Genomic DNA, 121896 nt, shown 5'->3' with positions numbered 1-121896 from the left:
AGTGGTGCCTTTTTTTACTAAAGAGTAACAAAACATTATATACTTAAAATATGCCTCTTGCTATCAAAATACTTCAACTGACCCGAGTTAAAGGCTGCATAAAATACTTTGGGAAGTGACAAGAGAGCAACAGGCAGAGATTTAAATTGTTTTGTTCTTTCCAATAAATATAAAAAGGTGCAGGTAGTCTTACCCTAAAACACGGCCTGTTGAACATCTGCTTCTTTATCCCAAGACATACTATGTCAAGAATTACATATATATTTAATTGTGTATATCTTTTGTAAATGCAAATTTTGGATACAGTTAAGGTCAGATCCACACAACAGCTGCAGACAAAAACACTGTATTTATTTCACTTTGAGCAGTTATGTTTCTCAATATTGTTCAGAGGAGAATTGTGGGATTATTATTATTATTATTTTTGTGCTGGCAAGATACAACTCAGATCTGAGAAGAATCCCTTGTGAAAAGCAAAGTTTTCAAAGAGCAGGTGGCAATTTCCTTATCCTATGGGCAAGAATATATCTCTCTTATTATTGCTAATTAGGGAGAATGAGGGTTGGACCTTTTTATTGTCCTCAGTAAATTCACCTGTGATGCAGACTGTTTCCAGCACAGCTCTGGTTCTGAATTGTGTTTGGAAAGTCCTTCTGTCACAGCTCTGTTTAAATAAATGCAACAATCTCTCTAGGACTGTGTGGTGAATCTATTCTAGTTCCTGTTGGCTGATTTATTTGGATCTGCTAAGAGGGTGATAACATCAGTTTTGTTTCTTTTTAATACTTTAAAGGAAGTTTAGTGTGATTTTTTCAGTGCTGTGAGGAATTTAAAAAAGAGGTAGGGAGGTGATTTGAATTGTGGCTTCTGCACTTCTTCCTGAAGGACCACAACAGGGTTTGGTTGTGCAGTGCTTGGGTCAGACTCTGCTGCCCATGTTATGCAGGTGGCTTCCAGCCTTTAAATGGACTGAGCCACAGGGCTTGAGAGCAGCGGGCAGCTCCCAGAAAACTGGAAGGTTTTAACCACGGGTGCCCCAGAGACATGCAGGCTGAAAACCAAATGGTCCAAATACCCACAGAATGATTAATATTCTCAAAGTGCCTGAAGCCCAGGCTGGCAAAGAGCAAGAAGGCAGCCACAGGCACTTGGAATCTGTGAGGTAAGCCTGAAGCTCAGTGCAAGCAACTGAAGAAGTATTTACTCTCTTAGTTCCTTTTATCATATTTTATGTAATGTCCTCTGTTTTGCATTGGCTTTTTTTCCTCTCTGGAATGCTGAGACTTTGGTTGGCACAGTTTGGGCTTTTGGCACATTTTAATTTTTTATTTTTTCCCAGGGAGTTGGGAAAAAAAAACACTCTTTTTTTAGATGTGAAGTTTGTTCTTGGGGGGTAGGGGGGGGGGGGGGAGGGGGGTGTGAGAAAAGCCCAAATCTTAATAAAAGCTGAAGGTGGCAGGAATAAAGTAGCAGCAAAGCTATGCCTGGAGTTTCTTGGGCAGCTTTGCAGCATGAAATACTGAGATTCCCCAACCCATTGCTGAGCTGAGTTTGTGAGATCTTGTGTCACAGCCCTCACAAGAGAGGTCTGCAGATGAAAGGAAGGTGGCATACAGAGGTGTGTGGGTTTTGTTCATGGAAAGCTAATGAAAACATTCAGGCACAAAGGCATTAATGCGTTTGTATTTTATATCCTCTGCAATATCAGCAGGACGTATCGTGATGAAACTATAAATTGATTTGTGTGGGTTGGTCATCCCAGAACAATGTCCAGCCTGGCAGCAGAGAGACATGCTGTACCCAGGTTCAGAGATAAGGTGTCATTTGCTCTGTCAGAGTGGCAGAAGTGTTATGTGAGGTCTGGGAACCCCACCTCTTCACCTACAAGTCTTTTGGCTCCTCCTCTGGCTTTCCCTGAAGGGCAGCACTGGGAAATCACCCTAGTTAACCTGCTAGTGCCAGGCATGTGACAGAAGGTGATAAAGCAGCAGCTCTTGTCCTAATCAACCAGCACTGGGTTAACCACAGTGATGCCCATCCTGGGGAATGTGCCTGTGAGGTTTCACCCTGATAATGGATGCAGAACAGTTGAATATCCCTGCAGTGTGGCAGAAGATAGGGAATAGGAGGTCCGAGTTCCTCATGGAAGCTGTTTCAGATTTCCTTCCAGGTTGCCCACTGTATCTCAGCCATGGCAGCAACAATGTCTGAGATGGGGTCTTTGTGGAGACAATGTCCTAAAGCTCACATCCCTTCCTAGCTGAGGGGAGAACACTTTGTGGTATATGGTTTCCTCACAAGGGAGGGTGGAGGGGCAGTGCTGATCCCTTCTCTCAGACAGGGCCAGAAGGAGCAGCATGGGACTGTGCTGGGGAGGGTCAGGCTGAGTATTAGGGAAAGGTTCTTCACCAGAAGGTGCTGGGCATAGAACAGGCTTCCCAGGGCAGTGAGCATAGCCCTGAGCTGCTGGAGTTCAAGGAGCATCTGGACAATGCTCCCAGATGTATGGTTTGATTTCTGGGCAGTCCTGTGTGGAGCCAAGGGATGAACTCAATAATCCTTATGGGTCCCATCCCACCTGGGGTATTCTATCATTCAGCACAGCCCTGGGACTCTGCTAGCACCTGACCTCCCCCAATTAGCAGTGTGATGGTCAGGGGCAGGAGGCTGAGAGGGCTGAGGGGGCCCTCCCAGACAACGGTGTGGGATGATTAGGCAGGGACTGGCAGCGTGCTCCTGCTGCTGCACTGCTACCACACAGCGCTTCACCGAGTGGCTGCAGAGGCGTAGCAGGCAAGCAGCAGGAGAGTAGGATGCCACATGGAGAGGAGGAGGAAAAGAGAGAGGTGGAGGAGTAGGCAGAAGGGAGATTCGGTATAACATGGCATGCCAGGCCTCCACTGCTGCTTCCCTCCCTCAGGCCTGCTCATCATGAATTTAATTTGCGCATGGGGTGAGGGGGATTTTGTTGGCATTGTTTGATTCTTATTCTGTGTGCTCCTTTCCATGGCAAACACCGGTAGTGTGCTCATCGCCACGCATAAAGCAGACGTGGTCTTGGGTGTACTTTAGGCTAAGGCCTCGATTCTGCAAACACATGAATAATCAAACATGCAAGAGGAATTAGTCATATGCTTAAAATGACACCTGCTTTTGTCTTCATCCCTCCTCTCCTTCCCCCTCCCAATATACTTTTGCTTCTGGATGGCTAATTTGAGCTCTATATAGCAATTACATTTTGAATTCAGAAAAGAGCCATCTTTTTAAAATCTCAGTTTAGAGGCTGACCTCATCTACATGCATCCCGTAAAACAAGCGGAATTCACTTGCGCTTTGTTCCCATGAAGATTCAGTGTAAAACACCTTCTCTAGTAGGAAGGGTCAAGGCTTCAAATGATGATTATTCACAGGGCATTGCCGGCTTAACCTAGCTCGGAGGAAACAGGTCTTTGATTTTTAGGTGTGTACTTTTGCAGATGTTTGTTTACTTTCCTTACAGGTGTTAATTTTCTCTCTTAAGAAATCATATTTGGGAAAGCATGTGTTAACTTTTTGAGCAATTTAGTGGAAGGCAATGCAATTACCTGTAATTCTAAGGGGGGATCAGAAAATTCACAAAGTGAGAATGAGTGTATCTATTGTTTTATATGTAGCTATATGTTTAAAAAAGAGATTTCAAAAGACATTCCCAAGCTCTGGTGTGGAGGTTCAGAGTGACAGCTCCTTCCTTCTCAGTAGCTGCAGCATCATTACACAAAAATACAGTGACACAGGAGCTGCTATTCAAATGTAGCCCCTCAACTTTGTGACCACAAGTGGGTTCTATTTCAGTCCTTGCTTTTGAGGCTGCTTTTGATGAAGGGATCAGAGTTTTTCAGCTCCCTGCCATTACATGTTGCTGTTGACCTCTACCTTCCTTTAGCTTTTAGAACTTTGTTTCCATTTCCATTTCTTTAGTCTGAAGGTTGGGGATGGGAATCTGTATTCTAAAATCCTCAGTGCCGACCACTGTGTGCTGTTGTACTGCAGCTGACTTCTACCTCTGTACATTTCCTGTTGTCTTTCTAGATCTGAATTGTTCCAGGGATCCGCTGGAGGGTATGGACTATGAACCTGTACACACTGGTGGTCTGTGACATAGCAAATCCCAACTTGATCAAATCGGCAACAGAGCCTCAAGAATTATGCGGGCACCTAATGACCACTGATTTCAGTAAGAGGTAAGCCCAAGGCTGAGAATTTGGGAATGAGCTTTTTTTTCTGGCTTGTGTTCCCTTCATAATCAGTGTTCCTCTCCTTTGGAGAGATCGTAGGCTCTCTAAGGACCTACCTAATATGTACATTTCACTGTGTCATTTTGCTGCTATCTTCAGCAAGCCACTGGCAATCCAACTCTTTAATCAAATACTCTGTGCAATCTCCATCGCCAAGCCCAACTGGGTTGTATTCTTTCCCCTGTGTAGATAAGGGCATTGTCTGGTCTGACCCTACTGGCTGGGGCTCAAGAACCAAAACCTGCAGTCTCACTTATTTCTGGACTGCCTTTATCTTTCCTCTCCTGTGAGCAGATCATGGTACTGCCCTTGCTTGATCCCTGGGCAAAGCTTCCAGCAGGCTGCTATAAATCTTTAGTTTGTGTATCTGGTGTTATCCTCAAGTGGTCCGGGATATGGCTTGGTAGCATAGTACTGAGTAATAGCATGACAGTAGGCATTTTAATATGACTGAAGCAGAGAGGTCATAATGCTATGCAGAGACAGACTTCTAGCAGCTAAAATTTGAAACCTTGTGTTTTATCTCTGGTCCCACACCTTGGTTGGGTGTAACCTTTTGAGGTTATACAAGCATCTTTTATGCCTCCCTTTGCTTACGACTATGAGAAGTCTTTCAAGCATTGCCCACCTTTGTGAACTACAGAAGATGCAAGTGAGACATAAATGCAAAAATAATAATATTGATATTGTGTTGATATTTTTTCCTAAGGAAATCGCTGTTTTCAACAATGCAGAGCACGTGATTTCATGTTTATTGTGTAATAATAGCCTTATGTTGTGATGGTAAGTAGGACACAGATACAGCTCTTCAGTGATGCACAGTACTCCTTCTTATCTTTAATTAAATGCTATTCACTTGTAGTGGAGCATGTTCTGTGATTGCACATACTGTCTCTAAGTAACTTGCCATCAAAACCACTAACTAAACTCAGTGCCCAAAGTGATTTGTGTCTTTTATCCCGTCCTATCTCACGCTATCCTGTTTCTTTTCTGTATTATTTCCAGTTTCCATTTTAAAAATTAAAGGGCAGAATTAAACACTTTTGTATGATATTCCTCTAACCATCTCTGCTTTGATCTAGGGACATGTACCTATCAAGCTCTCTGCCCTTCCCCAGAACAGTAACCCCCGGGGATACCATAGAGCATGGAGATGATACAATTTAATAAAGTCACAATAAAACATCCAAGGCCTTTCATACTTTTTCACTTTCTTTAACTCAATTTATTTTTCATTTCATGGACAGAGATTTAGTCCTGGTATTAGTTTATGATTTTGCTGAAAGAATTACCGAACACATACAAAAAGGAAATATTATTTTTATTATTTATTTCGTGCCATGTATACCATAGGAAAAAAAAAAAAAAAAAAAAGAAAAGAGTTGAAATCACTTCAGTACCGCTGTGTTTTTCATTACAAAGTTATTACATATAGAAATTACTCCAAATTATCTGAAATGAATGGAAATTATGAGGTTTAAATTCCCCAGGTTACTGCAAGCACAGCACTGGAAATTTATTTTGTCATCTTGCTGAACATAATTGCTACAACAAAATTTCTTCCATTTTACAACCACAGCATAACTTATTTATACCAGTGTTGTTGTAATTTTACATCAATAAGTTGCATGGGAAGGAGTACACAGGTGGTAATTGAAAACAATAATTTGTAGTGGGGTCCAGGTGGAATGGCTGGCTCAGGAAAGACTTTATTTGCTGCTCTGCAAACACTTTGCATTTCTGTGTCCATTGAGTATCATGCTTCCAAAGCTTTGGTCCGTGATCTGAGGTGGCCCAGTCACAGACTCATAGAATAGCTTGGGTTGGATGGGACCTTGATGATCACCCAGTTCCAATCCTCTGCCATGGGCTGGCTGCCGTCCACCAGCACAGGCTGCCCATATCCTCATCCAACCCAGCCTTGAATGCCTTCAGGAATGGGCACTCATAACTCTCTGGGCAGCCTGAACTGCATTTTTAAGTGGCAACTGAAGGGTGAGGAATGACCAGCCAACACTGTGTCACTGACCTGCAATTCCTGAGCAGGACAAAAGCAGAAGTGTAAGAGACTTGATGGTAGCAGGACAGGGAATGTGGCAAGTGTGACCCTGACATCAGAAGCATGACCCTGCCATTGCTACCAGGACCATCTTAGGGAGGTTGAGAGGAAAGGAAACCCAGAACAGTGCTGGGTATCCTTCTGTGTGCTCTGGGGTTATGATGGCCAAGGCCACCCTGTGCAGCCTGACAGCCTTCAGTGAGTGCAGAGATAGGCAGAATTGCTTTGTCTGAGAGGATGCTGTTATTGGATCGTTTTCAATTAAGATGTGAGTAGTTGCCTGAGACATGAACAATGACGTTTCACATTCATACTTTGCTCTAGTCTTTATGAACAAGAATGTGTAATTTGGGTGCAATACACAAGCACTCCCAGGCCAGGCATCTGCACTTCTCTGTTGTCAAAAGGAATAATGAAACTGTAGAGGCTGCTGCTGAATCCAGAAACCAATGAACGTTCCTCTTTGAGTTCAGCCACCCAAGTTAAAATAATAACAACAACAATAATAATACTAATAACAACAGTAAAAACAACAGCCACCACCATGACTATATTGCTATGAATATAACACTATTTAAATAAAATAAAGTAGGAAAAGCATAGAGGAATAAACAAAGGAGGTGTGTTTCCTTTCTGATGTTCAATTAGGATTTTCATGATGCACAAGGGTGGGCCTGGAACATCTCTGCCATGAGTTCAAGATGAAGATTTCATTGACACTCTCAGTGCTTCGAGGCCTTTGTTATTTTAGACAATCCCAAGATTTAAATCTTAAAATCATCTGAGAAAGCAAAGAGTACAAATTGGTTGAAACTTACAAACATGCATTTGAAAGCAGAGGAGAGCTCCTATATTATGGGATTGTTGCAAGGAATATGGAGGAGGGGTTCTTTCTTCCCTTTCCCATGCAAAAAGAGTTGTGCATGAAGCTCTGGATAGAGACAGTGAGACAATGCTGTGCTTTCACATAATGGAGCCTCTTTTAAAAGTACTTTATTTTTTTTGGAGGAAAATCTCTCTCATTCTAGTTGTCCTTCTTCCTTTCTGTCTTTTTCAGTCAAACTGGTGCTAACCAGCACTGGTTCCCAGAGCTCAGCTCTTTGCATCAAGCAGTGATGGCACTTGCTTTCTAAAGACACAAACAATCCTTGGACTGGATTCGGTAGGGAACACGTGCCAGCACTTTTTGACAAAGCCTCCCCAGCAACAGCAGATTTTGCCCATCTTCCTTCCATTTATTTAGGTTTTGTAAATAACAATGACGACCCCAGAAGTGTGTGGATGTCCAGGCAGCACCTTACTGGCATCCTCAGCAAACAGGATGCTGTCAGTTTGTCTCTGGGTGCCGGTGAGGTGCTCTCACCTGTGACTGTGGAAAGAAATAGGAATGTACTTAAGAACTGAAGAAAGAAAAGGGGACACAAACCTACATTTTGGAAGATTATCTTATTAAAAGTGATTTTAAAAAGCAGCGTTTTTCTTCTGCTTGCTGTTTCTGTGGCTTTAATTTTTGCTTTTGCCTCTTTTGATTGAAAAAACAAACAAAAATAATTTTGGATAGAAAAACTGGGCCCCAACCTTTGGGCATGGTTAACAATTGAGAAGGGCTGGAAAATGAGGGGCACTGCAAGGAGTAAAAATGTAGGAATCAAAACAACAAACAGAACAAGCTGGAGCACTGGCCACTCAGGGCACTTGTGGGAAGGCTCAGAAATGAAATGCTGAGGAAATCTCACTTCTGAAATTCACCTCTGGAAACATCAGTGAGTGACAGACACCAAAAACAAGGGGGCACAGCATGTCTTGGATGCACAGCACAAACTGTACCTGTTGTGCTGCTTTCCAGAAAGTGCTGGGAACAGGGCAGGGAATAATACATCATCCTCGTATGCCTTCATTTCACGGCACCCTAAAATATACTAAATGATTGTCATGGAAAAGAAAATAAAGAGAATAAACGCCCCAATTTATATATATTTGAATAGGTAACAAGAACAATTTGACTGCTTGCCATAAATGAAAAAAAACCCACCGTATCATTGCTCTGATTGAGGTTCTGAAGCTCTGTTTATGGCTGCAAAGCGATTTGATACAAAAAGTAAAATAAAAAAATAATAAAAAAAATAAAAACATTACACGTTTTGAGTCATTGTATCACCCAGAAATTTGATGCCACTTAACTATGTAATTTTCAGAAATGATATAAAACTACTGCAGAAAAAATATTCAGGGAAGCCCAAAAGACCTCTTTTTATCTTTTTTTTATATGCGTCTAAAATGAGAACTCACAGAGATCCTTGCACTGTGTGCGAAGGCTGAACTGCCACCTCGGGAGCTTTATTAATATGTATGTAAATATGATCTGGTTGGATCCTGTGCTTCTGTGTCTTTTCACAAGGTGGAGCGGCTAACGAAGCTGATCACATCCACACCCTGTGTTTATTCTTTCTCTCTCTCTGTCTCTCTCTTTTTTTCCTAAGCAGCAACATTGAAAGATTCAAAGAGAATTAGGATAGCAGCCTCATTTATGTCATATTGTCTCAATCTTCTTCCTTCCTTCCTTCCTTCCTTCCTTCCTTCCTTCCTTCCTTCCTTCCTTCCTTCCTTCCTTCCTTCCTTCCTTCCTTCCTTCCTTCCTTCCTTCCTTCCTTCCTTCCTTCCTTCCTTCCTTCCTTCCTTCCTTCCTTCCTTCCTTCCTTCCTTCCTTCCTTCCTTCCTTCCTTCCTTCCTTCCTTCCTTCCTTCCTTCCTTCCTTCCTTCCTTCCTTCCTTCCTTCCTTCCTTCCTTCCTTCCTTCCTTCCTCCCTCCCTCCCTCCCTCCCTCCCTCCCTCCCTCCCTCCCTCCCCTTCCTTCCCTTCCTCCCCTTCCTCCCCTTCTTTCCCTCCTTTCCTTCCCTTCCTTCCCTTCCTTCCCTTCTTTCCCTCCTTTCCTTCCCTTCCTTCCCTTCCTTCTCTCTTTCTTCTCACCCCCAAACCCTCAGATGCGTATCAAAAACAATTTGCTTCCAACTTAGCATGGGTTGGGAAGAAACTCAAATCACATCACACAGAATCTGCAGCTCCAATTTCTCTTCCCCGGAAAAGTTATTTGAGCAAATGGGGAGAAAGTGGAAATGCATTCGAAATGCACCCAAGTGCCACAACCAGCTTATCCTCTGTGAGGATATCGGGACTTCCTCTTCACGCTGCTATTTACATATCTATATCCGTGCCAAATTTTAGCTAAAGACGTTGCGTGATTCCAAAAAAAGGGAAAGAATAAGCAGGAAGCTGAGCGTGTGTGTGCAGAGGGCTCTTGACTCAGCACGCCCCATATGTGGGGTGGAATGGAGTTACTCCTCATCACATCAGCCTGTTTTCCCCTATGACAAGGACGGTGCTCCTCGATGGGAACTCTTCACACCCTTGGTGTATTGGGCATACAGAGGAGATTGCCTTAATACAATCATCTCCTTAATACAAGTTATTTCGTGCGTGCTGATGTTTTTCCTTTTTAATTTAAAACAAGGCACAAACAGCAAATAGTGCCCAGAGAGATCGCCCAAAGCTTGCTCTCTTCTTGCAGGTTATGCTCTCACTTTCTTCTTTGCTTGCATTTTAACCTTTTTTTTTTTTTTTTTTTTGGATAAGGAGCAGCGACTCCCGGCTTTGGACAGGCAGCAGTGCTGGGCCAGGGGGGCGCAGAGCAGGGGCACAGCGCACTGCCCTTTCCCGGCTGTGGTTCGTGCCCGGCGCCCACGGAGGCACAGAGCGGAGCGATGCCCGGGGCAGAGCCCGGAGACCCGGCCCCTCTGCGGCGGAGGGGGTGGGGGGAAAGAACAGCGTCGGGGCAGCTGCAGCTGGAGGCGGGTCGGGGGACAGGTCAAGGTTAGAGAGAAGCTGCTATTGATCTGGCTTTGAACGCGAGACAGGGAGAGCAGAGAGACTAAAGGGGGAGCTGTGAGACAAGACATTAACAGCTTTCAGTGCTAATGATCACAAGTGCCAGACAGGGGAGGAAAGAGGAGACTGAGAAATCACTTTGGAATCTTTTTTTTTTTTTTTTTTTTTTTTCCCCTATTGGGATGTATTTTCAGAGGAGGAGGAGGCGGCAGCTGGAGGCTCCCCCGCAGCCCTGCCCGCAGCCGGGGCGGGAGGGGCAGACGGTCAATCATTGCCGGCCCTTATCTCCCGCTCCGAGCCCCGCTGCGAGCCGCTGGTTAATCAACAGATGCTGCCCGCTAACTTCCCGGCACCGAGCTCCCCAGGGGTGCAGCCGCCTGCAGCTCGCCCGGGAGCGGCCACGCTCGCTGCGGGCCGCACTTTGCACGCTCGAGGGCTGACAGTGCCTCCCGAGAACATCGGGGCCCGGGCCCCGTGGGTACCAACATACCGCGTGTCCGTGCGTGGGGCTGAGGGACCGCCGCTATCACCGCTCTCGTTTGGCTTCGTGAGACCCAAAGCCGAGCGAAGACGGCGGAGAACTCAGCAGCTGAAGTGCTGTTTGGGTGCCGGCCGCGTGCTGACATGACAGCAGCGGGGGCCGAGCGGGGGCACTGTGAGGGTTGGGAGGGCCCATGGCCGGGGCTAGGGGGTAGGGGGGGTGGGAGCAGTGTGCGGACAGATTTGCTGGAGGACGGAGCCTCGCCAGTTAGCCAGATTCTACTCAAAGCTGATTAAGGGCACCGAGCTGCTCCACTGAGGCTGTCCAGCGATTTCATACCAAAACATCCACTTAGCACAGAAATTGAACGACGCGCTGCAGAGCGCTCTCCGGGTGCGTGTTGGGCTCTTCGGGTCCCTGCCGTAACCGCCTCCAGCCCCCGGCCCTTCCAGCTTCCCTCTCCCTGTCCAGAACCGGTGCTGAAAGCTCTTTGCACGGACGTTTGTTTGGTCGGGGAGATAAACAACAACAATCGGAGGAGCAGGTAGAACGGAGTAGAGGGGGAAAAGTTGGTTCCCATAATCTCCTAAGTGTGAGCGCAAGCAGCTGCGGGCATTTACCTGCGTGGGAAATGGGGAAAGTGCCCGAGGTGCGCTCCTCGGGAGCTCAGCGTCTCCCGATTCGTGGCGGAGAGTGAATTCCACCCAGAGAAACCCTTGCCGCCGGGATGTAAGGAAAAGGGGTGGGAAAGGAGGGTCGGAGCATGTGTGCGTGTGCGGCTCGGGAGTGTGTGCGCGCGTGTCCCGCTGCCATCACGTTTCGCTTTAGGAAAAGAGGAGGAAAAAAAATATATATCTCTCTCTCCAACCCACACAGATAGTGGCGGTGTTGTAAAACTGTCGGCAAGAAAAGCAGGGGGACGAGGAGCTGCCGCGGCGTCCGCGGGGACGGGCGGCCCAAGCCCCTCCGCGGGGAGCGCACCGAGGCGCCGGGGGCGATGGATACCGGAGCGGCTCCACCGCAGCCCTCACCCGAGCCTCCCCCGGCCCCGAGCGGCCCCCGGCAGCCGCCCCCGTCACAGCCGCCCCCGCCGCGGAACGGGGAAGTTTGGCCCCGCGTGAGGATGCGGCTTTGTGTGTCCCCCCCCTCAAATGCTCTTTGCTTTGCTCCCAGCGCTCCGCATACCCGAGAAAGCAGCAGCGCACAAAGCCCGGAGCTGCTCCCGATCCGTGCATGTGCTTTAGTTTGTGTGTGTGTATGTGTGTGTGTGTGTGTATGTGTGTGTGTGTGAGTGAGTGCGGTGTGTGCGAGTGGCGTTTCTTGTTCTCTTGCAGGGTACAATGTTAAAAAGCCACCGCTAGTCGCCCCCAGTGCTCCTACTCTCTGGATCTTTTTGTCTCTAGTGCAGATTAAACGTCACGTCCGCACTTGAACTTGAATTTTATCCCATTGTACAGAGGCAGCCCCAGCCATAGAGAGACAGAGCGCTCCCAGAGAACCAGGACTCCGCCATCTTCACATTGCAATATATAATAGTAATAGCCAGCACCAGCCCAGCTGCACTGGGGGCTTCCTTCCTTCCAGTCCCAGCGCCAGGCGAGGGGGGAAGAGTGCAAAGTGGTGCAGGAGCACGGGCAATCCTAAAGCACCAGGGCAGAGCAGTGCCACTTGAACTGGGAAAGAGGAGACACAGTTTTGGCTGCCCCTTTTCAAACAAATTTCTCTCTAGATTATTTACCCAGCAAGGGTCAATCTCTGAGAAACATTTTATTTCATTTTTTATTTTTTTTGGCAATTTTTTTTTTTTTGGCTGTGTGGGCAAATCCCAATTTCAGTACTTTTTTTAAAAAATTCTTTTTTTATTATTATTCCTGATTTTTTTTTGCTTTTTAATTTTTAAAAAATTTTTTTATTATTTTTTATTATTATTATTTTTTAACCCTCCTGGTGGAAAAGCGCACTTTGCCAATTTGCCAAGCACTCTGGAAACAGAGGGGAAAGAGAAAAGTGTACTGGCGGTGCACATCCTCCCAAGTTCAAGAAGAGGTTCGGAAGTCCGAGTGGCAGAAGCAGTGGAGAAAAGACAGAGTGTGAAAGAGAAAAAACAAAAAAGAGCGAGAGAGCTTTTCCCGATGATGATGATGATGATGATGATGATTTTTAATTGAAAGGAGATCCCATCCAGTGCACCACAACAGCAGCAAAAAGGTGTTTTTGTGTTTTTTTTTTCTTTCCTTTTTTTTAAATTTAATTTTATTTTTTTGAAAGAAGAAGAACTCGATCGAGAAGAAGAAGAAAAGACGCAAAAAAGCAAGAGGAGGAGGACCGGCCCCCAACGCAGCCCCCAGACCAGTGCAGCTCTCCAGGCGATGCCAGTGTAAATGCCAGGGCAATGTCCCGTCGCAAGCAGGGAAACCCGCAGCACTTGTCACAAAGAGAGATTATCACACGTAAGTTTCGACTTGGAACCGGATCGAGCCGAAATCGAGGAGCGAAATTAGGGAAGGGGAGGAAGCGGTTTGGAGGGGGGGTGGGGGGGGGTTGGGGGGGGTCTCCAGGAGGAACCAAAGCTTCGAAATGACTTCAGAGAGAGGGAGAGGAGAATGGAATTAAAGAGGGGAGGGGGGGGTGTGTGGCTAGGGGGGATGGGCTGGGGGTGGAGGGGGGGAGAAGCCCGAAGTTTGCCGTGCGTTTGCAGCGGTGCGGAGGTGAGGCGGGCGGGCGGCAGCGCGGAGCGGTGCGGGGAAGGCGCTGCCGGCGGAGAGAGCGCGGGGAGCGGCGGCGGCGGCGGCGGGGGCGCGGGGCCGGGCCGGACCGGGTCGGGCTGAGCCGGGCCGCCCCTCGGGGGCTCCGCAGCTCGTCTCCCGGCCCCACTCCCCTCCGCACGCTCCGGGGAAAAGTTGGCCGAGCTCCTTATATCGGCGTGACAGCCGGTCCGGGGGGAGGACCAAGGTGGGCAGCAGGGACTGGGCTGAGGAAGTGGAGCGGCCCGGGTAACTTGTTCTGGAAGGCGGCGGGCCGACCGGGGAAGCGGCGCGGGGCAGGTAGATGGGCAGGCGGCAGCGCTGCCCGCCCCAGGTGCACCGCCGGCGGGGAGAACTCTGCTCCGAACGCGGGGGGAGGAACGCTGGGTTCGGCCGGGGCTGCGGAGGGGCAGGAGAATGAGGGGCTGCCCCGAGGTGCTGGGGGGCTGCAGGGCACGGAATGCGGCCGAGCAGCGGTTCAGGGCCGGGGCAGGAGCGGAGGGTGCACTTTCCCGAAGCTCCCATTGTGAAATGAAAACACACGCCGCCCCCCTCCCCACCCTCCCCCCTCAAATAATAATAATAATAAAAAGCTAAAAAGCGAGGAGAGGGAAGGAGCTCACCACCCTCCCCCCCACCCGGCATCCCCCCTCCTCTCCGTTCCCAGCCTCGCAGCACAGCGAGAGGGGTGAGCGGGCTTCCGCAGGCAGCACCGGGCCACGTCCCTGCCGGCCGCCCCGAACCCCACGGGGTTTGTGCCACGGGTGGAGGGGTCGGTGGGGTCCCCAGTGCTCTCCGCTGCATCGGACATGGGGATACAAAGCGTGCGGGAGTGGGGGCGGGGGTGCTGGCTTCTACGTTTCTCTCCGAAAGCATCGGACCCGCTTGGTGGGGGGGATGGGGGGGGAGTTCAGAAAAAGCCGCGCACGCCGTGGGGAAGCTGAAGGGAGCGGGGTAGCCGGTTTGAGTCTCCGCACCCCGCCGGGAAGGCCGGACCCCATCTTGCCCCCCCCCTCCCTCCTCTCCCCCCGAGTAGTCCGCAAGTTGCAGTGCTGCGGGGGGCGGCGGCGCGCACGGAGGCAGCCCGGGGCTGAGCCTGAGCCGCGGCGGATCCGAATATTTATGTTCAGATTTTAAAGAATTTAAATAAATAAAATATTCCCCCGGCTTCTCTCCCCTCCCCTGAAAGCCAAGAATAGGAGCCATCTGCCAGGAGCATTTGGTGCTTGCGAGCTCCTCTCTTTCTTTGTTACCGGTGATAAATTTCTGTTTGTAAGATTTCCCCGTGAAACGGTAGATAGATGTGTATATGATTTTTCCAGCTCCTGTGAGATCTTGTTTCTTTTCGTAGGGGGTGGTTTGGAAGGGATGTTTGGGGTCCCGAAATTTCAATTTCTTTCACTGTTTCTGTGTTTCCTTTATTTTTCCCCTTTAACCCATTCCTCCCCCACCTCCCCCCTCCAGTCCATCAGCTGGTGGAACACAAATGAAGATGCATCTGGGCATCAGCTCTCCTTCGGGAGGGGAGGTGTTGGCAGGGAAGGGGGGGGGGGGATTGTTTTTAATTCATTGTTATTTTGGAGCCAGATTTGCATCACCATAAAAGGTGGATTCCCCCCCCCCCCCTCCCCCCCCCCCACACACACTCCTTCATTAATCACATTTTTGTTATTAACCATCCTCTTTGGAAAATGCATTTCCCTTTTCCTTGGTGGTTTATCCCCACCCCCTCCATCACCTTTATTTTTATTTTTAATTTAAGAGGAAGCATCATCAACCCAAACACCACAGATCACCCCGTGCCATTTCTTCCACTTTCCTATCTCAGTTGTGAGGAGATATGGGGTGTAGGGGAGGGGAGGGGGAGTGTGGAAAATTGGGTTTGTTGCGTACGTCTGGATTTGTTTGAAGGGGTGAAACATTTCTTTTCTCGCTGCTGTTGGTGCTTGGGGCGGGGGGGTGGGGGGTGCTGTTGTCAGAGAAGAGAGCCAGGTAGGTTTGTTCTTCCAATTTGATCTCCTTTTCTGATCGCTTTGCTTGAAAGTAAATAATGAGGCAGGAAAGCATTGAGAGGTGCCGAGGAGCTGCGTGTACAATGGGTTTAGCTGGGAGGCTGGGGAGGAATGGAGAGCAGAGTGGTACGCAGCTTCCCTCCTCCCTTCTATGTTTATCTCTCTCTCCATCCTAAGGAAGCTGGCGGAGAAATCATGCTGCATACTGAGCAGTGGCAGAAAAAAAGGAAGGTATCCAGGGGAGGAGGGGGTGGGAGCCAAGGGGGCTGCGCTGTGTTGATGTTGGGGGGAGCAGAGGCATTGCAGTGCACTGAGCCCCAGCTGTGGGCTGCAGGAGGGGGATTGCACCCTGCTCCGGTAGAGGTGCAGTTTGCAGCTTGGAGAAGGGTATTGGGAAAGTAGTGAGCAGCAGGAAAGTGAAACACTTGCAGCAGAACAAACTCAACCCCAAGCCAAGCCCCTAAAGCCGGGATGGATTGAGAACTGCTTTCAGAAATCTCACATTTATGTCATGTTTAGCTTGGGCTTCTGTTTCCCTCCCCCCCACTCTCTGGTTTTGGCATCTGTCAGGAGAGTTGCATTTCAGGATGGATCGGAGGTCTGTGCCAGGCAAGGAAAGGGAGATGGGGAGAGAGATGAGAGAAAATGAGAGAAGGGTTTTCTGACACCGCTTAGCTGGAGTTGATTTAGTTTCATGCTCACGGTGTTCAGAGAAATGTTTAGACCCTGACTGTAAGGCAAACAAACAAACACAAAAAGCAGAGAGGCTGCAGTGGAGCTGAGCCCCAGAGTTGCAGTGTCTCATTAGCACCTTGGTCCCTGAGACTGCAAAGCAAAGCGGCCTGTTCATCCTGGCCAGGCTCACCCAGGCAGCCCTGCAGTGCTTCCATGTGCTGCACAAAAAGGGGAAACACATGGAGAGCACAGAGCAGCTCCAGAACATGGTGATGGTTGGTGAACAGAGCAAACTTGGTGGCTGAGCTCACTTAGATGGGTGGACAAAGCAAGAGAGGCAATGAGGTAGAGGAGAGGAAACAGAGCTGTAGAGCTGCTCTGTGCAAAGAAGCGTTAGTTTGGTTTGATTCTAACTGCTGATTTTCCAGCTTTGGATCTGATTTTATTTTATATATTTTTTCTGTTTCTTTATTTTTTTTTTTCCTTTTGAACTTGAAAAATCTGCCTTCAGACCAGCTCTGCATTTGGGTTTGAAGGAAACGCAAAAGGCGAGGGCATGTGCAGAGCTTGCTGACTGCAGGTTTGCAGGAGGCGGCAAAGCGAGAACCTTTCTTCAGAGCAGCAGAAGGTTGAGAGGGAGAAGCGCAGTGAGACTGTATGGCTGCAGGTGCAGGGCCAGTTCCCAAGAAGGCTCTTCACTGCCTGGTCAACAGGTTCCCTAGGAAAAGGAATAATTTCCTGTATAGTTTTGCACTAAAAATAATAATAAGGAGCACTCAGATTTTATTTTGCATGTCAAAGTTTTGCTAATTGCTTCAAGTAGCTTCTCTTAAAATGTGTTTAGATGCAGCGTCACGAGTCCGCTTTATCTCACGGAAAAAAAAACACACACACACCAGTGCAACCAACTCTCGTGCAAAGAGAATGCAAGCTGTGACTGAAGGCTTAGAGAGGAAATCGTTTTGGCGATGGCCGCCTTGGTCGTGATACCCGCACAGTGTGCACAGAACGTGTCTTAGAAAGACGTTACATGTGTCGTCTCTAAATAGGGCAGGAAAGAAAGGGGCCGCGTGCAGTTGATTTCCAGGTTGCTTTTCATTTGGATCTGTTTGTATTTGACATGAGTCTGGAAAAAATAGTGGCGTGTGTTCATAGTTTCTGAGCTTTTAAAATATATTGATAAAAGTGCTGTGCAGTGACTAGATGGTGAATCTGGGCTGCTCCATCCTTTCCTTGATGTGCTCAGTGGCTGAGATGGATGTTCAGCGGGTGAGAAATCATTTTGCATTTGTTTGCCGCTCGGCAGATGAAGAGCATATTTAGTCAGGCTGCTTTAAACATTGAGAACCAAAAGTCTTAAAGGTTTTACAACCCGGTTGCCTTTAATGGGAGTGGCCGGAGCCCCAGTCTTGTGCAAAACGTCTGTTTCTTCGCAGAACAAAGGGTTGTCTGGTGGCAGATTTGACAATAATTATGACTTAGAGGAGTGTGCGCTGGTAGAACTCATACAAATTATTGCCATCAGTTCCCGACTCCAGTTGCCACCTCCTCGGCTGGCGAACCTTTATCGCCTACAAAAACCCTTCGCACACGGCGTTGCTTCCTCTTCCCCATTTCCTACCTCCATCGCTTCGCGCTCCGCGATGTTTGTTGATAGAAAACACTTTCCAAAATAAACTTTGCTGGCTGGCAGCCGTGCCGCCGGGCTGCCCCGCGCCAGTGGCGGCTGCTGACGACTAGGGGGAGCTCGGAGCCCGTCGATGCGCGCTGGGCGCCGGGATGCGCCGCGCCGGGAGCGGCGGCCGCCGCGCGGTGTTCGCAGCCTCAACTTGGAGGATCGATTTTCACTCGCAGATCTCCCCGGCGCTCGGTGAGAGGGGCTGCGAGGCAGGCGCAGCTATTTTTAGCTAAATCGCGGCTAATCGACTCAGGCGGACGGGAGTTTTTTTAATTAAAATTAGTTTTTAACAATGCATTTTTTTTTTCTTTTTCCTTTTCTTTTTCTCTTCCTCCCCCCCCCCCCCCCCCCCCCCCCCCCCCTTCCTTCTCTTGTCGATGCGTGGTGTTTTAATTCTCAGTTTGTTGCTGTCGGATAGAGATCGGGGTAACGCTACCTGCACACCAGCAAGTCTCTGTGCAGGAGGGGAAGCCCGCGTTTGTTTTTTCAGTGGGCACAGACACAGAGAACACAGGAGATGAATCTACACTGAGTTGGGTGTTGATCACATCTGCAAAAGCCACACTTACCCCTGCCCAGAGGCTCTGCTGATATGTAGCTCAGGCCCTTATAACAAAAAATCTGCAGCTTCTGCAAGTGAAAAGAAATGAAATAAAATGAAATGAGAAGAAGCATTTCTTTCCTAAAGAGATAAGCACAACCTCACATATACTGTGTGGAAGTTGCAGCTCTTCCAAGCTCTTCTCTGCCTGCCTGACTGCCCACCATGGATAGACTTTAGCGGGACATTCCTTGCTCCAACGTGTAATTTCACAGCGTGCACATGAGAAGCTTCGATCGCTGGATGTCTGAGTAGAGTGCTCACTTTGCCCAGTATGAGAAATTAATCAGATGCTGATATTGTTAGCATAGTACAAGCAGATTCTTATTTTTAGTACTTGGTATGGGGATGAAGATTATCCTGAGACAGGAAGGCATGCTTTATTCTAACCTGAGAGAGAAGTAAATTAGGTCAGACGAAAGATCAGGGCTGTCATCAACTGTACAAAAACCCTTCACTCTTGGGTAGTGAGGGCCGGCAATTTATCTGATGATTTCTCTACTTCATTTAATGTTCGAATTGAGCCTGTTAGAAGCCCACAGCCCATCTGACATAGCACTGACACTGAGAGAACGGCACCCAGAGATAGGAAACCTTCTCTTCTCCCCTCCCATACCCCTCAAACTTTGCTGATTGCAGCTTTACTTCCATTCCACAACTGCTAACTTTTACGAAGAGTAACAAGAATCTCCCTCGCCTCCACCTCTGTGCCTCTGCCCCCCGGCACACGTACATGTACATGCATGCTGTCTTTCCTCCCATCTTTCATCCGCTTCTCTCCCATCCCACTCTCTGTGCTGGAGCCCAGCAGCAGCCTCCCAGCACCAAGATGGCTCCTGCTTCTCTGCCCCAGAGTTTCCTCCTGGGGCAATGACTTCTCTAGGGCCGCAGTGCAGATGTCGGCAACTCTTGGTCCTGTCTTGGTAGTAGCCTTGAGTGAAGCGCGTGGAAAAACAAACGGTGGCTGGGCTCCCCGCCTGCCTGAAAGTTACTGATGCCATAAAAGCACTTGGTGAAGTATCAGCATTGGCTGCAGAGAGATTTATATATGTGTGCCTTTTTAATGAGGGAGGGAAAAGCCATCAATAACGGCACACATTGATAAACGCGTGATTCATTCAGCTGCTCCTACTACAGCACCTTCCTCTTTGGTGTTTATTTACTTTCTTAGATTGTAGCTGGGCAGGCTGCACACCGTTCCTCTGCACCCACGGCTACAAGCCTCAATCCAGCCGTGTGCTCAGCCCCAAACATCAGCTCAGTCTGCTCCCTTCTCTCCCTCCCCAGAAGTGATGCCTGCTCCATGCTGTAGACCTTTGCTGGAGCTTTAAGTAGCAGCTTTTTCTTCTTCTCTTTTTTTTTCTTTCCTTCTGAAGGAATATATAAAAAATGCCTAAAGCAGGCTGCTCGAAAACAAATTAAAGCAGAGGGACACACTTCACGCGTTGTAGGCACGCGCCAGTAGAAGGGGGTTAGAAGAATATCATCATTTTACTGGCAAAAGTGACACAAGATCGGGGATTTGATTAATGGTGCAGCATTCACAGGGACTTAGTTCTCTGTTTTTGACATATGCAAGTCTTTTGTGTCGTTGCCTCAGTGCAAGAAATTCCTTTTTTTTTTTTTTTTTTCCTGGAGCAGCTGATAATTTGTATGTGTGTGCTGGATATGCCCAAGGTACTTTCCAAAGACTAAGCAGCAGACAGCGCAGGATAGAAAAGGAATCCAAAGTTAAGGGAGAGGAAAAAAAAAACACTGGTTTACTTAACTTTTTTATGACCCCTTTTACTAAGCCACTGGAATAAGCCATAAATTCGCTGAATGTTATAATGAATATGCTTCAACAAGAGCAAAAAAAAAAAATAAGGCTTAAGGAAATTGTGTACGAGCAACAGTGTTCCACATACAGTGGAGAAACAGGCTCTTTTGAGCCTGATATTTCTAAAAAAGAACAGGGTGCTCGTGTGTTTAATACGCGTTCAGAACTAATTACAGAATTTTGATCACGCCTTTTAAACCTTTAGGTAAGAACCCGCGCTTCGCATACCCCTTTCTAAGGCAGCTCAAAGCCCGCACCAAAACACCGCTCCTGCCTTTGTGGCACCGAGCGCTCCTTTCTCTCCTTGGTTGTCGCTGAGTTTTAAATAAAACAAATCTATTCACTGGGGAACAAAGCGTGCTTTTAGATCCCATCATCACATCCCATTTTATCTGCGACGATTTACAGCTTCTGCAGTCTATAGAAGTCCCTCTGCATTTTACGCTCTCAAAAGCAGTAAATATTTTCTGGTGAACGTATAGTTTACTTAGGAGGAGACACGCCACTCCCTTCTCCAACACCGCGTGGAGCTCCTGGTGAAATGCCATCTGACAAACGCTGAGATCCGTGCAGATCCTTGAATGTTCGTGGCTTTTGTTCCCTTTTGGTTCCGCGGGGTTACCGTACCGTTTCCCTCCTCGTTTTTCCCAAACCCCGTGCCTTGCTCGGCTCCTTACGGTCAGGCTCGCTCCGTTCCAGGTGTGCGCGGCGGCCCGAAGCGCTCTCCGAGTGACTCGGGACACTTGTGCAAAGCCGACCGACCCGCGGGAGACCGTGCGGGGATTAACAGGGGGTCCCCCATCCCCCGGCCCCGCACGGCCCCGCTCTAAGGGGTGCTCCGGGGTAGGGGGGGCTGAGGCTCCGGCCCCACAGGTGCCCCCCGGCCTCCTCCTGCTGCTCCGCGCTGCGCTCCGGTGCAGGGCTCCGCTCGGCGAGGCTCTGCACGGCGGAGCCTCCCAGCTCCTCCAGCCGCCTTTGTGCACTTGGCATGCGGCTGAGAGTCTCTTGAAAAGTAGCAGGGAGCTGCCGACCCGTTTGTTTCTGGGGCTTCCCCACCAGGTCGCCTCTTTCGGCCAACTCACCCTCACGCTTGTTGTTGTTAATTTTATTTTTAATTTATTTGAATACTTGTTTTTCTGTCCTCGGAAAAATGAAGAATTGGTGGCAGCTAAGCTGCACCTGGTACCGCTTACTGTGATGCTGGTGCAAGGTGCAGTTGTGGACTCAACCCTGCACCCTGCAGCTGTAAAGGGACCTGGAGTGGGTTATTGATAAACTTGGGCGGTGAGGGGCTGTATCGCCTGCTATGTGGTGTTAGTCATTGTGCAGTGAGGATCCTGACACCGATCTCTGCGATAACCCAGCTTGGGAACGCGTGATCCGAGCTATTTCCACTAAGCCTGTTGATGTTACAGTAAATGTGACATGTGGGTGTTGATGGAAGGGACATCGTTTTCAGGCCCGCTTTGGGCAACACCCTGACGAGCAGTCACTTATTTGTGCTCTCTCCTGCTTCTCTTCGAAGCCAGCAATAGTTGTGTGTGGGCTCCTGGCCCTAAGGCAATCCCCAGCTCATCCCAAGGGGGCACCCCGACTCGGAGATGGGGCACTAACAGTGCTTCTCCAACCCCTCTGGTATAGGTTTGTGGCCTCACTGCAGAAATGGAAGGTAGTGAAGGAGTTCAACACACAATGCCCAGCACGAAAGCATCCCTCTTCCCCCTTCCTCTGCTTCGCTTTGATACCAGAGTAGGGGGAAAAAGAAAGAAAGAAAGGGGATAGGAGCCCACTTTCTGACTCCTTTGCACCTTCCAATCTGCAGTGCAATAAAAACACAAGAAAATAAATCACCGGTAGCTGGACCCAGCTTCATACAAAGCCTGTGAACAGGCATCTACAGGATTGTCCTCTGAGGCCGTTGAGATGATTTTGAGTAGCAGTCTTTTTCACTGCTAATGGGCATGGTTTTGAGACATTTGACAGGCAGAAAGTAGTTAGCATGTGCATTTGCTTTAATGTTGGGCATAAGAGTATTGTTTGCATGGGGCGCGTATGCTGTAATGATGTCACCACGCTGCAAGAGGAGTGCTGGTGGTTTTGCGACAGTGCCTTTGTGGAATTAAGAAAATTGTCTGCTGCATTTTGGCACTGTAGGCTTTGAGATGCTGCTCAGAATCCAGGCAGTATGCATAATGCTTTTCAAAGTAAAGCAAATGATTTAGATCATCCTGTTGCATTAATTTCATGAAGCCACCGAACGACAGCAGTGTCTCCGATATCCCCATAGATCACCCGTCCCTATCACCATTCTCTCCTGGGAGGTGATGTCGGGCCTTTTGGAGGAGCCTCTGGGCACAGGGATAATGCTGGGCACACCTTAACACACCTGGAAGAACCCGGGCACAAGTCCTGCCTGGAAATAACTTATTTACATTTTCTTTCCCCCCTTTTCCCACGTAAGGGAGATGAGATGTTTTCCATTCTCCTTTTTTGTGTGGCTCGATATTTCCTTCTTAAAATAAATAAATAAATAAATGAAATAAAATACTCCCGAGGAAACACCCTCCTCCCCCCAAACCCAGCTACCAACAAACAGAAATTAAACCACAGAGTTAAATTCAAATAATGTGAAGCGACTCATTTGAAACCCACAGACACAAGTGGAGTCAGAACTTCAGATTGAGACTGGCCTAAATTGCCCCATTGCTATTAAAGGACTTCTTAACCGGCAGAAGATCTCCGCTGCTGTATTAACCAGGCGTGACCTGGTGCGTTATGGGCTGGACTTCCAGGCTTTTTTCTCTTTCCCTTTGTGGGTTTTAAATCTCTCCTGTAATGTTACTTGAATGTAGGTTTTTTAATGGCTTAATTGAGTTGTCAATAGGAAACCTTTTCTTTTTTTTTTTTTTTTTATTCTGAGTTAAAAAAAAATATAAATGCAAATTGACATGGATAAAATGCATCTGAAGATCTATTCAGTATTTTGTTTTTTCATTCTTTTATGTCTGTTTTCCATGTTCTGAATAAGGGATTGTAATATAGCTCCTGCATTGTTGGGTTTACGGCCAGTCTCCTGCTTGATGATTTGTTAAGCTAAAATCAGACGCAGAGTTGAGGCAAATAAAATGTTGGTAGTTTGAAACCCAATTACTACGGATCACGAGGGCTTCGCTCACCGAGCAAACGAAAAGCTGAATTTCGGTAAAGGCAACGACTGCCAAAATGTGAAGGAATACCAGATGTTATTTTAAAAAAGTGCCATTGCAGAGTCCTTGGAAAGAGAGAGTGAGAGAGTGTAAGTGAATAGGCATATGTGGATTTAACTAATATTCAAATGAACTGCGGAGCTGAAAGGAAAGAATTCTCAACAGTTTAGCTGCTAAAACCTCCTTCATGTTTGCAGAGCCGCATGGTCAGGACCCTTATCAAATGCAGCAGTTTCGCTACATTTTCTGAAGAGCACAGTTTAAATCGCAGGGAATAAATAAATAAATAAATAAATCCTCACATCAAAAAGATAATAAAGTTGAGACCTGTGCTTTTCTTTTTATTTGTTATATACATGCCAAAATTCAGCCTTTGTAATTTGAGAGACCGACTTTAATCTAAAAGCTTTACAGGAACGTTCCGTGAAACTCGTAACAAACATTTCCCACTCAGCCACCTTTTTCCTTACGACCTTTGGTTCGGTTCCCATTTTCCTGTTGTCTTTTCCAGCTCTTTGTCCCATCTCCTGTCTGTGTATGTGTGTGTATGTCTCTCTCTCTGTGTATTTTTTCTTTTTTAATATTTTGACACTCTGCTCCTCCTTAATAGGAATTCTTCCTAGAAATAGCATGCGCGTTTCTAAAGGACCCTTTTCACAGTCCTTTTCTTTCGGCTCTAAAATGATGTATATGTAATTGGTAATTAAAGGTGCAAGCGCTCTTCAATATAAACAATATTGCTCAATGTTAGATCATTAAAGGGAACCGCAGCACTAAATAATTACCTTTTGCATTGTGACACACTTTTCACAGCCATCCGCTCTCTTCCTGGCAGTCCCCGTTCGGCACAGGGTTATGGTTACATTTTCACTGAGGCAAGGAGGCACCTTTTCATAACATAAATTGACGAATTAATTATGTAGCGTTGTCTTCAAACTCGCTTTAAACTTAGATTAAGGGGAAAAAAAGTAATTATGGGTTTTTAAAACAGTGCGTTTGGTAACCTTGGGGTGAGCTGGGAAGCCAAAGCCTTCCTTTGCCCATCGTTGGCTCCATGGGATGGGGTGTGCTTGAGTCCTTTGCTGGGAGCTCAGCCCTTCTGTTCCCTCCATTCTCTCTGTTTTTCTGCTCTGATGTAATTTGTAGTACAGCTGGTAGATACACTAATCAATTATTTATTCTGGAGGGGGAAAACAGGGATGATTCTTTTTCTAACCTGTCCTTTTTGAGGCTCAACCTTTTTTTGTTGTCAGGTAATGCATTTCACCTTCTATCTCTTGTCCCTTTTCTATGATCCTTGTTTATTTATTTATTTTTTTCTCCAATTTGCTGAAGAATGAGACAAAACTCCTTTTGTCTTCGTCCAGGAGGAGAATCCAGATCTGGATTATGACATCTGCTTATCTCAGTCTCACTTCTCTGAGCTATTTGTGTAACTTGCTTTCCCCAGGAAATCCATAAGCAAGACACTCAGGCCAATAAAGAACATTTCTCCTACTATTCCTTTAATCCTGATTCGATTAGAGGTCTCACTCGCCGATTTACATACTGTTAGCTCCTCTGTTTTGTTCTGCCCAAATCCTATAGTCCTCACAGAGGCAAAACAGCCTTAGGCAAAAGTCAGTGGAAATTCTGCCCAAGTAAAGACCAAGGTTTGTATGATTTGGCAGTTACACAGCAGAACAAGAGAAAATAAAACAAAAAACAAGTTTTGCCCCAGAAATGGATTGTGATCTATAATTATTTCATCATGTAAGAATTATCTTCAAAATACCCATTAAAATAAGCTGCATTTTATTCATGGTAAAATGAGAAATTGCTTATTTCCTAGAAACGGATTCAGGTCACTCAAAAATGTTTTCAGAGTCTTTTGAGGGTAATGGTATGAAGTCCACAAGGTCCATGGTCAAGATTTCTATAAAAGCATTCACTAAGCTAAATAGCAGCTGCCCAGGTATTTGGCAGTGGGAAAATGAGAGGAAGATTTTGGGCTCAGCCAATGTTCCAATGTGTTACTACTCTCTTTCCCACTGCACACACTTTTGAAACGTCTTCACTTCTCATGAGAATACATCTTGCTTGCCTTCCAGTAAATAGTTTGCTCTCCCATTGTGCCAAGGGGCAGTCATTTCACATTGCTGATGTCTGTAATGGGGCAAGGTGGTGGTACCGATGTCATGTGCCTGACCCTGCTTGCCCAGGGTTTCCCTCCCTGCTTTTTCCCTGCGCTGAAATTAAAGGAGAGGCTTGGGTGTGTAAGACTTGCTGGATGGGGTCTTGGCCAGATGGCTGGGAGATGCAGTGGGAATGAGAAGGTGGGTTAAAAAGAGAGGAACTGTTTCAGAAAGTGACTCAGGGCTCAAATGTTTGCAAAATGGCTCTTTGCTGATCTCCTTGCAGTGCTGGCAGCAGTGGGAAGGAGCTGTCAGGAAAGCTATGCCAGGTCAGCCTTTCCATTTTGTTTCAGGCAGGCTTGGTTGCAAAATACATTGAAATCATTCTGGGAGAGTGGAAAAGCTGAAAAATGAAAGAAAGATCTAATCAGTCTTGGCTTCTTTTGGGTGTGTGTGTGGGGGGGCTGGGCCTCTTGCGATGCATCCGTCAGTGTCTGTGAACACTCAAAGCAATTTCTTTCTCTTCTTCCCTTGCCCTTTTCCTCCCTCTTTCTCCTTGTCCATATAAAGCAGAGGCTGACCATGTGGAACCGGCACTCGCCGACGAGGATGAGAGCCTGGCAATAGCAGAGCCGGGTGGCATCAGCATCGCTGCAGGTGGGACAGACCCCGACTTGTTAACCTGTGGACAGTGTCAGATGAACTTCCCGCTGGGAGACATCTTGGTTTTTATAGAGCACAAAAGAAAACAGTGCAATGGCACTGGTGGTGTCTGCTATGAAAAAAGCATGGATAAGAGCAGCCCTCCCCCCTCCTCACGCGCCGAGCTCAGGAAAGTGTCAGAGCCAGTGGAAATCGGGATCCAAGTCACACCCGATGAAGAAGACCGTCTTCTCACGCCTACAAAAGGAATTTGCCCCAAGCAGGAGAACATTGCAGGTACAGCATGTTTTACACTCAATCAACTGCCTAGGTAATCTTTTAACAAAAGCCCTCTAGAAAGTGCCATGGAATGGAGGTTTCAGCCACAGGTCTTTGTAGGATCCATCAGTCTGGAGGTCCCTCATTGCTCTGGGGTGCTCAGAGGGGTTGTCTGCCCCACACGTGCTCCAGTACATCTCTGCACGGGGTCAGCTCTCTGACACTAGGGGTTCTTGATCACTCTGCAGAGAGCCAAGGGGCAGTTTGCACACACATTGTAAAGAAGAATGTTGGGGGTGGAGGAGCCATTTCAGGAGTGTCCTTAAGCAGGTAGCAGCGGTGTAGGGAGGAGGACTTCAGTGAGATGCTCAGTTCAGTCCAGTTCAAATGTGCTTTTTAACCCACTGGGAAGGGTGACATCCTGACCACTGAAGTCGATGGAAAAATCCTCTTCCCTCTGGCACTGGTGGAAAGAGGACTTGGCTATGGGGGGTGAGCAGGGCTTCATCAAGTCCTTCTGCTTTCTAATCTGAGTTACTTCCTGTGCTGCCTGTCTTGGACCTCTGAAATGGTTGGAGTTGAGTAGAGGACACATCTATTCACATGCACATCCCAAAATGGGATTTTTGAAAGAGACTAGCTCAAGATGGCCCAGATGAGCAGATTGCAGGCATTTCCTTTTCCTCAGCCACGGTGCTCAGATAGAATTTAGCAGTTGGCATTTTCTCAGCAGATCCCCCTGGTTTGGTGGTGGACAGGCAGCAGTGGCATCAGCCTGGGTGAGATGCTGGGAAACGAATGGCTGCTGCAGAGTGAGTGATGCGGGGCAGCTTCCGGAGCACAGGGTATTCTCTTTGTAGCACAGCACACGCTGCTTGCCACAGTGAAAGGAAGGGCTGTGCTCCCTGCTAGAGAGTGGGTTTTTTGTGTTACACAGCAGGAGCTCCCCTCAAATCGTCCTTTATGTTCAAATTGACTGCATCCCGTGCAGAAGACCAGTGGCAAATTGTCACTTCTGCCACTATCCCAATTTCTCTAGGAAGTGTCCTATAGGATTAGATCTGACAGTCCAGAAACCTGTCTGTAGTAGAGATGTTCCCATGAGGGTATTCCCACAAGAGCAGTACTAAGCTCCTATCTTTACAATCAAAGCTTCAGCTTTCTCTCTTTTAGCACTGGAGGTGTGTGAGTCCCTCCCCAGCACCTCTGAATGGTTTGGTCATTGTATAAACTGAGATGTGGGCTTTGAACTTCTGCAGTCCTCAGACTTCCAGGTGATCTGCCTCGTAGAAAGGGGCATGTCCCACCCACTGACTACCTCATCTTCCAGGAATTTTTAAGGGTGCAGGCATCACCTCAATACAGGGCAGCTGGTAGCTTTGGGGGGGGTAATAGCAGAGGCAGACTCTGCTGTAGCACTGAAAGCATCCGTACCGTAAGTCCTGACCTCATTCTTACCCTATCCTTTAGAAGCTGTAAATGCATTTCCTGGCAGAGATGAATCCCTCGTGGTGTAACAGCTTTCTGAGGGCTAGATTTCCTTCACAATTGATGGGAGAAGAAGTATTCGGGAGCTGCTTCTTCTCCTGCCTGCTGAAGGCCTCCTGAGTGGTGCTGAGCACTCCCAATACCTGCAAGCTGCTTGTGCTCAGCCTCTTGCAGTGGGTACCAAGTGCTTAGTAAGGTTGGTCCAGGAAAACTACGCTGTAGCGTACTCCAGATCTCACCTTTTACAAACCTGTACCCAAGTTCAGTCCAAAACAAAGTACTTTAATGGGTATGTTCAGCTCAGAGGGTGCTGTCCCATCCCAGCTCTTGGGGGTCAGCATCAGCGCAAGCAGAACTTTTGCCGCGTGGAAAATCTTCAGGAGGAGAGGGGTGAAGGTTATGTTCACATGCGGAAAAGTCATAGAAAAAAGTATTAAAAGCCAATCTGGAGCACCTAATCTCTTTCAGACTAAACTGAATATCAAATGAAAATACGTTGGAAAGATTCTGAATTGAGAAAAATAAAAGGGTTTATCATTTGATTGGCATTTTCTCAGCAGTGCATGGAGATAGGGACATCCACTAAACAGTGCAGTAATAATGCTTTCTCAATTAGGAACCCAGCTCTGAGATAAAAGGTGCAGTGTCCTTCCATATTTTTTTTAATAGCAACGGATAGTTTTCAATAGTAGGATAAAAGCCTCACATTACAGCCATGGAGGGTAGCCATGAAAAACCCACAGAAGTCATTCACTGGAAAGGCTTTAGTGGGATATACCAAACCCCTTATTTATATTTCAATAGAAAGGCTTTCTGCATTAGCCAAGAAAATCAGAATCTGCATTTAACATTAAAGGTATTTCCCAGTGAGCGGCTGTAGAGCATTGTTGTTAGATTTGTTAAAAAAAGAGACTAAATACGATTTCATAAAAGGGAAACTTAATCTCTAAGGCAGCTTTCTCCCACCTCGCCACCCCCTTCCCTTTATTTTTTTATTTTTTTGGTAATAATGCAACAGCCTACAGTATTTTTACTTTATATGTGACGAAAGATATTCTTAGCCTTTCTGTACTGCGACAGGAAGAATGAATTTCTTTATTCCACCAAGAAATATGTAAAATAATCCCTTAGAAGTATGGGGAGATATGTTTGTTCAAAGCATTTAAAATGTTATTTTAATCAAAGGCACAAAACACTCTACATGCTGTGTCAGCTAAAGGAGACCATTACATTTTAACAGCAAATCGTGCTCCTTTCCCCCCTCCTAGACAAGCCCCCCCTGCCTTGAAAATAACTTTTTTTTAAAAAAAATTATTATTATTAAATAAAAAGGCGAAAAAGATTAAAGAATGAAAAAAACTTCAGTGGCTCAAATGTATAAAGTAATTTAATATGGTGGAAGCATTAATTATTTTAGCTTAATTGAATTCTGAGGACTGCAGTAGTTGCATTTTTGTAGACAAGCTCTGTTTATTATTTCTTTGTGTAGATTAACAGTAAAGGAAACATAGATAACTTTCAGTTATTTATTGTAAAATAAATGTGTCAATTCATGTGTAAAGCAAGCTGTTCAAAGATAATTGAGTCTTTATATTTGAAGAGGGAAACCAGAAATCACCCTCTCGCCTCTCTGGCTCCCTGAAATATGCTGCCACCGCCGCTGCCCTCAAATAGGTTTCAGCTCCTCTCCTTGATCTCATGTTATTTTTGTAGACCTTCTTATTTGGTTGAAATGATTTGTGCGGCCTTCTGCTGTGTGACTAAGCCGCAAAATGTTACAGCTTCCCAGAGCTGAGCGTAGCCAGGGTACATCAAGCGCTGAGCATGGCTCTGCCCCTCGCACCTTTCTTCCCTCTGGGCACAAAGGTGCTGGGATGCGGCACCTCACCAAGTATTAATACTGATGCAAGGTGCTCTCTAGTTGTGAGGTCTTCACTCCCCTTTTTCTTTTCACTTTTCTTTCTTTATTTCTTCGTAACTCCATTTGCTCTGGTCACTAAATCCCTTCTGACCACATAACAGACCTTTTGCTGCTTACAGGGAGACAGGTAGAGCTCAGGAATCTGCAAGACTTTGCATGCATGCAATGCAAATCTCCAACTGACATTTCTAGATTTCAGTAGAGATATTGGCAACTTTATCTCTGCAATCAGCTTTTAAAGATTTTCTGATAATGAACTCTGCAATCTTTCCTGGACTGGTAACTTGCAAATCCAAGCTTTTCAAGGGTCTTTTGTGTAGTTACCCCTGTCCATAGGGTATGTGCTAACATGTTAGCTGCCACTGTGAGGAAGTGCCTTGCCTGTAAAGGCTTTTTTCAAATTGGCTGACCTGTTTGAAAATCAGTTCTGCCTCTCATACGGAGGATATGATAGCATCGAGAAGATGTATCAGATTGTTGCACAGCAAAACAAAGCAAGGCCAATGAGTTAGCCAAGAGTTATCAGCTGCTGCTTCTTTCACTTCACCAGTAGCAGGTACTCTGGAAAAGTTTGATCACCGCTGTGTTTTGTATCTCTTCCTAGCTTTCATGTTTATTAGATCTTGGGCTTGACTAGATGAGCGGTTTTTGCTGAAGAGGGACCTGGAAATGTGGCTCCTGCTGTTCTGTGACTGATGGTATCTTCCCTTTCTCTGCTCTGGGCAGCGTACCCTCACAGACACATGACAACACCAGCAGCAGAGGTTCGTTAAGACAGTGTTGTTAATTTCTGCAAAGACAGTGCAAGGAATAAGAAGGGAGTTGATTTGAATTCCTCATTCATCCTGTCCCAGCCGCCAACGCTGGGCTCCATACATTATGTACTTGAACTAGATGTGCATCATGAAAAAAAGGCTCCCTGTCAGAGGCAGGATTTAACTGCAACCCCTGCTCCATGAATGTTCATTTCAGGCTTTTGAATGGTAAAACTGCCAGTGAGAGAAACTAAATAACTCTCATGTGCTGGAAGCCAGAGATAAACACCGCTGCAGGTTGCCATGAAATAGGCTATTTGATATATTTAGAATTGTTATTTTTCTCCAAATTAAGATTAGTTAAATCCATGTGTGTTGTGTGAGTGATTGTTAACTCAATGGCATGGATTATCCTTTTTTCAAATCATGACAGCTAATTATTATTGCTGTCTACTCTGAGACATTCACTTATAATGTACCATTATGGACCCATGCACCCATATTAGCCACAGGGCTCAGGCAGCCATCATGATGCCTTCACACACGAGGCGAGGGAACCACAGACTGAAAGAAACCCATGGCTGACAGCAGCAATGCTGGGCAAGTTGGAAAGAGTCTCCTGGACACTGAAGCACTTGGGGCCATCCTTAGTGCCCCTCTCCCCTTCTCAGGGCTGCTGTGGCACTGGGTTCTGCTTTCAGCCCCTCTCCAGTCTGGTGGTTCTGGCAGGAGTGCCCTGTCAAAGCCAGGCTAGGAAAAGCGCCATGCAGGGAAGAAGAGGCTTCCAGAAACGTGTGGTAACAGAGCCTGAGAAACCTGGGCTGCAGCTGAAATCCCCTTCATGAGGCTTTTCCAGGCTTGTTCCTTCCCTCGCGCCTGCCAGGCGTTCCCTGGTGGCAGAGGAGTTACCTGGCCTCCTCCTCCTACTCCTCTGTGGCTCTGTCAGGTGTTTAGCAACGTGTTTTGCTAATTGGTGCCTTTGAGCAGCATGGATGCTGCGGGGAAGGGGGTGCATGAAAGTGTCAGGCGCAATGGGGCTGGCAGCGGGTTAATGAACAAACCTTCTGTCTCCAGAGGCCTCGGCTGAGCTTCTGCCTTGGGTGACAGGGAGAAAAACAAGGCAGCTGATCTCACCCATAGCCTTACTTGCGCCAGAGGCAGCATGGGGGCCGTGCTGGGGTAGCCTGGCTTTCTTCTGGGGCTCCCTGCCCAGGTGCAAGCCTGGTGGCTCTGGCCGCCCTCCTCTTGGGTGGCTTCCAGGTTGCATTTCAAGCATGACGAGGGGCCGCCGAAATGTTGACAGTTTTAATCCCTCAGGCTGCCAGTGGGGCCAGGGTGGGCACAGCATGGGGCCTTCCCGTGGTGCCAGTGTTGAGGCAGGAGATGTCTGGAGGGCTCTGCAGGCCACGGGCTGTATGTGGGGCTGTGGTGGTAACAGAACCTCTCAAGTGGCCCCTATGGGGAATCCCTGGGGAGCACTCAGCACCCCTCTATGGTATTTCCCCTGGCTGCAGTGGGATGGTGGACTAGAAGGAAGGATGGGGAAAGGGAAATATTCCTGAAGGTGGCCCAGCAGCCCACACAGGGATGTGCTGATGCTGAAGATAGTATACATGTCCCCATAAAGGCTCTGTCTCACAGGCAGTTCTGCACAGAGAGCCGCTGCCCTATTGCAGCCTCTCTGAATCATGGATATGGCAGCTTGGTGCTGCCCAGTGTGTCCCGTGCAGGCACTGGTGAGCACCATGCTAATCTGGGGAATAGCTGAAGGTGAGAAACCTGCTTCTTACGAAACTTATTTCCCCTTGCTTGAACTTCACCACACCCATGTGGCACTGCTCCAGCGCTGTCTTCTCATCCTCTCCACTGCGGTTGCCCAGGGCCCATTGGCCGCCCTCCCTGACGTTTGTCACCACAGTGCCATCAGTTGTGTCCTGCCTGGGGTCCAGCCTCACCATGCACCGGGTCTGGAAGAGACTTTCCCAGCATCTGTGATAGCCAAGTGTGAAATTAATCACATTGAGTTTTAAAAATAGGCTAAAAAAAAAAAAAAAAAGAAAGAAAAAGAAAAAGGCATTGAGGAATATTATGCCCTCAGTTCTCCCTGCCAGTTTTTATTTTGTTTTGTTCCTCTCACCATCCTGTTTTTCAAAGTTATTTTCTGCCTTCTGCACGTGGTTAGCAGAACTCCCATGGGCAGGCAGGGTGAGTAATGGTGCAGGAGTGGAGCAGCTGCCCATAGAGTCCCACTGGCCCCGTGCTGCCTTGGTTCCCCTTGGTTAACTCCCCTGCAAGCAGTGGTGCGCTACCAGATCTTCTGAGTCGTGTGGGCAGGGACCTGTCCTCAGCACAGGGTGCCGAACTGGAAAAAGGGAGCTCACTGCTGGTGTTTTTTCTTTCTAATCACTCCTTCTTATAGTCATCTTACTTAGGCTGTACTTGTGACAACACTAGGCAAAACCTTTATGACAGAAGTGCCGTTTTGCAGGCTGATGAGAGATTTTAAGAAGGTCGCTTGGTCCATTTGTTCTGAAGTGGACATGTGTCTGGAGTAACTCAGTAAGAGCAAAATTTGCTCATTTGCATCAAATTTGCGCTGCCATTTCCCTCTTCTGATTCTAAACTTATTCAGAGGTAGAGTCCACACAGAATGTCACCCAGCAAAAAGTTTTGTTGCTTTCCTTTGGGATCTCTTGTGAAATTGCTCGGGCCATGTGTGGGAGACCAGTAACTGTGTGTATTTCTTTGATCATTATTAGCATGGAAAGATTGGTAGATTTTTTGAAAACACTAATGGTGAGTGATGAAAAGGCACTGGTCAGCCAGTCATTAGTCATTTTTCCTGACAATTTTGCCAGGAGCTGTCAGAAGCAAAGTAAAAGTAGAGCCTAATAATCATATAGACTGCTTTGGCATTTGTTTTGATGTGACTAATAATAATTCCTCTGTGCTCAGAGGAACACTGCCTGCAAGAGAGGAGTCTGCATGATTTTGCAGGGGAATTTTGCACTGGAATATAGAGAAAGGAAAGCTGGTTGCACAGAAGCTCTATGAAACAGAAAAGCTCCCATACAGATGCAAAAAGTTGCTGGAACTCTCCCGTGGTGAATAAATACATAAAGGCACAGAAATGGTTCCTTCTCTTCAGCAGGACAGAAGCACTGCTATGGCGTGAGGTAGCCTCCCTTCGTGCCTTTTCCATTGATTGTTTTTCTTTCTCAGCCCATTTTTGAACTGTGCTGCCTATACACACAGTGACCAAATCGGCTGTGACATAAAGGCTGAACTTTTCTGGTGGTTTTTTTTTTTTTTGAGATTGGAACATTTTTCTATCATAACTGGAGGAAAACAACAACAACAACAATAACCTTGTGAAGTAATCATACCTTTTGTACAAGAAATGCTTGGATTTCTATGTCACATCACATCACTTGTGAGGGCATAGATTCGGGGCTGAGTTCTAGCTCTGTGGCAGAGTGGGAAGATGGGGGGTGAGAAATACAGGAGAGAGGCCATGTATGGAAATAAAAACTGCATTTCTCAGCGGACAACCCTGCATGCCTGGAGACACTGGGTAGCTCTCAGAGCTTGGGAGGCACACATGTTCACTCCAATGAGAGCACCATTTTCAGCATGGCTCCTTCTCCCCGCTTCCTCCCACCCTCCAAATGGTAATTGGTGGGCTGTGCAGCATAAGTGTGTTTTTTTTTTTTTAAAGTGGGTGGGTGGGGTATCTAGGGATTTGGTGTCTAAGCTCAGGAGTTAAGCCGGAAATCCCAGAGATGTAATGAAAACAAAACGGACTTTTCACTCGCGCTGTGGCATTCTGGCAGTGAGAACACTTTCGTGAGCCAATGTTTTCATTGTAGGTTTTCTCGAGAGAAGTAGTGGAAACGAATCGTTAACCCCTTAACAGGAATAAATGCGGTTGCTGCAGCAGGGAGAGGAGAGCTTTCTTGGCTCTCAGTTGCCACGCTGGAGAGCTTGGGGGTGTGTGTGTGTTTGTGTGTAGTGGGGAAGGTGGGGTAAATACCGCTTGTAAGAAGTTTAATAATCTTAATGGCAGATGTGAAGTGGTTACTTAGTGGTTGTTGTTTTTTCCTCTTTGCATGTATGCCTTTGCAGAAAGATTCAAGTGTAATCGGCACAAACCACTACTAAGCCCAGCAGCTCTTAAACTCGCTCCTTCTCTCTTCTGGCATTTGGTTGTTTGTTTCTGGAGTGAGATGTGGGGGACACTGCTCAGCGGTCCCTCAGCAGGGTCATGAAAAAGGTGCTGATGGAAAAAGACCTACCAAGTAGCAGATCCCAATTTTCTTGGAAAGGGAAAGCACAGGATGTGTGTGTGTGTGTCGCAGGCGTGTTACAAATATAGCTTTAAATGTCCAGCAGCTTGGCCAGCATTCAGCATTACAGGAGTAAGCCCCTTCATTAAAAATAAGGGTGTTTGGGGAGGAAGGTAGGTGGGAGTGATTAATCTAATTTAACTTAACAGCCACTTTTGGTGGAGAGATTGTGTTTCCCTGTCCTCCGTGCTCTGATTAGGCTGCATTTTATTTCAGTTTTTTTTTTCACCTTTTGATCACGGCTAGCACTTACCATGTTTCTCTCTCCACTCTCTCATTAGCGTATTTTATCTGTGCATATTCTTGCAAGCAGTACAGAGCATCAGCCCCCTGCTCTAGCTAAAGAGCATCTCATCTACTCTTTAGCATCTCAGAAGAGCAATTAAAATCATTATACACCTTCTTCCCGCTGCCCTAGATCCTCCGATCCGGCCGCTGCATGCAGATCCCGGGACTCTTAGTGCTATGCAGACTTTGGATGTAATTGCAGAGCTACTGTGAGGGGCTGTGCCTCTGCAGCTGACCTTGCTCAGTGTGTCTGGCCTCTGAATAGATGTTTGCCTTCTTTCTTTCCACTTTGACAGCTCCCCCCTCCACACATCATCCCCTCACTCAGCCCCAGCCCACTCCCTGTCTGCTCATGCTGGAAAAGCACTGTGTTGGGAAGGTACCGGTGACTGCAGCTGCAGTGAGCAGAGGTAGAGGAGAGCATCAGTTCTGCATTTTCCTGTTTGAAGGGAGAAATGGAAGAAAATATATGCATTTTAGATCTACATTTTTTTAATACCCACTGCTTTTGTGATGGTCTTTTAAACAAGGTGGAGTGGTGGGGGATAAGAGAACAAGACAAGGCAGCAGATGGGGATTGAACAGCCCTGTTCTTCCTTTGAGACATTTATTATTTTCAGTCAAACCTGTAGCCAGCTAATATAACTGTAAAAGTCTCCTTTGAATTATTGGCAGGGTTCTCCGAAGTCTTCTGTTTGGGCTGATGTACTTATGTGCAGGCAAGATCCAGGTTTGCATTTAGCACCTACTTGTTTTATTTTCTTTATTAAAACAACTCCCGGCTCATTTTTTTGCTTTCAATACCCGCCTTCCGTTTCCCGTTTTCTGGAGTGCCCTATTACTAGCTCATAAAAAGAGTTAGAAACTGAAGGGAAGTTTCCTGAGCAAGAAAGAATCTTTTTTAGCTTTTTTTTTCTTTTTTCCCCCTATGGCTTGGCCTGGAGCCAACCTGTCTTTCAACAAGTAGAGAGCCATTCCAAGTTGAAATTTATAGAGCAGAGTCCAGGTTCAAGGGCTGAAGCCCGCCAACAGCTCCGGTCTCTTTGTTACTGATTAATTCTGCAAGCAGTTCAGCTGGTTTGCTCACTTCTGCCTCCTCTTCACAGCACTGCATCGATTCCGAGGCGGCTGCTGCTGCTCCCCCTCCTCTGCTTTTCAGCAGCGATTTCCCCCTTTGCTGCTTCCAAACTCATTTTAACCCCGCGCAGTCCAAGCTGCACTGCATCAGCTTTATAGTAAAATTAAAAAATTCTTTGACTGCATTTTTTTTTTTCTTTCTTTTTTTTTCCCCCTCTTTTCCCTACAGCTAATTTTAAATGTCTGGAGCTTCCCATTTCACTTCAGCTCATATTAACAATTGCTTCTTGGCATCATTTGGAACCAAAGTTCCCAGGTTTTAATTAGTTTACTCAAACGCACACAGCGGGGCAAAATAGTTTCTTTTAGCTTTACCTGCAAAGGATGTTTCCTGTCTCAGCGAGGGGGTTTCCCTGGTGGAGGGATTTGAAAGGCAGAAGTTTTCAAGTGGTCTCAATATGGGGCCCCACAAGAGCGAGTGTGGGAGGTGAGGGGGAAAAACAGCAGGAAGAAAAAAGGAGAAAAATGAAAAAGAGTTTGGGAAAGTACCTTAAAATGAGGACGGTCCCAATCCTGCAACAAACTCGATATCAAATCACAACCTTATTGGCAGCAGTGGGGGTTTTGCCACTGGCTTCAGCAAAGGCACAGTTTCACTCTTTGCTTGCTCCGAGCTGTAGGTACTCAAATGGTCCTCTTGCGTTCAGTGGGATTACTGATGTGCAGAAAGTTAAGCATGTCTGTAAGCGTTGGCAGGATGAAGATCTGTGCTGGTACTTTCAGACCGAGCGAAATGCATGTGGGAGGTTTTTAAAGAAGAAAGTGCATGGGAGTTTGAAAAAAGGAGAGTGTAGCTGAGCCTGCCATTTTTAAGTGCCCTGGGGAAAAACCTGGGTTGCTATTAAAAATATCGAAGGACTAATGTGTTACTAATTGTGTGACAATTATCTTCTTTAGAGCATTCGATTGCAAGTCCCGAGAAAATAAAAAGGTGAGGATGAATGGCTAGAAATTCAGGCCTGCGTTTCAGTTCAAACATTTCTTTTTTTATGAAGTAGAAATTAATGCAAGCCAAGAAGTTCACCTTACTGTGAGTCTTGGTTATTCTGCTCCTGGAAGGCTACTTTTAAGTAGGTTATTTAGAGAATTAAAAATGAGCAACAACAAAGAAAAGAAGCTCAAACCTAGTAGCTGTCTGAGACCTCTATATGTGGCTTTACCACAAAGCTCTTAAATTCTTGTTTAAACATTTCTCCAAAGCTGTTACTCAGGAAATAAAAATGTGTGCTGTTTGTCTACAGCAGATTAAAAGTTTACCTTTAATGTGACAGCTTCTCAAATCTAGTGTCGGAAACATGCCTCTATTTTATGGTATTGTGAAACAGGTCTGGACCAGAAACAATATATTTAACTAAGAGAGAATGAGATAGAATTTGTGGGTTTCTTTTTTACTCTTTAATGGTTTATAACAAGAGACCTCTGCTATGTCTGTCTGAAACGTTTGTGATACAAATGGCTAGCACATGTAAGCCACATTTTGAAACTGAACAGCTAACGTTGGAAAGTCTTAAGTTCAGCAGAATGTAACTTTTTAAGTCTATGGACAACTCTTTGTTAAGATCTGGCAGAGGAATGTAAAGGTTGTTTTTTGTTTTGTTTTGTTTTGTTTTTTCCCCCAAAAACATTCATAATTTTGACTGTGGAAAGCTGAAAGGCAGGCGAGCTCTGAGAAGGCTCTCACATCTGCCTCAGCCTGTGCGCCGATTCCCTGGGGTCCCATTTATAACAATCTAACAAGATAGAATCTGCCTTTGAGTATCAGTAAATATGGCTAAAGATCACAAAACTGTACTCATAATTGTTCAAGACTAAAAGGCAGAATATAGCGTGTGATTAATGTTTATGGTACAGGGCCTCTTTGTGAAAAGAGGATAAAGCAATAAACCCCAAAACCCTCTAAAAAACCCCAAGCCCCCACTGCAGCCCCCTCATACTCCATTGCAGAATGCTTTTTGTTTTTGTTTTTTTTTTTCAAAGTCCGTCATTCAAGAAGAAATATTTAAGTGGGGGCAGGATATGGATGCAGCACTGTCTGTAAGAGATCTCTGGCAGGGGCACCTGCTTATGTTGGAACAAGTGGTGGGTTGGATGAAGTCTCCATTAGCACTGCAGCTTTGCTGTGGCTGGGATTTGTTCAGAGCGAGGGGCAGACAGCAGCAAGCCTGACCCTTACTCAGGTGGGGTGTTGCATCAGCATGCAGGCTGTGCCTCTGCAGGAAGCTTGGGAACTCTTATTGTCCTCACTGTTGGGAGGCTTCCCTGTTGTCTGGAAAGGTTTCTTTTTTTGAGTGATAGTGGATAGAGAATGCAATACAGACGGATATGTTTCTCTCTTTCATTAGCTCTTTTAAAATGCTTGTTTAAATGTGTTCAGTTTGCTTTTCAAAAGGTAAATGTCAATGCTTCAAATATCACTGTTAAAAAGAAAAAAAAAAAGGTTGGACTTTGTAAAAGCCTAGGCCAGGTCTTTGTTAAAATTCTGGTCCTGAAGTGGACCAGAGGTGACTCTGGATTAATGCAGCAGGGTGATTGGTGCTGGTTCATATTTAGGGCTGATCCCTCTGCAGCACAGAGCCTAGACCAGGTTCTGCCTGGAGCTGGAAGCATGGGGCTGGCTGGGGTGAGGTGTGACTGGGAATGACTGTTCCATACTTTGGGGAACAGACAGAAAACTTGGAGGGCTAGATGTGCTCCAGCAGGGCTTGCTTTTTATTGCAGGAAACAGCCTGATTGGTGGGGTGAAACAGTAATCTAGGTGTGCAGAGCGCTGTGCTAGCAGAAATACCACCCTGGTGTGCCATTATGGAAGAAACTCGGCATTTCTAAAACCGTGCTCCAGTACTTTTGTTTTCCACTCAGGCCCTGTTCAGTCCCTGCACTTCTTCCAGCCCTGGCTTGGTGATGGCAGTGCTGAGTAGAGCTTACCTCTGTCTTAACTCTTCTTGAGGCAGCTCTTTGTGGCTGACAGGTGGAGCACAGAGACCATCAGCTCTTTCCCTAAACCTACAGTCCCACCTTTGTTCCTGAGAGTAAAGCAAGCCCAAGGTAGTACTCATCTGGCTCATTGATGTCGTTTTTAACCCTCCCATCTCTTTGCCAGTGCCAGCTTTAAACTGCCCACAGGAGACATGCAGGTAGATGCTCTCATTTCTCAGATGAGGCAGAAAGATGTGGATGGCTTTCATTTTCCAAAGTGCCTGGCTGTGTCCAGAGGACCATGAAGAAGCCCAGATCTCTCCAGGTCTCGGTGCCATTGGCAGGTCATCCCCTCTACTCAAATTCCACAGAATTATGGTTGGATTAAACAAAGTGAAACTACAGAGAAGGCACAAGTGAGGGCCAAGATGCTGCTGTTCCCTTCCCGGCCCGCACTCTGCTCACGAGGAAGGGTGGAGGATGGGTGGCTTCGTGCCACTTCCCTAAGCCTCAGCAGTATTGCTGCCATGGGCATGGTGCCAGAAGATGGCTTCTGCCTCCTAATTGAATAAGGATCTTAAGGAAATTTCACTTGCGTGTGTGCGATAGGGGAGAATGGAACCCCTGGAGCCATTGCCCTGGGTGAGAGTCTGCCTGAGGTACAGGGAGACTGGCCAGGACCCTGTGCCCTGGATGCCCCTAAGAGGAACTGTGTCTTCTGGCACTGCATCCCCACCACTCACCACTGAGGAAGAGGAGGAGGCAAGGGGGGGAGGAAGAAAAGATCTGTGACAAAATCATGCGACACCCACGTAAATATTGCTTGTATGAATTGGGTCCTTCATCTTTTGTTAGCAGCAGCTTGTTAATTAACAGCAGATTAGTGCTGCTTTCTTCTGACACATGAATGTATTTTGGGCTAGAAAATACTTGTACTCAATAAAACTGTGTGACTGAACAATTCAGAAAGTACCAGCCGAGCGCCGTAATGGATTCCCTTTTCATCCCCTCCCCCCGCCTCCTCCTGCTCTAAATGCAAGCAGATTTCTGCAGTCTAGTGCAGAAGAGACATGTTAAACACAGCTAAATAAATCATGTTTACTCTTGGCGTTCTTGGTAGTGAAAAATCTGTTGGCTGTTTTTACTTCCTTATTTCTCAGCATTTGCTTCCTACCTGTTTTTGAGTGCGTGCCCAGAAATAGTAGTTTTGTCAAATGAGCGGATGATGCCAAGCAGCAGTTCCCTGTGCCAAGGAAGCTGCTGGATTGCAAAACCTGGTGACTTCTTTCTTACGGTGACACTGAGATCCTTCCCCCCCAACATTAGGATACAAAATAAAGGTATTAAAATCTGGAGAAGGAGAAAATGTAACTAAATCTCAGCAGTTTAAGAGCCCAGATTAGGGAAAGCTGAACTTTTACTACAGAAGCCCTCTTAAAGCTGTTGGGGAGGTAAAAACACTAGAGATAGCATTAATCAGAACTGGACATTTTCCCTTTCTTGTTACCTTTCTGTGCCCCCCCACAAATGGTGTCGATTTTGTTTCAGTGATTTATTTTTGTTTTCTGCACCTGTGAGTGAGAGGTAACCAAGCCTTATTTTAGGTGAGCTGGCCAACTCCTATTCCTTGAGTGCTGCTCGTTAGTGAGGCCTGTGTAGGATTATTGCTTGAGCTTCCTTAGTAGTGGAGAAGCTACAGGGAGACTTAGTGAAATCTGTCCATACAGATGTTTTGTGAGACGTCTGCGACTGTAGAATTCTGTGTGGCAGAGAGTACAGCCCAAAGGTAACTTTATGCCAAGGGATGGGACCTGTCCTTGACTCTAAGGGCTCCTCTCTGATATCAAGTAGCAACTTTTTTGCCTGCTCTTGTCCTCCTTTCCGTTGTGATCCCTGATGTCGGTGCTGTCAGATATGACCAGTGTGTATGGTGAACCTGGTGGACTCTGTTCGGTTTTAAAATTAGAAAAGAAAAAATTGTTTTTCCCATCAGAGCTTTGCATGTATTCACCCTTTGATCATGCTGGAAGGGCCTTATCCTGTCTCCAGAGGAGCTTTAGTTCAGCTTTCAGTATCAGCAGAGATGTGGTCCGTGCTGAATATTAGCATTTTAATGGCTTGCTTAAAACCATTGCTGCTCTGCTCTCCAGGCTCCAGCATGGGGAAGTCCGGCTCTGGGGCTTTGCAAAGCTGTTGCAGGCGGTGATGCCCAGCAAGAGGGATGGGGATGGCCCAATGGCTGTAGATTATTAGTGCTGTCAATAATAACACATCTTTAGAAGACAAATTAATTCCTTCTTCCTCTCTGCTAAGTCCAAGAAATGCCAGATCACTTTCAGAACAGGAGAAAAAATAAACAGAATCAAAGTTTGCATGTTATGATTCCTGTGAATTTCTGGTGGGAATTCTCTGTGATAGAAATGATATTTCCATAGAGGCTTTGGCTGCCGGTTTGCTTAATTACATTAAATAGTGGTATAAACCTCGGTAGAACATAAACCTCTGTTACAGCCAGTCATTACAATATTGAATCATAACGAATAATGATACCAGTGCTAACGTGTTACAACAGCCTTTATTATATTAGCAATTGGAGTGTTATTTAAAACATAGTTTGTTGTGGTGGTTTAGGTGTGCATGCATATTTTCTCTGATCACCTATTAAGAGATTGAAGACTGGATTTGAATTTATTACAGGGAAATAAAAGAGTTGCTTAGAGGAAGAACTATTAGATCACTGCCCGTGATTTTACAATTTGATTGTGCTTGTCCTCAAGGAGAGTTCGTAACACTTACTTCGGAAATGCCATCTACATCTAGAAAATTAGGGTTAAAAGGACTACTTTGTTGAAACTAATTACAGGCTAGTTCAATTTTTTAGTTGGTGACATTTTAGAGCTTGTGCTTGTAAAGCAAGAGGTTACAGAAAGATTTGGTTAGACCGTGATGTACAGCAATGAGCTGCCGTGATGTCTGAGTGTATTGACTTTTTGCATCAAAAGCAAAACAAAAACCTTCCAGCCTTTATTTTACCAGGGTGATAGATATTAATTTAATATAACTTCCTTATTCTGAATGTAGATATTTTAAGGATTTATTTTGCTTCACCTCGGTTTGTATGCTGTGCCATCTCTGTTATGCTCTCATTTATTTTTTGAATACACTTCATAGGTAATCAGTTTCAGATTCTGTTTCTGATGATAAAGAGCTTTTTTTTTGTGTCTTACACTTCTATATTCTGGAGATATATACTATTCTGTACAAATAAATTGGTGAATTGGGAGTTTTAGGGGAATCTAGCCTGGAAAAAATATACCCAAGAAGAAAAGTCCTGTGCTGAGAATGGTTCATGCTTTCCTGAAACTGGCTTTGCTTTTGGCAGTTTTGTGTCACATAGAAAGGAGTCAAAGGTTGTTTTACTGTACGTGTATTTGACTTCTCCAGGTAGGGTTTGGTAATTGTATCTCAATAGCGCTTACTGAATTCTGGTTGGGTTTCAGTCTTTGGGTGAAACTTTTTGTTGTGCTATTCAGCAGCAGGGGTGAGTTTGTAGCATCCTTCCTTGTGAAAATGAAACATGGCTTTTTCTAGATTATTCCCTCTTCTAAACTAACATAATAGTTTCAACTAGGCTCTCTGATTTATGGTTTATTTGTCTGCTTTCTTTTATCAATCACAACCATGTTGTTTTATTTATTTATTTATTTATTTATTTTCTAGCATCTTTTCCATTCAGAGAGTGTTCTTTCTTTACTCAGTTATTCTGCTGTCCAGACTGTAGATTTACATCCTGAGGGTTCCCCTAGTTTGGTGAGTTGTTTTGCCATCTCCAGTTGATTGCTCTACTAGTTTAATTTGGCCATTTCAGTTATGAAATTTGGGCCCACTTGTACACATGAAGGAATGTTTTTCCCCAGAGAGATCCAAAACTCAAAGGAACTCCTCATTTTAAACCTTTCTATTGCTTGTTTTTCTCCTTATGATCGCTTGTTCTGATCTGTCTTTTTATGTTTGGTCTTAGCGAAACGTTCTGCAGACTGGTTGTGCTCAGTGCACAAGAGCAAAATTGCAAATTATGAATATGCACATTAATATGATCCTCCCTCCCCCCCCTTCCTCTTCCCTGGCACTGTGCAATCACTTAAAGTGTCATATATTCATTCACACTGGACAGGTAGGCTGTCCTTCACATTGAAATTCAGCACATATAAGGTGCCTGCAGTTACATTGCTTTTGGCAAGGGCTGAGCCATAAAAACAAGATCTGTGATTCTTTCCCAAAACTGTGTCTGTGTATGAAGTTTATCCATCTGTGCTTTGCAGGGACATTGGCATCACCTGATGGTCCAGCAGCGAAACAGTTAATGGTGCTGCTGTTTAAAATATTGCTGTTACAGAGTGCTTTTGGTTTCCAGAACACTGAACAAAATCAGGTAGATGTCAGTAGGTGATTTTCACAGATGGGGAAACTGAGGCATAGAGTAGCAAAGTGACTTCACCTGCATTGCTTTCCCGAGATTCCCTCCCCTTCCAGGAAACATTTCTGTGACCAAACAACTGAAGACCTGCCAAGGTCTCACTCCTGCCTGACTCCGTCGTTGATATTCTGCCTAGGGACACTCGTGCATGGTGCAGCATTTGCAGTTGTGACCAGGGCTTGCATCTAGACAGCCAGGACCGGGGTGATGTCTGCCAGTGTTAATGGCTCCTGGAGGGCTTTAGCCTCTTGTGTACATGCTTCCAAGGTCAAGTTTATGCATAGTGATATTTTTCTGGTTGAATGTATTTTATTTTGCCTTTATAACTGTTGTGTGAAATGGCTCTTTCTATTCACCGAGTTTCTTTATTAATTCCAGGGCCTGTTCCATTGCTGTGATCATCTGTTGGTGTGGTTGTATGTTTTAATTACATCAGGAATATTTGCTGGCATACAGAAATACTCACGTTGTAATCGGAACTAAGAACTTTAATCCCCACAAAGATTTTTATGACCATTGAAACTCCCTGGGACTTAATTATGAGTTGGGGAAAAAGTTGGGAAAATTGATGAACTGTTTATTGTCAACCCTTTATGCCTTTTGGAAAACAAACTCCCCAGATCAGGGTGATTATTGTTATTTGTTAGTTTATTGTGGTAGCTTCTGGACATTGCAGCTCAGATTGGGGCACCATTGTGTGAGGCACTCAGAGGCCCCACAGAGAGAGCTGGGCTCTGCTCGGAGGCATTGTGGGGCTGAGGAGGGCAGGCATGAGAGGGTGGGAAAGGGAAAGCAGAGCTTCAGGAGAAGATGTGGCTCCTGCCTTGGGGTGTGCACCCACCCAGAGCCTGTTTTTGAGAGTACCCTCTGAGCTGAGAAAAAACCTTAATTTTCCTGTGTTACATTCACATTGCATCTGTTGATCTCCTTTAGGATATTTTAGACCCAATTCTACCCTCATTTCCCCTCCTCACTCTCCTGGTTGCTGTCCATAATGAGGGATTACCATCATCCCTGGTGTCCAGCATGGTGGGGACAAGTGGCCCCACAGGAGCTCCTTGGGGACCCAGCACTTATAGGGATACTGCAGCATCCAAACCTCAGAGCTCGTCCAGCCACAACTGACACCCCTGTTGCCTAAAGGACAGGTTTTGGTACTGTGCTGGCAGGCTGCTCCTGGAAAAACACCCGGTCTCTTAGGTAAGTGCAAATCCCCACGGCCTGCCCACAGTGGCTGAGCCTGTAAAACACTATGTGCAAATGTGTGGACAATCTAAGATGTGGAATTTTATGCAGTGAGAAGAGTTGCATGCTCGGAACAGGATATTTAGATATATTAGGATATTTATTAACCACACGGGGTGTTCCAAGCTCCATTTATTTATCTTTGTAAAGTGCTTCCAGATCTTTGCGTGGAAGGCACTAGAGAAATGAAAGGCATATTATTATTATTATTGTTATTATTGTTGTTGTTATTATTATTATTATTACAGCATCTAACTACTGACAGGCAACTGCAGCTGCATGCTCAATTCAAGCCACTTAAATTTAGGGCTGATTTTTACAATATTGACTCTAAATACTTTTTTCCATTGACTCTGTATGCAGAAATGTATGTTCACCTGCCCTGCTGAAGTATCATTATTCTCCAGAAATATGTAAATGGGGGGCTTTTAGAGAAAGAAAGAAAATGTGGCATAAATATTAAGCATTCACATTTATGTGGTAGAACTCAACTGCCATTTAAGAAGGGCTTCAAAGCAACTGACTGCATGAGCTGTTAGCTGCTTCTGTATCATTAAGAAAGAAAATGCATTGATTAAAATAAAGACAAGGAACCTCAGAAACAAAGGATAACAGTTATGGTGTTCAAGGTTCTGGCACAAAGCTTTGGAAAGCCCAAGAAAAGGAAAGCTGAGCTTCACAGTCAAGTTTTTTTAATCACCATGGTTGTGCATAGCCACTGCAGCATGTGCGTTATGTAATATCACACTTCTCCCTCCCACACGCACCTAGAGACAACAGGCATCTTCTAAAGGTCTTGGCATTATGCAGAGGAAAGACTCCAAGCAATACCTCTGTGTGGCGTTTAACCTTATCTTTACTTACATTTCACCATTTCTTTCTTATTCTCCCCCTGCCCCCCCCTCCACTCCCTTGTCTTTCATGTAGTGCAGCAATAGTGGATATTTTTGTATCTCTAAAAATGGAGCAGATAGGGGGGAAGAAATCCCATTAGCTCCATGATGTTTTTTCACGGCGACTCTGAATGTTCCGGTCATGGCCGTTTTGTGCATTTTGTATCATTGTCCTCATGCTGTTGTATTGTTAGTATTTATTTTTTTCTAGCAGAGTGGAAGTGTTACATTCTGAAGACACCAGCTAATTATTAAATGGTACCTAGACTGTGCTTTCTTTAGGTTTTTAAATAGGAAGTAATTAACCAGAGGTTTTAAAGCTCTGCAGAAAAGCCAACAGGCCTGTGAAACCTCAGGATCTAATAACAAAGCAGGTGAGTCGGTTTTCCAACACCCTAAGAGTTAGAAGACATCCTTATCCTCACTGCTTCCTGAGTAATAGAAAGAGCTCAGCCACATTTCAGCCTTGTAGCTGAAGGTAGCCCTAAAGTTAACTGGTGGCTTTTTTTGGCTTTTTTTTTTTTTTTTTTTTTTCCTAAAGAGAGGGGAAAAAAAAAAAGAAAAAAAGAAAAACGGATGTCGCTGGCTGCTAATTAGATGTATTTTAACTGCAAAGTCATTTTAGCAGCTAATATTGTTATTATGTGCTTCAGTGTGAATCCTTAGTGAAGCTATTAAACTGTGAGAGCCTGAACTTATCAGACATTTTGTAACGTGGCTGGATTTTTGTATCCTTGTTCAGAAACCTGCGGGGAGGGGAGGACCTTTCTTGCTCCGGCAGAGAGCACATTTCTTGCCGGCTGATTACCAGGGTGGGCAGCAGAGACCTTCCTGCACCTTCTTTTTGTACTTTTCCCCCCCTTGCGTTTCCTGGCAATACCATTTCTGCTTTACGCTGCTCTCCCTCCCTCCCCTCGCAAGCAGCGGCCAAGCCCTGCCATGCACCCCGTAGCCGAGGGCAGGGATTTATCGGCAGGGACCGGCTGGGTTATTCAGAATACCGCTGGCTCCTGCCGCTCGCATACAACAAGTTGGTGGTTTGAGGGAGCTGCTAGGCTCTCAGCATCAGGCAGGCTCCTGCTTTTGAAAAGCAATAGCCCACAGCAGACGGTGGACTTAGCCATCATTTTCCTATCAGTTTCTCACCCAGGTTTCTTACTTTGTAATTGCTGGGTTGGGTTTCTCGGGGTTTGGATATTCTTCCACGGTCTTATTGCATCAGTTGCTATTATTCTCCTTTGCGATTTAAAACAAAGTGACTGATACAATATCCAAACTGATGAAAAAGAACGGGATTTTTTTTCCCCTTTATTTGCTCAGATTTGAATTGGGTTATCTGCCTATCTTGTTTATGAATTTTTGTGCTGTCTTTTCTGCACAGACTGTGACTCCCAAATCTTCCACAGCTCCATTTCCATATTCCTGCGTGCTTGTTCTTTGTTAATCACTTGGCAAGCGCTTATTTGAATATTAAAAATTTCTTTAATCATCAAAGGCAGGAGCACAGCTTCATGAATATTCATATTTTTTTCCTCCTCAGACTGGATTCTAGTTCATTACCCTGCAGTAAAGCCAAACAGTCATCAATCGCGCTCATTACAGCCGCTGGCGTTTTGATTGGCTGCCTGCTGCTGGTAGCCCGCGTCCCCCATCCTCCCGCTTTCCTCCATGAGCTTGTCGTGTACCTGCCAACAACAACAAAAAAATATCAACAATGCAAGAATAAATTTCTCCGGTTGAAAAACAACTTTGCAAACTTGTCAAACAGTCCTTGTCACTTTTTTTTTGTTTTTGTTTTTGTTTTACACCAAAAATTAAAAAAAAAAAATAAATTAGGAAGGAGAAACTTGAGCTTTAGAGATGAATATTTGTCAAGAGAGTTGACGTAAGTTTCATTTGCATAATGACTTTGTACTTCTGCATTAATAAAATTTGCATATGAAGCCATGTTAATTACTCCTGATCATGCTTTTTGCATTCATGCATAGTAATTTTCTCCGACTTGTGAGAATTAATGTCTTGGCATGGGGGGAGGAAAGGGGGGGAGTTGGGGTACTGTCAAATTTCTGTGCCAGTGCCCCTCACACACACTCTTTCTCCTTCTTGTTCACCACGTCACTGTTCTTGTTCTACGACTCATTTACGCATTATCATTGGAAATTCTTGGGAGAAAGAAATGTATCAATTCAAAGGGAATCCTTGTCTGCCAAGAAAAAAACCCCACCAAAGCCAACACAAAAAACCTCCCTGAGCAAATTGTACCCCCAAATCCCTTCACTGCCCTGCTTCTTCTCTCCCTTGCGAGCCTTACCCTTTCCAGCTTGTGTAAAGTTTTCAGAGTGTCAGGAGCTGGTGCACGGGGACTGCTCCAGCACCTTTGGTAGGGGCTGGTGTGCAGGCGTGTGCATCTGGGAGTCGTATTCTGTGTGTAAGTGTGTACAACAGTGTGCCTATATATATTGAAGTCTTTCTGCCCTCTCTGGGGATATTGTGTGTGTTTAGACTTGCAGGGTGTGCATGCATTTCTCTCTTGGTTCCCATTGGAAATGTTTGTGCCTTTGTGTCTCACTGATGTGTGTGTGCACGTGTATGTGTGTGCACATTTAGTTCTGTCAGTCCTGTTGGTGTTTGTATGGAAAGGCATAGTAGAGAGATAATGATATCGTGTGGGAATGGTCCGTATGAGGTGGTGTCATACAGATGAGACAACTTGTTTTAGAAAAAGCTTGGAAAAAATCTGTTGGAAAGATTGGTGAATAGATCTCACACTTCTGGATGTGTCGGTTCAAGGCTGCTGCAATGGTACATGTAAAACCCATCTCAGAGCATCTGCAGTACTCTCCCTGAACACGATGGGCACAGGGCAGAGATGAGGCTTCAGCCTGCAATCTGAATTTGTTGCTGTTCGCTGTCTGAACAGATGTTTTTCTTTTTATTAAAAGGGAGTTTTTTAATAATGGAACTGAGCTTTAGTCTCTAACCAGCTATTGATTGATTTTCCATTGCCAGACAGGCACACAGAGACACACAAAAACTTGGTGCGTGTGCTGTTAAAAGGCTTACACGTCTGCATGTGCACACTTGCAGCCCACCCTCCCATGCAGCACCCTGAGGGGATGCAGCAGCACCCCAGCTACCTGTGGCTGCATTTACACACAACAGGAGATGCAAAGCAGCATCCTTAAAATTAAGATCAGGTCCCCACTCTGAGATGGGACATTGTGAATGCTGTTTGCAGCTCCATCTTTGTGCTTTGCCTGGGGACTTTTCTGCAGATGTGCTAGAGGAGTGTGGTGTTTTACGTATACCATGTCATATGGCCAGTCGTGCCTAGGCTCAGGGAGAGGGACAACAAAAGGATGCAATTTGTGCCTTGATTGTGCCTTTTGTCGTGTTCAGATAGGCTCTTATGCTCATTTCCATCTTCTGGGGTCATGTCCAATTTACCTTATTTTCTTCTTTGCAAGTTTAGAAATAGCAGAGAGTGAAGAATTTCTCTTGGCAGTGTTGGGGAGGCAACACAACCTGGGAGCTGGTGCCATGTGCAGGCAGTATGTGCCGAGCCTTTTTAAAGCGTAAGGACAAAATCCTCCTTTTCTATCAGCAATGCAGATCTTTTATTTGTGCTGTGACAGCCTCTGTGCATGTTCCACACTCATGGTACGTGCAAAATTCCCCTCTCATTCATGCAGAATGATTGCAGAATATGTAATTGAGATCTGCAGTGCAGGTGAACAATTTCCCAGTGCTGACCCTGGAGGAGACTCAAACCTCACCCAGCATGTCAGTGTGTATGGAGAGACGCAGGGCTGCACCTGTGTGCACACTTACCTTAGCTGGATCAGATTTTCCAAAGATTGCACCACTGTCCCTGCGGTGTGCTCTCTCGTCTTGCAGATCTTGGTTCTTCCCTTTCTGACTGCCAAGGGCTCGCGGGAGTGTTTGCTTTTTGAAATCAGCGTGCAACATGATGTGGTCAATTGGCTGTAGGGTTTCAGAGACTCTTTGCAGTCCCTCCCTTGATGCTGTGTGGGTTGAGCAGAAAACTCTTAGCACCACCTTAGGATAGCATCTGTCTGTCTACCTATATCTGTGTATGTTATCTGTTTGCCCATTTTTTGTATGTCCATTACCTACAGCAGTTAAATTGAGGAAGCACAGAGAACAGTGTGTTTATTTTTGGTTTTAAATAGAGCATCTATGGGGGAAAATACCACAGAAGAAGAGCTGGTGAGATAAAACATGGGCATGTTCTTAGCAAACACAAGCTGAGTACCACTGTTATTCTTATGATAGCTATAAAGAGGTGTTACATACCTAATGGGGGAGTGCTCCTTTTCTCTGTTCCTTTCCTTGCCACCAGTGAATAAAATCTCACTCTTCATGGTTTGCCACTCTAGAAGACTATTATATTCTATGTGACAAAGAAGCTAACCCTAAAGTGGTAGCAAAGGAAAAAAGGAATTGTCTGGTTTACTTTTGGGGGCAGACATATCCCTCTGGTCTGGCAGTCCCAGGATCATTGTCTATGATTGGTGGTGGAACTCCCTGAAGATCTGCCAGAGTCTTTGTCTATTCTTCTTCCTTTCTTCTCATTTCCTTTCTCACACTAGATTAGCACATTTTAAATTTCCTGATATATAATTCTGAGGACAGAAAAAGGCCTTCCAAGTGACATCTTCAGTTCCATCCCTTCAGTGGCAACCAGATTATGTAGGTTCTTCTCAGATTTGTTAGGCACCTTTTTAATGGCTGGCTGGCTTGCACCCACTGTCTCTGTTGGAAGGATCTTACATTGAAAGGGACTTCCTTTAGATGACCTTAGAAGGTCCCTTCCAAGTGAAATGATTCCATGATTCCTTTCCCCAGGGGGTTAAAAACTTGTCTGAAGCCTTAATTTCTTCTCCATTCTAGAGGAAATGTATTGGTTAAGAGCAGGGAGGGCCTCTCCATACTCTCTTGGTGATCTGTTAGCATAGAGTCATGGAAGTATAGCTATCTTAGACATTGCCAGGCTGAGTAGATTGTATAAAATTCATTGCTAACTGAAAGGTGGAACTCACCAGGACTAGAGGAGATGCAATCACATTCAGGGTAGTGTTGTATGCTAGGACCTGTGCACTTCCACATTAAAACCACGTGTAGTTGTGGTTGATGGTATGCTTGGTGGGCTCCATAAGATTCCTTTTTATGATGGGCTGCTTCCAAACTCCAGTGAAAGCTGTTGTATGGCACCTCAGTGTACGAAGGGCTGAGTGACTGCAGGATCTGTGCCCTTAGTCACAGACATGCCTAGGTGCTACTGGAGATGTAGATGCTCTGTGCTCCTACACTAGTCCAGATTTCAAGCTTACAGATTTCTTGGCAAGGATGAGTACTTACAAAGTTCAACTCAGCCAATTCTAGCCTAGTAATTTTTGTAACATTAGGAATATAAGATGCAATTGTTAGGTAATTGAAGGGAATTTCTGTTTTGTTATCTTTGTTCCATGGAAAGGAATGTTATTTGTATGTGTTAGAGTGGCTTCTGTACACACAGAAATCCATGTCTGATATCAATTTGCATGTACCTAACATGCAGTTCTGCCCCAAATTTACAGGTTTGATAGTAGTTATCATTACCTGTTGGGTAACATTTGCACTGAGATCAAAACAGTTGCAAAAGCCAGGCAAGCAAGCCCCAAAATAAAAAATCCTCCCTTGCCCCATGCGCCACAGAGATGGCTTCTATTTAAAGCCAGGGCTCACAAAAGAGCACAAATTTTATCCTTGATGCTTGAAGCTCAAGTATTTACACAGGGAATTTAGACTCTTCACTTGTGGTTTTGGCAAAAGCTTCACACAAATGTTTTGCACTGGTGGTCTCTTAGCCATTTAAGATAAATGGCAAAATCAAATGCAGTCCTTGCAGACTAAAGTGCTGGATGCTGTGCCAAGGATGAACTATTCCTGTTTGCCTCACATGTGTAGCTGTCAGATCAACACGTACACTTGGTATCTGAACCAGGATTCTTGAGGTGGACAGCTTCCCTTCCAAGTGTTGCTTTTCTAGGGCTGGAGGAAGTATGGGTAAAAGCATTTCTTCTTGCAGCCACGGCACTGCATGTGTATGCAAGGTGCACATGTGTGCATGACAGAATTGCCATCCCCAAAAAAGGAGATTATTTGCTAAAAGGTACCCCACAATTAACACATGTATTTCCCAAAGTAAATGTGGGGGAGATTGTTGTTTGTGATCTATCACTGTGCGGTAAATGTTGGCAAATGCCAGCTTTTTAATGGTGACCACTTCACTACGTACCTTCATTTAGAAACTGCCCTTAATTAGTAGCCTCTCTTTATACAGTAATTTAGTGGAAGGCAGTTTAAAATAAATGGGGTGGCATACAGAGCAGTGCTGTACTACTCGCAGCTTCCCTCTAAGCTCTGCTGCTTCTGCACTGGCCAAAGATGTGGGTCTTCCCTGATTCTATGTGTGCATGTCTGTTTGTGCCTGTCTGTATTTGTGCAGGTGTACGCTGATATTTAAGGCTTGTGTCTGAGTTTTTCTAAGCTGTGGAGCTCCATCTGGACTAGTGCCAGGAGCAGCGAGCATTTCCAGCGGAGCAGGAGAGAGGTCTAAAGACAGCTTTGAAATGGCAGGTGATTCCTAGAGGGGTTAAAAATAAATAATACAGCTGGAAGTTACAATATTGTTTTTTAGCTATCGGAAAAAAAGGTTTCTCCATTCTTTGCAGGCTCAACAGGGAAGCAGTGTGCATAATGGGAGCGTGCAGAATGCACAACTGGCTGCGGGTCAGGCGGGCAGGCAGCACAGCGGCCCGTGAATGCTTCATTCCAGGAGCTCTGCTCCTGGCGTCCCTCCGAAGCCATTTGAGCTCAGAGTCACCGCACTTTGTCTGCGCTGCCGTGTTGAGACCGCTTTAGCAACAGCTCGGCAGCGAGCCTGCCCGGTTTTGTGTCAGCTAAATGCATTAACACAGCCGTAAAACAATAATCCCCCTTTTGATTTGGTCCCTGAGTAGTGCTGGTGGTGACGCTTGCCGCCTCTGGCTCTCCCTGCACTGGGACTGGCTGTGCCCTTGCTTTGCCCCTCTCCATGCCCAGGCAGGCCCAGTCTGGGCTCATGGGGCCTCTTCTTGCACCCTCCCAGTGCGCTGCAGGCCTGCATGCCTCAGCCGAGCCCGGGCAGAGGTCAGAGCGAGAGTATAGCATGTTAGGCAGCCAGCCCCCGCCTCGCCTGCTCCCCCTGATGATGCCTCCTCTGTCCCTTCAGACTTAGGTCCGACTGACAGTTTTTTCTATTGTTTTTTCTCCAGGGCCGTCCAGGCCTGCAAACCTGCCGGGGGCTCCCATAGCTGCCTCCTCCCACCCTCACACATCCGTCATCACGTCACCTCTCCGCGCACTGGCCTCTCTCCCGCCCTGCCTTAGCCTGCCCTGCTGTGGTGCACGTGCAGTCTCAGTTGGCGGGACTCAGACTGAGATTCAGACTGAGACGTCAGGTACATTTGGATGTCATTGTCAGTTGTCAGGTAATAGAAACATTTCTTTTGTTGTTGCTATCTGAAGGTCAGTAGTGCTGCCAAGTGATGTCATCTTTGCTATGGGAGAACTGCCCTCTCTGGGTTGTATGGGGAAGGCACTGGAAGTGTCCCAAACACCCCCCTGTTCACCCTCTTGCCCCTGCACCCTGGCAGAGGATGGGACCAGGAAGAGGTGTGCTCTCCCTCCTTTCCACCATCCCTCCCCTCCTGCCTCCCACCATCAGATGTCACCAGCGGCTGCTGGGCCGTTCGTGCCACATTGTGAACAAATGTCTGAAACTCTTCGCAGAATGTGATAGCCTGGTATCAAGATTTCATCTCTCTGGGCTGTTTATTTTAAGCTTAATTGGATAACATTTAACATCTGACATCTTTCCCCTACCCCCGCTTTTTTTCTCCCCCTAATCATTTGTATTAAAGGCTTTCCTCCATGTCCATGTGCGCACAGGATGTATGTGCTCCATGCAGTTTTCTCCTTTGCTTTGAGAAAATGCTCCTTGGTAACTTGCCACACATCCCTCCCCTTTCCCCCATCAGCTTTTTCTTTCCTTTATTCCTTTTGGATGCCTGACTTTTGTCACCGCGAGGAGGGGAAAGTGATGTGGAAATGAGGGCACGCTTAGCTTGCTGGAGAGGATGGGGACATATTGTTGCCAGACCCCCTTATTTCAGACCCAGTGATCTCTTTGAAATCAGTGGGTGTTTCTGAGCATGTCTCAGTTGTAGGATTGGGTCTGTGGTGAACTGCAGGCTGGAGAGGTGAAAATGAGGAAGGCTTAAATGAAAATACAGCTGTGGCAAAATCTACAAGCGTTTATGAGGGAGACTAACTGTGGTGGGCCAGCCATTGCGGCCCTGATTCACGCTGATGTGCATGGAGTTTCAATAGAGAGCTCAAAAAATAATGGAAAAATCGTGTCTGAGGACCAGACGATTTAGAGAGATGGCAGGTCACATGCAAAACCTTCGGCAAATGGCTCTTCCTGTTCCCCCTAAGATGGCCTAAGTTAACTATGCTCAATATATTCCTTCCAAAAGCAGTTGTGCTGCTGCAGTGTGCTGTATCTCACAAGAAGGACTCTGCACATCTGAATTTGCTGCAATAAACCAAGAGAAAAAGTTTTTCATCTTGGTAGCCCTCTGTCTTGAGTGACAAAATTTACTCAGGGGGAGACGGAGAGCACTCTGTAGGGGTCCTGTGTAGACCCCGGTAAAGCTTGTGGTGCACGAGGCAGGTTCCTATGCCTCCTGACTGAGGCCCAGCCATTTGTGCTGGCCTGGCAGCAATGTGTGGCATGGTGTGACATGACCATCATGTCCCAAGGACCTGGTCTGATTTACCCATGCACAGCGTGTCAGTATGTGTGTACTCATCGGGCTTCACTTTATCGACCTCAGCAGACTGACCAACTGACCTGGGATGAGTGTGGAGATGAGTTCTTCTGGGTGATGATTACTGAGTGAGATAGATGCTCTGCTCTCCCTAGCTGGTAAAACAAACCAGGACCAATCTGCTTTCCTGCTCTGCCTTCACAGGAGCAAACTGCATGCAGGCAGGTTGCTGTTAGAGTGAGCTGGCTTCCCACTGCTCCTGCTGCCAATAGCCAGTGGGGAAGGAAGGAAGCAAAATTAAAAAGGAAGGAAGAAATAACTGATTAAAGGAGGTGGGAAGGCGAGGCTTTGGTGTGTTACATACTTTCAGTTCTCGCTTTGGAGCTACTTTTCAGTAGTGTGTTTGCTAGGAGAAGGATGCCAGCTCTGCGGAGAGAGAGACCTGTTATCATGGCTTCCTGTAATTACTGCTGCAGTCTGTGTCACTTAGAGAATAGGTTTTATCAAAGTGCATGCTACATGTTTATGACAGTAGTTGGTCAATCTCTGCTTGAAAGAAGCATTTGCTTCCCTTGAAAAAGAGATTATATCTATTTAACTCTTTCTTAGCTCCCTCAGTAAATGAGCCCAGGCATGTTTTAAACTCTGCAGTAGGAGTTGCAGGATCTTTCTAGCACTTGAAATGTTTTGTGGAAATGAAAAAAAGTGAGTTCTTTGTGTTGACTAGTAATCTAGGGATGATCCCTGCATTGTACCCTCTTTTTTAATATAGCCATTTACAATAGTCACTTGCTGCAGCTTTAGAGATCTGCTTGTCTCTCTGACTTGATTAGCCTTTTATTCTGTCAGCCCCGTTCTTGCTTCTGAGGAATCGTTTCCTTCTTTTAACAAAAGCCATCAACAGCTCCCGCCTCTCCTCCTCCTTCATCATTTCTTACCTTTCCTGTTTTTCAGCATTCATTTAATTCAGGACCTGAAGTTTTTCAGTGCTGCCCTCAAGCAGGCTGTGAACCTGAAAGCTGGAAGTTGCAGGTATCCCCAAATCAGGCCCTCGTGTCCCAGTTGTTTTGTGCTGGGGAACCCAAGACAAAGGCTGCCAGTGGGGTTTGGGGTCTACGAGTGTAAAAGCTGCGTTTTGCAATCTTGATCAGGACACAAGATTGCTCAGTGAACTGAGTAGCATTTAGCTGTGCAGATGGGAGGAAAGTGTTCTGCCTCAGAGCAGTTTGTTATTTGTAGGGAACGGGGCTGCTGGTAGCAACTTCAGTCACAGCAGATGATGCTGGGAAGTCTGCGTGGATGTCCAGTATTTCTCCTGAGGGTGTTGGTTGTAGTCTTTGTACCTCTCTTTGTGTTCAAGGCACCACAGGGAAAGGAATTTGCAGGTAAAGGTCTGTGTTTTCTGTGATTCTTAAAATACCTGCCACTGGGACAGTTTCTCTTGCAGTCTCCTTGTTTATTTATTTATTTATTTGCATCAGAGACTTCTGGCTGTTGAACTGGGTTCTCCTGTTTAAATGTTTTTAGTGCCTATTTAATTAGAAGTTGGAATAGAGTCATGAAATTCACAGGGTTGTGTAGCTTGGTCTAAAATATAAATGGGCAAAGCATTCATTTTACTTTACCCCTTGCCAGATTAGGATGCTTTTCTGTGTCTGCTTTTTATTTCATTTCAATGAATTGCAACTGCTTAGAGTAACTGTAAAATGCACACAGGTTTTGGTTTTTTTTTTTTGCACAACAGAGACATGCAAATGATTGTTGAGAGACGTAATTATGTAAAGGAAAGTATATGCCTGTATGTGTGCACACATACACTGCAGTGGTTTTTGTGGGGCTATTTTTTCACAATACATCTTCATAAGGCTCCTTCTATGATGCTGATTTATTAATATTGTACATTAAGTCTTAAATTGTCAAAGCTGCCTAAGAGATTTGGATGCCCGTTTCCCATTAAAGTTAACGAGGAACGAGCTTTGCAAATCTCAGCACAGAAGTGCATGGCACTTTACATTGTACTCTCTGAAGAAAAAAGGCCTCTGCCCTGAAGAGCCTACAGTGCAAAAGCCCCATGAGAGGAATTTGGATCGGCATTAGATGAAGTGAGTCTCATGATACAGATACTTTATCATGCATTCTGCCTGCATTCAGATACATACCTGATCCAGAATCTTTGGATCTGGGCACATGTGCAAGTGTTTTATACACCTCTGTAAAGATAATTAAATCTGCCCAGTACACAAACATTCAGCCAACCAGTGAAACTGCTTCCTTCCCACATGTAGGCTGATGGAAGGAGATGGAAAACAATTACAATACTCAGTTGCAAATATAAAAACAGCAAGTGGGCATGGGCAGCAGTGATTAATGGATGGGGTTGTGAATCTAAAGATCTAAAACGGGGAGGCATGGGGCCGTAGCTCAGGAAAGTGAAACAAGCTCCTTTTAATTAAAGGAGTCAGCTGTGTTAGTCATTAGGACATTCTGAAAATCACATGATCATGTTGTAAAGTTAATATCAATTTATTTGGCTACTGAAATTCTCCTGACTGCCACATTTCTGTTTTCTTAGCAAAGGTTAAGGCAACAATAAAGGTAAAAGAAAGATCTGTCAGTAAATAATAGGTTTAAAAAGAATACTTTTTCCTCCTTCAAGTATATTACAGAATTCATTCTGTGCTCATTTTATAGCTGGAATCAGCCAATGAGAAAAGCTAGATTAGACCACCTTGCTGTATAAAGCTTGCTGCAGTTAATACAGGCTGTCTAGAAAGCAGTATTATTTCAAAAACTTTTATGTTAATGATAAGGTATTTGCTTGGCACATTTCTTACTAGGACAAGAAGCAAGCTTTTGTTCACTCCAGACTGGGCTTTATTAACACAGAAGGGTCAGTGGAAAATATAACAGTAATCATAGCAGAGAATTCAAACTCATCCGACAGCAACCTCCTAACTCATCTAGTCCCAGGGCAATGGCTGATCCGTTACTCTCCTTTTTTCGCTTATTGGAATCTTAAAAAAACCTCAAGTAAAACTTAATTTCTGATTGGCTGTGGGTGCTTTTTCAAGAAGAGAAAGAGGAATTTTAGGTGAACGCGTCTGAGGTCAGACAAAGACTGAGGGCTGCATAAAAAGAGGCTTGCTTAAAGTACTGGCTAACATTCAGGAGAGATGTCCCTGTTAGTCATGGTTACGTCTATTTATTTATTTTAGTGAAATATTTAGTGCATGCTGTAGTAGAATTGACTTTCTGCGCAGTACTTACAGGGTGCAGGGCTGTGTGAGAGATATATATGCTAAGAACGGTTGTGCATCAGCCTGTGAGTATGCATCTATCTTTTCATCTATCTATCAATCTCTGTGTTCATCCATCTATCTGAGTATTAAAATCATATGTGACCTGTCTGTCTGTGCAGCTCTCTGTCTCACCAGATATTAAGCTCAGATCTAAACTCAAAATAGATGGATGTAATCTCAAACTTCTTTTTTGACTCGATGGTGTGTTTGTCAAGGGGCAACTAAGGGACCTTAAAGAGCAAAGAGGCAGATAAAATTATGGTGCTGCATGGGGCAGCAGTGCTGGCAATTTAAGCGTGGCTGACGCTTTGTTCCAGACATGCTCCCTATCACACTAACTTTGTTAGTCCTAATTATTCGAAGTTAAGAACCAGCAGGGGCAATAGTGATATTTAAAGGTGCTTTAAAGTGGATGCCTGCAATTTCCAGACATCCACAGAAAATGAAAAGCTTTTAATTGCAATATTAATGGGGGGAGCTGAATCTGGTAGTCTCAAGACAAAAGGGTGCAAGAAAACATTGCCTGCAGTAAAGACAATGGCTCCAACAGAGAGTTAACTCGATCGCATACCACTATGCTGAGCCCGAGAGTCTGAACTCTTCAAACGCTCCAAATGGAGAGCTAAATCAAAGAATCCTGTTTCAAATCCATCCAAGATGTTGCTGTTTTTCTCCTCTGACAGGAGAAGCATTTGGAAGTGCAGTTTCTTTCTTTTTTTATAGCTGTCTTAAAAAGGAGTTTGGATGTTTAGCACAGCTGGTGCTCATTACATTATGCACTATCAATAAAATAGCATGTGTAATTAATTTTTAATGCAGTGCTGTATGCAGCGCTTTAAAGCAGTTACTGTATGGGGAGAGCCGACACCGGTCACTGACATCAGAAATATTGAAATAGAGGGCTAGATTTTGCATTTTTAAAAGGTGTATGTGCGAGCTGGGGGAAGGGTAATTCCCATCCAGTGGTTCTCTGGTCACAATCAAATTTAAAAAATATAGGAACAAGATGGATGAAAGCGCTCTTATAATTTACTTATTGCTATGGATGAATTTATTTCCTTGTAGTTTGCTGAGGGATGGCTGGCTTAGGGCTTGGTGACTTCAGAGGTTGGGTAAGCACCAGGGGACTGCGCAGCAACTGATCCATCTTCGTTAAAGCTCAAACGCTTCGCTGCCATCAGGTGGGAGGTGAGGCAAAAGGTGAGGCTGGGGGAAAGCAAAGGAAAGGCATTCCTGTTTGCTCTCACAGAGCAGTTATTTTTACAGTGCTCCTTTCTTGTGCTTTGTTGTTCACATTAGTAAAAACTCACCATTTTGTTTTCGTTTTTTTTCCTTCTTTTCTCAGGATTTATGAACTATTTGGCTATATTGGTACTTTGGAAGGGAGAGAGTAGCTTTGGTTACAAAGAGGCACCACTGATGGCAAGTTGCCTGCTGCTCTGACAGAAGACCCAAACAAATCACAGCCCTCTCTTTTCTTGGCACTTATGCAGTACTTTCCAGAAAACGCCAGCATAAATAACGACTTCTTTAATCGAGCATGGTAGGCAAGGCTTGGGCACCGCCGTGGCTATTAGTGCATCGAGAAACACCTCAGTTGTCTAAGGGAAGAGCAGACCAGGCTTTGAGGATGTGGTACAGTGCCTTCATAACTCAGCAAAGGGCAGGGTATCACTTTTGTGTTTGCAGGATAGGACCAGCCTCTGTTCCACCCTCTTCAAGCAGTTTTCTGCATGCTTCTTGGTGATCACTTCCTAAGAAGATATGAAATCAAATGCAGGAAGAGAAGGGAGGAAGCAATTGCCTACAAAGTGACAAAATTAGAGGTAGTGTTCATCAGGTGCCTTGCCTTTTGATTGGGAAACACAGTTCTTTCTGGGAGCTGGGTCTTTTGATACATGTGTACGAGGTGTAAATGTTTGCAATTATTCTTTTCTTTTTCCCTCAGTAAATTGCCATTCACTTGCACATAACATATGCTAAACAGTTCACTTGTACAGCCTCACCTGGCACATTCAGGATGGAGTCTTCTTCTGTCCCTTCAGCAGTAGATTTTTGTCATCATCTCTCTTATCACTTGCTGTCAGATATGTGCGGAAATGTTTGTGTCCTCGCCTGTGCCAGGAAGTGAACTGGGCTGTTCAGTCTGTGTGAACAGAGATAGATGTCTTCTGCACAAATATAACGCTCAGCATCAGAGGAAGTAGGGCAAGCCATGGTGTACGGTGTAGGTAGCTGTGATGAGGTCTGCTCTTCGATTCGTGAGCCAGCAGGAAAGATGGAGGCAAGAATGAGGCAGTGTATGTGAAATGGCTACATTTTACTGTTTATTACATTTATTTATTTATGTACTTACAGAAGAATTGGATCACGTATTCCTGGCATGGTTCAGGTTTAGGGCAGAGAATGGTTCTGCAAAAAAAAAAAAATTACCCCCCATCCCTTCGGATCTGCCTCTTTCAGAGGACCTGCATTCTTTTTTTCTTTTAAAAAATGCTTTGTAAAAATAGATGAAAGAAAGAGATCTATGCTCAGATGGGATGCTTTATGTTCAGAAAGGGATCTGAGTAAAAGAAGCCATGCTGGTGCACCTCGTGTGTGCCCGACTGGGCTTCTCTGTGCTGCATGTTGGTCCTTCTTTCTGCTGAACAGCTAACAGCTGAGCAACTGTTAGCAACATACGTTTTTATACTGTTTGCTTTCTTTTGGACAAGCTTTTTCCAAGCATTTTTGCAGTACATACAGGAATCTGGTAGGCTAGAGCATGTTGTGTGCCTCTGCTATTTTTTTTTCCTTTCTTATCTTATTCAATTCATTTCCATGGGTGTCTATTGTAGCTAATGCAACCTGCTGTAGCACAAGTTGGGGAAACCAGGCTCAGTAAGTCAGTAAAACATGCACTTGGAAGAAAGAGGGCAAAAATCCCATATAGAAAGGGCTTACATTTTTTATGAATTCAGCTGTAAGAGTCAGAGGTCCTGGGACTTAAGGAATGAGGTTAATGCAGACACTAAGCGAAGCGGTGGGGAGGCAAACGCGCTGGAACCACACCATGAAACAGTGCTTTTTAAATTATTATCTGCACAAATAACATAAGGAACCACAGGTTAGAGAGAGGTCAGTTTACACAATGTATCTGCAGCTTTTATGCCTATTTAAATGTCCATTTGGAGCCAACTGTCGATGCATTGTGTTCAGCTCATTCCCTGGAAATGTGAGGAGAGCATCCCATCCTCTCTGTGTGTCAGACTGTCTCCTTACATCTCCTGTATTGACCTAGATTGTTTCACACAAGGCCCTGATCTAAAACTGATTCTTACATCTCCTTCTCAGCTGTGCAGTGCTCCCAGGGCACTCTGTATGGAACAGTCCAAGGGATGAGCTAGGGACTGCTGTGACACGAGTGCTTAGCCAAGCGTCTTTCCAGGGTACATCTTCTGACTTCATTTTTTGTTGTACTGTTACACCAGCAGTGAATCTGGGCTGTGGAATTCTGGGAAGAACTGAGTAAGAATCAGAGCATTTTTGGGAAAGATGTACTCTTTAAAAGCGGTCATAGGATCAAGATGAAAATAAAATAAAAATTAATGGAATGTGGAAAGACCTCAGCATGGCAGTAGAGCCCTTTGCTTGCAGGGAAACTATTTTTTCCATTTTCTTCTTCTGAAAGAGATTTTGGGTATTTGCTTCTTCTAAAAGAGATTTGGGGTATTCTCTCCTCTGGTTGAGCAAGGAATTTCATTTATTATGGCAGAGGCAGGTTTAAAATGCAAATTCTGTCCCAAAAATTAGGTCTGAGTGTTTACGGATTGATTAATCTAAATCCTTTATAAAAATGTGTGAACCGTTGATTAAACTGGGAATAGGATCATTGTGGTTTTGCCTGTGGTCAGGACAAGATTAGTAAGTAACTTTCTGCAGAGCTGCATAAAATTTAATAAAAAAGTGAAGTTCTTTCTCTGCTTTTTCTGGTTTCTCTTGAAAGTGAACCAGTGCCTCCATTGCAGGAGTCGATGCAGAGACTTCAGAACTCTGCAGCCCACTGAAGATAAAACCTTTCCTACCGTAATCAATAGATACGTAGCATAGCTGTGAAATAATCCTGTGAAATGGCTGTGAAGCCCCCAGTTGCCTTCTTACTTTCTCTGTGCATTTTCCAGAAGGAGCAGTGTGAAAGCTACGGCAGCGTTCGCCCCTGCCTCCACCACCACTGTCAAAGTTCATTAGTGCAGTTGGGTGCATTCATAAATGTCTGAGCTGTTGCAGTGTTCTGAGGCCTCCAGCCAGCTAGCCTTCCCTCCTGCTCTCCCCATTGTGAGGGAAAGGTTGGGATTTGAGGTGGGCATATGAGGTTTAGTTTAGTTAAATTTTGTGTCCTGATAGCATCAGCTCTGTAAGGGAGAGTAAGGGTATGTGGGAGACATTGCCATTCCTGCCTTATATGACTTGCTCCTTCCCCTTTTCTCTTAAGTCTGCCAGGCTATGCCTCTTGATTATAAACTGGGTTTTCTTAAATTTGTTTAATCCTTTAAAGGTAAAGATGAGCAAATACTTGTGCTGCCTTCTCACTCTCACTCTTCCTTTGCCTTTGACCCCTGGGGCAGCAGGGACTGCCAGAGAGGGTGTCAGGGGCATGCAGGGTCCTGGTTATCTTTGCTCCTCTCCTGGCAGAGCCTTGGGTACATCTTCCTTCCAGCAAGCCCCAGTGAGTCACTGTCCCGCTGCTGGGCTATCTGATGGGAGTGGAGAGCTGATGGTAAAGGGCTGCTCTGCCTGCAGCCGCCCTGCTTGCCGGGCTGTTGCACTGCCACACCTTTCCTGTCCCCTGCACTGCCCCAGACCTTAAGTTTCTGTCTCTCTTAACACAGCATTTCAGCTGTGCTACCAAGTAGGTCCTTAATCCCTTGCTGTCTCTGCCCCCGTTCCCTACAGTAATAATTACAGCATTTTAAAAACTGTTCCTTTTTAAAATCAAGTCCAAAGTGAATTTACTTTTTCTTGGTTTTTCTTTTTTTTTCACTTAACTTTTTTTTTTTTTTTTTTTAAATGGAAATGACTGCTGAAAGTAAACACAGCTTGCAACATGCAGACTTATTGGGCCAGCATGAATTTCCTTAATAAGCTGGGGGATGTGTGTGCGCGCGTGCGTGTGTTTTCCCCCCTTAAACCGTGCAATAAGCGTGCTGTCGCTTTAAATCCTAACTCAAACTTTACTGGCGATTTTACAGAGCCTGGTTTCATTTATAGTGGAGCCAGACTTGCTGTGTGAGAGCCGTCCGCATGCTGGAATTAGTCTTAAGCTCGCTTCTGTGGCGTTGCCAAATTCCATGTTTGTGTTTTATTTAGAATTCTTTTCACGGCCAGTCGAATCTGTTCAGGCACACATAGGCAGTGTTGCGCCCCATGGAGAAAATAAGCAAGTTTGCGTTTTCTTTGGCATAGGCCACGGCCACAAAAGACTGCGGTCTAAAAAAACATTTTTTAAAAGCTATTTTAACCCATAACAGATGTATAAAGTAGGCACACGCATGCCAGCTTCCTTAGTTTTAATTAAAAAATAATTACAGCTTTAATGGGATGCTAGTGACAAATTTGGATGAATGGTGGGTGACATTATCTCAAGGCTTGCTTCAACTTATAAATTAGTGCATTTCTCTTGGCCAGTGGTACAGATGAAATTAAACGAAGGAGCAGATTAATATTTCTTAAAGTTACACTGAACCAAATAAAAAATCAGATCAAATCTAAACCCAAGGCTCCTTCCTCCCTCTCTTGCTCAGATTTCTGTTTGCATGAGATCACAGGACATGGAGAAAAGGTTATTTTCCCTGGCTGAGGAATGATCTGGCTATTGATAAACAGAGCACAGTTCTGCGAGGTACCAGTCCCTTCTGTACTTTCATACTGGTAGCCTAAAAATCAAATAGTGGTGATTGGAGTCAGCAGGCGCTTCTATTTATAACCACAGCTAACCAGCTAACCTAGTACCTCCGAGCCAGGAAATCTTAAATATAAAACCATACATACACGCTGTGTGTTGCAACGGTTCTCTCTGAACACCTCAGCTAGCTGGCTGCCTTTTGGACTGCGGTGCTGTGATTCTTCACATCTTTAGGCTATTTTCAATTCAGGGCTTTTAAGGCTCACCAGAACTGGGCTGGATGCACAGGTTTGTGCAGGTAACAACAGTTTATATTTATGAAGAAATAAACAAAAGGGTAATAAACATGTAACGAGCTAACCCCAGATGGTATCTTCACCGTTATTGCAGTCAGGTGTATGCGGAGCTGGGCAAGGGATTGTGAAGGATTAGCAGGTGAGGCTGCAACTATCTGGAGTTGTTCACCCAGCTATGGCGCTTGCCAGGGATGGGCTTTTTGGAGGGAAGCAGACAATTGCTTGGTGATGTATTGCACAGGCAGACGGGGGGATCACTGCTTGCAGAAGGCCAAGCTCTGCTGCTGTTCTCAGACCTACTCTTTCGTAAAGCTTCTCATCTGCTTAACATTTAGCTTCCATTATAAAAAGCCCTGAAGTGCTGCTGATACATGTAATCTAGATGGTGAGAGCTCTTCTCCCCTTTGCTACTGTAACAAATACATGACATTGTTCCCTCATTAAAAAACAAAAGTGTTTTGTTGTTTTGTTTTTTTCAAGCTGAAGGAACAGTAAAGAAAATGAGCATCACATTTTCGGTGGGCAGCTGTGCACCTTCCACTGAACTAGTCTAGATTTGTCTGGAGGTCTGTGGATGTTTTGCTATGCATTTCCATGTCATTGTGGCAGTTCTCCCCTTCTTGCTTGCTGAAAGCTGTCTGCCATATTAAACTGGGGAAACACAGCAAGAGGAAGCTGCTTTGCTGGGTTCAAGATGGTTTGGTGAATTTTGCTCCTTGGTTGATCCCCTGGATCCCTCAGTATGGAGCTTCTCCATTGGGTGTGCAGGATGTCCTCTGCTAAACCAAGCCAGACTGTGACAAGATAAGGATTTTAAGGTTTGTGTAACTGCAGAAGAAAAGGAGAGATTTGCCTTTGTCAGTTGACTGAGTATTTCTGTGTAATGTTTCCCTGAGCTTGAGTTCTTCAGAAGTGAAAACGAAGTTCTAGCGCTAAAACTCTGAGTCATACAGTGCAGATGAGAGTCATTTCTGCATTCCTGGAATTTTTGGAAGGGAAACATTACATTCATGTTAATCCTTTCAATTATACCTTATTGCTAAAGTAATCCATGAGGCATTCTGCAGTAGAGCCCTCTGCTATTTGGTTACAGTTGAGGCTTTGAAAATAGCACCTGAAAGCTTTTAGGCTCCTGATTTTCAGTGTCTTAATATTCTTTTCATGTTTTAGCACAGAGGATGATCTGGTGTCTTTTTATTTACTCCTTAGGAATTTTTTGTTTAATAAATAAGGCTAATTTGATCTGTTCTGATCTGTCTCAAGTATCTAATTGCTGCTGTAGAGAATGATTAATGTCCAGTTGAAAGGATTCCACATCTCTAAATGAGAATTGAAAGCAGATGTTGGTTTGATGAACGTGCGCTGCCCATTCCTTGTCTGCAGTGGCTCAGAGAGCAGGCTGCTGAGATATCACTATCTATCAAAAGAGAGATGTTAGATGCCAAATACAGTTCAGAGTCACACACCTATCATGAGCTGAGTGAACAGTTAACAAATAATGTTTCCCGGGTACTTTTTTCACTGCTGGTGAAATATCTAAACACAAGACAGTGTTATCCTCAAATTGTCAGAAGTCTTTGACAAACTCCAGTTCAGGAAAATGCACTGTGAATTGATTACAGCCAGGTTTCTGAGTCTGGATTTTCACTCACCAAGCTGTGTTCATATGCTGTCCAAGAGCAGGCATGTTCAGTTTCCAGTGCTGTTGCATGCATGTTTCTGATTCCAAAGTAACTTCAACACTTAAAAAACAAAAGAAGCTGGTGCTATTCTCTTTTCTATCAGTGGACAGGCTAGGTGCTTTGCAAGCAAGGCCAAGTGCTTTTCAAAGTTTTCTAGCTTGAATTTGTGAAGATCTGTGGAGAGCATACAGTGAAGGAGCAAAGGGCTGAATCACCCGGGAACAAGATCAGTTTTTATAGCATTCAGCCAATTGGCTACACATCTGCACAGAATGAGGGCACCAGCTTTTTAGATAAATGCAGGTACAAACAAGATCTCCTCACGTGGACTCTCTAGTTTTGTAATGCATGACGCTTTGCAGTCTTTTCACCAGCAGTGCTCTCTTGGACATCTGAGTATGCCTCCCCAGCCAGTGTTTAAGAGTAGGTTAGCAGCCAGGAGGAGAAATTTCGGCCAAGGGCAGACATTTCTGATGATGACAGTGGGATTATCAGTGTTTCCAAAAAACAAGAAATGCTTGTTTTTTAAGGCCTCTTTTAGTATTACTGTTAACAAAAGAGAAAAAATAGTTACCTTAGCAGATTTAGTCACTTTGATTTTATTTTCATTTTTGTGAAATGCTCTTTTCATTTGTATTTTATGTTAAATCACCATTCAGACAATGTCTGTGACTAGAAAACTATTTCACAGCTGGACAGACAGGGATGTGAATCCCAACACAAATCTTCCTTCCTGCTTATAAATCAACTGGTTTGGGATGTATGTGTGGCAGGAGACAGAGGGAAAGAAAGATAAAAGGGACAGAGAAAGGACTTGGAGTCATGGAAAAAGACAGGTTCCAGCATCCCAAAGCTCTGGTTTTGCTAGCTTCTATTCTGTGGTAATGTAAAAGCTGCAGCAAAGAAGAGTACTTGCAGTGTGACCTTCTACTTCTTTGACACCTGAATAGGATTGTAATGCATCAGGCAGTAGAGAATGGGAGAGGTCTGTTTTACTTGTAGCTGGCTGGCTTTTCCATTTGGGAAGTAGCTATAATGACATTCACATCAAATATAATTATTTCTTAAAATCCTTGTTTGTTTGTTTTCCACAGCTAGATTTTCTGCATTAAAGCAACCATACTTTACTGAGATAAAACCTGGCCTTCTGGATGATTTTGAATGATTTTTTTTCCTGTCCTGCATCTGTCTGACTGCGCTATAATGCTAACAGTTCCCAACTGATCCACTGTGAGTGAAGATCAGAGGGTGAACTAAAAGAAAATATATGGAAGGTATCTCCCTAAGAATATAATTCTTCCAGGTTACTGAAAAACTAAACCTGTTTTTTGTCTTCTTTTACTTCTATTTCTTTCTTCACTGTCTTCTTAGCTTGCAAGACAGAAATGAAATTGATGTGAACATGCTTATCCTAAATTAAGGTGTCGAGATAACCCTACTTATGTGGCTGGTAGTGTGAGTGGTCTGTGCACAGTGCATAATAAACTGCATTTCTGTGGGCGGAAGTCAGAACTTCACCTACAAGAAGTGGGGTACAGCTTTCAGTGCATTCAGCAATATCTGTTGCAATGCCTCTAGATGTAGTCTCTGATCTGGTTGTTCTTACGTCCATATTTGGGGTTAGAAGAAAAATCCTTGAGAAAATGTGTGAAGCAAGATATCCTTTTTAACATGGTGGATTTCTCCACTTGCGGTGAACCCAGCCCACTGTACTGAGCTGTGAATGTATATATTTTGCAGGACAGGACTTGTCCATAGTTTTTTATTGTTTATGGAAGTGGTCATTTGTGTGAGCACACATGTGCTGTGAGTCAGTATTGGTTTGCTCTGGCTGTTCCTTAGCAGGCTTTCCTGTGAATAAAGGTGTGTCTGGCCGTAAGCAAATTGTGGAACTCCCTTGTGTTGGCAGCCAAAAAGGTGCAAAGGGTTTGGGAACTTCATGTGGAATACACAGCTCACTGCACATCTGAGGAATCCAAAATCCCTGCACAGGCATATACCCCATTGGCCTTACACAACCGAGGGCATGGCTGTAATTGTAATCACACATCTAAAATCAAAGGTGAACACTACACACAGGGAATGTCCCTTGAAAAGGCAGCTTTAAGAAACAGCAGCTTCTCTTTACAGCTGGTAGAAAGGAAAGCATTCCAGTCCGGCCATTCCCACTGATATCAATAAAACAACCCTGTATCTAGCTAAAAAAAAAAAAAAAAAAAAAGAAACATATAAAGTGAATAATTTAGGTTAATGTTTAGGGTAATTAGTCTTGATTTTTGTTGGATGGAGGTGAAACTGAGGGCCATTGATGCTGAATGATGTTTGTCCAATCATTATTGTGAGTTTTTGAAACCCTCACAAATGTACAGGAAATACTGCTTTTACTGCTCTCTGAGAAAACTGAGGATGCAATAGTGCTCTCAGGTACAGCATCTTAAGACCACTGCAAATTAAGCCACTGGAAATCAATGCAGTTGCACATTTGTAGCTGAGATCGGAATTTGGTTTGGCCTTGCATGGTGCTCTGTGTGTTAATTCTCACATCTAAACCTGGAAGAAATGGCTTTTTTATTACAGCAGTGCTTGAAGAGACCCCAGGAAAGTAAGGTGTAAATATTAGAAGCTGCCAACAGCTAGTGGCAGTTTCGGCCTAATAAACTGGAAGTAAATAACTTGGTGATTAGCTGGAATTGGCAGGCCACTTAAACACAGCTCTGACTGGGTACACAGTTTTCCCCATTCCCATCTTAATACTCTGTAACAGCATGGTTAGATGCCTGGAAGATATATGAGCCTCAGCAGAAGTTGTTCTGAATCTACCTTGACACCTCTATTTGTGAATAATCTTAATGATGATAACAACAACAACAACAGCAATATGCACTTAGCTGGAACCTTTCATCCTGAGGAGCCCAGAGCACTTCTAATTTGAAGAGCAGGCAAACAATAAACAATAAAATCTGAGTCACTACAGCAAGAATAGATCTGCAGCTCAAATGCTGAACTGGGAAGGAAGCGGAATTGGGGCTCCTTGCTGCTGCCCTCACCATACTGTCCCTCTGTGAACCAGGTCAGCTGCCTTTCCTCCAGTGTGTCTCCATGGTGGGGATGTGTAAGGGCTAATAACACGTGAGGCTTAATCTCAGGCAAACAGGTATGCAGATAAAGAAAGCAATGCAAAAGCCTAAACAGGATTACTGTGAATAGACTTATATATTCAGAGAAATTCAGCCCTTGGAGATCTGCTCTAGGAAGAAATATGATCGAATAGCCAGGGAAGAAATGAACTCCTTTAGGGCAGGACCTAGACAAAGTCCATGGGAGTTATCAGAAAAATCAATTGCTATTGATTCTGTGGGCAATAGATCAGGCTTCTTGCTCCCTGACTGCCATTAAGTTGTATTTCAGGAGACAGGAAGGCATTTTGGCAAGGACTATAAGAGAAGGTTTGGCACAGTCCAGTACTTTTTGCCATTGCCATGCTCCTGCCTCACTTCTCTTTTCTTATGCCTGCATACCGCAAGTAGCAAGAGTGGATTTCTCATTCAGTTGTCATTTGCTGCCTGAGTTCCACTTTTAACCTCTAATACACAAACTTATTTTACTGTTTCGCTGTTGTTCCTCCAGCTGTCTTTAACTTTTTCCTGTGCAGGGATGAGGTATTTGCTACAAGGAGGTAATCCCTCTCCTGTGTAATAAAATGACCGGACTGGATTGGCACTGTGTTTCCTAAGAGAAAAGCTTAAATCAGTGCCAGGCTGCCTGACAGAATTAATACTTCACAGTATTGTGTCACTCCTTTTGCAGCCTCTGCTTTTCAGCTACCCATCCCTCTTAATCTTTTCATTAGTCATTATTTTTGGCAATGGGTGTAGCAATCTGGACTGACTGGAAAGAACAAGGGTACATCGGCCAGGTTTGTTATTTATGATTAGTGACCATCACGTTGACAAGTAGATTCCTAAGAAGTAAAGCTGTGCACAGGTCAGAAAGAGTGTTGTTTTCTCACTATTCTGCTCTGTGAGGTGCAGTTTCTTGGTAGCTTAGAAATGCATCAGCGATCCTTAAAAATGCTACAACTTGCCTGACATTATGCAGCACAGTTCATCTTTGTGGTTTCTCCTAATCAGACCTCACAGGTAAATATGAACATTTTGCAGGCAGGGAAAAAACAGGGCTGGGGCACAGACTTGATTAGTAAGTTCCCAGCCTTCAAACATCTCCTGTGGTCACGTTGCTACATGAACAGTGGGCAAAAAATGACTAAATGGTTGAAAGTGATTTGCTTTTGTTTTGGATTAGCCCCATAATCTAGGTCAGCAGTCATCAAGTTATCTTGGAGGAAATAAGTCTATTTTGGCTCAAGTACTCAGAATTGAAATATATGGCAAAGTACATCTAAAATTCCACTACTTAGGAGGGCTAAAACATGTGAATGGAGGTACTGGAGCATTTTTGATCAAAGCATGGGATCCACTCAGCTTTTAACTTCTACTGTAGCTGAAAATATGTGAAATATGTTAAAAAAAAAAAAAAAAAAAAAAAAAAAGAGGAAGTAAAATATTTAAGTACAATTTATTTTATCTTATTGAGATAAAGCACTTGATATCTGGAACCTGCTAGGAAAGCAAACCAGGGTTGGCTCTACAGTGTGAATCTCTGTTTTTTGAAGAAGCCAAGAATCCAGAACGGCTGCTTTATGTGGGATTTCTTCACTTCTTCAACCTCTTGGCGAAAGTCAGGGCTGTGTTAAGGTAGGTGTGCGCGGTATTTTGCAAGCAGACATGAGCTTGTTCTGCCCATGCTTCAAGCCAACTGGGTGCAAGCCAGCCCTACAGCGGAAGCCATACAGCTGTGTGAGTGAGGATGCGGAGCCCAAGCCCTGTTTCTCTGCAGGGCTTGTTAGCTCGGGTTCAGCATTGTAACCACAACTACGTGTCTTTTGCATCGGTGCTGGCTTGAATCTGGCCAGGCTGGAGTGCAGGCAGGGTGAGTGCCTGTCAGCCTGCCAGATTTCATGCAGACATACCCTTCCTCACCATAGGTAGCAGTTTCTCAGGCACTTAATTTTCGTTGAAGTCAGCATGAGCAAACGTTACTCATCTTGAGTAACGGTTGCCAAAGGAGGTCCTTTGTGTAACGCATAGATTTAGCAATTGAGGCATGGACTTTGCATTACTAATGTTTGGTCTGCTTTCTCATAGCTCTTTCCATTCTCTTGGTCACTGTCAATCCCCCTTCCTGCTTGCTGCTCCAGTTCATAATTGCATCTGACTTCTGTGATACAGTTGTCAACCCTGGAGAAGTCTCTAGACCATATCACTACTACTCCCTCAGGCGATGCAGTTTGCCACCAGCCTTGAGAGGCTGGTTTGGAGTCTTCTGAAGGTTGTAGAGATCTCAATAGTGCAGTATGGCGATATTGCCCTTTCCCTTCCCCCTCAGGAAAGTAGTGATAATTCATCCATCAGAGATGGAGTGACTTTTAGCAAGCTGATATCTGTTTAACTGGACAGTGTAATAGAGGCTTTGCCTTAAGAGGGTAGAAACCGTGCTTTGCAGAGTGAAGCAAAAATGGTGAAAAAGAAGATAACACTAGCTGGTGCTTCCAAGTTGTCTGTGCTTTCTTGGTTTCTACAGTTAAAAGAATTAGATAAATATATCTCACATTATTTCTTTTTATTGCTTATTACTACTAGTGCACTATTATTCCTTCCTGCTTGTCTTCTAGCTGAGTAAACTTGAACTTTATAGTGATACAAAAGCTTGAAATTGCTCAGAAATATTCACATACCTTTACTTTCTCACTTGCTAATGCTGGGGCTCTGAAGAAGAAAAGCACGACAAAACATGAATGATCTGATTGTGGCTCATATGACTCACTAAAAATTCCACAGTGACTTCTGTCAGGTTTCTGTTATGGATTTGTTTCCTAAGGTTTGAGAAGAATAGCATATATTTGCTTTGCATCATTAATTACAATTTCAAATAGTGTTTTTCTTTCTCCTGGAATGAAATCTAAACTTAAACATTTTTGAGAATGGAATTTTGTGTTCATTTGTTAGGAAAAATCACGATATTTTACTTAGTCCCTATGGTTTCTGAGTGGATATCAAGGCTGTCTCAGCGTCTTTGTTCTAGATCAATTTCAGTCTGATAAATGCAGATAAATATTGGTCTCATGACTGCCAGAACATGTCCCTGACCATTAGACAATTCTCTTTCTCTCTCTTGCACAGTCTTTTGGGTGAAACTTCATTGAAACTCAGCTCTTGAATCAGGTCAGTTTAGTTGTCAAGAAGCTTTGCTGCAAGTGTTCTGAGCAGGTCTAATCCAGTCTTCCAACTTGTTCTAACTTTAACCATAGAAGTCAAATCTGTAAGATAGGATCTATAGTGTCCAGCAGAAAGGAATAGACTTTGTACATTGATTACGTTACTTGCTTGGTACATTTATCCTCAAGAGCTTTTCTAATGTGAGGGACATAAAAAGCCTTCCAGTTATCTCTTCCATGCCCTGTGTTCCAAGTAGATTCCAAATAGGATCTGAAAGTCCAGACATGGGTCACTTAGCCCTGAGGTCCTACGGGTACCCTCTTAGCCCTGGGAGGAATGCAGTGCAAACATACCTTGCAGAGTGAATGCACTTCACAGTTGGAGAGATGTAACGTAATTTGTCAGCTATCACGAAACACTCATTTCATTTCCATTGCTACAGTTTTGGCTAGAACTGCTCAAGCCCTGCAGGGTTCAGTTCACAAGGTTGTATGTGAACTGAACCCTGCTCTTGGGTTGAGGAAGGGTGGGTGGAGAATCAAACCTTTCAGGTTTGCTTAGAAGGACGAGTCTGATAAATTCACACTTTCAGAACTCCTTGTCTTCTTCCTCTTCTCACACTGAGCTTTTTAGTGCTCCTTAATGAGGGCTTCATAGTGTTGACGGTAATTCCTTCTCTCTGTTTATGCTTCTGCCTCTCTGCTGAGTCATCCGAAGTTCTACAGAGTATTTTCCCATCCTTCAAGGCTCTAGGTGCTGTCACTAATTACCTCTTGCATTGTTTGAGGTATGTTCATAACAATGCTCTGTACTATAAGGTACATCTTCGCAGATTTAATCTTCTGTTAGTAATTCACATGTGGAATCTGTCAGTCCACTCAGACTCATGAGAAGTGAGGTCTGTCATTTGTAGAAAATCTGATAGGGATCCAGTTCAGCTCAAGCTGTTGAGAGCAAACACCTGTGCAGTACTGTGAGTATCAATGCTATTTGTAGCAGGATCTGCATTCAAAAAACACCAGCCCAAAAATACAGTGGGCAAAATTGTATTTCAGTTTCACTGCTTTGATTCGGTTGTGTGAATATTTGGTGGCATTTTGAAGTCAGAGTTTGTCCATAACAGTGTCTCTTTCTGGAGAAACTGTGTCAGTCCCCCACTGTGGTTCAGTGTGGTGGCCATATTCTGTTCTTGCTTACACTCACTTGACATTACAAGGAATTAAATACTTTAAATGACAAGCATTATGAGGGATGGGAAAATAAAAGGATAGAGTTTTGTATATGCTCTCAGTTACCTTAGTGAGTACATGTAGTATACATATTTTTACTTTGTCTGGAGAGACATTTTAATGTGGCTTCTCCAAAAGTTACTCCCTTTCTCACAGCTTCCCTTAGGTATCCTAAGGAGATAAAAATCAAAGCCTGAGGGTGATTTAGCTGCATGGTCCACCTCGCTTTTCTCACAGAGTCTGCATCATTTCTCTGTTTAAGTGCAGTGCAGAACATGTGGCTTCAAACACGTGGATTTTGGTGGAAGTCAAACTGACTCCCTCTCCCCTTCATGCTAGAAATGGCAATAGCCCTTAGAAGTCAGAATATTTCTGTCTTGTTCTCTCGTTCTAACTGTATGTGAGTGTGCCTGTGTTTCATGTCCTGTTATCACTGCAGGAAAGAATCACCCATCCTCGATAGCTGTTTTTTTGGTGCTTTTTGCAAACACAAGAGTGAAGAAGTAAGGGGGAGCTCTTCCACAACAAATATCATTGCATGCTCTGGGATCTTTTGGAAACAAACCGTTTTTTTTTTTCTTTCTTTCTTTTTTTTTTTTTTTAATTTCACTTCCAACAGTCCTTATTATTAAGATATTCATTCTTATAACAGGATGTTAAATAATTAAGCCTGTGGAAGGGGCAACATCAACAAATGCTGGAATATATTTAAATAATGAAGAACATCTTTAATTTGTACATGTAAAATAATTGCGGGCCGATGGTAGGTTAAGCATTTGTATTTATTAAAATGTACTTGCCTTTCCTTTAGAGGAAGAAGGTTGTCGTTTCCTATCCTCTCTCTCAGCCTGAGCCACTTCAAGTCTTCCTTCTTTTCAGTCGAAAAGAATTAATTATGCATTGTGGTGGCTTTTCCCAAAAATATGTTGATTGCTCGATTTCGCTTTAGCTGAGAGAGCTCAAGTCATTCCTCTCTATAAGGGAGGAAGAGGGGTGCAGAAATTAGCTGATCTGTATCCAAATAACCTGGCCTTCAGCAAAGATTTCTAGCAATTCAGAATATTGACAGCAATCAGGAGACTCAGGCTGTTGAAACTTCCCCTCTAATTGAACTGGGAAAGGTAAACCAGTTTCAGTGCTCCGCACGTTGTAATTGCAATAATTTAATTTAGCTATTTAACCTGTAATTCAGTGGTATTTATTAAAGAGCATAGGAGAAAATGAGGCCATTAGGAGCCAGAGATGAATACATTGAAATGAAAATGAACACTTCTAACTGCTAGTTGACCTTCGTTTTGTAGCAGTTTTTATTAGGCTGGTCACAGTAATTACTGAAACGTGAATCATGGAGAAAAGTGAATAATTTTGTAATGAACATTTTTATTCATTATCTCCCATTTTCAGGAACCAGAAAAATATCATGTAAAAGTATCTGCAATGTTTTGTATTTATTTATTTTTTATGTTATTTATTTATTTATTTATTTATTTTTACAAATAATGTTTTGTGGACAATAGCCCAGTGCAAAATATCTTTCCACGGTGAGAATTTGTGTTACACTGAATTGACAGCCCCTTGATGCTCAGCCTGCAGCTCACAGGGCTGCTCAGGGACACTGAGCAGATCATAAATCGAGCATCGTAACAGCAAATGTAGGGCACACTGGTCACCTGCGTTCAAACAGAGGAAGAAACATTTTGAAGCAAAACCTGAGGTGCTGAATGGTTCCAAGTGACCCATACTGAGCTGCTTCTCTGGCCCCAAATCCTTGCACTGTGACTCCTGCCAACGGGCAGTTTGTAAATCTTCCTGAAGGTCAGCAAGGTGTCTTGTGGAGCAAAGTCAGCATCCATGGAGGCCTCCAAATTGTTTTTATTAGGATGGTGAAGCCTCTACCAACACCACCATGCAAGAAGGAGGGCATCCTCCATTTCTCTCTCAGTTCAGCTTGGGGGTTTCCCTACGGGAAGAAGGGCAGAGGGAACAGGAGGGAGTGGCCTCATGGCTCTGCCTCTCGCGAGTGCTGCTCTGGGGCTGCCATCTCACCAGGGAGCTGGTTGCCACAGAGCAGGGTCTGCAGGCATCCTGTCGTGGCAATGCTCCTGGCCATGTTGTTCATTAAAGCCTCTCCTTTGCTTCAGCAAAGTGTTTGGGGTTAGTGGCTCTGTGAGGAGGAGAACGGGCTGCGTTTTGGCAGTTGCACTGTGATTGATATTCTGTTCGCTGCTCTTGAACACTCTGATCGTTCTTTTTACCACTCTTGTTTTCTTACCAGTGTTATTAAACCAGCCAGACTCTACAGGGACCTGGCCTCCTGCACTTTCTTAGTTCACAAGATCTGGAGGGGGGTTTCTCTTTTTTCCTTTTCCTTTTTTTTTTCTTTAAGATTTTTTTTTTCTTTTTTTTTCTTTTTCTTTTTTTTTTTTTTTTCTTTTTTCTTTTTTGGTCTTTTTGTTTTTGTTAATTGCTGCAGCCTGCAGTGAGATGTAAATTCAGTGAGAGCAGTGCATTGGGGAAGGCTACTCTTGGAAGAGTTGATGAGCTCCTGAAATCCCTCCAACATATGTGCACTATCCATGGCCACAGTAATTCTAACATGGATGAGGAAGGTGATCTTATTAATTGCAATTATTCAGTCTGAAGAGCGTGGCGATAGTTCCAGGCTTGAAGCTCTACATACTGGAGATGATCTTTGATAGACATTCTTTTCTCTACTCTACATTAAGCAGCACTGATGAAAAATTCCAGCTGTACTAACCTATTAATTTCCCGAAGTGTGTGTTTTCATACTTGAAGCTCTTTGATTTTAAGCCTGACTTAGAAAAGGTACACAGGCCTCATTTTGCTTTAAGGAGTTCCAGTGATGCATATACTTAAGATAATTTTCCTAATTTCTTTCATTGTCTTCACTTTGAGGCACATCTTGGTCCCACAGGCAAATCTCTCAGTGGGGCTGAGACTTGAAGCTTGGTATTCAAATGACTGAGGCTATGTCCTGTGGGTTTGTGGTAAAAAACAATGGAAGCATAAGCTGTAAGGTCAACATTCACCTGGGTCAGAAATTGTGTGTAACTTAGAAACGGAGATGGAAGGAGTGTGCTTATGAGGTACCAAGAACCTGGGCCAAAAAAAAAGGATGTGATATTTTCAAGCTGACTGACTTTCCTGCCGTATTCCATTACCTGTATGCACAACTCAGAACACCAACCTGGTAAGGATGTCACTGTTTTCACCAATTTTCCCTGTTTGATAGTAGACTTCTACCTCACCAAAGAGCATATCCCAAATGCTTTCTGGGGATTGGAAAGCATTCACCCCTCTTTGGAAATTGGCAGCATGATCTCAGAGTGGCTTGCCAAGTCTTTTGTGGGGGGTTTAGTTACCTATGACTAGTTTTCTTTAGAATAATGCCACTTTCTTCTGGGCTCTTGTTGCTAAATGGAGATGTACAAATTCTTGTCTGACCACCCCCATTCAGTGATCAGGCAGAAAACTTAATCCAAGGTCAACCTAATAGGGTTAAGTTTTATTATTGATAGCTTTCATCCGCGGTGGCTAGTTAACAATCGTGGATGATATGTGAAGGTTAAGTAAATATCACCAGGATATGCAAGGATTTGAAAAGGCTTAATATAGCTCAGAATTATATATATATGTGTATATATATATTCCAGGCTGCATTTCTTTTAAAGACATATATTTGTCTTGTTTACTCAAATGCGTTCAGCCGAATGCCTTTAGTAAGGATCCATTTGTCTGCCAATTTATACACTTCGCAATGCAAGAGTTGAAAGCCTTTACTATATCTTTTTCTACACCTATATCAAAGATTCTGTAGTGGAGAGTGTCACAGACACACCTGTACAAATATACATGCATTCAGTATACTAGTTTTGTACTAAAATATTTATTTTATTCATTCGTGTATCCCCGTTTATCTGGGAGGAAGCAATAAACTCAATTTTACCAGTAAATTTTGTTTGGAAAGAAATGCCAGCTTGTGGTAGTGGTACACTTTATCTAGCAAAGAATCTTTTTAAACCATAGACACTGGCACTGGGGACTGTACTATGAGATAATTGACCTCCACGTGAGTTATATGTCCTGTGTTTAAAGCAAGGGCACACGTGATGGCATCAAAATCAATTATCTGACAATCCACCCCCAGCGTAAAATGCTACTGCAGTTTGAATAGACTCATGAAAAAGATTTAGATATTTTAAGCTGTTTTCATTACTTAATTCTTTTAAATAGTGCTACTGCAGTATGCAAAGAAATACAGTGATGGTGGTGGATTAAGCTGTGCTGAGTGCAGCTACCACTGGACTCTGCGTGAGCACTCATGAGGGGGATGAAGTGTCACTGGAGTATGTATCATTGATGGAGTATCCACCAGGGCTGTATTAACTGGGCTGACTCCATCGCTGCCATGCAGGTGACTGTCAAGTAGATGTATCTTCATTTCCTCTGCAGTCATCACCCTCTTGCATGTGTCAGGGAGCAGAAGTAATGAACAGAGCTGCTAAGCTCAGAGGATAATATTCTGACTCTACCAACCCTTTCAGACCCTTTCTAAGGTACAGCTATTTGATGGAAACAGAAAAGGTGTTTAACACAGAAAACAGGGATGGCGTCTTCAGTCAGAGGCTGATCAGCCAAATGATCATAGCTAAACTATCATGTACTGAAACTTTGAAACTTTTCAATTGCTCAGTTGCTTGGTTACAGGATCATTTGTCATCTATTCTGGTAGCAGGGTGAGAGGTGGGGGAACTGGAGGGAAGGGGGAGAAGATTACATGTGCTGTTGAAAATGCAATGAGCACATTTGATCATATCTAATTCCCATTTATATTACTGTGGACATCCCTACTGCCCAGCTGCCCTCTCAAAGACTCAGAGCTATGGGATTTTTTGATGCATGAATGAAGACTGGGAAGAGGGCCAGCATGCTGTTCATAGGCTTCTTCATCATTTATTACCTTCTAGTTTTAATTGTTTTCCTGCTTCTCTGGAGATATTTATCTAGGAGGAATTGTACTATGCAATGCAGACACACGAGGTGGCAACTGAAGATTGCTTATTAGCTTAGTACACTGTACAATAGATGGATCTTAATAAAATAGAGAAGACTATTTACATTAATAGAAGAGGTCTATTCGTAAACCTTTTATTACTTAAGTGCACAAGTTTAACTCCTGTTTCTCCATTATAGAGATGTGGGTTATATAATAATCACCACATAACTGCACTGTCTGTATCCTTATAGTAATGAAAATCAGATCTCTCCTTACATCAATCTGTTGCACTGTATTGTGTCTGCAGGGCTACATTTATCTCTGCTAAAAGCCTCTAGCAGATTTACTGTAGGGCAAAATTTGGTCTGCTTAGTTTCTGAATGGTACTTCAGCAGTGGAAATTAAACAGAAGCCACCTGAAGAGAGATTGATAAAAAGGGGGTAGTTGGCAAAGGAGGAGGAAGAATATTTTAATTTATAATTAGGAATAGATAGGAAACCCAAATAGAGATTTGAAACTAGAGTGTATGTTTAAACACCTCAATAGCTGGTAATGCTGGGAGGCATATCTCTGATTCACTACAGCTTCAGTGGAAATTCATGGTCCTTTTCTCTGGTTATTGTTCACGGTCCTGTGCCACTTCCCAGCTCTCTCTATTCTGCCGGAATCCTGCATGCTGTGACCACAGCCTGTCCTCTCTGCAGAGTCAGAATATGTGGAGGGGGTACAGCAGAACTTGGTCTGCTTTCGGTCAGCTGCCAGCTCCACAACCTGACACAAACGCTTTGGTGGAACCAGGGGAGGGAGAAGTGACAGCAAAGAGCCACGTAGAATACTGCCCCAGCCCTCACTAGCTGTACTTTGTGTTCTCGGAGCACCCCACACTGTGCCAGAGATGTGACAAATCTCTCAGAACCTCCGAGGAAGGTCAGGGCCGTAGGCTGAAGCAGGAGTGACCACTTTGATTTAAGTCCTCTTTGATTTGATGAATGAAAAGATGCAAGTCCCCTTTCATGATTTGAGGGCTAGAGAATTAGGGGAGCTTTCATGCCTCTGTCCCACTTTAGTCTTCGTGAAGGCTTATGCGGTACTTCTTTTCTTTTTTGTATTTTTTTCTTTTCCAAATATAAAAGCACAGCTCTTAACAATTGCGCATGCATTTGGGATTGGAAGAGTTGAAGGCCACTAAATGTAGGGAATCTTCCTCAGAGGAGGAACTGGCTTTAGAAACTGATATTTCACAATCTGCTGCTCAAAAATCATTTTACTATCTCAATACTTCAATGACCTCTAATGTTTACCTCACTTCTTTGGGGTAATGGGTAGTGTGGTTCATTTTGTAACCATTAATGTTCACATTTTTCACCCAAACACTCAGGACTTGCCTGCTACATAGCATGCACTGTTAGTCAATGGGGTATGTATATGTTGAATTTGATAGGTCTGTTGAGCACAGTCCATGTTGCCAAATTTAGTAGACAAGGCACATTCATGAGATTTATCTATTCCTCATCCATCTTGACAAAAGTACAAATACTGACTCAAGTGTTCAACCATCTTTCTTTACCCCAGTCCCTTCCAGCAAAACCCAATGAGCATGTTTTGTGGATAGGTCCAAATGACCAAGCTTAAGTAAATATACCTTGTGATTGAAGGTATGATATTGAATCAATTAATCTCCATAACAAGTCGTCTGTCTGAGAAAGGAAACAGAATTAGATCTAAAAAGATGATAACAAGTACTATATATGACGGATGCTCCAAAAGTATTGCCTCCTATGTTATTATGTTGGTGGTATGGCAGTAGAGACTGAACCTTCCTGCCAATATCCCTTTACGTTTTGTTGCTGTGTGACCAAAAAGTGGATGTGAGCACAGTGTGGGTAGTGCATTACAGCAGAGGTGATGTTGACAGTGGGTCACCTCCACTGGTGCAGTTTTACAAGTGTAGCATGCAGACTCTTCTTTTTCATGGCTGGTGAAAATGCACAGCTAATGGTGGTGACTAAGCTGAAAGATAGTGTTTTTTAGCTGAGAATTTGCTTTATCACATAGTATTATTGTAGTATTTGTATTTGTTACAGTTTCCATGGTAATAAACAGGAAGCATTACTTTTGGAATGACCTATGTAAACATAAATAATCTCTATTTTGTAATTGGTTAGAAAAACACTTTTAATGTCATATGTTTTTAACTGTGCAATAAATGCTAAGGTGTGTGAATTAGCTTGGTTTAAAAATGCAAGAGAATTGAAGTATCCTAGCAGTAAATCCATGGGTGGGTGTTAGGAAAGATGTGTAGTTCACGTGACTGATGAGATATTCACAATTCTGACCCAGTCGCATAGTGACTGATATTGATAACACCCATTTCTAGAATGCTGTGGCTTTCGTATGGCACAGAATCTGCTGAAGTCTGTTCATGAGTGTGGAACTCAACGTTGATGCTTGAAGCACCCCAATTCATTTTTGTGAATCATGTCCATGAATTTAAAAAGCACAGAATGCTGGTTATGTAATGCTGCTCTGACTCTGGAAGTGCAACGTAATTTCTGTCATGTGCTATTAAGTGCTTCTCCTCATCTGAGACAACAGGAAACTGGTCCTTCTCTTAAGGATTTGTCAGCCTTAAAATTAGGAAGCATTTGTGTGATAGCCACCCTGTGCTATTACTACTTCAATTAAATTCCATTGCTTCCTGTTGTACCCCAGGGAGGTACCCCAGACAATTCCTTGATATCCTAACTATCTGTCCCTGTCAGACCCTCCTGGATGGTGATCTGGTGCCTTCCACCCAACTCTAGCTGCAAGTCAGCCTGATGCTTTCTGCTCCTTGCCTGGTGAGGTACTGCTTGTTTTACATAGCATATTACCAAACTTTTCTGAACATTTTCTGTAAATGCATTGTGCTGTGATATTTTAATTAGAAAATAACTTCTCAGTAGAGTTAAGCATCTGCCTGAGATTGATAATGGCAAATCAGTCCAGACGGAAGGTGGTCAGTTAAGTCCTCCGTCACCTGGCTCTCCCTGCCTGTCTCAGGGGTGGCAGCCAGGCAATGCTCTTGGTTACTCTTTGATCCAAAGACAGCAACACTGAGATGTGGAAAATGCCCTCATTTCTCCATTCACAGACTTTGGTCAGACCTAGCTATGGGCCAGATTCAGTCTCATAGCATGCCTGAAGTCAGAGTCTGATCTACAGCAAGACATTAAATAGAAAACTATTCTGACACAGAACAATGACCCAAGACTGTGCATAATTCTGTGCACCTTGCTAATTGGATGGTGTTATCAAATTGGAGGTAATTCAGAGAAGAACAACAAAAGTGATTAAAATTCTGGCAAGATCATTTCACAGGGGGAGATGAAAAGAACTAAAAATATATCAGCAAGATAAAAAAGGAGCAACTAGATGGGTATGATTCACATAACAATGAGCATTAGGAGTAATTCAGGAGCCTGACACTCCCTTCAGCCCTCCATTTCCACAGAGTTTGGAGTGAGGGCTGGAGCACCTCTCCTGTGAAGAAAGGTTGAGGGAACTGGGTTTGTTTAGCTTGGAGAAGTCTCTGGGTGGACATCACTGTGGCCTCCCAATACTTGAAGGAAGCATATAAACAGGAGATGGAATAGCTGTTTATGAGGGCTGATAGTGATAGGACAAAGGGGAATGGTTTTAAACAGGGGAGACAGGGGAGGTTTAGGTTAGATATTAGGAGGAAATTTTTTCACTCGGAGGATGGTGAAACACTGGCACAGGTTGCCCAAGGAGGTTGTGGATGCCCCACTCCTGAAGGCATTCAAGGCCAGGCTGGATGTGTCTCTGGGCAGCCTGGTCTAGTCATTGGTAACCCTACACATAGCAGGAGGTGATCTTCAATGTCCTTTTCAACCCAAGTAATTCCATGATTCTATGATTCTACGAGTTTAGTATACCTATGAAGGTGGTGGGGCTTCGGGATCTCTCTGATGCTAAGCTCCAGGTGCATGTTCAGAATGTGAGCTATGGCTATGAATAAAGAGTAAACTGAATGAAGCGTGAAATGAGCATTAGGAAATACTTCCAGACCATGACTGATTTTGAGGTTGTATAGTGTTCTTAAAAGGTGGAAAAATGTTTCAGCAACAAGGAAGCTCAAGGAAGGATGATTTTGAGAAGGAGCTGCCATGTCTGACTTGTTTCTAACCCCAGATTTTTCCTTCATCTGTTAGTTAGAACACAGGCATCTGCAGAATTGGTAAGACTTCAGTTGAAGAACCAGCTGAGTAAAAGCGGAGTCGGATCTTGCTGCTCCTGTTGCTAGGTAGTATTTTGTGACGGTTTCCTGCTGAGATAGGGGTCCTCTTGGCATTGCAAATGTTCTCATTAAGTGCTCCAGGAGACTTGCAGCAGATTTAAGGATTTTAAGATTGAGCAAGCTTTTCTCTCTCACCTTACCAAGATGTCAAACTCATGGCCAAAGGATCTTATAGAGTGTAAAGGTGACATCTTCCTAAAGGGAATGGACAAAAGCAGGGAGGTAGGTTGGAGGGTGGTTGATCTGGTCTGATCAATCCCTGGCACTACAGGGCTCTAAATCACTGTTTGCTTGAAGCTAGGAGGCTGAGTAGGGAAAGCCTATGAACTTTTCTAGCTTGTAGTTTAACTAAAAGGGTCTTTCAGACAGATAATCCAGAATACTTCTGGGTACAAATTGTTTTAATTGATTGTCACCTCAGTTTAGCTGACCTGTTTCAGTCTATCTCTATAAATTTACTGTGAGAAATTTCCTGATATAGCCAGTTTTAAGCTGACAGAAATAGAGGCTACACTGGGGTTTGTACTGGTTAAAGTGAGTCCTTTTGATTAAACTGGTGCCAAATTCTGTGTGGACAAATCCTCATATTGTAACAAACCCACAGATCCTCCCTTTCCTCTGACAATCATATCAGGCTGGTGAGTCCTATGGACCCAATCTAATAGAAATGGAATTTTTACCATGCAAATCTTATTACCTAAAGTGCCAATGAAACTAATGGGATTTTGGATAGTAAAAAATTCTCTGTATGTGATATGTAGTTTGGAATATAAATTCGTTGGGATGGGGAATTTAAGGAACAGGAGCTGTTATTTCATGTGCTCCTTTGTGGCTTCGGGGAACCTGTTCCTCCCAGCACCCTGCAGTTCCTCCATGATTTCCGAGGGACCAAAGTGCTGTTTGAAGCTCCTCGCTGAATTTGGCTTTCGAGATACTCCACTAAGTGCCCATTTATTTAAGAATTTACTTGGGGGAGGGGAACAGAAATAAAAAAATATCCCATATGCTCTGCTCCAAGGACAGACATTTGGAGAAATATATATATTTATATATATATATTTTTTTTTTCCCATAGGAAACATTTACTTATTTATTTATCAATTTATCAATTTATTTATTTATTTGCTGTGGAAGTTGGCTGGATGCATCAAGAACCCAGGGAGCACTTGGATGTACTTTGACAATAATTGGATTAAAAAAAAAGTATCTATTTAGATAACATTTTGGTTTACACTCTCTCTGTATACATGTGCGTTTATACACACACGCGTATATATGTGTACATATGTGTACTGCTCCAAAAGTTATGTCTCCTATGTTATCAAGTTGGCCTACAACGTCAAATGCAGTTGGCGGTGGTGCAGTACTTGAGGCTGAACCTTCCCACCAATATTCTATTTCATTTTGTTGCTGTGTGATGGATGGCGGCATAGGGGCATTCTGATAGAATGGCATCTGACATGGAACTGCATATGAAGAAAAGGTGCATCACTGAATTCCTACATGCAGAAAAAATGGCACCTACAGGCATTCACAGACTTCCGCTTAATGTTTATGGAGACCAAGAAGTGCATATGAACAAAGTGAGGGGAGGTGATGTGTTTCAGCAGTGGTGATGTTGACAGTGGGTCAACCTCCACTATTGCAGATTTTAAGGAGTACAGCATGCAGGCTCTTGTTCGTAGCTGGTGAAAATGCACAGTGTTGAAAAATAGTGTTTTGTAGCTGAGAATTTTCTTTATTGCATAGTGTTATTGTAGTCTTTGCATCTGTTACACTTTCCATGGTGATAAACAGGAATCATTACTTTTGGAGCAACCTACTATATATGGCATAGATTCTATATACGCAAGCATCCTCAGAATTCCAATCTGTGTGGCAGCTCTCACACTGAGGACTGTGTCAGAAGGTAGATGTAAATTTAATAACCAAGATGCTGAAGCACTACAACACATAAATCTCGCTCTCAGAGTGTTTATATGTTGTGATAACCCAGCACCATTTGCAGAGGGTTTGATGCCCCTCGCCATTGCTTGGGCAAGATTCCTGACTTTTCTATGAGCTTAGCTTAAGTGTATGATTAGGCCTAAAATCATTTTAACCCACTGTTGCATCATTTTGATGGCAATCCTGATTATTTGGCTTCCTGTCACTTTGGAAGCAAAGATGCTATTAATGATACCTTGATTTGTCTATTTATTCTAATGAAATGTGCAGAAAAAGCACTTTGGAAAAGTAGAGAAAAGAGGAGGAGGTCAGATAAAAACAACTGCAGTTTGATGTTCGTTTTTGTGGCATTGATAGTTATTATTCCCAAAGAAAATAATGTCCTTTTTTATTTGCTTTTAACATTTCGCCCTTGGCATCTGTTCCATCCATTGTGGACTAACCTAGAGTCTGTTCTCTGACGATGGGTTAAAGCGAGCACTTACTGAAAAGCATTCTCTACTTAATTACTTTTCCTTCTTCTGGAAGCTTTTTTTTTTTTTTTTTAGTCACATGTTAATTGTGTATTAGTAGGTCTTTCTGATTAGTTGAAAACATAATGAAACCTTTGTAAACAACGGGGAGAAAGAGGGAGAGTGGGAGGGCAGCGAGGGGGAGAAGGGGATGGAGGAAAGAGAGGTGCGAAGCGGGGGCTGGGAGCGGGGGGTCGGCGAGTTTTGAAAGGTGCAAATAATGCCAGTGGAAATTTCTTTTTCTTTTTTCTTTTTTTTTTTCCTCTTTCTTTTCTTTTTTTTTTCTTCTTTTTTTTTCTTTTCCCTTTTTTTTTCTTTTCTTTTTTTTTTTTTTAATGGCAACTTCCCTCGTCCAAATTAATCATCTCACTTAATGAGAAATGAGATGCATGGAGATGCAAATCGGAGCAGGGCTGCGAGTGCGGCGATCGGGATGGTGTGGGGGGGGCAACGCCGCAGCTGGCCCCGAACAAGTCAGCCCTATTTGTAAAGGGCACGGAACTGAATGACGGGCTTGTTACCGGCTTTCTCTCCACTAGCCATAGGTAAAAATGCTCCGTTTGTTCCTCCGGACTGCTTTGGCCATGTAGATGCCCTGCCTCGCCTACCCTTTGGTTCCCACACCGCTCCCAGTGGGATGCAAAATTTGGCTGTCAGGAAGACGCTTAGGTCTGGGGGCTCCAAGATGCGGCATTAGTAAGTTCTCTCCCCTTCAGAAGGGGAGAGAAATTATTAAAAAAGAAGGAATATAAACATCAGTGAGGACCCAAGTCAGTGCGGCACGAAGGCCAGCCAGCGCAGCTCAGATTCGGTGAATCAGCTGAATCAGGCCCACTTCTCAAAGACGTTTTTCTTTTTTTTTCTTTTCCTGGAAAGCTGCTCCTTAAACACAATTCACATTGGTTGTTTTAAAAAGGACTGTCCTCTGTTTGCAGCGCTGCATTTCGAACGGGCAGAGCCTCTCCCCTCCAGCCCTCCGCCCCCACTCCCTTCTGTTGCTGCTTTAAAGAGCTGTGCTTACAGGGATTTTGCAGCTCTCCGCGTGTTATTAGAAAACGTGTGGCTGGGACGGTTAAAATGGGAGTGCTACTGTATGCAAGAGCAATGTTCACTGTAAGCAATCCAAGGAAATCCTGCCAAGGCAGTATATGAACAGCAGCCAAACAAAACACAGGCGCCTTTCCAGTGAAAACCAGCACACTTCTGCAAATAGAGGAAAAATTGACTTTCTGATTTGGAGTGTTTCTACAACTAAGAAGAATTACTACAGTGATTGTTCTAAAAATATTTTTTAGGCAGTGCATTCTCAGAGGGGTTGGGATGCTTAGCATTGTTTAATTACGCTTCTCATAGGTGATCAATCTGAATTGTTTGGAAATAAAACATGAAGTTTTTAGCATCTTCTTTTATGCCAGTGTTGGCATTATTTTCCACAATGTTACAGTGGCATAAACCACCACCTATTTAAGGAGCAAAAATTGTATTTTTATCTGTATGTTTCAGGAAGTACGATCGTATATTCAATTTCTGTAACTTCATAGTCGTAGACTGCATTTTAACCGCTTCATCTAGAGCAATCCCCAAGATGCCTTCTATGTAAGGGATGACTTTTATTCTTCATATGAAGTATTATTTCATACTACTTTTCTTTCTCCAGTAGTGCCCCCTCCTCCCTCCTGACATCACTACCCTCCCTTAATATTCAGACTTTAAAAGCTTCTACAGATTTTTCTCCTTTGTTCACCCTGTCTGGGTTTTTCTTTATGGGACTCTGAGTTCTGTTGGAGCCCTTTAGTGTAAGATGTGTGTGCAGACATTCTGGCATCCAAAAAAAATCCCATAATTGAATGGGATTTCACAAATTTGTTTATATTCAGGAATAAATATGATATTAAATAGATGTTCTGCAAAGAATGTTTTTACAAAGAATTCTTAATAACACAGCTTAAAAATGCAGTTACTTTATCTAAGCTGAAGTACAGAAATAGGATAGATCTGCAGAGAATTATTATTATTATTATTTTTTTTTTTCAAATTCGATTAAAAAAAAAAAAAAAAGCTTAGTATCAGCATAAGAAAAAGCAGCCAAGTTGTCAAGGATTAATTTCAGTTTATATATTTCTCATATTTCAACTTTTTTTGTTTGTTTGTTTAAACTAGAGGTACAAAAAGATACTTTACTAGCTGTATCTCCATTTATTCCTCTAATATATTTACATCTGCGTTCTTTAGGCTTACAGCTGCTGTGGAATCAGTTCTCTTCTTTTAACTCCACCACCACAAACCAGATTTATCCCTACATTGAAGATGGTGTCTTGAGACTAACAAATCCCAATGAGGAAGAAGACCCCCATGTGGAGCCCATTGAAGTTAGTGGAAAGATTCACACTGACTTTAGTGGGCTTTGTGTTAGGATGTGAAACATTAGGTTCCTTTTCCTCTTTGGAATTTAACTGCTCATATTCAGGATGAGAAATCTGCTATTTAACAAACCTTTAAGCTGCCCTAATTTACTAAATTAACTTGTGCTGTATTTCCTATTGAAGCAATAGTTTCACCCCTTGGGGTAAAACTGTTGTATCTGCTTCCCTCAGGATCAAGCTGCACATGTGAAAGTCTAGTTGGAATAGCTGGAGAAGGATGCACCTGTGTCCTGTACTCAGCCGATCTCTTTCCTTCAGGCACAGTGCAATATTCATAGCCATTCTTACACAGAGCAAATCACTATCTATCTGTATCTATATTTATCTTCTATCATGTATCACCTATTACCTACATTTATGTCATAGACATATTGGTATATGTGCATATATATCTACGTATGTTTATAAAACATATATATTATCTACATTATTATTATTTAAGATATAATCATTTCTGCCTTGAGTGTGGAGGATGTCATCCACTGTAATCAAATTAGGACATGGCAGTTGTGACATATGCCATGTCAAGGCACAGCAGAACAGTTCTGTATCTTTAAATGTTGATGTGTAGCAGTGAAACCAGGTGAGGTCTGGCCCCAGGTGCTGGCTACTGCATGCTTTGCTGAACAATTTTTAAAGGATTCAGATTGGGTAGTTGAGGGAGGAAAAAGTAGGTCTTTTTCTAAATAGACTTTTGTGTGTGTGTGCATGTAATATGTCGTAGGTTGCTGCAATGATTAGAAGGCTGATTGACTTAAGCTTCGTACATTCATCAAACAGCATTTTGGCATAATCCAGCCTTGACCTGGCTTCCCATGATGTACAGTGCTGGTTATCATGGAGACCCAGTTATGCCAAACTGGAGGAAGGTTTTGTTGAGACTGTGCAACTCATGTCACTTGTGGTTCTATACAAGCACTTTAATAAGGGTCCTCCACAGCACTGTTAGGAAGGGAAAGCTGGGATGCAGAAGAGGTGCTCCAAAGATTGCTTCTGCTCTCCCTGCCTGCTCATGTAGTGCCTTGATGGCTTGAAAACAACAACAAAACCAACCCCAAAACAGCACTATAGGAAAGGTTTTTCCTTCATTTCTTTCAGTCCAGTTTGAAGTCATTTTATTTTCAAATCCATCACTCAAATTCTGTGGTCACAAGAGATATGACAAAAAAGGTGAATTTGCACATAATTTGGAAAGTGGCCCACACTGAAGGTGTATGGCTTCTAAATCTAATTAGAGGTGTAGTTTGTTACAGGCAAAAATTATTGATACACAAGGAAGGTTTTATTCCGAGACATCTGTAGGTTGGCAGCTGTGCCAGCCATGTCTGCTCTTCTAAGTAAGGAAAACTGTCCAGCCAGGAATAGCAGTATTTTGGTGACAAATGCTGAGAATATTGGTTGAATTGCACGGGAAAAATATTGTCATTATTTTTATTATCCCTACTCTTCGAGCAGATTTGAGATGTGTGTGTTATGTATGTCTGTGTGCACAAGTGGATAAGGTGCGGAGGGAAGGCTGCGATTTTAGTTTTTTAAATCACACCTCCTTAGCATTTTGTAAGTATCAGCATTCTAGCAGAGCGATTTGCTAATTGCGCTGGAAGACCCACTTTAAATTCAGGAATACTGAAACTTTGAAACTGTAACATTTTGACTGGCGAGAATGACCAGTCTCCCTTTCTGTTCCGCAGCGAGCTAGTTGAAGGAAGCTGGCATTGTCGCAGAGTGAAAGCTCTGCAGAAGTGCCGCAGGTTTTTCATATGGAAATGTGAAATAATGGGGTGATTAAATAGAGCTGTATATTAAAGTACATCTGACATTAGAATTAGCATAATGTGCTCTAGCCCTAGGCTGAGTACTTTATTTGCCATCTGCGTCGGACCAAAATCCCCTGGGGAAGCGCTAAAATATTCTGAATAAACTCAGCCCGAGTTCTTATTGAGAGTAAAATACCATTTGTGGCACGTCGTATTGATTCGTCTTAATTGCGGTGCAGAAAAGAACATTCAGTTGCTGATGACTTTTGTACTCTGTGACAAGTCGGCTGGAGTTATTCTAACACTGCAGTTGGTTAACCTGAACAGACTGTCGTGCTCAGAGAAGGAGAAAACCTTATCTTCAGTAGCATAAACTACAGTATCATCTCCCGGCTGTACTCCTGCCTATCTTGATGCAGCATCCTTTTTTTTTTTTTTTTTTTTAAATCTTTCTTTCTTTCTTCTTTCCCCCCCCCCCCCCCCCCCCACCCCTTCCTTCATTCCCTGAAAACAGCAGCCAACAAACGGACGGGGAAATGGGGTTTCATTGCATTAGTCCAGGCAAATGCACATTCTTACCTTGTTATTCTCTGTCCCCACGCTTCCACCCCCACATCTTCTTTAAATAATAATAATAACAATAATAATAATTAAAAAAATCCAGAAACATTTGACCAGCTTTCATCTAAGGAAGTGAAAATCAGTGGAACTTGTCCTTGAGGATCCATCTCCGGAACCATTAGTTCAAGAGATTTATTATGTATATTTTGTAAAAAGCTGTGGCTTCTCCTGCGCATAAGCCCACAGTCTTACTCGGTTGTAATGGTTTGATTTTTGTCAACTCTCTGCTCAAATAGGTTGCTGAATACCTTTGAAAAAGTGCTTATAACATGCATAAAAGATAAATATTTCATCTGAAGGAAAATACTTTGATGCTTCATGCAATTCTGTAACATTCATAAGGTCCAGTTTTTACCCTATAATTGCCTATCATTATACACAATTTACATATTCAAACATTCTCTACAAACCTTAGTCTAGCATGTTTTTATTACAAATTCAGATCAAGGGAATAACCTTTAACTTCAGAGACAAATGAGACAAATTTACAAGTGCATGTCTGCTGTTTTCTTGTGTTTTATAAATCCCTGCAGACCCGAACACTTTTGCTATAACGCCACTCAGAACAATATACATATATTACTACTTGTTTGTAGTGCTTCAGTAATGAGTCCCCTTTGTATTAGATAACCTATATAATTCAGCATCTAGGCCCTCCATAACGTCAATTATCTCCTCATAGCTAAATGTACATTCCATTAAAACAAGATTTACAGCCTTTATAATACTTCTTAGGATTGAACGTGGAGATTTTGTGGATTTAAAGAAGCAGAGATGGGAGTTAGCATTTGTTAAAGAAGCAATGAATTAAAACAAAAATGCTATTTCATTTACTAACTATGAATAGACACCTAATACCCTTAAGAAATAGTTGTAGTAAAAGAGACTGAAGTACTCCTGGGGAAAGAAAACAAACAAACAAACAAACAAAAACCCAGGAAAATTTGCTTTCACCCTATGGCTTTTTTTATTGTTTCCTAATTTACTCTTTATTTTCCATTATATGACATGGACAATTTCCTTTATGTATCCTCCTTTGAGCCCTTATTCAGATTACTCAGAAATCCTGCTTGTAAGATGAGAAAATGGCACCTTAGAAAAGTCTGTTGGAAAAAAAAAAAAAAAGAGTAAAAAAAGAAAAAAAAAAAAAGAAAGAAATCCCTGCACTTGCCAGTTTTCAAACAAAACTACTTACAGGAAACCGATTTAAAGGCAAGCTGCTGGCATATTTCATATGTTGTAGAAAAGACTGACATTATTTCAAATACATTTGAATACCTTATGCAAAGAAAAGGCCTAAAAGTGTCCTTGAGCAGTACAAGGGTTTTTCATGAATGCTGTAAATGGGATCCTATATATAAACCCACCAGCCAGGAGTATTCCCATGGTCTTTTCATCTGTACAGTGGGTGCATTTTCCCCTCTGTATTATGTTCCCCATTTTCACTGATCGTTTTCACTATTTTATGCAGTAGTTTTGTAAAGCATCCTCACAATCAACTAGCTAATGTCTGAGGTTCAAAGGAACTAACTAAAAGACACAAAGCTGTTTAGATGCTAAAGGTGGAGTCAATTGAAACAGCTGTATCACAAAGGACTATTTAAAAGTTAACTCATTCACTATTGATCTTTTGATATTGATTTTCCTGTTTGCTCCTTACTTTCCACACTTCTCTCTTTCTCCGTCTTATAAATTGCCCTTGTAGTTCAGAATTTAACACCAATTAGAAGAAGTTGTTCTGAGATGACAAAAATGTTTATCTTCCATTTTAATAGCCCTTCTGGGCCAAAATCCCTGTGCTGAGAGTTTCAGTTTTTTGCTATACAGTTCTCTTTCTTTTTCTGCACTAAATAAAAGCACTTCTTATGTGTCTGTAGACTGAACTTCCAGTAAGCCACGAGATCTTTTAAGGAATGAGAAATTGGACATCCAAAAGGAAGTTGCCCAAAATGACTATTGACATTTTATACCTAAAAATATAATAGTGCCATTTTGTAATGCACTAGACATTAAACTGAGCTGCACATTTGGCTCACTTATGTGACTCTGGCAGTATGGTTCTGGAGTATGAGTAAGTCTCATACAAAATGGGCTATTGAACACAAGCTACATCTTCAGCCAAAGGTCGACTGTGTCCATTAAGAAGCAGGAAGCATCTGTTTGTCTTATGCATGGCTGTAGCCTGCAGTATCCTCCCTTTTCGTAAGTATAGATGCTGGAGAGGACATGTAAGATGCTTTTGGGGAAAGTTAAATGAAGACTTAATCACAGGCTAGTATATTCATATAAGCCTAGATAAGATGCCTGTTTGTGATGACTTGGTATAACTTATGAGGGAAAAACTTACATGTCTGCAGTGGTGGTCATCAGAGCTTTGAATTCACAGCAGGATAATTCAAATCAGAGTTTGTATAAGAGTACAGTATTAAGGCGTCAGGTTGATATCTCAGTCTTTCAAGGATTCACACTCTTTGTTCTCGGAATTGTGAGAGGACTGGTTGTAGATAAACAGCACAGCAGTGTAACTTCTCAACAATTCAATTGGCAATTAATCTTCTGGGTTTTCCATGATAAAATAAAGCATTTGATGAAAAGATATTTGTTATTACAAGAATGATAAATAGAAAATTTGCTGTTCTGCCTAAATATGGTCAGTACTGCCCTCACCACTAATGGTTTCAGAAAACAAAAAAGGCTCTCCAAACCGGGGCAATATTTAATCCAGCAAAGAACGTGGCAGTTGGCCTTCTTAGCATAGAAATAATTAGTTACACAAGTATATTACTAATATTAATGCAATATTAGTATATTCCCATATGGGTATCAACCAGTGACATTGTAGATCTTTTTCAACAGGTGGAAAATGCTCACAAGAATATTCACATTGCTAATTAGAATTAGTGCCGGGAATAAGAGGGTCTTGTGAGGTTTGTAGGTGCTCTTGGCATAAAGCTTCTTGCATAATCTCTGTGGAGAACTCGCAGTCCTAGCAGTCAAGGAAGAAACAGGATGGGGAAAGCTGTGAAGCACATAGGTAGTGTGTGGGAGAAGAGCACTGCAAGAAGTCATGCTTTTTTTTTTCTCTCTCTTTGAAGATGGCACTGGAAGAGATAGGCTATTAAAGTCAAGGCAAGAAAACAGGGCCAAGTATAGAATGAGACAGGATTCTGTTACTGAGAAGTAATACTTCTCAATTACTTCTCCTCCTTCAGACATTTATTTCTCCATCCACCTCTTAAAAATATTTCATTTTTGTGTCCCTGTCACATTCTTGCCTTTCACCTTGAGATTCCTCATTTCCAGATGATGACAGGCTCTATGGCCCCTCAGCTCAGGCTCTTGCATCTGCAACATTCCTATCCTCTCCTTGACTGAGATGCACTTCAGGTCGGCTGAGCTTTACAAGAGAATGTGGCTGCTTATCTGAGTGGAGAATTGAAGGTGCTTAGGTTGTGAGACCTCAGGCGTCTTGCTAAGTTATAAAACACCAACTTCTGCCACCAGTTGATGCTTACTTTATGCACCGTTGGTGATAGTCCCCGTCACCCTCACCAGGAAGTGCTGCAAGATGCTCTCGAGCCCTTTTTTAGAGAAGGCAATGTAGAGATGTGTGCACTGTCTTATCTCTGGGGATGAACAGAGGAGCTGCACTTGTTTTACATCTTCAGCTTGTACTGCCATCAAAACAGAATGAAAATGAAGTATAAAATGAAATGGTTCCTTTGTATTTGATGTTTAAAACTAATGATTGCCATAGAACTGGCAGTGGTGGTCCCCATTGAGGCATGGACTCTGTTTAACACCTCAGTCTCTTGGGAAGACTTCTAGTCATTCTGTGAAATGGAGGTAGCAGCAATTTCTAACACTCCAGAGAGTGCAGGAAGGGCAAAACTCTCAAAACTGGGAGTGTTCATCAATAGTTGCACTCAATCATAGTATCTTTGCACACCCAATTTTGCATCATTTATGAATCAGTACAGTCCACACTACAGACACATGGAAAGTATTTGGCCCTTCTCTAGGTGACCTGTCAAACCACACAGAACCATAAATTTTCTTCACTATGAAACACTAAATCTTTTCAGTATTTAATGCACTTCTCTTTAATGTCAGTCGGTCTTATAAGGAGACTTGTTAAACCAGTGTTCCCAATTACGACATTTTAATTTAATAATAATTCAATTAAAGGTGTGTTTTTTATGGAGCATCTATGCTACCTTTATTGGTATTATTAGAGTAACTGTCATAATAACAAGGAGTAATTATTTAAATGCTCATTAAAAACCAAGTGGTGGAGAAGAAAGTAACTTTGGTAAAAAGACTGTAGGAGCCTGATACACGTCTGTTCCTGAGTGCTCCAATAAAAGGTGTCCTTTCTTTAAAGCTTCCAAGTTTCTACTTTTCCTGAACTTCTAAAGGTGCTGTAAAGCAGTATTAAAATTCCTTACCATTTTTATTGCTACTGTTGTAACTTCGTAAAGGAAACCAGAAACATTATCTAGAAAGTATTGCTAGAGGAAAAGAATGGCAGTAGTTATGTGGACCTGACTCGGTACTCTCAGCAGTCCTAGCGGGGGCTATTGATGGGTGATTAAAAGCAGAGGGGAGTTCATTCTCTGTTACAGCTAATGCAATTATTTAGAAATGCTGAGGGGAGACTTTGTAAGGCACTGGATGTCACTGTAGCCCAGCAGAAAATAATGAATTCTCAACAGTTGTTATCTTACACCGATTATTGCTTGATGGTATCCAGAATAACTGAGGATATTTTGAGGGAAATTTATCTCCAGGGCAAAGGCACTCAGCATTCAGCTGAGGAAGTCATGTACCAACTGGGCAAGGAAGATTCATGTCTCACTGAGTGATGCAAGTTAGAATGTAGAGGACAGATAAGCCAGGGAATTCAGGCTACCCAGTACAGTGCGATGAACATCCACAGACTCAGGCTGATTTTCTAGGTTGAGCAAACCTACCTGTGTGCTCTCAGTGCCCTCTTTGAGGGCAGAATTTGTTAGGAAGAATACAAATTTAAATTTGTTTTGTGCTGTTCATGAAAAAGAAAGAAAAAGCTCATTATTACTTTCACATTTTGAACGGAACATAATCTGTCATGCAGTAATAGAGGAAACACATTTTAATATTTTGGAAAAGACCATCTTTTGACATGATACTCAGAAGAGATGAGTGTTCAATACATTCATTGTTTGTAATCATCTACTTAGGTAGTTGCTGGGGAGATCTACCAGATAAGACCTAATATCTTCCAGTTGAACCCAGAAATTTCAATTGAAAAGAGGACCATATTTTAAACACTGAGGATAGTCAACCATTGCTACAGACTAGCCAGATACACAATAGATTTTTCTCAGCTGGCATTTTCAAATCAAGCTGGTGGAAACACATGCTAAAAGGCCTGATCTTGTTCAACTGCAAATTACCTGCCTGCATAATATCCAAATGGCCTGTGAGGTGCAAACTAAATCATTTCCTGTGTTTTTGATGACCACATAGGTAGGACACAATATTATGATCTTCAAGTGAAGGAAGCGAGATTTAGGTTAGGCATTTGAGCAGACTTCATGATTTTAAAGAAGAGGAGGAATAAGATAGACTTTAAAAGGTTGCAGACTCTCCATGAGGGTGGCCTTTGAAGTGGTGCACAGAAACCATGCACAGAAACAGATGCAAAGATATGGACTGCTCTTGGGCTAGGAATTTGACCAGAGTAACCCTTAAGGTTTACCCAGTCTTCTCATTCTTTAATTTTGTAGTCCTTTCTAGCACTAAAAACAAGATTTCTGAACCCATATGCTGGCATCTCAGTAGGATTCAGCCCTACAGACTATGAGGTGTCTCAACCCCAGTGGTAGCATTTGTTTGTATTTAGTGCAGTCTTGAAGCCAACCAGTATAAAGGTAAAAAATTATACTTGATCCCTTGGTCCTTAAAATCAGGCCTTTTTACAGAACCCATGTGCAATTCATTGAACAGTATTAATGAAGTCTTGGCTTGTGTTTAACTCTAAGCACATGAATAATTTCATCACCATCCAACAGAGCACTTCAGCCTATGCTTAAGTTTCCCTGATGTTGATTACTCACATGCTTAAAGTCAAGCACATACTAAAGTGATAAAGACTGCACATGGCAAAGCCTATATAGCTAGTTGTCATAACGGCGGTATTTAGACAGACTTCAGTGCAGGTGGCTAGGGATTAAGATAGCCATATATCAAAAGTAGCCTTATAACAAAGAGTTTTATAGTGTAGGTGCACTGCATTATTAAATATAAGGATCATTCTTGAACAATACGTGGCTGTTTCTGGGCATGTTTAAAATATTTAGTGAATTTTTGAATATAAAAATGTTCAGAGTGGATCTTCAAAGACTTTCTGACATTGTTCTGTTCTTAAAAGTGAGCATCTACACTGCTCAGGGCAACTTCTAGGCAAGATAACCATGAAGTGATAATATGGAAATGAACATTTTATTTTATTTTTATTGTTTTTTTAAAAAGAGTCTAGGGAGAGTCTTTGAGGGTTGCAAAAATTTATATTATATATATATGTGTGTGTGTGTGTGTGTGCTTGTATATGCATACACACACACACATGCAAACACTCATGGAACAGTTAGAGGTTGGTAGACAGGTTGCCTACAGTCAATTTTGCCATTGAGTAGTGGTCTCCTCAAGATAAATGTTTAGGAACATGAAATCTAAACAAAACAAGAAAGGAAGAGAAGACTGTTTTATGGCTTCTGGCTTGTAAATCTTACATCACTAATAGCACTAATTTGCTCTGTATGAAAGAAAAGTGAAAGAGTTTTCTTTTCTTTTTTGGATTTCATGGAGGTGAAGTTTCGGAGAACAAAATGAAACATCTCAGTTCCACGTAACGCATAGTAGCATGCATCCAGCCGGCTGCCATTTTGAGGGTAATTTTTTTAATCAGCCATTTCAGTTTTAGATTGGCCTTGATCCTCAGCTTGCTCAGGAATTCTTCTACTTACGTATGTGCCTTTGCTGAAGTAAACGTGTTGCTGTTGCTGTCATCTAATGCACAGCTGCTTTCTTCCTCCTGTCAGCTCTTCAACTAAGCAGGGAGAATGCATGCACACACACACACACTTTATTTTTTGAAAGGAAGAAAAAGAAACCAGCGAAAGAGAATGCATGCTGTGACTTTAAAAATGAAAGAATCAAACAGCTGTGGGTAATAAATCGATTAATTAGAGTGGATAAAATGAAGGTGAAGGGTGCAGAGCACTCTTTAATTTGAAGATATATGACCTTGTAAGATGCTGCACTTCATTTGCTATTAGATCACACTTCAGAAAGGGTTTTATTAAAATCTATTCTAGGGTGAGCTGAGGTAAAACATATTGTTAAAAAAAGCTTTTGACAGAGTATGTTATATACTTTAGTCTGCTTCAGTGATTTCTGTCACTTTTTATACTACACATGTTGCCGTGCAAGAAAAGTTAAACGTCTAGACATTTTCATCATATTTCTGTAAGAAACAGAAATTTAAATATTTGAAGTAATAATGGGAGCATTTACTGTTGCTTTGGCTGCAGAGCTGACATAAAACTCCCTAACTGCCTGAGTGCTGAGTAGATTTTAAGGGATAATGTATCAGTTCCTTTCAGTGTTTGTACGTGGCTTTCATTAATGTCAATAGCAGTTACAGGCACGTTTTTTGTTGTTTTTTTTCTTTTTTTTTTTCTCCCAAGCACAGTACTGCTCCCAAACTTGTTTCTTCTCCAACAGTAGTTGCAAGAGATTAATCAGAGTGTCGGAGTACATCCTGTGCAGCGCAGTGTAAAGGGCTGGGGTGTGGGGCTGTGTCAGTCAGAAATGCTCACTGCGCTGGGTAGAGTTTTCTTGGCTGTGGACAGCTAGATTCTCCGAAATTGGGGTCTGAAAGTGCTATCCGCAGCAACAGCCTTGCAAAATCAATAGAAGCGGGAGGAACTGCACTACATTTATCACAAACCTTTGTATGGAAGTCCCAGTCTGATAGATGCTCGTTCCTTTACGCTTTTATGGATGTTCACTGGGTGATAAGATTAGATAGACTGACAGGCTGATAGGTAGGCAGATAATCCTCTAGCCTCCTTGTCTAGGGTTTTGTCGGTTTTGTTAGCAGCAGACGTTCCTGCAACAGCCAGAAGAGGGGAATTCAGCCAGCAGCAATCCTTCCTTTCCTTGTGTGCCCCAGTTGTAATTTTTTTTCTTGGCTGCTATGAGTCATTTCTCTTTACAAAGGTAGTTTTGGTGATACGCTTCTGCTCACCTTATAAACTCTTCTATTTTAAAGCTCAAACTTTGTGATACTGCAATGGGATGCCAGCTTCAGACCCACACTGCAGTGGGGAGGCTGGGGTGCTTGGGGCACTAAGCAGGTACTGAGGGCAGCTGGGTTTGGGTTCAGAACTTACAGGAAGTTCAGTGCCTTTGGGTGCAGGAGGGGTAAAATTTGTAAACAAGCAAGCAAACACATAAGCCACCTAACAAGAAATTAATCATAGATTTTTCAAAGTGGAGAGTTGTTCATTAAGAAACCCCATTCTCATTTTAAAAACAACAAACACCAGATCACGGTTTTCAAGTACACATGTACTTATAAAGTTACTGGAATGTTGAAGACACGTGCAAAAAGGGTTGGGGGAGAGGAAGTGCATTTTGAAGATAGCATATAATTTATATTGTGCCCAGGACTGGAATTTTCTAGCTAGCAAAATTATGACTGTAGCACAGACTTGTCCACACCTGTCCTTTATGTAAAGCTGAATCAAGGTTAAAGGAATGCTTTCCACCTTTGTGCAGACGTTCAAAGAGCCTAGAAAGGCAAACAGAACAATGTTTTTGGCCCCGGTGAGCATTTCTGCATTGGAGAGCAGGCTTAGGCTCAGAAATTCTTGGGACCCAGTTCAAGCACGGCCCGACATTTGTTACTGTTAATTGCAGCTCTGCTGTCAGCTTTGATTACTGGATGTTTCATTTGAGTGGCTTCTTGGTGTTTTGGCAAAGAGAATGTCGAAGTGGTTTCTGCAAGGATACGTTTTCCAAGCTCCTGTTGACTCAAATAGGGCTTGAGCTGCTAATACCTACATACTATTTTAAAAATGGAAGCCTTGGCATAACTGAAACATGTATATATTAAATTCAGCAGGATCTCAGTGGACTGCTGCACCGAGTATATAAAATACAAAACGAAAGAGTGGAAATGATACTGAAGCTCCTGCAGGTGCCCCATAAAACCTACCATACTACATTTTCTTTGATTTTCATACATAGTCATAAATCCCTTGAAACAAATTCCTTTTTTAAAAATTTATCTATCTATCTATCTATCTATCTATCTATCTATCTATCTATCTATCTGTTTATTTATTTATTTTGGTGGAATGAACACATGAAAGGATTTGGATCCTCATACATCATAAAAGGTTTTATTTGCAAGTTGGAGGGTATAAACGTATATAGCACCAATGTGTAAGTGTGATATTTGTCATACATGTTAACTGAATAAATGTGGTGAGTAAATGTGCTGTTCAACAATTTATATCAGTCAATACATTGCAATTAAGTCCTTCTTTCAGAAATGCCAAGGAGGAAATATGTTAGCAAAATAAAGCACATGCCAACTGTATTTGAATGTTCTCCACTGTATTATTTTTTGAGTGTTCTTTCTGTTTTTCTTTTATAGGTAAAGATGAGCCTTCAAGCTATATTTGCACAACATGCAAGCAGCCTTTTAATAGCGCTTGGTTCTTGCTTCAGCATGCCCAGAACACACATGGATTCCGCATCTACCTGGAAACAAGCCCTTCCAACAGTTCCCTTACTCCACGCATCACCATCCCACCTCCTCTGGGACCAGAGACTGTTGCACAGTCCCCGCTGATGAATTTCCTTGGAGACAACAACCCTTTCAATCTTCTGCGGATGACAGGACCCATCTTGCGTGAACATCCTGGCTTTGGTGAGGGTCGGCTCCCAAACACGCCTCCTCTATTCAGCCCACCACCTCGTCATCATCTGGATCCACATCGCCTTAGTGCCGAAGAAATGGGGTTAGTTGCCCAGCATCCCAGTGCCTTTGACAGAGTTATGCGTTTAAACCCCATGGCAATTGAGTCCCCTGCGATGGATTTCTCCAGAAGGCTTCGAGAGCTGGCAGGAAACAGTTCCACCCCTCCGCCAGTCTCGCCCAGTCGCACCAACCCTATGCATCGCCTGTTGAATCCTTTCCAGCCAAGTCCTAAATCACCTTTTTTGAGCACCCCACCACTGCCCCCCATGCCCCCAAGCAGCACTACGCCTCCCCAGCCTCAGGCCAAGAGTAAGTCCTGTGAATTCTGTGGGAAAACCTTCAAGTTCCAGAGCAACCTTATTGTCCACCGGCGTAGTCACACAGGAGAAAAGCCCTACAAATGTCAGCTATGTGACCATGCTTGCTCCCAAGCCAGCAAGCTAAAGCGTCACATGAAAACGCATATGCATAAAGCTGGCTCCATGACAGGCAGGTCAGACGATGGACTGTCGACCACAAGTTCTCCTGAGCCAGGCACGAGTGAGCTCACTGGAGAGGGACTGAAATCCAGTGAGACAGACTTCAGGAATGAAAGTGATCCCTCTCTGGGCCATGACAATGAAGAAGAGGAAGAGGAGGAGGAGGAGGAAGAGGAACTGGAGAATGAGAGCAGGCCAGAGTCAAGCTTCAGTATGGACTCAGAGCTGAGTCGTAACCGAGAAAACGGTTCCAAATCACTGCCAGATGAGAAATCCCTTGTCCTGGGAAAAGTGATTGAGAATGTAAGTCTCGGTGCCATCCAGCAATACAATGACATGCTAGCTGAGAAACAGAAGAGGAGTAGCTTCATGAAAAGGTCTTCTGACCAACGAGACCTGTGTCCACGAGATCTCTGTCCGAGAGACACAGGTGATGAAGACTCGGTGGTAGGAGAGCTGGACCGCACTGAGGAGGGGACTGTCAATGGAAGAAACTTTGGCCCAGGTGAGCCCTTCCCAAACTTGTTCCCTCGGAAGCCAACACCTATCACAAGCCCCAGCTTAAACAACTCATCTAAACGAATAAAAGTTGAGAAAGATTTGGACTTGCCACCAGCAACAATAATACCTTCTGAAAACGTTTACTCCCAGTGGCTGGTAGGGTACGCAGCATCGAGGCACTTCATGAAGGATCCGTTTCTAGGATTCACAGACTCCCGACAATCTCCCTTCGCCACTTCTTCCGAGCACTCGTCGGAGAATGGGAGCCTGCGTTTCTCCACCCCGCCGGGGGACATGCTGGATGGGGGGCTCTCAGGGCGCAGCGGCACGGCCTCCGGAGGCAGCACCCCCCACATCAGCGGTCCAGGCCCTGGGCGACCCAGCTCGAAGGAAGGGCGCAGGAGCGATACATGTGAGTACTGTGGCAAGGTCTTTAAGAACTGCAGCAATTTGACGGTGCACCGTCGGAGCCACACTGGAGAGCGGCCTTACAAATGCGAGCTCTGCAACTATGCATGTGCCCAGAGCAGTAAGCTGACGCGTCACATGAAAACGCATGGCCAGATAGGGAAGGAGGTCTACCGCTGCGACATTTGCCAGATGCCCTTCAGTGTTTACAGCACCCTGGAGAAACACATGAAAAAGTGGCATGGAGAACATTTGCTGACAAATGATGTCAAAATTGAGCAGGCAGAAAGAAGCTAAGGCCCCCCTCCCCTCCCCCACTAGGTTAAATTTCAGGGGTCTAGGTAACATTTTATTTGTACAGTTTTAACTATTGCCAACTGAGAAAAGATTACCTAACTTGCCTCCGTAAACATTACTTAGCATAACTATGGTAGGTGCCAGACTTTGGCACTTAAATATAACCTGTGTCTACAAAGTTCTATTAAACCCAAGGGTTGATTAAGGCAGTAAAAATTGTGGAGCCTTTTAACTGTGCAATAATTTCTGTATTTATTGGGTTTTTGTAATTTTTTGGCATGTGCAGGTACTTTTTTTTATTCTTTCTGTTTAAATTTCTTTTAAATTTTGTTGGGTATCCCTTTTTAATTTTACCCAGTCGTAGCCTGAGATTACTTGCATTGTAGGGGAGAAACATATCTTTTTAAATTATAATTTTTGGGCCGCTGCTTTGTTGAAATTTAAGCTAAGCATGTGTAATTTCTTGTGAAGAAGCCAGCATTTTAACAGATTTTTCTTTCTTTCGCCCCTCCTCCCCCTTCTTTTTCCATTCCTCATTTAAATAACCCTGAAGATTAGGGAAAACAAAATTGTACAGCGGATAACAATCTTTAAAATTAGCACTTTCTTTTGGAATTGGATGGAATATGTAGCACTGACAATGTCACTAATGATAGAGGCCTTTTCTAGATGGATTTCAACCTTAAAATCATGTCAGCTAAAAAGTCATAGGTGCAAAAGGCAGCTACATTCAAAAAACAAAGCAAAACAAACCAAAACAAACAATAACATTCTTAATTGTGCATTATTATTGGATAGTTTCTTCTTGCTATTAAAGCTATGGCAACAGAATGGTGCCACATTGTCACTTTGGGGGTCTTTCCCTCTCTCTTGCCACTCTTCCCAGAGACAATAGAAGTACATCTTGTGTATGGTAGCATTCTCAGAGGAGCCAGATTTTTCATTTTAAACCTCATAAACACAAAGCTGAGCCTAGGCCGTCTGTATGTGCCTCTCCTCTAGTCCAAATATGCTGTAGTTAAAAGAATTAGTAGAGGATTGAGCAAGTGGCAATTTCTCAATGAAAAGACTTGACTCACAGTCTTTTGGTTTATGAATGGAAATATCAAAACTATCTTATATGATGTACAATGGTGTTATGCTACTATAAGGAAGGAAAAAAAAATTCTAGTCCATCTACTTGTCTCGGCAAGATTCTGCTCCTACTGAAGTCACTAAGAATTTTCCCATTGACTTAATTAGGAACAGAAGTTAATTGTATTTTGAGAAAAGCATCAAAACAGAAAAAAAGTAAAGAACAGAAAAATGCACCTGCTCTACTTTCAAATTTCCTTTTTTTTTTTTTCAAAGCTCATTATGCCTAATATTAACAAACAGTGAACAAACAGTGGACAATTATGGTTAGAGATTTTAATTATGTTGACCCGCACTTTAAAGCTTTTGTTTGTGGTTAAGACAAAAATGGCTTCTCAACAAGAAATTATGTCATATTCTTCTATTTGGCCCAAAGGTGGGTTAAACTGTAAGGGAACAGCTGAGATTAAGTGTCAGTGTTGCTAAGCATGGCATTCACAATACTGGCACTATAAAGAAAAATAAATAAAAATAATTTATTGGACAGTTTTTCTACTGCCATTCAATTTGACGTGAGTGCCTTGAAAACTGATCTTCCTATTTGAGTCTCTTGAGACAAATGCAAAATGTTTTTGTGAAATGAAAAGACTTTAAAAAAAAAGAAAAAAAGTAAAACAAGAAAAGTACGTTCTTTAGAAAAAAAGAGCCACATTTACTTAAAAAAAAAATAAAAATAAAAATTACTGGTTGAAGATAGTGGACGTGAAAATGCCATAAGACCCAATCAAATGAAGATGTATACCCAGCACAACTTCGGACATCCATTAGCTGAATTATTCTCAGCTTTTTTTTTTTTTTCAGGACAACGCTGCTTAGGAAATGGAATGGAAATGATTTACTGCTGAATTAAAACTCAAATGACACAAATTACAAGTTGTTATCATTGAATGAGAAAAAAAAACAATTCAGGAACAACGGCTAATTTTTTTTTTTTTAAAGTTAAATTTAGTGCACTCTGTCTTAAAATACGTTTACAGTATTGAATACATACAAGGGTAAAAAAGAAATTGTGTGTATGTGTGTTTGAGCAATCTTTTTTTTTTTCAAAGTTTGCTTAATAGGTTATTAAAAAAAATGCCATAATGGCCATGTGTATATTGTTTTCTTTTGGTGACGGGGTTTTAGTATATATTATATATATTAAAATTTCTTGATTACTGTAAAAGTGGACCAGTATTTGTAATAATGGAGAATGCCTGGGCATTTTACAAAACCAGAAAGAAAAAATAACAAAAAATAACAAAAAAAGCAAAAAAAAAACAAAAAAAAAACACCTTTTCTTTTTTCCTTGAAAATGTTGCAGTAAAATTTAAATGGTGGGTCTATAAATTTGTTCTTGTCACTGTAACTGTAAAGTCTTGAGTTTTAGTAAATTTTTTTCTGCCTTGGGTGTTGAATTTTTATTTCCAAAATGTATAGAATCTCGTATTCGGGGATTACAAGGTGATTGCTACACCAAGTAGAAAAAGTATGTAGAAAAAAGTGCTTAATATTGTTATTGCTTTGCAGAAAAAAAGAAAAAAAAAAATCACGTTTCTGACCTGTACCTATTTTTCTCTTTTTTTCTTCCCCCCATCCCCATTCCCTTCCCCTTCTGGAATGGATATTGATATTGGTTGATTCATATGATGTAGGCACTTGCTGTATTTTTACTGAAGCTTGTAATTTTTTAACTGTACGCTTGTCCTTTTAAAGGGATTTAATGTACCTTTTTGTTAGTGAATTTGGAAATAAAAATAAAAACAAACAAACAGGCTGCCATAATATATTTTTTTAATTTGGCAGGATAAAAATATTTCAAAAATAGTAAAAAAAAAATAAAAAAAAAAATTTGTATGTGAAGTCCTTATTGTACAGGAAAAAACAAAAACAACAAAAAAAAGGGGGTTGTTAGACGACCTTTGAGTAAAAGAAACAAAACAGAATAATTAAGTGCTTTTTTTTTTTTTGTTTTTTTTTTTTTTTAATGTTGGGTTTGGTTTGGTTTTTTTTGTTGTTGTCGTCGTTGTTCAGAAATAATTTTAGTTGTATATATATATATTTTTTGTCAGAAATGGCCTACAAAAAAGTGCTGTTCCCACAGGGCTCTAAATGTCTTCAAAGTTGCCTGGCCCCCTTGCATCAAGGTTTTTTACCAGGTACGGTTGAACCAGGCTGGATGGTTATTACCTATTTGTGAGAAGTGAAATTCAGTTTCCGTAAAGGTGTCTGAGGTGACATCCTGCAGCTTCCCCACAGGTTCAAGAGAGAGAGAGAGATTTCCCCCCCCTTCCAAAATTAGAAGATGTCTGACACATCTTCCCTCTCCCGGCCACCCCACTCACTGCTCCCTGCCCGACCACCCTCTGGAAGAAAGGCATTTTAAATAGCAAAAAGTGTGGCACATCCACTATGACACAGGTAAAATGATCTGCTGTCGGTACAGTTGTAAATGGGTTGATGAAAAATTGGTCCAGGCGTAGCCCTTCTCTACCCTGTCAGAACAGGACCTACTCTGTGTACAGGTCTTGCCAGTCCATGTTATTAGCTGCTTTGCTGCTGTTCACTCCAAATTGTACATTCCATAAATTTCTGAATGTTTGAGGGACTGGGATGAAATTCTGTGCCTTTTGATGTCTCTTTGCTGTTCTTTCTCTCTCTCTCTCACGCTCTCTCCCCGTTGGGTCAAAGGGAAGACAGGTGACAGAAGAGGCACTGATGCTCTAGTGAAGGGGAGAAGGAGAAAGTGTTCACCGCCCTTGGAGGAAATGACGGTAAAAGTAAAGCAAACAAAACAAATTTCCATGCCAAATTCTTCTGCAGCTTTCATCGGTGCAGAACGGCTGGAGCAATTGGAGAGGCATGGGTGTGACAGCAGGGAGAATTTGGTCCAGCTACCAAACAGTCTTCCTGGCTTGAGCAACGTACCCTCAAGACTTCTGGACAAATTTTGGATCTCAAGCTGATAAAAATCAGGAATTATTCATCGCTCTTACTGCTGGATTACACCAGAGCAGCTGAGGCAGGAATCTGATCCCTTAAAGGCACATTTTCACATTTTGATGAAAATTCAGATCTCTGACGTTTGTATAAAACCAGAGACATGTTGCAGAGCTCAGCAGAATCCCCTGGACGTACATCAATGTAATGCAGATCAGAAGTTAACAGTCCATAATTCAATGTATTCAGTCCGTGGTTCTTTGCTTTAAGAAAGAATTCACCTTTCATTTTAGTGTAAGCTGCTAAGGACCTGCGGTTTCTATTTTATTTTATCCAGGATAGCCAACACCAGCAGTTGTCTAGTCTTGTGACTTAGATCACTGAAACTAACAGTAAGTCACCCCAAAAGCACAAGGATTGTGTTTCTGCTGACTGCAGTGATAATGAAATGGCCCTCCTTTTCTTCTTGCTTAGGAGAACTGTAGTTTACTAGGCTATAAGCACAATATAGTGTAGAGGTAAAATAGCTAGAATGCTGCCGTAGTTCTCTTCACAATTTAACTAGTTTTTATTATTATTATTTTAAGGTGGAGTTTATTACTTTCATTGTGTCTAGTCCTGATGCCTTTGAAGTCTGGAACAAATTTCCACGTGACTCCCTTGGCAACAGGACAGGCTTGAGAACCTGGTTTGAGGAAGAAAAATACTGATTTTTTTTTTTAAGGAAAGGGTCAAAAAATCAGCATTTCATCCCAGTCCTATGTAGAAGACAGTCCAAGGTTTTGTTTATCACAGGCAAACTCATTTTTATGGTGCTCTTTGTATTTTAGAACTGCAAAGCAAAGTAACGTTGATTTAAGTTGTTTGCATTTGTACCGGCAAGGCAAAATATTTTTATTACCTTTTTCTATTACTTATTGTATGAGCTTTTGTTGTTTACTTGGAGGTTTTGTCTTTTACTACAAGTTTGGAACTATTTATTATTGCTTGGTATTGGTGCTCTGTTTAAAAAACGAGAGCACTCTTTCTTTTTTTTTTATTATGGATAAAATATTGAGATGGCTGGAGGTCATTTCAATATGGCTTAGTGAAATATTTATTGTTCCTTTTCTTCTCTGTACAAGATTTTTGGCCTTTTTTTTTTTTTTTTTTTTTTTTTTCCCCTTATTGTCACGATGTTGAGTTCAGCATGTGTCTACCATTTCATTTGTACGCTCGTTCAAAAACAACGTTTGTTCCAGTTTCAAGTTATAAAAATAAATTGGACATTTGACTTGATCTCCAAATCTTGTCTTTCCTGTTTTATTGAAATTGAGGGGTGGGAAGAGGGAAAAAAAAGGAGCAGACGGATGTAAGGAGTTGGAGCTTCAGTAAGGGTGACAGAACTCGTGTAATGTTCTCTGTCCATTCTCATGGGAGTCCACCAGAAGAGAAGTCATGTTTGGTAAGGACATTTAAGCACCTGTGTGATGCTAAGCATGTGCTCAAATTCTACTTACCTCCTTTGGGTTCAAATATAATGTAAAGCAGTTTAATGGGTATAGGTCTTGAGAAAAAACTGTAGACTAATCCTTTGAGTAGTCAGATTTCTCATATAAAATTACATGTGGGGCATTACTACTGTTTTCTGAAGCCCTTGAGAAGAGATTTGCTCTTGTGTTTCCACCCCAGTAAAGTTAATGGTGTGCTTACCAGTGCTCTTATGCCCCTAGCATTGGTTAAACTGTTTAGCTCCTTTGACGGCAATGTTAAACCGGGATGACATGTACTGATTTAACCAGAAGCTGGATTTGGGCCACAAACTGTGTGTCATTATGTGAGCAGCACCAAAATATAACTTCAGCTTTCCATCTGCTCCTCCTCCTCAGCTAGGGACAAAGACATGCACATTCACAGGCAGCAGTGTGCACAGTTTGCAGTTTGAGGTTAAAAGCTGACAGTTCAGGTAGTTTGCTGTCCAGATACTCTTTATCAAGCCAACCCAATAGCAAATGCACGACAATCTTAAATGAGAGAATTGTATTCAAGCCATTACTGGAAAGCTCAGGAAAGATGTGGTGTGCCGTAGACCAGATTCTGATTTCCTGGAGGCCTTGGTCCAACAAACCATGCAACAAGGCTGTGATTCAAAGCAGGTGGGTAACTGAACCTCATTTCAAAGGAACTGTTCCTGGACTTTAAAGTATTTGGCTCAATTCACAAGTCAGGAGGGGAAGCTCAGTGGTTTGGGCTATAGAGAAGCTCCTACAGATGGTCCCTTCCTGATCTCAGGCTCCCTTAATCCACAATCTAAATTTAGGTACGTGCGTAAGCGCTTTGCTGGATCAAGCTTTCAGAACAGTATAAAAGCTACAGGCTTTGAAAGTTGCACTTGTGAAAAACCAGTGCAAATGAAATCAGAACCTGACTCTGACAATTACACTCTGCTTAGTTCACGCTGTAGTACTCCAAATGCCACACTTTTTGGAATGTATTCTGCAGTGGTCTGAAGAGGTTGTTACAGATTACTTCTAAACTTTGTACAGTTTGCCTTTGCAAGGGGTGTTTTTGACACCCTATAAACAGGACTTAGCTATTTACACAGATCTGTTGTTTCATTACTTCTGAAAGCACTGCAGGCTTTGCAGATGCAGCCCTAAAGCTGCACGATTCAGCAGCTCCTGTTGTTCATTCTGACCACGGCTATGCAGGTTTGGGAGCATGAGAGTATTACCACCCACTGCCTCTGCAAGGGCAGGTAGTGTCTGCCCAGCGAGGAGAAGCATGGTCAGCCTGGATGTGGTTCTGCTTTAAGTCACTGCTGTTGGATCCAGAAAAGATTGTCTAAGGCCTTATAACACACACACTGTGCATGAGGGAAAAAGCAGGATTAAGAACTATTGACAGAGGAAATGTAAGAAATGACAACAAACAAGGCTGCAAACAAATCTGAAGGAGTCTTGCAGCATCCTTGGTTTGGATGCTCCTGTTTCGTGCATGCTTGTGCAACCCAAGAACTCTATTATAACCAATAAAGGCAAAAAAAGTTTAGAAAAACCTTTTTGAAATCCAAAATCAGTTCAATGGAGTTAAAACTTTGTTATGGAATGAGAGGTATTTTGAGTCAGCATTATAATCACTATAATAAAGAAATGTGTTATAATGTTGATTTGATTTCTGAAGGGTCTTATTCTTCATATTATTTCTCCACCATGTTATTTCTTTGGGTTCAATAGATTTCCTCCTTATGTACAGAAGTACACCTGAGACTGAATCTGGATGTGTTGATTTACATGTAAAACTTCACATAAATTACAAGAACGTACAATAGAATAGCAGCGTCCTTTAAACTCTAACTTCACAATTGAGATGACTCCACCTGAAAGTGAAATTGAAGAGTTACATTTATCCTATCAAAGCACTGAAAGACACCATGTGATCCATCTGTCCAATTAGAACAGCTTGAAAACCGAGTACTCAAAATGAAAGGCTTGTGAACAGACCAATAATTATACACAAAAATCATTCAGGAAATAATTCTGAATAATGAATATATTTGAGAAAATTGTGATCTATTTGCAGACAACTTGTAAGCAAAAAAGAGGCAACATTTGCCTAATAGTTGATTTGCTCTGAATTATTCTCCTAGCTCAGCTAAATGCTGACCTTTAGTTTCTCAGTGACAACATGGATTTCACTGTCTGACAGATGACAGACTGCTCTCCAGTTAAGGATCACACGTGTTGGAGGTGTTCTCTTCTTTTGTCCATTCACTACCATTGAAAGATGAGTCTTTTCAGGATGTTTCCTAAACATGGGCTCATGCAGAGCAGAATAAAACATAATTTTCTGCCTACCCAGTGAAAATAATAATAATAATAATCACTGGAGTGTAAAAAAGATTCTTCATCCAGTTTTGTCACTGTCCATTCCCCCATGGATTTAACCATGGAATATAACAATATGGTATTACACTTATTGAAAGCGGACACATGCCTCAGGGCTTGGTTGGACTGTAGTTTGAGGATGAAACTAGTTCCAAAAAATATGGTTCTAATTCCTGTACTTCCCATACTAATAAGAAGCCCGTTGCAGACAATGTACTGATTTACAAATTGCTTTTACTACACGAAAGTTAGATATGGGTTTTATTTATTTCTTAATCTGTCAGGACACCTGTGAAATACCTCCTCTCCAACTGAAGGCCACATACATACTTTCATATAGAGTTCGCAAATGTCAGTGCTAATTAAAAGTCATAGGCACAATCATAGAAAATAACAACCCCAATTAGCACGTAAAGGAAAACAATAATGTTTTCCAGGTTTCTTTCATCTATAAGCAAGGAAGGAATTAGAATAATTAAAAATACATGTTGTTCTTCAGAAACGCATAAAGAATGGATGTCCAGTGACTTACATGAATGTGTGTAGAAACTCCATGTACATAACTTTAAATTCAAATTTCATGTGAAACTAGGAAGGTAAAGTACAATATTAGTTTCATTTGAATTGCTCCTAATTAGCACAGAAGTATAAATGAGGTGTTTTAAGCCCACAGCACTCTGCCCTCAAGACTGCCAGTTATTTTAGTAAAGTTGATTTAAAATGATTATTGCAGTGATACATGAAGGCAACTGTGTTCCCTTCAGAAGTCACAGTTGGAGTAGCCATGCATATGACCACTATCCATTTGACATTCTAGTCGGTTGTATTAAAATCCCAAAGGTGACGATGATTTTTACTAGAAAGAAACAGAGCAGAATACAGTGAGAAACCAGGCCAATCTGAGGCACATTAAGCTTCCACAGTACCAAAGTACACCTGCTAGGCATATTGATAATTCTTTTCCTCACTATGTTTGCCAACCTATGTGAGAAGATGGATATAACTACCCATATGTTGGGGTCATGTGAGGCTTCACCTTGTGTGGGTCATGCGGCATTGGGTCTTCCCATTGCTGTGAGATGTGGAGAGAAAAAAGTAACAAAAATCTAAGCAGATATGGAAAAACTTAGAACTGTGAGTGCCTCTTCTATGAGTGGGAAGAATTTCTGGAATGAAGAAGAAGGCCGAAGAAGGAATCTCTTTATCTGATACATTCCCAACATGAGCCATCAGCAAAAACAGGGAAAACTGATATTAATAGTAATAGTGGTTTCTATTTGGGATGTGGCTGCAGCTATCTAATAAGAAACCAGGCATTTATCACAGAATACTTTGAATTTTTAGCACTGATGTAACACAATGTACGAGCTTCACTGAAAAAAGCACCATTCCTGCTAAATACCCACAATGACTGACAGAACATAATGATACAATTACAGAATTAGAAGATGAGAGGGGAGGAGATGTTAAGAGATATAAACAAGGGAGGAAATCGTGTTTCACATGATAATAATGTTCAGATGAAAGAAATTTGTTGGAGAATCATTGGTGAATCAGTTAGGCATTTCAAAATTCCAAAGTGAAATGGGAGTTTAAATCTCATTTTGGAGGTAACTTGAGTTGTAAAGCCCACAGATTTTTAACAAGCTTTGCATTTCCAAATAGCTTTTGAAAATAAAGTGATGGTCTGATGTTATTTTATAAAAAAAATCCTATCTTAGACAATAATCTGCCCATATTTTTAATATCTGAACATTCTTGAATGTAGAAAAAAATTGGAATGCCAGCCTCATTCTCTTTCTGTGAATTGGCCTTATCTTCACTGAAGAGAAACATAAATTCTGAATCCATCTTTCAGGTGTAGAAACACACTGTAGTGCCCAACAGGTAGCAAGAACTGGGGGCAGTGACTGAATGATTTCAGTAGATATGAAAAGCACCAGGATCATTTCCAGATCAATATAGATTGTAAGTGTTTCAGTAGTCCTATGGAGTAACTGTCAGGATGACATCCTGATAGGAACCTCCCTATGTGCAGAAGGTTCCAACTCAGATCCACTATTTGTCTCATTACAACTCCTGAAGTAATCATTTAAAAAAACCCAAACTACCAGTGATTAAGTTTCCTTCCTTCCTTTCTCCAAACCATAATAGACCACTGTCAGGTATAAATCAGTATTGCTCTGTTGTGCCGCTGCAAGTAGGCTTATTTATAATGGTTGATTATCTAAAAAAATTATGAGTCACGTTATACTTTGTATTAACCATCTCATCTTGGTAAATTGTTGTAATCTCTGATACTTTTGTTTGTTTGTTTGTATGTTTGTTTTTGTAAAGACGTATTTAAGGTTTTTATCAGAGTTTTTAAAGCAAGAATTGTTCTGAATGAAATTACATCGATTGCTTTGTAATGCTGTGTGACTTCTTCAGTAAGTTAATTTTGAAGAAGAGTACTGGGAAGGAGTAGCTCTTTGTAAATCAGGTTGACAATGTAGAATCATAGAATCAGAATTACCCAGGTTGGAAAAGACCTTGAAGATCATCAAGTTCAATCGCAGACTAACCAGAACCCTAACTCTAAAAACCCAAATGTGTATGTCAGAAGGAACTTCTGTGATGTATGTGAAGGATCAGCCAGCAGAATTAAGTAGCTTTTTTTTTTTTTTTTGTCATTTTAGTCTTGCATAATCTTTCAAGCAATTTTATTTTATTTTATTTTATTTTATTTTATTTTATTTTATTTTATTTTATTTTATTTTATTTTATTTTATTTTATTTTATTATTTTTTTTCCCAGAAGTACGTTTGTGTCCTGATATGCAAAATCTTTGGCCACTGAGCTCAAATGATTTTCTGCACTCAGAGACACTTAATTTTGTTAACTATGTAAGCAGATGTTCAAGACTGGACTTTCTTTCTTCCTGAACTTCTATGTGAACTAATCTGTACATGTAATTGTGCCTCAAGGGAAGTTTCTTGGTTCCTGTGAAACACTCCTGGCCCAGAGGACTGAAGTTCTGCTTCTGCAGTTCTCCCACACAACAGCTGCTTATGGAGCTTAGTCAAAAATAAATTCAGATCCTCTGAGTACAAAGGACACTAGAGCAACCCACATACCTGCAAATGTAGTATGGCTTGCCTCTGTATCTTTCAGCCTCACATTACATTTCCAATCGTTTGACTTCTTGTGTATTCTTTGCTTTCTGTTCAGGTTATCTTCCCAATCTCATGTCTTGCCAAAGACCTCAGACAGAGAGGATCTGCTGATGTGCATTATGGGTGTGGATTTCAGACTGGGTGAAAAGAAGATGCTTCTTTTCCTCTGAGTAAAGCTATATGCACAGTGCTTCACCTACCAGTAAAACATGATGGGAACACTTTGTTTCAATGAGAAATAATGAAGAGAGGGAAAGAAATGATCAGAATTATAGAATGAACATTTGTTGAGGAAGTATTAAAACTATTTGGATTGTTTATCCATCAAAACAAAAAAACAAAAAACAACCCAAGCAAACAAAAAACCCTACAACAAAACCAAAGGAAGCCAAGCAAACAAGCAAACAACAACAACAACAAACAAACCCCAAGAAGCAACAGAAGAAGGAGCCAAAGTGAAGGACGGAAATGACTGTTGAGGCAAAAACGCGCTGTAAACATGTTCTCCCCCTCCATGGTTTTGTAGCCCTGGAAAAAAAGAAATGCATCCAGTATATCTTCACAAAGACTTTCACCTTATGAAACTGTAAGATTCCTTTACTGGCAATTCTTTCCTTTCCTCACAAGCCAGTGGTCCCTTGACTGGTGCCTTGAAAGAACAAAGATTTTTTCAAATATTGACTAAACAAAGGAGATCAATGGCAACACTTGCCTCCACACGAAGTGGAGAACCCAGGGTTTGTCGAATATCTGTAGCAACCTGTGGTTCAGATTAAGATGTGATTTAAACTGGTGCAACATAACCTTTGAAAAAGTTCCTCTTTCTTCCACCAAACCTGAATTTAGCCCTTAATTTAACTCAGAGAAAAATGCAAATTAGCCTAATTAAACATACAGTTCAAGCAATCAAGGTACTGGTTTTATATTATATTGATCTATTTTAAAATATCAACGTAGGACAGTTAAAAGCAAAGGGGGCAATTAATGTCTTTCCCTGGAAAGGTGTGAAAGGTACCTGTCACGTTTCATTAAATGTATTTATTCTTCCCTTTCAAATTGTCTCTCAGTTGAGCAGACCACTCTTCTGGGTTAATGGTGACAGAAGACAGCAGCACTGTTGTAAGCACCCAAAACAGCAAATGTAGCCTATTAATGAAAGACTGGGAATCTTGACAATAAAATACTTTGTTGACAGTGCTTCTAAAAAAGACCATACTTCTGTAACTGCTTTAGGAAAATGGTAGTAGAGCTTGGTACTTCTGACTTTGTGAAACACTTGGGGCAGCAGATATAAACAGTAGGAGAACAAAAGTATTATTTAACTGGCTTTATGAATGGAATCAGAAGTACAGAAAAGTAAAGTGGTTTGTTAAATATGATTTAAAAAATATTTGTGAAGTAACCAGAAATTTTGTACAGACTTCCCGAGTAACGTTCCTGTGATTTCCAGTCCTGTTACTCAGTCCTAAAGGAATATTCATTCTTTTGTAAATGAGCTGTTATGGAACATGACATCTGAAAGTTCCAGAGAAGATGTTTTTCCATTTAATCTTTAGTGAGAGCCTATCTGAATCAGTAAAAATTTTCCCTTTGGTTTTCAGCAGTGAGATAAAGTCTGCAAGGGGCAAGACCATCCTCCACTTCTCTGGGAGTGAGTGACCTGTAATTCTGTGTTACTACATTGGATGCTACAAGACCAACCTGACTGCAGATAGCCAAGGGCCCTGCCTATTACTGGGACTGCCCTACATGCCAAGAGAGCAATCAGGGACTGAGGAAGGCTTCCTTCTGGATTTGCTGAACTGTAAAGGGTGGAGAGAGAGGCTAAAGAAGGGAGGAAAGGTGGTGGACATGGAGGAGGATCTTAGTGTACTTTCTGGTGAAACATGGGCTGTGCCTTGTATGTGTTTCTGTAAATTCCTCTGGAGTTACTACTGCAGGGCTGCGATCTCAGCTGTAAAGTTTGCAAATAACCAACAAATGTGAGCAGTCATAAGTCTCTGAGTTGTGACCTTTGATGGTGAAACAGATTTCCCTTGTGATGCTGAGATTCTCTGACAGCTGAGCTTGACTCCAAGTTTACATGTTGTGTCAGGCCAGCATCTCTCAGGGTTTGTGGTTAGGGCAGCCTCAGTAGCAGCCACTGTTAAAACAGTTCAGGCCATGAAAGATGCTGGGCTGCAGCAGCAATTCTTCAGGTATTTCTCCAGCTGGAAATCTGCACATCTCTAAGCCTGACATTTTCTTCACTGCAGTATGAGTTTTTAAGAAGTATAATTTATGCCAGTGCCATTTAATGATGCACCTTTAACCAAAGATAAAGCACTACTTGTGTTGCTTCTGATTTAGCCTTTTTGGCCTAGTTGCCGCAGATCTTTTTAGCAGGGGAAAGGTTGTCTGCAGCATGAATCCCCCAACCAGTGAAACTACTTTGTCTTAATTACCTCAGGACAAGAGAGTGCCCCTGAAGCAATCATCTTTGTTTGTTAACACACCCTATCTGCTGCACTATTCTCCATAAATAAAACATGACCAAGATTACAATGTCATGTTCCCGTGGACTCCAGACCCTGGTAACTGCTCAAGTAGAATGCACAAAAACATCCCACAGCAACCCAGCGCATATCAGAGGGCATATCGAAGGAATGCTTCTCATTCCTAAGCAACCGTATGCATACAGGCTTCTAATATTAAGCACGTTTGCTCGGATGCTAACAGATGTATAAGGCATACTCTTTCCCACCTTTGTCTCAAGTAAACAGCAGATCCCAGACCAGATCTCTAGCTGGTAAAAATCAGCAGAACCTCCACAATTTGATCCAAGTGTTTGCCTTTTGCATATTATCTAATTGAAGCCCTTAACCACCATGTGAACAGTTTCCATGGCATTTGCGAGAGGGTTATAGGTGACACCGGAAGAAGATGGAAGGGTTCACAAGCACTTTATTTTGCCTTTCTCTTGCTATTTTACCCTCTGGGTTTGCCCCTTGGGGCACTGTCAGAGTTGCTGTGCCAACCTAGGTAAGGATAAGGCTTAATTGCTTAGGAACTAGGACAAGTGAAAACCATGGTCAGATAGACTGGCATCTTGAATGCCAGGGGAGGAAATATAACAGGTATCAGCTGTGAATTATTTTCCCGAATTTAGATTCTTAGTGAAAAAAACAGAAGGTAGAGTCACTCCTGAACATAATAGTGTCCTACTCAGTGGTCGATCTCATTAAAATTAAGGGCCACTATAGGGTTAAAAATAGTTTAATGGAGGTTAAGAGAACAGCAGTGCAAAATCACCTCCTTTGAGAATAATTTTGAGTAAAGGGCAGAATGAAGCTGTCCAGGTAGCTCAGAAATGCCCTCCTGCTCAGTAGGAGGAATGCCCCCATTTTGCTGCAATTTTAAGGGCTCATGGATGCCAAGGCTGCCTGGAGTGTGTTGTAAGGCAGAATGGAAGGAAGGCTGGCCTGAGGTCCGGCACCTGCTGCTTGTTTTGCTGGGCTGCTCCAGAGCCATGTGGCTTCAAAAGAGATGAGAAAGGCTCTTCTGCTCTTTGGGTTGTACAAGCCACTTGTGTTACAGAAACACTCTATTAGGCCTGCAGTGCACATCTATGTGTACATCAGGACCAAATAAATTAATTTCCTTGTATGTGTTTTCACTTTCCCCAGCCTGGTGTTTTCCAATCTTCTATGTTCAGTCCTAGAAAATAAACATTAATCCAACTATCTTCCATTGATCCACATATTAGTTACAAAGACCACTGATGGTACTTGCTATTTCTAGTGGTTCTATGTGATTTTTTACTCAGGGAAGGTCCACAGGCAAGGTCAAGGGTGTTGAAAGCAGACAATGAGTAAAACTGTCTCTTCAGACAATAAAGGCATAATCTGTTCTTGGTAAAATTGTGTGGCTGGGTAAGGATGTGTGAGACAGCAGTAGCTGAAGCCAGAAGTGGTTCTTCACCCTGTGTGTAGGTAAGCTGCAGAACACCTTGATGCATATTTCTAGAAGTTTACATGCTTTAGAGGATAGGATTTACTAGCTTATTGAAGAGAAGACCCCTGAGGATTCCTGAACACACAGAAGCCATCTCTGAGCTAAGAAGTCAATAAGCCACAAATGGCTGGAAACTGGAAGACTGTTTGGAGAAATGCTGTGCATATTGCATGAATCTTAGACACTTTCTGAGCACCTGGTTTTAGCTGCTGTTGGAGAAAGAAAATACAGACATCTGATTATGTACAATGCTTCTGTGGCTGTAGAGGAAATGCTAAGTCATGACCTGAAAGGGTGAATGAGTACCTGATGAGAAAGCAGGGCCAGCCCAGGGGAGCTCAGGTGCATGCAATGCTCCAGAGTGACTGGAAAGGGTGGAGCCAGGATCTGTCCCTTCCCAGACCTCATTCAAAGGTTGACAGTGGAGGCAAGGGCAACTTTGGTTGGAGTTTTTTTGCTATCTTCTAAAGGTAAGCAGTTTTTTCCTTCATTTCTGTATCTTTTGCATTTGGGCTTGTTCTCATTCACTATATCCAAAGCCTTTGCCACCTTGGTATTTTTCTGGTGCTTTCCATCACATTATAGCATTATAGTGGTCACACTCAAGGGCTGATGGTCAAATTAGACAGAGTGGTGTATGTTCTTCATGGCATTTTTCTGAAACAGCCTTAAAAGGCCCTGGAGGTCTGGGCTACCTTGTGTGTTTGCAATTGTGATGCTGTGATGTTGTATTTGTTGATTCAGAATACGTGTTATTATGGCTCAAAGTACTTAAAAAGAATAATAATTCCTCTATGTCCAGTCATTTTTAGCATATCTGCTCAGGGAATCAGTTGTGCCAGCTGCCCTGGTGTTTTTTACGAGAGAGACAAACATCTCCTGCAAACAGGAACCCACAGCTCTTTATATAGGACACCAAACAGACATCAGACAGGGCACACTGCTGTCTGACAGGCTGCTCCATGGATTATCAAAGGCAGCTGCCTGCCAGTGCCTTGACCTACTGTACGCTTTGGTCAGGCCGCGCATTTCATTCATTTGTGATTTCAGACATGCTTTTTGAAGGCAAAATCTCTTTTCTTGACTAGATGCTCTAAACGCAGAACTCTGAGTCTCTGTAGAATACTCCAGTCCTTTTAATGATTTTTGCCCTGTCGCTTATTGAGTTCTGACTTTTTCCTGGCGCTGCAATAAGAACAGTATTTCCCTCTCTTGTGTTTTCTTCCTACAACTGACTTTCAAGTTTTGTTTTGTTTGTTCAGTGTTGTCGTGATAACTTCAATATTGTTTTTTTTTCTAGTTTCTTTTCTCTGTATTTATAGCTCTGTCTCAATTTAAAATAATCAACCTTATTTCTTAAGCTTAGATCTGTATATCTGCATTCTTATCTTCTGCTGTTTCTTTGTTTCCTCAGTTGCAGCTCTGGCTTTTATCTGGCATATCTCCCTTGGCCTCTCTTGGCAATTTTCTGTTAAGCATCCTCTATTTCTTAATTTATGGCACCATTATTCAGATGGGTGTTATGCTGAGATTTGCTCGATTTCGTCAGTCAGGAGCACGCACTGGAAGTTATGTAAGCACTGTTGCTTTTTTTGTTTTGTTTGTTTTCTATTCAAATGATACACTGTGTTAAGATGCTTAAAAAGAGTGGAATGACAAAGGATGACCAAAGCAACAGCATCACCTCTAGTCTTATGTTTACTACATGAGAATCTGTTGAAGGACAACGGCTTTGATTTGCTGGGAAATATAGGTTAAGAAAAAGCCAATCTTCATATTGCAACAAATCAGCACAGCTCTAAATCTCCCCAGCTGAGGGTTTGGCCCCGGCTCTTAATACATTTATCTTGTTCTGAGACCTATCATCTGCAGAGTATTTCAGTCATTTTGCAGCTGGGAAGAGAAACCTGTTTGGGCAGATATCTGTGTCCGTGCAGAGGAGTGAAGGTGTTCTGAGCCTGCCCATGCCCAGGTGTGCAGCAAAGGGTGGAGCTCCTCAGCTTCTTCCTTCTCCCATGGACAGGTGTGTGGGATGTGGAACAGTCAGAGAGGTTACAGGCTGCTGCTAGGTACTGCTTTCTGCCCTGGGGGAAGGGCAGGAGGAGGCCTGTGTACCTCAGGGGCTGTCCTGGAGCTGCTTAGCCTTCTAGGGCTGCTCCTGGGCTGGCTGACTGTCATCTCCAGCTGCTGTTCCTGAGCTGTGCCTTAAGCCATGATCTGGTCTATAATTTGTTGATTAAAGGGTCTCACAAAGCAGAAAGAGCTGCTGAATTTTGAGTCCTAGCAAGTAAGAGCTGGTGATTTAGGATGCAGGAGGACTCTGCAGTCACATGTTTGTGGTGGGAGGCCACTGCTTTCACGTGCTGATGCTACGGAGACTCCAGACAGAACCACAGAGTTCACAGCCAGAAACTAGCCTTGTAAATCTATGCTGCCAGTTTCTGCAACAATGAACAAAAATGTAATTGTTTAACCAAATGTATGTGTCATAACTTGGTGACCTCAGTGAATATGTTTTAATTAAGTCCTTTTGTTGCTTTTCACTCGTTTTTCCCCTGAGCGATTCCAAGTTTTTAAAAACAGCCAAACAAAGTCTGTTGTGATTATTGGGCATCTAACAGAACTGTGAATGACCCACAACTACATAAGCATGGTATACCAGCTCCCGTCTTTGGCTTTTAGGCAGAACTAGCCATAGCCTTTACTGGGGTAATCAGAACCCAAGTAACAGTGTTATGTACTGCAGTCATCCCCAGGGGCAAAGCTGAGCATCAGAATCAGCTGCTCTGAAATTGCATTTCCCCTGAAGTCAGTGGAGCCAAGCTGATGCATATCAGATTGGGATTTGGCCCAAAGATATTTGGTTTTTGCCTTGGGAAAGGGACAGTCTGAAATTGTATCCGTCAAGTTGGAAATCTGGCCTAAAGGCGTGAAGTGCAGGAGATATCTGGAGGATAATGGGAGATGAGCTGCAAGTGGGATGAAACTGTGGAAGTCCTGCAAAGAGGACTGAAGGAAAGATTTGGAAAACCTGGGTGATGAGGAAGATATATAAAATGGGATACAACAAAGGAAGTAGGGAGAAAATGGGGGAAGCAGGGGAATGAAGGACAGACTAGAGAAACAGAGGTTTTCAGCAGGGAGCCCTGAGAAAGAGAAGGGCTTTGAGTATGATGAGATTTCAGTGCTAGACAGCTGAGAAAGAAGTGAGAAAAGGGGGAAATGTTGGGAAACTGGAGGTGCTGGCTGGGATAATAAGCCATGAGAGTACTAAGAGGTCCCAGCAAGACAGAATGTGGTATAAACTGAGGTGAAAGGCTAAGAGTGAGGCTAGTGTTCCGGTTTTCATTGCAGAGACAGGTGGGGAAGGAAGCATGATTGAGCAGGTAGTTGATCTGCATTTGCAGATCTGTGCAGAATTTTCTAAACTCAGAAGAGAATCACAGAGAGGCAGACCATTGAAAATAACTAAGTGGATGATCTCATTCCATTATTTTTAACTCCATATGCCATTGATAATTAATTTGTCTGACACTATATTGATTTTCTGTCTCTTGTTTTATTGTCAGTGTTTTGTTTGTAATATTTATCTGGTAAAGTTATGATTAACCTGTATTGCCCTGTCCAAACACATCTGTGCATGTTTAGAAGTATAGAATGATGCTTTGAAATGATGTTGACGATGTTCAGTAAAATGCTCGTGCATGTGCTAACAATAACAAAAATACTGAGTGTTTTCATGGATTAAGGTAGAGCTTGTGTTGATGTTATGCTGAGCCCTGTTTTGGGAATGCATTGGTTATCTCATCATGAAACTATGTCTGTTTCATCCAAATCTAAGACAAAAGAATTGTATTGTAAAGATCCAAGATAATCTTCAGTAGATGTTCACCCAATTGATTAGCATTTCTAAGGGAATATTTGTGTTCAAGCCAAATCAGGATGCTTTGCATATCTTGAAAGAACTTCCCCTCTGATAATGCTGGAAAACTTGATATACACATGCTAAGCATGTGAGTGTATGTGTGGGTTGTTTTTTTCTTTCTTTTTTGGTGGCCTGACATTGCTTTCATTGTCTTATATGTGAGCTTTCTTGTTTTTAAAGCATTTAATACTGTTTTCATTATTCAGGACAATGGATAGGTGTATTTACACATGCAAACATGGGAATTCTCCTTTTTTTTTGGCATAAGTTTTCTGTTCCATACTCTGAACCTCATTCGCCAGGGATATCTGTAGCTTTGGACAATTTGCAACAGAATAACCAAGAGATGCTCAACTCAAATGAGTAACGGTGCCTTCCTGTGCCCCTTGGATTCTGCACCCTAAAACAGAGTGGGAAAATAGCTTTGCTTTACCATCAAGACAGACAGTTAGCTGTAGACAGTTCCACAGAAGCACATCCCAGCCGCAGTGAGAGTGCTCAAAATCCCCATCTCCTCCTCCCAGATGTTTGTTCTCCTGTGGCTCAGATACCCAGACTCTCCAAAATGTTTACTCCACCTGCAATTTCCCTGATGACTGCCCAAAACCGTCCTTCTCAGCTGCCAACAGCTCTCAATACATCCTGGACAGGCTGACTAAACATCCTCTTTTCTTTCATGCTATATGCCAGCAATCATGGCCACGCAGCGTTATTCTTTACCCTGTGACTGCTCTGACTGCTCCTGCTGGGTTTTTGTAACATTATGGTCTGGAGGGACCTGAGTCCTTGAGCTCATTTGCTCCTAGCTTAGGACATCCAGCCTCTGAATGCATGAGGAAGTCAGAGCCTTAACTCATCAAAGCTCTCTCCTGGAGGCGAACAGTGTGAACGTTTGTTGCAGAAGTGCCTTCTGGTATTAAGTAAAGCTACAATACATGCCTTTTCTCTTATTTTCATGATTCATAGTATGAGAATCATTAGGTTTATTCATTTCTGATTAGAAATGGGCCAAAACCAAAGCTCTTCACTTGGATTCTTTGGGGGACACCTAGGATTCTTGCACTGAACTTTGCAGAAATTCCCACAAACAGCATTCTAGAGATGGACACTGATGGTTTCATTTTTCTGGC

The 121896-nt window shown here is 42.9% G+C and overlaps 1 protein-coding gene across 4 annotated transcripts; it reads left to right on the top strand.

Annotated features, from left to right (window-relative positions):
• The first annotated feature begins 12470 nt into the window (after positions 1-12470).
• BCL11B (BCL11 transcription factor B) lies at positions 12471-104659 on the top strand. Of its 4 annotated transcripts, none has more exons than XM_015865671.3 (4): positions 12471-13145; positions 26118-26483; positions 53251-53466; positions 99763-104659. In XM_015865671.3, exons 1-4 carry the CDS (start codon positions 13088-13090, stop codon positions 101772-101774), a joined length of 2652 nt encoding a protein of 883 aa, XP_015721157.2. In that variant the 5' UTR covers positions 12471-13087; the 3' UTR covers positions 101775-104659. The 4 variants fall into 4 exon arrangements, with proteins under 4 accessions (XP_015721157.2, XP_015721156.2, XP_015721159.2 ...); XM_015865670.3 differs by having other exon boundaries at positions 26115-26483; XM_015865673.3 differs by lacking the exon at positions 53251-53466.
• The last annotated feature ends 17237 nt before the right edge of the window (positions 104660-121896 follow it).

This window comes from Coturnix japonica, chromosome 5 (genome assembly GCF_054131305.1).
Source record: "Coturnix japonica strain WE chromosome 5, WE-NBRP24, whole genome shotgun sequence".
Taxonomy (NCBI): domain Eukaryota; kingdom Metazoa; phylum Chordata; class Aves; order Galliformes; family Phasianidae; genus Coturnix; species Coturnix japonica.
This window is presented reverse-complemented; position numbering and strand designations above follow the sequence as displayed.

Bases quoted from the DNA above. Each gene is read 5' to 3' on its own strand.
- BCL11B (XM_015865670.3), top strand. From the start codon at position 13,088: ATGTCCCGTCGCAAGCAGGGAAACCCGCAGCACTTGTCACAAAGAGAG. The intron at 26,484-53,250 runs GTACAGCATGTT...TTTTTTCTCCAG, and splicing joins CAAGCAGGAGAACATTGCAG to GGCCGTCCAGGCCTGCAAAC. The intron at 53,467-99,762 runs GTAATAGAAACA...TTTCTTTTATAG, and splicing joins ATGTCATTGTCAGTTGTCAG to GTAAAGATGAGCCTTCAAGC.